The 144,179-nt window shown below is 38.1% G+C and overlaps 6 protein-coding genes across 8 annotated transcripts in view; 4 read left to right on the forward strand and 2 right to left on the reverse strand.

Moving 5' to 3' along the window:
- Positions 1-18,928: 18,928 nt before the first annotated feature.
- Positions 18,929-22,481, forward strand: LOC142164332 (DEK domain-containing chromatin-associated protein 1-like). Its single transcript, XM_075222322.1, has 5 exons — positions 18,929-19,362; positions 20,218-20,337; positions 21,346-21,402; positions 21,614-21,721; positions 21,963-22,481. The coding sequence occupies exons 2-5, from the start codon at positions 20,281-20,283 to the stop codon at positions 21,999-22,001; spliced, it is 261 nt and encodes an 86-aa protein (XP_075078423.1). The 5' UTR covers positions 18,929-19,362; positions 20,218-20,280; the 3' UTR covers positions 22,002-22,481.
- A 17,587-nt stretch (positions 22,482-40,068) lies between these two features.
- Positions 40,069-43,710, forward strand: LOC107814377 (large ribosomal subunit protein uL16-like). The gene is made up of 5 exons (XM_075221344.1): positions 40,069-40,156; positions 41,264-41,538; positions 41,738-41,904; positions 42,479-42,560; positions 42,792-43,710. The coding sequence occupies exons 1-5, from the start codon at positions 40,147-40,149 to the stop codon at positions 42,858-42,860; spliced, it is 603 nt and encodes a 200-aa protein (XP_075077445.1). The 5' UTR covers positions 40,069-40,146; the 3' UTR covers positions 42,861-43,710.
- Positions 43,711-43,888: 178 nt separating this feature from the next.
- Positions 43,889-102,012, reverse strand: LOC107814376 (bifunctional dethiobiotin synthetase/7,8-diamino-pelargonic acid aminotransferase, mitochondrial). Of its 2 annotated transcripts, XR_012694685.1 has the most exons (16): positions 101,176-102,012; positions 99,851-100,021; positions 99,373-99,634; positions 97,871-97,951; positions 89,427-89,547; positions 88,145-88,293; positions 51,327-51,421; positions 49,985-50,100; positions 49,766-49,912; positions 47,635-47,768; positions 47,407-47,538; positions 47,100-47,234; positions 46,263-46,375; positions 45,172-45,365; positions 44,134-44,209; positions 43,889-44,061 (listed from the first exon to the last, which is right to left on the reverse strand). XR_012694685.1 is itself a non-coding variant. In XM_075221343.1 (15 exons), exons 1-14 carry the CDS (start codon positions 102,009-102,011, stop codon positions 45,200-45,202), a joined length of 2,658 nt encoding a protein of 885 aa, XP_075077444.1. In that variant the 3' UTR covers positions 43,889-44,061; positions 45,172-45,199. The 2 variants fall into 2 exon arrangements, 1 of the variants encoding a protein (XP_075077444.1); XM_075221343.1 differs by lacking the exon at positions 44,134-44,209 and having other exon boundaries at positions 101,176-102,011.
- An 8,780-nt stretch (positions 102,013-110,792) lies between these two features.
- Positions 110,793-112,570, forward strand: LOC107768192 (zeatin O-glucosyltransferase-like). Its single transcript, XM_016587299.2, has one exon. The coding sequence runs from the start codon at positions 111,036-111,038 to the stop codon at positions 112,395-112,397; it is 1,362 nt and encodes a 453-aa protein (XP_016442785.2). The 5' UTR covers positions 110,793-111,035; the 3' UTR covers positions 112,398-112,570.
- Positions 112,571-112,722: 152 nt separating this feature from the next.
- Positions 112,723-122,104, reverse strand: LOC107768212 (dihydrolipoyllysine-residue acetyltransferase component 2 of pyruvate dehydrogenase complex, mitochondrial). Of its 2 annotated transcripts, none has more exons than XM_075221345.1 (19): positions 121,884-122,104; positions 117,351-117,435; positions 117,094-117,179; positions 116,900-116,988; positions 116,756-116,796; positions 116,336-116,391; positions 116,164-116,238; positions 115,965-116,057; positions 115,164-115,400; positions 114,994-115,066; positions 114,772-114,860; positions 114,495-114,580; positions 114,341-114,416; positions 113,899-113,966; positions 113,749-113,815; positions 113,555-113,650; positions 113,371-113,473; positions 113,200-113,295; positions 112,723-113,102 (listed from the first exon to the last, which is right to left on the reverse strand). In XM_075221345.1, exons 4-19 carry the CDS (start codon positions 116,986-116,988, stop codon positions 113,032-113,034), a joined length of 1,416 nt encoding a protein of 471 aa, XP_075077446.1. In that variant the 5' UTR covers positions 117,094-117,179; positions 117,351-117,435; positions 121,884-122,104; the 3' UTR covers positions 112,723-113,031. The 2 variants fall into 2 exon arrangements, with proteins under 2 accessions (XP_075077446.1, XP_016442803.2); XM_016587317.2 differs by having other exon boundaries at positions 121,889-122,047.
- A 17,087-nt stretch (positions 122,105-139,191) lies between these two features.
- LOC107809307 (uncharacterized) overlaps positions 139,192-144,179 on the forward strand; it is a 10,886-nt gene continuing 5,898 nt past the window's right edge. Inside the window, exons 1-4 of the mRNA XM_016633912.2 lie at positions 139,192-139,547; positions 142,242-142,321; positions 142,729-142,846; positions 142,964-143,142. Of these exons, the coding sequence (XP_016489398.1) occupies positions 139,313-139,547; positions 142,242-142,321; positions 142,729-142,846; positions 142,964-143,142 (612 nt within the window). The 5' untranslated portion in view covers positions 139,192-139,312. The remainder of the gene's footprint in view (positions 139,548-142,241; positions 142,322-142,728; positions 142,847-142,963; positions 143,143-144,179) is intronic.

Raw genomic sequence — 144,179 nt, forward strand, 5'->3', positions numbered from 1 at the left:
ATATATATATATATATATATATTATTGTTGGTATGTCGGGGTCTATTTGGAAACAGTCTCTTACCCTAGGGTAGGGGTAAGATATACGTACACACTACCCTCCCCAGACCCCACTAAGTGGGATTATACTGGGTTGTTGTTGTTGTTGTTGTATATATATATATAACACATCAGTGTCAACGTCATTATTAATTTTTGACACAGCCGAAACTACAGAAAAATTAACAAGTTCATTAAACCAACATTTAATAAGAGCAAGAGAAATTCCAATGGAGCTTTTAGTATTTTTCGGAATTTCATTACTTGTGGAGCTGTGGAGACCGATGACTCCTCCATAATTACCATGAATCGAACAAATATTCCTTCCTTTAGTTTGTTGATGGAGATTTGTGAAAGTGAGAAGCCAATTAGTTTGTTGATGGAGATTTGTGAAAGTGAGACCAATAACAAAAACACTACTTTCAGAGTTTTATAGCTCGTTTGACCAAGCTGCAAAAATCAGTTTATCTTGACAAGTGTTTTCTTTTTTAAAAGTGCTTTTCTCAAAAGTACTTTTAGTGAGAAGCAGTTTGTGTTTGGCTAATTAGTTTGAAAAGCATTTCTGAGCAGCAATTAGTGTTTGGCCAAGCTTTAAAAAACTGCTTCTAAGTGTATTTTTCTCAAAAGTGCTTCTCAAAAAAATGTTTTCGGAGAGAAGCTATTTTTTTCTGTTTCTCCTCAAAAACACTTTTTTTCCTTCCAAAAGCTTGGTCAAACACCTTAATTTTTGGCCAAAAGTGCTTTTGACCCAAAAAAAAGCACTTTTGGTCAAAAAGAAACTTGCCCAAACAGGAAAAGAAAACCAAATGGGGGTGGGGCCGGCGGGTGAGGGGAAAAACAAAAGGAGATGTCTCTTTTGTTTTTTACTTATTTTATCTTTATCTTTTTTATTTTATATTCTTTCTTATTTTAGTTACTTTTTTTCTTCTTCTTATTTTAATGATTTATTGTTCAAAATATTTATATTTATGCTCGTTGTCCGCGTGAATTATACTTATTCTGTCCAGCTCAACTGTTTTGCTGTTACATGTGTTTGGTCAACGGTCAAAGGCATATAAAATTCACATTCTGATCGAGTTTAAGATAAAAGCTTATATTAGAATGTAGAACTATTACAGGGAGCCATAAAGGGTGTGATAAAATATGAAATTGGGGCAGGTCGGGTCCTTTTAAGAATGGGGAGCATTTTAGATTTTTAAGTCTCTAAATAGGACTCTAAAGTGTCCTTTTCTCCTTAATTAATAATTTAATTAATCCCCTTAATCTATCTATCTATATCTATACTATATTATTAAAAGCACGAAGCGCCTATCAAAATGTTGTTAATCTTTATTACCTTTGTAATTACATTTTAAATTAGATATATGTCACGACCCAAACCGAAGGGCCGCGACGGGCACCCGGTGCCTTACTCAACCGAGTACCAACGTAACATATCTTTCTTATCATGTTATCATGAGTAAATGAGCCAGAAAATCCGTCATGAGATAACAAGAATAAAACATAAGGGAATACTCAACATGTGAAGACCCAACATGATACACAAACTAATATACGGGCCTATAAGGCCGACATGACCATTAGTAAACTCGAAACATAGGCTGGCAAGGCCATACAATTATCCATACACTTGACATATGTCTACAAGCCTCTAAGAGTACATAAAATCATAAAGGCCGGGACAGGGCCCCACCATATCAATCAATACATATCCAAAGCATACTGACCAAATAGGCAACTCCGGAGCAAGTGGAGTGCACCAACACCTTCGCTGAGCTGATAGCCTACTAGGAGGACTGTCAACCTATCAATCGGAACCTGCGGGAATGAAACGCAGCGTCCCCAGGCAAAAGGGACGTCAATACGAATAAAGTACCGAGTATGTTAGGCAGGAAGGCATAAACAAGAATAGTAATGTAAAGAGAGAGATAGAGGAGATACAACCTGTAACATCTGAGTGCCTCTAGGGGTTACTGATATGAAATGCATAATACATATATATACATAAACTTTTTAAAACATTCGCCTCTGTGGGCATCATCATCATCATATCGTACCCAGCCTCAAAGAGGACTCGGTAAAAGCGTACCCGACCATCATAGGTTCGGTAGAATCGTACCCGGCCACATGGAGCTTGGTAAACCCAATTGATCAGTGGTTGCACAATATGTGTCGTACCCGGCCGACTATAGCGCAGCTCGATAGAGTAAAATAGATACATATACATAATGCATGCTCGACTCATGGAATCACATTCTAAACCTTTTGGAGTAACTTAAGAGCACTATGGACATCCATACCCTCAATATGAACCTTAGTAGGATTCAAGGATCATACACACTTGCTTAGAATAATTTTATAAGGAAAGAACAACATGGACAACCTTAGTTGCTAAGAGTAGATCCGTTATGAAGTAGCGTATTCATTTCACTTTAGATCATGCCAAAAGAAAGAAGAAAGTGCCTTAACATACCTTAAACCCATTGAGTCCCTAATCCCTTCCAATCAACTCTTCAAACAAGTCAACTCAATCTATCATAGTATAAGGAGATTCAAAATTAGTGCTGAGCAAAGGCTAAGTCTATAACTTAAGCTAGTAGCTCATTTACGTAAATTTGGGCAGCATCTCCCTTGTAACAAGGGCCTCCTCCAATACCATATACCAACAACAATGACCAGAGCAATCCATCAATACATAATTATCAATATCAAGACACCATATAACAACAACAAGTCACAACTACATTACGACGAGCGGCAAACTCCGATTGGAATCCGTATACCCCTTATCAATCCTTTTAGACTTCTTACTTCAACATAAAAGTATCATTAACATGATAATGAAGTCATTAATCAATGATTCCAGCCTTAAACCATATATTTATAACAATGAAAATAATCCACAACTTCAACTATCCTCAATTAGCAACTTTATTCACTAGTTCATGTCTAGCCCATCCATTTAACTTAATCAACATCAAGATAACCTTAGGAACAAGTAAGAACACAATATAAATACCTCCTACAGTAACTTCAAGTCAAAATCCAAGTTATATTCAGTTTACAACAACCCTCAATAGCAATACAACACCATAGAAGTGACTTAAGCTAACCCAAGTATTATCTTGTAGTTTATCATCCTAACAACTTAACCAACATACAAGCAAGATTAAGCACAATTCGTAGGCTGTTATACTCACCTTAGACAGCAGCAACAACTTGGAATTTCATCCAAATACAGCCCACAACAATCCTCAATGACAACACAACCTCAAAGAGGTTTTGTTTTTCACTAGAACTAAGTTTTGATGTTGAAATATGTAATCACTTTGGAATCACTTCAAACCCTTGTGGTATATGTTTATGAGGGTTAGGAGAAGTTTGGGGACGAATTTTATCTGAAAAATGAGCAAAAATAGGTGTTCAAATCGTTTATAAATTTAAGTAGGTCAACCACCGCCTAAGTGGGTCCCATTGGGAGCTGCTTGCGCGGTCTCGCGAAAACACGAATATCTCTCTACTCTGATGTCGTATTGACGAACGGTTTAATGCGTTAGAAACTAGACTCGTAGATATTCAATTTGGTAGGTAGAACACCCCATGATTCCAAGTATATTTAGAGAAATACTCAGATATATTTGACCTAAATTTCAGCAATTTATGAATGTAACTTATGATGACCTTTGCCAACTCTTGTTCCACAACTTGCTTGCCTTCAAAATGTAGAAAATGATTATCATACGACTAAAATAACTCATAGAATAACCTCCTTATCATGTTAAGAACCCTAGTTTCACCCCAAAGTACATGTTATAACATTCCAAACTTGTCAACTTTTGACGAAACTTATTTTCTTCAATTGGTTTAGCTTCTAAGATTTCCAACCCTATTGATACTCGTTATTCATGATCTTAAATATTTGTAACCTCCAAGGTAACATGATTAACTTACTTTATTTGCTTCCAAATATAATCTCATTTCCGAGCTTACATCAATGACTTACGACGTACTCTCACGTATGAAAACTTGGGGTGTAACATCATTCCCCCCTTTGGAACATTCGTCCTCGAATGTTGACTGATGCGCTTATCAGTTTCATAAACTATGGCTCTTACGAATACTTTAATGCTCATCTTTCCATCTAAGCAACTGTTTTGTGAATAAATCCAAACGCTTGGGCATTCCCCCCTTTTAGGCCTCTTTGTCACACCATGACATGTGGTTGGAATTCTTCCAACATCGTAACATTTGCTACCTTATGTCATGCAGTATGTATGACTGTGTCCTTGTATGGGAGCCTAGAAACTCGTATTCTCTTTTTCCTCCATCTTTTAGCCAATCTCTAAGCCTCACTTTATGAACATATACAGAATTATGACAAACTGTCCCTCTAGGCATCTATAGGTGTACTGATGTCTTTCGCTTGGTACTTTATCGAATTTAAGACTATTTCTATCTCTTGTTTCATAGCCTTGTATATCTATCCTTATGGATTTACTACATCTAGGTAGGTTATACTATACCATAAAACTTACTTCGGTTTATTATTACCGAGGTTTTCTACCCAACTCCAGGTTACTCTCTCGCTGCTTATCCTATATGTATAAATCTAAGTCCTTTAGTGCTTCCTCATTATTATTCATCTAAGAATAACAAACAAATCTCATCTCGAACTTTGGAACTTGTACCCATCTATTGTTTATTCACCTTAATGTTGATCTATAATCTATCACTGATAACTTGCAACCTCTTACGTAATACACTGTCACTAGGGCTCACATCTTATCGGGGAACATATGAAGTGATTTTCCTGATCCACCTAGGGATAATACTATACTTCAATAACCGTATTTCATTGCATCCCAACGCGATTCATCTTATGGGGGTATTCTAATCTCGTGCAATTAATGAAATCCCTTTCTCGTTAAATCATTACTCAATCAAAGGCCTAAGCATCATCCTCTTATCTATCACAATTACACCCTTATTCTACTGCCAGGGCAGCATTCCATCTCTTCTAAATGCACCTAGTCTCAGACTCCTCTGTGTTCATTCAGGCTGTACCGAGCTTTTTATTACATATGGAAATCATCAGCTCCCTTGTTTTGATGGGTTTAATCCCGAGGACATACATATTCTCGTCACCTTCTCACTCACCTTTTCATATCCTTACTCCTATCTACCTAAAACCTTGTTGCTCTACAATACTTTACCTTAGGACCTACACCGATCTATTTATACTACTCGCAACCTTACTTTAACTTGCTAGCACCATAAATTTCCTTTCGTGCCTTCTCAGTTGTCCTTAAATGTAAGCAATTACTTTTGCTGGTCGTTTTATCACTTGTTGCATGAATACTTGGCTTGTCTTTTTGCTCATGAATACTATAATTTCCTGTACCTCATATGATCTCAAACATCACCTTTGATGGCTTTTTTTTTACATTCATTAGCCATGATAGGTTCCACCTTCTTATAGAGTGCATGCAATATTATAGTGAGACTGTTGTTACAAGATCAAAGATCATTTCCTTTTTAGGTCACTATGCTTAGGTGGAAACCTTCTTCCTTATTTCCTCAGCTAGTCTCTCGTGGTAGTACTTAGGAGACCTTTTGGATCTTGTAAAGTTGCGAGCTTGATATATCGTACACCCGAAGGTAATTTTCATTATTCTTACTCGCCTATAATAATCCTTAGTTACATAAATTTATGCCTTTGTGCTCATAGGATTACTTCTAAGCTCAAATATTTATTGTCTCCTTAGCGGCACTCTCTCTTATTTTCATAAACCTTAAAAATGGTACCTTTAACTACCTCAACTCCTATCTGAAATTTTTTTCAAATGATTGTGATCTCGTATCTGCGAGACTGAATTCACCATGTTACGATTCACTACATTTATCTTGCATGATCTATTGATTTATCTGTGAACTCTTGTCTAGCCATAACTGGGCTCTTCCTGAATCAACTACTAATTACTCGTTGGTCCATTCTCATATATATATATATATATATATATATTCTGCATAATCCCTCTTGGGATATATCCTTTGTCTTAACTTATCTCTCTCCACTAGCTCCTGATATCAAGTGTCCATTCACACTTATTTATCAATAACATCATGGCCGGACTTTTACTGCCTCTCTCCGGTGTCGTGCTTGTATAATGTTCTGGAGTCGCAACATATCAGCAGGAACAGAATAAATGCAACATCATCCCTTTCTCCTTTTTACCACATTCTTTCTTTACCATTTCATAGTTAACTGAACCGCTTAACTCCGACTTAATATCATATCACACCATATTCCCCCATTTAGTGGAGTACTAAGATTTAGTACTACGACGATCTACCTATAGTTGTTTTACCTTTTCATATTTGGCGTCTTTTCACATTATCAATGAACCTTAATCACCTTATGGTAAGCTTATGTACCATGGATAACTAAATTTCTTACGCACGAAGGTGACACCTACTGTAATTGGCACACTTAGTCCCTTAAGATTAACTCTGCTCAGAGTGCTTGCTTTAGGTAAGCGACTTCCTAAATGGCCTTTAAAGGTTATTCGTCTGTTGTCTATTCTATTATTGTTGGAGCACGATCTTTGAAATTCTCACGATGTCGACCATTATCAAATCCTCCGGTCCCTAATTCATGTTCGATTTTATCTTGTTCACCAGCCCATACTGATTTTTATTACTCTGGGGTCTAACCTTTCCTCATGGTAATCACGTTGAAGTCACCATCTCATTTCTCGAAATAAGAATATGACTTTATGGCTTATACTCTTTTATTGCCTTAAGGCTTGTCACCTCTTGTATTTTCCTTCACTTGACTATAAACTCTGTCATCGTGTCATATTTTGATTTACTGTTATCACCCATATATCACATCTTACTCATGATGCTTCATTTATTTTCTTCTTATTCTCCGGATAATATTTTTGTGTCTATCACTTTATTCTGAAAACTTCAACAAAAAGTTCATTCCCTATAAGCTCCCCTAGCTTCATCTCACTGGCTCTTGGGAATGCCTAACATCCTTTTTTTTACTCGGGGCTAGAGTCATACTAAGGTAAATATTTGTCCCTTCTAGGATCCCACTGCCTATCTTCTGAAATTTCTGAATATTCCAGTATTCGTATCTGATTGTACTACTCTAGAGTTCACCATCTGGGTGTCTTAGAAGGAGATCTATTACCACATTTGCACCATCTTTCGGAAACGTTAGTTAATGATAGCAACCTATCCACAATTTTTGGGTTACTCTAACTCCAACTTGATCCTGATATCCCATCTTTCTCTTAAATAATATCTGTTAGCTCCCACAGAACATAACTGAGATGGGTGTGGCCAATTGTACTTACCTCTGTCATTGATGAAGGTACCAAAATGCTTATATTTCTCTGCCTGATTTGAAAATATTGATAATCTTCATTATCTGGGTGCCTTGTACCCCTCTTCACCTTTCTTCTTTTACTTGTTAAAACTTGTATCTAGCTTCAGAATTCCTCATAGATTTTCACCATATTCGTAAATAGATATCCGTGCCTTAAGGCTCCTTATTAAGAAGCATACACATCTTAGTACACACATGATCTGTAGACGTCATATTTACTCATCATAAGCATGATGTGAAATCGAGTTCATCTGACTCAACTCTTCCACATCCACATGCAATCTCTTACCAACTGTCTTTGTGGATGTAGGTATCGTTGTATTACAACTAAAGTCGAATTTAGGAGTTTGAATTCTTACAACTGAGCTCTACTACACGATCTAGAGTAAGAAGAAAGAGTGACAAACCTAAATGCACTGTAGCCTCCTGCTTATAAGTGTGGTGCACAACACACCCATAAACAAGACTCTACTAGACACAGCTTGTAGACTCCCTAGGACAGAACTGCTCTGATACCACTTATGTTCACGACCCAAACTGAAGGGCCGCGACGGGCACCCGGTGCCTTACTCAACCGAGTACCAACGTAACATATCTTTCTTATCATGTTATCATGAGTAAATGAGCTAGAAAATCCGTCATGAGATAACAAGAATAAAACATAAGGGAATACTCAACATGTGAAGACCCAACATGATACACAAACTAATATACGGGCCTATAAGGCCGACATGACCATTAGTAAACTCGAAACATAGGCTGGCAAGGCCATACAATTATCCATACACTTGACATATGTCTACAAGCCTCTAAGAGTACATAAAATCATAAAGGCCGGGACAGGGCCCCACCATATCAATCAATACATATCCAAAGCATACTGACCAAATAGGCAACTCCGGAGCAAGTGGAGTGCACCAACACCTTCGCTGAGCTGATAGCCTACTAGGAGGACTGTCAACCTATCAATCGGAACCTGCGGGAATGAAACGCAGCGTCCCCAGGCAAAAGGGACGTCAGTACGAATAAAGTACCGAGTATGTTAGGCAGGAAGGCATAAACAAGAACAGTAATGTAAAGAGAGAGATAGAAGAGATACAACCTGTAACATCTGAGTGCCTCTAGGGGTTACTGATATGAAATGCATAATACATATATATACATAAACTTTTTAAAACATTCACCTCTGTGGGCATCATCATCATCATCATATCGTACCCAGCCTCAAAGAGGACTCGGTAAAAACGTACCCGACCATCATAGGTTCGGTAGAATCGTACCCGGTCACGTGGAGCTCGGTAAACCCAACTGATCAGTGGTTGCACAATATGTGTCGTACCCGACCGACTATATCTACAAGCCTCTAAAAGTACATAAAATCATAAAGGTCAGGACAGGGCTCCGCCATATCAATCAATACATATCCAAAGCATACTGACCAAATAGGCAACTCCGGAGCAAGTGGAGTGCAACAACACCTTCGCTGAGTTGATAGCCTACTAGGAGGACTGTCAACCTATCAATCGGGACCTGCGGGAATGAAACGCAGCATCCCCGGGCAAAAGAGACGTTAGTACGAATAAAGTACAGAGTATGTTAGGCAGGAAGGCATAAACAAGAACAGTAATGTAAAGAAAGAGATAGAGGAGATACAACCTGTAACATCTGAGTACCTCTGGGGGTTACTGATATGAAATGCATAATACATATATATACATAAACTTTTTAAAAGATTCACCTCTGTGGGCATCATCATCATCATATCGTACCCGACCTCAAATAGGACTCGGTAAAAGCGTATCCGACCATCATAAGGTTCGGTAGAATTGTACCCGGCCACGTGGAGCTCGGTAAACCCAACTGATCAGTGGTTGCACAATATGTGTCGTACCCGACCGACTATAGCGCGGCTCGGTAGAGTAAAATAGATACATATACATAATGCATGCTCGACTCATGGAATCACATTCTAAACCTTTTGGAGTGACTTAAGAACATTATGGACATCCCTACCATCAATATGAACCTTAGTAGGATTTAAGGATCATACACATTTGCTTAGAATAATTTTATAAGGAAAGAACAACATGGACAACCTTAGTTGCTAGGAGTAGATCCGTTATGAAGTAGCGTATTTATTTCACTTTAGATCATGCCAAAAGAAAGAAGAAAGTGCCTTAACATACCTTAAACCCGTTGAGTCCTTTCCAATCAACTCTTCAAACAAGTCAACTCAATCTATCATAGTATAAGGAGATTCAAAATCAGTGTTGAGCAAAGGCTAAGTCTATAACTTAGGCTAGTAGCTCAACAACAACAACAACGACCCAGTATAATCCCACAAATGGGGTCTGGGGAGGGTAATATGTACGCAGACCTTACCCCTACCCCGAAGGGTAGAGAGGCTGTTTCCAGGAGACCCTCGGCTCAAAAAGCAACAGGAGCCGATATATTAGTACCATAAAAATGCATAATAAAATAACAGCAATAGCAATACAAGAGATATGAAATACAGAATACGAAATACGAAAAAGATGGCTGGTATAGTAAAACTAGCAGGTAAAGCCCTGCATCAATAGACGACCAATGACATTCTTAGTCTAACTCCTAACTGGCTAGTCTCACTCTATTGTGCTGTAGAAATATTTACAACTCTCCCCTAACCTACAATCTTAATACTCGAACTCCATAATTCCCTATCAAGGGCCATGTCCTCAGTAATCCTAAGTCGCGCCATGTCCTGTCTGATCACCTCTCCCCAATACTTCTTAGGTCGTCCTCTACCTCTCCGCGTGCCCACTATAGCCAGTCGCTCACACCTCCTCACCGGTGCATCAGTGCTCCTCCTCTGAATGTGCCCGAACCATCTGAGTCTTATTTCCCGCATCTTGTCCTCCATGGGGGCCACGCCCACCTTCTCTCGAATATCTTCATTCTTAATCTTATCCATCCTTGTATGCCCGCACATCCACCTTAGGCTAGTAGCTCGTTTATGTAAATTTGGGCAGCATCTCCCTTGTAACATGGGCCTCCTCCAATACCATATACCAACAACAATGACCAGAGCAATCCATCAATACATAATTATCAATATCAAGACACCATATAACAACAACAAGTCACAACTACATTACGACGAGCGGCAAACTCCGATTGGAATCCGTATACCCCTTATCAATCCTTTTAGACTTCTTACTTCAACATAAAAGTATCATTAACATGATAATGAAGTCATTAATCAATGATTCCAGCCTTAAACCATATATTTATAACAATGAAAATAATCCACAACTTCAACTATCCTCAATTAGCAACTTTATTCACTAGTTCATGTCTAGCCCATCCATTTAACTTAATCAACATCAAGATAACCTTAGGAACAAGTAAGAACACAATATAAATACCTCCTACAGTAACTTCAAGTCAAAATCCAAGTTATATTCAGTTTACAACAACCCTCAATAGCAATACAACACCATAGAAGTGACTTAAGCTAACCCAAGTATTATCTTGTAGTTTATCATCCTAACAACTTAACCAACATACAAGCAAGATTAAGCACAATTCGTAGGCTGTTATACTCACCTTAGACAGCAACAACAACTTGGAATTTCATCCAAATACAGCCCACAACAATCCTCAATGACAACACAACCTCAAAGAGGTGTTGTTTTTCACTAGAACTAAGTTTTGATGTTGAAATATGTAATCACTTTGGAATCACTTCAAACCCTTGTGGTATATGTTTATGAGGGTTAGGAGAAGTTTGGGGACGAATTTTATCTGAAAAATGAGCAAAAATAGGTGTTCAAATCGTTTATAAATTTAAGTAGGTCAACCACCGCCTAAGTGGGTCCCATTGGGAGCTGCTTGCGCGGTCTCGCGAAAACACGAATATCTCTCTACTCCGATGTCGTATTGACGAACGGTTTAATGCGTTAGAAACTAGACTCGTAGATATTCAATTTGGTAGGTGGAACACCCCATGATTCCAAGTATATTTAGAGAAATACTCAGATATATTTGACCTAAATTTCAGCAATTTATGAATGTAACTTATGATGACCTTTGCCAACTCTTGTTCCACAACTTGCTTGCCTTCAAAATGTAGAAAATGATTATCATACGACTAAAATAACTCATAGAATAACCTCCTTATCATGTTAAGAACCCTAGTTTCACCCCAAAGTACATGTTATAACATTCCAAACTTGTCAACTTTTGACGAAACTTATTTTCTTCAATTGGTTTAGCTTCTAAGATTTCCAACCCTATTGGTACTCGTTATTCATGATCTTAAATATTTGTAACCTCCAAGGTAACATGATTAACTTACTTTATTTGCTTCCAAATATAATCTCATTTCCGAGCTTACATCAATGACTTATGACGTACTCTCACGTATGAAAACCTGGGGTGTAACAATATAATTGTAATTGTAATCACTAATAAATTTTTATTTTTTGGAAAAAGCCAAAAACTGCTCAGTATTTAGGTACGTGTATTTATTAGATTTTTCTTTTGCTTAGGGTTAGGATTCTTCATTGTCGTATGGCTTTTCCTTAGGTTTAATTCTTTAGGTTTTTCTTTCTTTAGGATTGTGCCTTTTCTTTGTTTAGGTATGCATAAGTTCAGAGTTTATTATGCAAATCACAGAAGTTGCGGATTGATGCAAACATGTTAGCGATATCAAAGAATAATGATCGCTAAAGATTTTTTCTTTTGGAAGCTTGATTAATTTTTATAGGTAGTTCTTCTTTAACTATATATAATAATTTTTAATATTTTATTATTTTACGTTGGTGTTTAATCATCTTAATTAATCAACAGGGTTTTGTAAACTTTGTTGCATTGGCTGGAATTGCAACAGTAACTCGCCAACAAATCTAATAATCTTCTGGGAGAAGCGAAAAGTTATTATCGTTCTTACTTTTATTATTCAATTTAATTTTATGAGATAGACCTTATAATGTTTTGTGTTGTGCAAGAGTTGCTGGTAATTAAATTATTTAATCATCAATTACACGATAATTCTAACTCATGTTTAGAAGTTAAAATTTTCATATTTAGAATAAGTATGAGCTGAATTCATATTGAGAACCTAAATTTTTTATATTTTTTTTCTTATTTGTAAATTTGATGCTAGCAAAACTTTAAGTAAATTTCTAAGACTCTAGATATTGCTTGACGTAAAAGTTACAAGTAATGACAGCTTGTAGGTGGCTACAAACTCTTGTTTGAATTTGAATAATAATAAAACTATACATTACATTGCTAGTCTTATGCTTCTCAAACAACCTTTAGATGATTCATGGATAACTTTATTTGCACGCTATTAGTTTTGTTGCCTTTAAATTTATCCTGTATATATTAGGTCTGGTATCACAATATAACATATTATTATTCATATAATAAAAAAATTATAATTACAAAGACTATATAATGAACTTACCTAATTTCTTCATCTTTGCAAGTTCGGAAGATACTCAATTACGAATTCAAGTATCACGTAACGTAATACGAGCATTTGTTTTTCTATTTAAAGTAATGTTGCATTTACCTCGATGTTGATTGTACTATTATACAATTTATTCATATGCTATACATTTTATTTATTGATAGCAATGTTTTAAAAGGCGGGCGTGAGGCGAGGCGAGGCATTTTACCTCTGACGAGGCTAGGCATAAGCCCTGAGACATGGGGCATAAGTCCCACAGATCTTTAAATTTTTTTAATTTCAAGAATTTTAAGATAATATAAAATAAAAATAATTATAAAAATTACATTAAAATCACAAAATTATAACAAATAATCTATTTAAAATATTCATAAGTTATAATTCCACTATGAATAATACAAAAGTATGACATATATCATAATATGCAAATTAGCTACAATATCGTTACAACTCAAAAATCTAAAGTATGTATTCGATGCGAAATCTTATATGTATCTCTTAAGGAGTAATGAATCTTGAAAGAATTTCAATATTGTAATTTGATATATTTTTTCTAAAATACTCCTTTTATTTAATATGCTTTCTATTTGAAAGAGAATTTATATAAAAATATTATTCAAAATTTAAATATGATTCTCTAGCATCATTTATTTTTAAGTTTCAATAAATTAATAAAATGACACATAATTCACCATACTATATCATGATAACTAATTATTTGTAAATAGTTACTAGCTAATACTGAGCTATTAAATTAATAAGTATTTTATTTCGTAAACATGAAAAATTATTATAAAAAAATTTGGACTAATATAATAACGACATAACAAAAGTTAATAAATAAATACTTTTAAATTAAAGCTTTATTTAAAATTTATTATCATAGCAATCTTAGCGGATAACGTGCAGTAAATTTTATATTAATTATGACATAAAATACTTTCAAATTAATGATTTATGATTAAGAAAAAAGTAATTTTGAATAGTTAACGATTTATTAAGAAAATTTGAGGATTTACAAGGTTAGTTACGTACAATTACATAAAGTTCTATTAGGCGAGCCCCGTACGTAAGGCGTTGGGCGTGTCCAGAGAGTAAGCCCGACGGCCGAGACGTAAGTGTCACTAAACAAAGCTCCACACATAAGCCCATGGAAGTTTTACGAATGCTCTATCCCAGGGCTAGTCCCGCGACGTCCGAGATCCCGAACGAGGGTGGGTTATCTTTTTCTCTTTTTCATATCAGAAATCAATCAGTTGTCTCATAGTAGGGACTTGATTAGTTGTTTGGTTGTATAGTTAAGCTTTCCACATTTGCTTGCTGGTCTTTTCTCAAAGAGTAGCAGCGCCACCAGACAATTCCAAGAATTGCTCCTTATTGGTACGTATATCTATGACTAATAACTCTCAGCTCCAGTTTCCATGGTATAATCATCACTTTTTTGTATTCACAGAATGGGTCCTGCTGAAATATTTTCTCATCGTCCTAATTTTTCTGCCTTTCTAAAGAAGGCGCGACTCCAGAACCAGGTAGAGTGTTGTTATGTGTGATTACTTTTGTCTGCCTTTTCTCCCTCCTTATTATGGTTTGCGTTCATAGTCTGAAGCTGCTCGTCTTCTCAACCAAATTGTTCCTTATTCGCTTTCGCTCACCCGGAGGAGGGATACTACTGATTTGGTGGTGATTGACCATGAGCTCCGCCAACAATTTAAAGACCTATGTTATCCTAACGACGAGGTGTGTGTTTTTAAATTGCTAGACTGATGATTCTACTTCCTTTCCAAACTATATATTGTCTGGATGTGGTTTTGAGTTGACTGTTGGTTTACAGTTTAGTAGTCTCGGATTAGTGCTCGCTGGTATTTGGTCAGATCAAACAGACTTGCAGGTGTTAGCTACCCAGAAATTTCAGAAAATGCTCTTTGACTGTATGACAAAAGCCTGTTCCAGCTTCTTCGCTGTTGATTTTATTCACTCTGCTTATTACTTACCTGCAAATTTCTATTCATAGTTGACTCTCCTCTTCATACACCATTTATTTTAGAATATGGTGTTATTCCTCGATTTGATGAGTTTCTAGAGCGGAAAGATTCTCCCAATCTCCAGGTAGGCATTGATGTGTTGATTACTTTTTTAAGCGTGTCTCATGGTTGTAGATTCACTCTTTGTGGTTTCTGTTCACAGACTGAAGCTGCTTTGGCTCTCTTAGGCATTACTTCTATTGCCTTGTTGTTTATCGATTTATTGATTGAACATGGGCTGCTGGAAATTCTTTTAAAGCTTCTGGATTCTCCAAGTTGTGATGTTCGTGAGGAGGTGTGTTTTATGATTGGGAGACCCCTATGCTGTATATCTATGTTAATTAGCAGGCTGATTGTATTTCGTTCCAACTATAGGCTGTGAAACAACTAGGACACGTTGCTGAGAGCACTAAAGGTCGTGATCTTGTTCATCGGCATGAGGCAGTGCGTCCTTTACTGGATAAGGTGTTGCGTCCTTTGCTGGAGGAGTTGGACGAGAATGCCAAGCTGGATAAGTTGAACGAGAATGACAAGCTTCTTTCAATTCTGAGGAATGGCACATATGCTTTATTAAGGTTTTGTAAAGCTGAAGAAAGACCTAATCGGTTTGAGCGGGAGGTTGGTTAATGAGTGTTGAAATGGTTACGCCGGCATATAGTACACAACATTGCTTTCTTATGCATTCAAAATTTGTCACTGTGGGGGCCATTTAATCTATCTTCTATCCGCTACCTTCTATTACTAGAAAAGTGGGAAAATCTAAAGTGAAAATTTGAAAGACCAAAATACCCATATTTGGTAGACTGATGTCTTTTCCCTTAGTCAAAGACTAATCCAATAACAATTTTATACAAAGATGTAAAGTGTACACTCTAATGATAACAAGTTGAATTCATTTCGATATAAATATGCATCTAATGTAAATATACGTTTTGAAGAGAGAAGTAAGCGAGAACTCGAAATTCCTCACTAAGTAGAGATGAAGACGTGGATGTGTTATTACATTTCAAGACATGTCTTTTGTGTAATACTAGATTGCATTGTTCTTTTTATTTTTTTACTAAATTTTCTGTATTTCATTCATATTTTTGTCGGTATTTCTTATGGACTGTTTTGTTTGAGTCTAAACTTTTTGCAACTATGTGCTTTTAACTTCAAGGTAACAGAGAATAAATATGGCACACATATTGTAAATACACCAGTTGGGTGGTGGAGGATCAAAGGCCCTCACCTCGATAAGGTAAGAACATATTAAGCTTTTGTTTTATGTTTTTTTTCTCATTCGGTCCAGAGAGTGGTTTTGGCCTTGGTTTAGTTATCATTTTTTATTTTTCGTTTTTGTCCTTTTTTTTCAGTTTCCTTCTAGAGAATGCGCGTCCTTTGATTAGGAAAATAGGAAATTATTGATTCATTTCTCTCTTGTTTGGAGTTTATAAATTAACGGGATAATTATATGAAATAGTTAGGTAAATTTTAAAAAGGAACGTGTTGCTGTAAAAAAAATGACATATTTTGTCTCCCCTCCCCGCAGGAACCCCTCCGCTGGTCTTCTTCCTCAGACCACCCTCCTCCTCATCTTCTTTCCCATGTAGATTTTTTGAAAGAATACAAAATTTTCAGATCAAAAAATTGAGTGTTTTTTGTTAGTTTATTATTCAAATATTGTGAAAATTATTTATTTGTGATAGATTTAAAAGCTTTAACAGTAGTTCAAGATTTGGTGAAAAAATATAGAATTCAGCATTGTTGGGGTATCGAAAAAGCTCGAAAAGTTAATTAAGTCTTGTTGATTATTTGGGGGTTGAACTTAATTTGTTGCTAGAATTTTTTTCGACTAGTTGTTTAGATAGTGTGGTTGAATTTTGGTGTTGTTGGAAAATTTACCATGGTGGCGGCAACAATGGTGCTTAAGATAGATAATGGGAAGATGAAGATGGGGTTTAATTGTAATTTCTAATGTTTCTTTTTCCTTTTAAAAGTCAATGATACGTGTCACGATCCTATTAGGGCGTGACTTTCACGTTATCTGAAAAATTGGTCTAACACAAAAGTGGTATGTCTTAGACACACTTTTAAAAGGTTGAGTGTGTAAAAAGTTTTCCGTGAACGAGAAATGAGTAATAGAGATTTCATTGCAAGATTGATGGGTAAACTATATATTTTGCCATTAATTTAGTCAAAATATTATTTGTTTGAGTGAACATCATTTACGATATTAACTTTCATCTTATACATATTTAATACTCCCTTTGTCCCAACTTATGCGACACTTCTAGCTTATCGTGATTCAAATTTTTCAATTTTGACCATGAATTTGAATATATAATCTTTAGTTTTTTGAAATAAAATTTACATTTTTGGAAACTACGTAAAAAGTACTATAAGTTGCAATAATTAATACAAACATACACAAGTGGAGTTTGGGGAGGGTAGTGTCCCCGCAACCTTACCCCTAACCCGGAGCAGGTAGAGAGACTGTTTTGGGTCAACCCTACACTCAAGGCACGCATAATCACAACAGTCAGTTAAAGAAATATAGTAGTAAAAGCGTCATGAAAAGAAGCACTAACACCTCTAAGATAGCAACAAAACCAATGCAGAAGCAACATCAGGTAGTAATCGAAATCTAAGAATAAGTCACAATAATTAATAGTCTAAATTATTTAAAAGGCATATGAAAAAATCACAGTCAAAAAAGGATTCATTTGACTCTCAAAATCTGAATACCTTCATATAAATTGGGACTGAGGGAGTATATTTTTAAACAAGAATCTGTATTTTAAATACTTAATAATAAATATTATTTAATACTTCTTATGTACACATATAATTGGCACACATTAGAACTTTTACATGTTCTTTTGAAAGTAGTTTATTTAAAAATTAACTGTAAACAATATCTAGCTATGTAACTACACTTGTGCAACCATCCATTACACTAGATATTATAGTTTAATTGCATTGTGGGAAACAAACAACTCTTCGTAATTACTATACTATGTAATTAACACTGGTTTTTAAACAGGCCCTAATTTTATTTTTATAACTTGCATTTATTGAATAGTATTTATTTAGTTTTCTTAAAGTTATCATTGATACGCATCCACGTGCAACACGTGTGCCAAGATACTAGTTTGGTAAAATGAAAAGTAAAACTTATTGGATGCTTCAAATTACTAATTACACTTCATTTGTCAGGTGAGAGCAGCACTCCCAGAACTTTTTCGCTTTGTTAGTTTAACCGATGAAGAGGTACTATCAAATGCATGCTGGGTACTTGCTTGTCTTACTCATAGCACATACTGCAAAACTCAAGTCATCATTAGCGATGGTGTTTGTCAACGGCTAGTTGGACTCTTCGAGTGAGTGGAATGTTACTGTTTCCTCATTTAAGGAACTTTTCCATATCTAACTTATGATTTTTCCTGATATATATGTCAATTGATGTTTCAGGCATCAGTCCCCTTCAGTAGACATCCCTGCCCTCCGTATCAGGTATTTGGGTCTCAAGTAGCTTTTAGAAGCTTTCATGGTTCGATCCAAACTGTTCGATGGATGGACCAATGAAGAAAGGAATGAGATGAGATAAAATAAAATGATTGAAAGGTGGAAACATCTTAAACAATATGTATTGAGAAGATAATTCGGCATGTTCATGAATCAACTTCAAACTATAATCTTCTTATCCGTTCATTTTTTTGACTCTACAACATTGTGCCAGAAGTGTAGGTAGCTTATAGAAGGGGGTTTCAATTGAGTGATCTTCACTGAAAAATTACATGGTAATAGGGTAAAAACTAGTATTTTTGGTTTTATAAGCTGGTGAATCCCCTTAAAATGAGTAATATTCTGGAAAAGTGGCAAAGGGGTTACTTACCTTAAGTCACAGGTTTAAATCCCATAATATGTGTGCTTCATTCACTACTGGATTTGGTCGGTTCCTCTGTACAGCTGCGCCACCTTAGCATGTTACATTTGGTATGTAGTTTTTGTTATTTCCTACGGAGCTACTCTTAGTTTAGAGATTTGTGGATAAGATTAATTTACTTTTATTTAGTATTGTAATAGTAGTCAATAGCATAATTAAATGTACATCTATTTAAAGCGGTTGTCTTAATGCTGTGCTTTTTTATGCAGTAAACATATGGACCAATATTATTTTATTTTTGCATCTTAAATCAAAATGGTTATTCAATCCTGTGCATAGAATCGACACACCCCGACTGCTCCTCCCACATTTCCAGCTTCATGGAACTTCTCCCATCCACTTGTGCCTTTCATATGAAACTTTGGTTGCTTGGTCTTTAACTCTTTATCGGAAAATCAGAGAAGAAATCTTGTATCGCTTCAATTGCATCTACCACCGTAGCTTCCGCCGCCTTTCTAATGGCCACCCTAGCTTCCACTGCGTTTTCTAATGGCCTGCGAAGAACCAACCCATTTTGGTAAAGCTTCCCAAACAAGTTTTTAAAGGTTCTTCCTTCTGTAAGTGTGTTGTGTGAAAGCAGGTTCTTTGCCATCTGGACCGCGAGTTTTTGGGTCATTAATTCTTAGTGTCTCTAACTTAGCCTATTTAGATATTGATACGACCACGGGACAAAATATCTATGTAAGCAAGTTGGTAATGAGAAACTTGGAGTTGTCCTTGAGTTTTAAAAAATAGAATAAGAAAAGAAGTACTTGGAGTTGTCTAGATTTAGTCAAGAAAACATCTTCACATGCTTAAAGATTGTGCTTTTACACTCCCAATTGGGGCCTTTACTTTCACAATTCTCTTAAGATGCTATGGAGAGGTCTGTATCACAAGCTATTTTCTTTTCTATAGGTGCTTTTTGCTGAGTTTATTTTGCAAAATATGAGCTTGAAGTTATGTGATATTGATTGAAATGAGAATACAGTTGGTACTTGCCTTTTCTTGGAAAAATAAAAAGAGAATTCAGTTGGTACTTGAAGAGTTTTCTTTCAAGCAGCTTTCTTTTTGCTGCAACTTTCTTGTTGATGGATTGTGCCCCTTGTACACATCTTGCATATCTCAACTGTGAAAAGGGAAAGAAAGTTTGACTCACCCTTGCAAATTTACCAGTGTCTTAGGACTAATTGTTTCCTATGCTGTCCTGTTAAGCTACTATAACATCATCCTTCCTTCAATGTGCTAAATTGTTGAGAATGAGCACACTGTGCAAAGGCTACACCAGATTTTTTATTTTTGTGTTTTCTTTCGATCTTCTTCTAAAACGTAACTGCGTCAGACATGGATATTGCCTTATTTTTTACTAATGTCAACCATCTTCATAACTCAGCGCATTGCTGATTTTGGCGCCCTTCCTTGCCTGTGGAAGTTGCTAAGCAAGAAGGTCGAGGAAATGGAGGTCTGGAGGACTATAGCAAGTATTACTAAGTGGAACAATAGGCGGATAAAGGTATCTCTTCAAGATTTAAAAGGACAGCTTAATATAATACGCTCTTGCATCCATTGTTTGCATGTCTTAACAGATTTTGCAAATGTTGAGGTGGTTAAATCGATAAATATGAGAGTGAAATAGATGGGGTAGTAGTTGAAAGTAGGAAAGGAAATTTTGAGTTGGGGAGATCTTTTGAAAATAGTTGGTGACCACCCAACTTTGATCAGTTGGCATGAGTTATAGGGATCTTTTGAAAATAGTTGGTGACAACACAACATTTATCAGTTGGGATGAGTTGGCTGTTGGTTCTCTACTATTTTCTATCAGCAATCCATTTATCTAGGTAAAATTGTAGTGAAGTGTGGAGAAATTGCAATTATTTCTTTTATCTTGAAGAAATTGCTTATGTCATTTTACTCGAGAACAAATATTGTGGGTTTTAAAGCCATTTATTTTGGCCATCTTGTTAGTCTACCTTTCTTCATTCGCTAGTCAAAACAATGTGGAGAATTAAAATGATGTAAAGAAAAATATGAAATCATTTGCAGCGTCACTCCATGAAAAGTTTGTATTTCTTTATGAAAAGAAATGGTTTATTCCTTTTTTTTTGGGTCACAAGTTTCTAAAGAGGCATATTTTCCACACGAGTGCCATATCATTCTTCCTTTGAGATGGCAATATATGGTACTTTTCTTCTTTGCCAGCAAGCAGTTAAAGTTTTATTATCTATGAGAAATATTTACCAGATAGTATGCATTGGATTCAAAGCTTTCGTGATTTCTCTACCATTTTGTTATACTCGGGATTTCTCAGGATTTTCCTTCTTTCTTCTGGCAATGATGATGATTCAAAGCATTTCGCACGATCCTTCTACCGACAATTGATTAGGACTATTCCTTATGATACTTGATCTCCACTTATGGAACTAGTCAGCGGCTTATACCCGATAGAATGATATTCACTTCTCATCTCGTCTTGCTTGTTCAACATTTTATTCTTTTCGCTTATAGTTCTTGTCCTTTGCAGGCTCAGATCGAGAACACCAATTCACAGTTTCCTTACTCTGTGTTCCGCGAAATGGAGGTAATGGACATCTCATGTTGCGAAAGGATGCATAGATGAGTAAATGACTATCCAATATCTTGCTTTTTCATACCTGCGATGGTGGTTTGGGAAACTTTGAACATTAACCTTCTCTTTGCTTGCTTGGTCGTACTGGTTGTAAATGTATCTCATTGATTATCTTATGATTGAGCTTTTAGAATGCTTGATGTTATATCATCGTAAGTTGCAGGAAAAAAAGATGGAAGTAAAAGAAAAGCTTGACAAGTATTCCGAACAGAAGCTGTTGACATTCTGCATTGAACTAAATATACCTGTTCACCACTATACAGCAAGGAAGGCGAGTTCATATCTTTTGCTTCATGTTAGGCCTTTTTTATTTGACTCAAGTAGTTCTTTCTTAAATCAATCAGCTGTAATTTATCTTATGAGTGAATTACATATCAAAAAGAGAAATGGTCTTAAGAGTGTAGGCATTGTTTTAATCCTAAACTTGGCACTTCATACTACGTGCAGATTTGGCATTTGTATATAATCTTCCTTCCAAGTATCTTAACTAATTAAGAGTTCATATGCATCAGGAGGACATAGTCCCAAAGCGGACATACAAGGATGGATAAGATTAGGAATGAAGATATTCGAGAGAAGGTGGGCGTGGCCCCCATGGAGGACAAGATGCGGGAAGTAAGACTCAGATGGTTCGGGCACATTCAGAGGAGGAGCACTGATGCACCGGTGAGGAGGTGTGAGCGACTGGCTGTAGTGGGCACGCAGAGAGGTAGAGGGCGACCTAAGAAGTATTGGGGAGAGGTGATCAGACAGGACATGGCGCGACTTAGGATTACTGAGGACATGACCCTTGACAGGGAATTATGGAGGTCGAGCATTAAGGTTGTAGGTTAGGGGAAACTTGTGAATATTTCTACAGCACAATAGAGTGAGACTAGCCAGTTAGGAGTTAGACTAAGAATGTCATTGGTCGTCTATTGATGCAGGGCTTTACCTGCTAGTTGTACTATACCAACCATCTATTTCGTATTTCGTATTCTGTATTTCATATCTCTTATATTGCTGGTATTTTATTATGCATTTTTATGGTACTAATATATCGACTCCTGTTGCTTTTTTGAGCTGAGGGTCTCCTGGAAACACTCTACCCTTCGGGGTAGGGGTAAGGTGTGCGTACATATTACCCTCCCCAAACCCCAGTTGTGGGATTATACTGGATCGTTGTTGTTGTTGTTGTTGTTGTTGATGTGTCTCTTCTTCATTTAGATTTAGTTTTTTTTCTATGTTTAAATATAGGTTCACTAATTTTTTTACGGGAAAACCATGAAACTGTCTTTTTTAGGGTCTATCAACGTTGTGTTTTTCATTGCTTAGGTTTAGGATTCTTTAGCTTTACCAAAATTGTCGTAGCCTATAGAGGAAAATTAGGTCTAAGATTTAACAGTTAAAATTACTTTAGGTTCAGGATTCTTTTATTTGTCAATTTTCAAACCAAAGCCATTTAGATTAATGAGGAGCTCAACAGTTCTATAAAAGATTTTTTTATAGTGTCACGTTTGTGAAGATAGAATTACTTGTGATTAGAGGTAAATTTTCTAGCCTTACTGTGTTTTTTGAAGTTATGTAATAATAGATATTCCTGTATTTTTGAACTGTAATGTCTCGTAATTATCATTACAAAATTGACTTATTTACAAACTTTGGAAGCTAGGACCCAGTAGATTGGGTGTTTGTTGCAAGAAAAGGGCATCATAAGAGAAAGGGTCAGAAGGATCGCCGACTACATCACAATGAAGTGCAGTAAGTGTGAAGACATGACAAGATCCAAGTTTCTTGCCATTGTAATGACCTTTGTCCGACAGGTAATGGGGGATCTCTATCATCTCCAAGGAGATTTGGTGCGTAGGCTCGTGGCAAGACCGACTGATGTCCCGCGGGCTCCGGGAGCAGTTGAGGCATTGATGTATTCATGATTTTTACTTAAGTCTGTATTTTCGTCTGTTAGTTTGTTTTCGAGTCTATGTTTTCATCTTTCTGTTGGAGTTTGTTAGTTTCTCTTTTCGAGTCTGTTAGTTTTATGATGAGTCGATATAATCAAAACGTTTTTATTTTATGAAAATTTGAAAATCCCAAAATATTTTTTATTTATTTTTACGCTTATCCCCCAGAACTACGCTTGGTCTGATTCATGCGGGGTCATGATACGTAGGCAATCTCCATAGGATTCGATTATAACCAAAACGAAAAGAAAGAAAAAAAAGAAAAACAAAAAGAGAAAAAGAAAAAGAGAGAGAAAACAAGAAGTCGTGGGAAGGAAATAGTAGCAAAACAAGAAAGAGAAACGAGGGATAACAAACAACGAGAAATCAAGCAAAGGCAAGAGTGGAAAAAGAAAAGTTGCCAAATGGAAATTAAGGAAAGCCGGGATGACGCAAGCAGCCGATCAAATGCATAATAGAAAGGGTTAACTGTTTAGGTGCATTGCATCCCCAATGTGCGGTTGCCTATCTGTTAAGCTCTGATCGCTAACAAGTTTGTTGTTTAAAATCAGTGCAGGCAGGTGGTTAGTTTGTTTGGCATTCTGACAACTCACCCATACAACACCCGGTCCAAAAACAAGTCGATAATGGCTAACCAGGAACTTGATGCGAGTGTTATCGATCCTTCGAGAAAGGGGGAAGAGTCGGATGTTAATTTGAAAGAAGAGATGTATAAGCTGAAAGAACAGATGGCCGAGATGTACCAAGCATGGGTAAAAGGACACCCGCCACCACTTTACCCCGCCAACCTTGCCTTTGTCCCGCCATCGGCTCAGTCTCAGGAACCTCCCGCGGCCGATTCATCCCCGAGCTTTCCCATTTACCACCACTATCAGGGCACCACTTCCCAAATACCACAAGCTCCACCACCCAAACCAATTCCATACCCTCTTCCACAAGCCACTCCTGTTTTTGTGGCACCCCCACCCGCTACACTCCACTGATCCTCTAGCGAACCCTTATTCTAAGCCCATGATAACCAATATTACCCCCGGAGCCCACTTTCAAAGCTCCAGAACCCTATTCCTACACTCCTCGTTTTGATCTCCCTGTGGAAACTAAGAAACCATCTAAAAATCCTGAACAAGAGGAGATGTTTAGGTAGCCTAGAGCAGTCCTTTAGGAATATGCAGGGGTTGGGAGGTCAGGTAAGCGTTACAGAGATCTATGTTTATTTCCAGATGTTCATCTACCGGTGGGGTTTAAGATTCCCAAGTTTGATTTGTTTGATGGGCACGGAGACCCGGTGGCGCACTTGAGAGGTTTCTGTAGCAAAATGAGAGGAGCCGGCGGGAAGGAAGAGCTGTTGATGACATACTTTAGTCTGAGTCTGAGTGGTTTGGCGTTGGAGTGGTACACTCGTCAGGATCACAGCAGATGGTACACGTGGGATGATTTGGCCTAGCCATTCGCTTGTCATTTCCAATACAACCTCGAGATCATTCTAGATCATATATCTCTGACGAAGATTGAGAAAAAGCCTAGTGAAAGTTTCAGGGAGTACGATTTTCGTTGGAGAGAACAAACGGCAAGGGTTAACCCTCCGATGAAAGAGAGCGAAATGGTGGATTACTTTCTGCAGGCCCTAGAGCCCACTTACTATGGCCATCTGGTATCGGCCATAGGCAAGTCCTTCAACGAGGTAGTGAAGATGGGTGGCATGGTAGAAGAAGGGCTTAAATCAAATAAAATCCTGAGTTACTCGGCTATTAAGGCAACTACCCAGGCCATTCAGAATGGAACTAGGGGAGTAATCGGAAAGAAGAAGAAAGAGGATGTGACAACGATTGATTCAGGAGCTTGGTTCGGACCCAAGGGCTCATCTCACCACTATAATCAGCCTCGACCCCACCACCAAACCTACCTCTATGCCCCGTATAATCCACCCCAACATTACTATCTATCACAGATCCCTATTTTTCTGTCCACCACGCCCAAACATACAACCAAAACCTCGCACACGCACAATGGCGTGCGCCAGCCCCACAAAACACCTACCTGCCCCCCACGATCCTACCGAAACCCTCCTAGACCAGATTTCCGGCCCAATTAAGCATTTAAGAACGAGAGGTTGCAGAGGAAGAAAACCTTCACTCCATTGGGAGAGTCCTATACTAGTTTGTTCCACAGGCTAAGACAATTGGATATGCTGAGGCAGATCGAGTCAAAATTGCCAAATCCTCCCCCGAGAAATCTTGATTATTCTGTAAGCTGTGAATATTGTTCTGGTGCTCCAGGCATGATACGGAGAAATGCTGGCATTTGAAAAATGCTATCCAGGAGCTCATTAATACAAGTCGGATTGAAGTCCAAGCTCTGGAGGCGCCCAATATCAACCAGAACTCGTTGTCAACCCATCAAGAGACAAATATGATCGAGATAATGCATAAGAGAGGGGAGCCTTCATGATGATTCGGTCCAGCGAAGTCAAGCTGGTTGAAATCAACAAGCGAGATATCAGTGATCAAGTTGAGCGGTACAAACAGTGAACCATCTACGGTAGTCAAGAAGGGGTCCTCAAGTAATGTTGCAGCGAAACAAGAAAGGGCAAAAGTGGTTGTGCCAGGAGTGGCGAACAAGCCTGTCGTGATTATGGAGGGTGCCCACACAGATCCTGTCATTATCAAGCCTGTAACCCAGTTACCGATAGTCAACAGCAAGGCTATCCCGTGGAATTATGAACGGGTGACAGTGACTTACAAAGGAAAAAAAGTTAAAGAAGAAGTCTATGAGACCCATGGATTGACTCGTTTGGGGAGATGCTTTGTCCCCGAGGAGTTAAGATAAGCTAAGACCTCCAAAGATAACCCAGTGCTAGTAAAGAAAGCGGTAACTGAAGAAGAGGCAGAAGAGTTTTTGAGAAAGATGAAGGTGCAAGACTATTCCATTATGGAGCAGTTGAGAAATATGCCTGCTCAGATTTCACTGTTGTCATTGTTAATCCACTCAGACGAGCATCGTCGGGCCTTGATGAAAATCCTGAACGAGGCTCACGTTCCCGACAAAATCTTAGTGAACCATTTGGAAAAGATAGCCAATAAGATATTTAAGGTAAACAGAGTCAGTTTTTCTGATAATGAGTTGTCTGTAAAGGGTACTGAGCACAATAGAGCCCTCTATCTTATGGTGAAATGCGAAGATTCTCTGGTTACCCAGGTATTGTTCGACAATGGTTCCAGCGCAAACATTTGCCCTTTCTCTACTCTGAACAAGTTGAAAGTGGATGATGAAAGGATTCACAAGAACAATATCTGCGTTCGGGGATTTGACGGTGAAGGGAAAGATTCAGTTGGTGATATAGTGCTCGAGCTGACAATAGAACCAGTTGAGTTCACCATGGAGTTCCAGGTGCTAGATGTAGCTGTTTCCTACAATCTGCTGTTAGGTCGACCTTGGATTCATGCCACCAAAGTAGTCCCGTCTACTCTGCACCAGATGGTCAAGTTTGAATGAGATAAACATGAAATCGTTGTGCACGGCGAGGATAATTTGTGTGCTCCCAATGATGCCATTATTCCGTTCATTGAGGTTGAAGACGACAAGGGGCCTTGGGTCTACCAGGTTTTTGACATAGTGTCGGTCGAGAAAATTCCAGAAGGGAAATGCGTTTCAATTCCGAAGGTAACCGCATCAGTCATGGTGACCTTTGAAATGTTGAAAAATGTTTTGTACCTGGTAAGGGTTTGGGTGCATCTCTGCAAGGCATCATACAGTCGGTGTCTCTCCCTAAAAACTTGGGTACATTTGGTTTGGGATTCAAGCCCACATCCGCAGACGTGAAAAGAGCTAGAAAGTTAAACAGAGGGCATGGGTCCTTCCAAAGCCTATCCCACGTCTCTCCAGGTCGTTTGTCAAGCCTGGTGCTGGGAGATGCCCAGTGACAACAGTTCCCGGTTCTGTGGTTGACCTTGATAAAGAGTTAATTGAAAGGTTCAAGAGGTTGTTCGACGAGGTAAACATGGTGAAAGTTGGAGAAGGATCTAGCAAAGCAGATATGCAATTTGTCAGGCCAAGTGCAAAGCTTAACAATTGGGAAGCTACTCCTCTCTATACCCGGAAGGAGTTTTGGTAGTTTGCTTTGATTTTCTTTCAGTTTATCTGGATTATTCCAGGGTTGTAATTCAGATTCTATGTTTCGTTCGTTTGGATGTATAAACCTTGTTATCCTTTAAATTTAATGAAATGCAATTTCCCTTTTTCATCATTCCTGATAGTTTTATTTTTATTTTTCTTTTCTTCCTTGTACATTTCTTTTTATGCTGGTTTCAATGACATGACATGCATGAGGAATCTTCGGCCTAGTCTTAAAAGCCAATCTAATTCTGAAATAATAATTCAAGAAATAGAGTGTGATGATGAATCAGAATATGATGAGGATGCGGCCTTTGAAGAGATTAGTAAAGAGCTAAGCCATTTTGAAGAAAAACCCAAGCCTAACCTGAGTGATACAGAAGCAATCAATTTAGGGGACCCAGATAATATCAGAGAAACTATGATAAGTGTCCATCTTGAACCGCAAATTAAGGAAGAGATAGTTAAAGCATTATTTGAACACAAAGATATTTTTGCATGGTTATATGACGACATGCCGGGTCTAAGCACTGACTTGGTGGTTCACAAATTGCCCACTGACCCGATATTCCCTCCCGTCAAGCAGAAGTTGAGGAAGTTTAAAACTGACATGAGTGTGAAGATTAAAGAAGAGGTCACAAAGCAGTTTGATGCAAAGGTCATTCGAGTCATGCGATACCCCACTTGGTTAGCCAATGTTGTGCATGTGCCAAAGAAGGACGGTAAGACCAGGGTGTGTGTTAATTACCGTAATCTCAACAAGGCAAGTCCAAAGGACAACTTCCCACTGCCCAATATCCACATTTGATTGATAATTGTGCCAAGTATGAGATTGAGTCTTTTGTGGATTGCTATGCGGGCTATCATCAGATCTTAATGGATGAGGAAGATGGGAAAAAGACATCATTCATCACACCATGGGGAACATACTGCTACCGGGTCATGCCTTTTGGTTTGAAAAATGCTAGGGAAACTTACATGATGGCAATGACGACCATATTCCACGACATGATACACAAGAAGATCGAGGTTTATGTGGATGATATGATCATAAAATTCAGAAAGCAGTCCGACCAAGTCAGAGATTTGAGAAAGTTCTTCTAGAGGCTTCGCAAGTACAATCTTAAGCTTAACCCCGCCAAGTGCGCATTTGGTGTTCCATCTAGAAAACTGCTGGGATTCATAGTCATCCATCGAGGTATTGAATTGGACCCATCAAAGATCAAAGCTATCCAAGAATTTCCACATCCAAGGAACAAGACTAAGGTGATGAGTCTGTTACGGAGGATGAACTACATTAGTAGGTTTATTGCTCAACTCACGACAACTTGTGAGCCTATTTTCAAGTTGCTGAAGAAGGATGTTGTGGTCAGGTGGACTGATGAGTGTCAAGAAGCATTTGATAAGATAAAGGGGTACTTGTCAAACCCACCTGTATTGGTCCCACCAGAACCGGGAAGACCTTTGGTTCTGTATTTGACGGTCTTGGATAATTCATTTGGTTGTGTGTTGGGTCAGCATGACATCACTGGCAGGAAGGAGCAAGCCATTTACTATCTCAGCAAGAATTTCACATCTTATGAGGTTAAGTACACTCACCTGGAAAGGAGATGTTGCGCCCTAACTTGGGTGGCGCAGAAGTTGAAGCATTATTTGTCATCTTACATTACTTACCTCATTTCTTGCTTGGATCCGTTAAAGTATATCTTTCAGAAGCCCATGCCCACAGGGAGACTTGCGAAGTGGCAGATTTTTCTCACGGAGTGTGACATTATCTATGTGACTCGTACTGCGATGAAAACCCAGGCATTGGCCGACCATTTGGCTGAGAACCCGGTGGATGAAGAATATAAACCTTTGAAGACTTACTTCCCTGACGAAGAAGTGATGCACATCGATGAGTTGGAACAGGTTGAAAAGCCTGGTTGGAAACTTTTCTTTGATGGGGCTGCTAACATGAAAGGCATTGGGATAGGAGCTCTACTCATTTCTAAAACAGGTCATCACTACCCTGTTGCGGCTCAGCTTCGTTTCTATTGTACCAACAACATGGTTGAGTACGAGGCATGCATTTTGGGTTTGAGGTTAGCTGTAGACATGGGTGTCCAGGAAGTCTTGGTCTTGGGAGACTCGGACCTTCTAGTGCACCAGATTCAAGAAGAATGGGAAACACAGGATTTAAAACTCATACCGTACCGACAATGTTTGCATGATCTGTGTCAACGGTTTCAATCAGTAGAGTTTAGGCATATTCCAAGGATCCATAATGAGGTTGTCGATACTTTAGCTACTTTGGCGTCAATGTTGCACCATCCGGACAAAGCTTATATATGTTGATCCTCTGCATATTCAGGTCTGGGATCAGCATGCTTACTGTAACATGGTGGAAGAATAACTTGATGGTGAGTCGTGGTTCCACGATATCAGGGAGTATATCAGTATGGGGGTGTATCCAGTACAAGCCACAGGTGATAAAAAAAGAATATTCGTCGTTTGGCAAGTGGATTTTTCTTCAGTGGAGGAGTCTTGTACAAAAGAACTCCAGATCTTGGGTTGTTAAGATACATAGATGCTAGACAGGCCACGACTATCATGACTGAAGTACATTCCGGAGTCTGTGGACCGCACATGAGTGGCTACATTCTGGCAAAGAAGATTCTCCGAGCATGTTATTATTGGCTCATCATGGAGCGAGATTGTTTCAGTTTTGTGCACAAATGTCATCAATGCCAAGTACACAGAGATTTGATTCATTCTCCGCCATCTGAATTGCACACAATGTCTGCACCATGGCCTTTTGTTGCTTGGGGCATGGATGTTATTGGACCGATTGAGCCAGCAACATATAATGGGCACAGGTTCATTCTGGTGGCCATTGATTATTTCACCAAGTGGGTTGAAGCTAAAACTTTCAAGTCTGTGACCAAGAAAGCATTGGTCGATTTTGTGCATTCAAATATCATTTGTCGGTTCGGGATCCCAAAGGTGATCATCACAGATAATGGTGCCAATCTTAAAAGTCATTTGATGAAAGAGGTATGTCAATAGTTTAAGATTACGCATCGCAATTCCACCCCATACCGCCCCAAGGCGAATAGAGCAGTCGAGGAAGCCAACAAGAACATAAAGAAGATACTTCGAAAAATGGTGGAAGGGTCCAGGCAATGGCATAAAAAGCTGCCCTTCGTTGTTGGGTTATCGCACTACTGTTCGCACTTCAGTAGGGGCAACTCCTTATTTGTTGGTATATGGCACTGAAGCAGTGATACCCGTGGAATTTGAGATCCCGACCCTTCGGATTGTCGCTGAAGCTGAAATCGATGATGATGAGTGGGTCAAAACCCGTCTAGAGCAATTGAATTTGATCGACGAGAAAAGATTGGCAGCAGTGTGTCATGGCCAGTTGTATCAAAAGAGAATGGCGGGAGCATACAACAAGAAGGTGCGTCCCCGAAAATTTGAAGTGGTCCAACAAGTATTGAAACACATCCATCCACATCAGGCTGAAGCAAAAGGCAAGTTCGCCCCAAATTGGCAGGGGTCATTCATCGTAACGAGAGCGTTGTCCAATGGTGCTTTGTATTTAACAGATATAGAAGGCAAATGTATAGATATGACTATCAATTCTGATGCAGTCAAAAGATATGTTTTATGATTTCTTTGGTTTGAATTGTGTTTGTTTGTACTTGGCATGTTTTGAAGATTGGGATGACGAAGACATTTTGTTCTGCTATCTAAACACTTTATTCTTTGTTACCCCTTTGGGCCCTATTAATTTCCTTTCATACCCCTCTTTTGGAATTAGTAGCAAAGTTCAGAAATGTGAGAACAAAAGATAATTAACGGAAAAGAGAAAAAAAAGAAAAGAAGAAGAAGAAGAAGAAGAAGAAGAAGAAGAAGAAGAAGAAGAAGAAAAGAGAATGAAAAAGAAAAGAAAAGAGAAAATCACAACAAAATAAAGCAATTCTTATGTCATGAACTACGTTTGACCTGATTCCTTTTAAGGATACGTAGGCAGCCTCACGGTTCGGTCCCATCAAAATAAAAATCCAATAGTCCCAAGGCAAAGAAACCGGGGCAGAAAGTTGTGATTGTTGTATGAAATCTGATTCCGAAAGTTGTAATTTTGAACTCATTTGAGTTGTTTTGAGCCTTTTGATACCTTTTCTTTCTAACCCTATCCAAAAGCCCACATTACGGTCCAAAGAAAGACCTTCCGATCAGTCTTTGAGAGATGCCAAATCAAGAAAATAGAGGTGATTCATATTAGGGGAAACACTCTGGTCTAAGCAGGAAAAATGAAAAATGAGAGAGTCTTATTGGTGAAAACTCTCGTGGGCACCGTAAGGCGACAAAAGATGAGAAAAATTAAAATGATAGAGGCTTGTTGGTGAAAACCCTTCAGGGCACCACAGGCCAAACAGGGTAAATGATTTGTTGAAGAAACTAGGTTTTGAAGATCTCGGGGCATAAAGTATGACAATTGAAAGTTTATTGGTTGGACAGGCTGGGCTAATTAATCCGAAATGCATGTCATGATCATTGGTACCAGCTGCTCCACTCAGATAAGTTTTTTTTTCCTTTTCCCCTTCAAACAACCATACAGTTTTGGATTTTTCTTCCTTATTCCTAACTCTCAAAGTTATTGCATTTCATTTCTTTTGGGTTTACTTCTATAAAATATTTTCAATGTGAGTTGTGTTTAAGCAAATAATAAAGGATTTCAAAGCTCACTACCAACTTCCAAAATTTCATGAAGCGCAATGTGGCCAAAGCACGCCAGATATACGGTCAGAGAATCCACAAAGGGTCAGCGAAAGTTCCATGTGTGGAATGGTTTAGTAATTTCATGGGAGATACGGAGGTTCAGATAGATGGGTCAGAGATGTAACACAACGGTTTGGGTATAGAACACTCGGGTCATCCAAGGTCATGTGGGTGAAAGTCAAGCGGTTCTTGGCCAATTCGGGGAAGCCAATCAAAGCAAAGCAAGGCAGCGGAGAGGCCACCTTCAGCAAGAATGCCATAAACTAACCACCACATTTTAAACTGACAAGATTTTTCTTTGATTGAAACAGGGGCAGGAAATTTCGTTTGATTCAGAGAAACCCTCCGTAAGGAAAAACAAGTACCAAACAGGTTTGACCGTAAATTCTCAGGACCCTCCTGGAAAATGGGACCTAGTTTAAAATTCAAAACAATCATGAGTAGCAAAATCTAGCATAAATGTATCCCAAAGGAATATAAGTTGGCTTCAAAGTTTGCATGCTTGAGATAGGATTCAATTAGGAGTTTTCAAGACCCTCCTGAATAATGAGACCTAGCTTTAAGATTGCATTAGATAACAAGATTTAGCGGAAGTCATACCTTTAGAAGATATAATTTAGACTTAAAACTGTCGTTTAACTAGGAGTTATCAGGACCCTCCTGGATAATGGGATCTAGCTTTCAAATTCTTAGTGATATTTGGTAACATGATTCAGTTAACACTCACAGATGTGCCCAACCACCAAACTGGGGGCAGAAAATTTTCTTTGTTTTGTCTATTTTGCTGAAATCAGGAGCCCACCTGGAGAGCAAGAGAGAACAACACCAGTTTTAAGGATAAGCAGCAATTCAAGTGTCGGTAATCAGGAGCCCACATGGAGAACAAAGCAATTTAAGTGATTGGTAATCAGGAGCCCACCTGGAGAACAAAGCAATTCAAGTGATTGGTAATCAGGAGCCCACCTGGAGAACAAATCAATTCAAGTGTCGGTAATCAGGAGCCCACCTGGAGAACAAAGCAATTCAAGTGATTGGTAATCAGGAGCCCACCTGGAGAACAAAGCAATTCAAGTGATTGGTAATCAGGAGCCCACCTGGAGAACAAAGCAATTCAAGCATCGGTAATCAGGAGCCCACCTAGAGAACAAAGCAAATCAAGCATCGGTAATCAGGAGCCCACCTGGAGAACAAAGCAATTCAAGCGTCGGTAATCAGGAGCCCACCTGGAGAACAAAGCAATTCAAGCGTCGGTAATCAGGAGCCCACCTGAAGAACAAAGCAATTCAAGCGTCAGTAATCAGGAGCCCACCTGGAGAACAAAGCAATTCAAGAGTTGGTAATCAGGAGCCCACCTGGAGAACAAAACAATTCAAGCGTCGGCAATCAGGAGCCCACCTGGAGAACAAAGCAATCCAAGCGTCGGTAATCAAGAGCCCACCTAGAGAACAAAGTAACTCAAGTGCCGGTAATCAGGAGCCCACCTGGAGAACAAAGCAATTCAAGCGTCGGTAATCAGGAGCCACCTGGAGAATAAAGCAATTCAAATGTTGGTAATCCGAAGCCCACCTGAAGAACGAAGGGAAATCAGCAATGTTCGAAGGAAGATGGTTCAAGTTCAGTAATCAGGCGCCCACCTGAAGAAAAGGGAAATCATCTCAGATTACAATTCAAGTCAGCAACAAAGGAACTTCACATGGAGAATACAAGTCAACAAGGCAACAAGAACCACAAGATTAAGTTTGAGGATATATATAGGATTTTTGTAATGTTTAGATCATAGTTTAGTCTAGCTTCTTTTATTTTATCATGGTGTAATAAGGAGTTCAGTAAGCAGCAGCAGCAACAACAACAGTGAAATCACAACTTCATGGTAGTTCCAGCTATCGAAACTTCCCGAACTACACTGACCTGATTCCTTTATAGCCAAGGATATGTAGGAAACCTCGGAAGTAGGGTGCGGTCAAATTTTTCAAAATGTTTCTCACGGAGAATTCAAACGGGCAAAAATCGCTCGTATCCGCTCACTTTATCTTTGCACGAAAACTCTCTATGTTTCCGAGCAAAGAGGGGAAGCTGTGAGCACGTGATTTTTGCCCTATATTAATTACTCCTACAGAATCAGGAGGAAATAGATTTTTCTTTTAATTATTTGCCATTTTTGGGAATTTTTGTGGAATTTTCTCAATTGTTTGCATTCGTCTATGCACGTTTATTTTATTTAATTTATGAAAAAATACAAAAATACATTGCATTTGCATTTAGGATCTAATTTTGCATTTTTGAATTAATTAGTAATTTAGTTGCTTACAAAAATAGAAAAATCACAAAAAATAACTCACTTTGCATTTTTTACTTTTTAATCTTAAACTTTGTAGTTTCTTTTAATTTGGGAATTAATCTATTTGTGGTGAATATTATGTTGGGTAATTAATATAATTTTGTAGGTTAATTTAGTTTTAAGAATTAATTTAGAATTTTATTTTAATTTGAAAAAGGAGATTTGAAATTGAAAAAGAAAAGGAAAAAAGGGATTAGAGAGGATCTGATTTTTGGGCCTCTTTAATCTCAAATCCCACAAGCCCAAACCAGAATTCCCGAATTAACCCGTTTAAGTCCAGCCCAGATCCGCCCCAATCGGTTCCCCTACCAACAAGCCAAACGACCCCGTTTCGGTTACTTCTAATTTGGACCGTTGATCTTAGTTGATCAAACGGTCCGAAACTGATTTGATCTTAGTATATAAATGTCCGAAACAGACCCCCTCTCTCATCGTCTCTCTCAACTCACTCTCCTTTAGAGACCAAAACAAACCCTAGATCACCGCCTCCATTTCCCCACCTCGAGCCTGGCGGCACCACCTCCAGTCACCCCCAAATTAACACCCTACACCCCCATGATCCCCTCATACCAAATCCACAACTAATTTCCTTTGAATCTGCCCGGAGCTCCGCGAATCTTGAATCCGAGGTCGAGCCCTAAAAGTCCAAAAGTCATTTTCCATTGAACCTGGGAGCATGCATGGTCATAGGGCATTGTTCCTTCAAAATTTAAAGTTTGGGTTCAACAAGACTGATGTCGTTTAGTTTGTTCTTGACAAAGAACAATTGATCGACATTAGTTCTGTTAGGTCCTTTGTCTCCATCTGATTTCGAGTTTTGATTTGGTAAGTTATTTCCCCCCTCTTGTATTTTTCTTTCTTTCACTGTCTTATTATCCTCCTCCTTCCCTTGTCTTTAGCCTAGTTTTCTTATAATAATCTGGCTGAAATTCGATTAACCTTCTGAGTTCAAATTTGTTTTCCGTTCATTATTTTGTCCCTTTTCTTCTTTCTTTTTCTCTTCTTTGTGAAAGCATATTCTCGGACTTCTTTAGTCCGTTAAATTTGGTTAATAGTATGGCTAATTTTTTGGTTTTGTCTTTCTGTTTAATCACCTAATTAATTTAATTAGGCCTATAACTTAGTTAATTTCCTGCTATGTGTTTAGGTTAATTAGTTTATTCACCCTTTTCTTTGTTTTGATTGCATTTTAAAAGGTTTTTCGGGTTTTATTTTGGGAAATTTTGATCAGTTTTTAAAATTGTGAATCTCTGATTGAATTTAATTGGGCCTAAAAATCAGAAGTCCAAGAGGGGAGGATTAAGCCGGGTTGACAGGCCCAGTTTTAGAACTTGGACACTGGGTCAGCATTGACCCATTTGGTTTCCTGCTGTAAAAAACAGGGGTATTGAGGGTTAATTTGGGGATTTAGGCTAGGGAATATATTTGTTAACTGAATAGGAAGCTCCCTAGAAGCTGGGGAGGGGTCTTCTCTGAAAATCTGATTCTAAATTAAGGATACTTGAGCAAAAACCAGAATTGGAAAAGGTTTTAAATGCAAAAATTGATCCCTTTAGGCTACCCTAGAACCTTGCCTATAAAGGCATCCTTACTTGAGGTTCAAGGAAGAGAAAAAAATAAGAGATAAAAAATCCTGAAAACAAAGATGGCCAGCTAAAACAAGAACACTGAATTCTTTGCTTTCTTTAGTCGAAAACTGCTCAAAAGTTGAGTTTTTATTCTGGTCTCCTAGCCTTCTTGCTTAGCTTTAACTTCTGAAAATCACAAATTCTTATCTGGGAAGGAATGGCTTAAGTTTTTGGGGTTGGAAAATCTGGTTGGAAGCTGTTTGGTTTCTGGGGTTACTGTTCCATTGCTGAGGATCAAAATTGGATTTTGTTGCTGTTGATTACTGCTTCCTCATTTCTTTTTGTTTCTGCTTATTTCCAGGTACATGTTTCTGAATTCACCTCATATGATGTTTGACTTGAAGTGTTAAATGAAATCTTGAGTTTAAAACATGGCCTCAACATGCTCGGATTCATTAGTTTAGTTTCAGTCTTTATAAGCTATATGGTTTTGAACTTAATTGATGCGTTGTATGTTCATTACAAGAGCTTTAGCTAGTTTGCATCTGGTATGAAGTTAGTTTCTAGCAAAGTACTCATAGCTAGATGTTGTTTTTGAGTCCTTGTTATTGTAGCTAATTTTGAACTGTTAAGAAAGGAAACTTGATGGAAATTTGATCATTAGCTAGATTTTATGTTAAGCATATTAGCTAGAGTATGTTGTATTAGATCTCTTACTTCTTTGCAACTCACTTAAATGTTGTAACATAGTGCTTTGTCCATGATTTCATGTTACTATATGAATATTGTCTATAGATTGAGCTATATTAGAGGCAAGATGTTATGAGAAGTAGCTGAATGTTTTATTTTAAAAGATAACTGTTGATTTAAAGTCATTTGGAATGAGGATTTAAGGTGGGGGAAATGGAATAGAGAGGAGCATATGCTGATACACGTATACTGAATTGGGAATCATGCTAATGTGTAGGTTATTGAATAATTTGCTCGTGTATGAAATTATAACAGCAGCTCTCAAAATGTTCAATTGAATGGTATTTAAATTTTATGTACTTGGATATTCTCAATAATTGATGGCTTGCTTGTTCACTACTGAAACTAAGTAAAGTACTGAGAGCTTATACGTTAGAATGGCCATTTGGAGCCCAGGGCCTCTTGATGCCCAAATTGATTTGGCACCATCCAGACTCGAACTCGAGTCCATTCCTGCCCAAATTCGGGCTCGTTTCAGGCCCAAGTCAGAGGACCATTGCTAATAGGACTTGGTTTATGTTTGTCGTGCGTAAGCCCGTTGTCCTTTCCGAATCAGTTACTTCAATTGGAGACTGTTGTTGTCCTAAATCGTCCTCGGAATAATTGGATCCTTTTTAAGCGCAAATCCTTCGATCATTATTTGAGCTTGAGCATCTCTCTTTAGAATAAAGTAGAAGTTTCCTTTAGTCTTTAATAAATTAATTAGGCCCATTAGTTAGTGGAGATGAGCCATATTAGATAATACAAATAGCTTATTGCCCTCCAAAACTAATTTTAGCAATCTTTTAATAGATTAGTCGAGGTGAGCCGTGCCAAATAAAATCTCAAATGCATGGCCCTCACTTAATTAATTTGAATCCTTAGAAATTGAGGCGCACCATTTAGTTGAATTTTCCATGGCCCTCGCAAAGTTGAAAGTGCGTAGTTGCTTTAGGCGCGTTATTTTAATAATTAATCTTCTTAAACTCGGGTGTGCATTTATGTGACCCAAATATAAATCTCAACAACGTTAGATAAATGTGTCGTGGACCGCGGGTGCATTTATGTGACGTGGTTCAAGACGTGTTTTAAATGACGTTACAATCTTCCTTAAAAATAATTAAAAGCGGCTAATAAGTTAAAATTGAACCATAGGCTAAAATATGTTCTAGAAACAGACAATAGGCCAATTATAACAGTTGAGCGACCGTGCTAGAACCACGGAATCCGGGAATGCCTAACACCTTCTCCCGGGTAAACGGAATTCCTTACCTGGATTTCTGTGTTCGTGGACTGTAAAACAGAGTCAATCTTTCCTCGATTCGGGATTTGAAACCGGTGACTTGGGACACCCTAAATTATCCCAAGTGGCAACTCTGAATCTTTAAATAAATCCCATGTCCATTGTCACTTTAAGTTGGAAAAAACTTCCTTATACCCTTCTGGGTGTGTAAAAAGGAGGTGTGACAATTACAGTGGAACACCTTTCAACAGAAGGTTCATATTTTAGGAGGTTGACAAATTAGTACTATTAGAAATATGACACTAAGTTTTAAACATGTTATCAAACATGAAAGAAGAAGCAGTGGAGAAACACACCAGTAAATAACTCCTTAAAGCTGAAAATCCAGTAAAATGAGAGAAAACAGAGATGGTCGAAGAAGTCGCCAGAGAGATTCGGGAACTTTCATATAGTGTTCTACAGATAACACACAGTTAAGTTAGACAGATATCAAAAATGGGTATCCACATGTTGGCCAGCAGCAGCAAGAGTCAGCGATTAAGGTTCAACGCAATAGACAATTTAAGCATAATAACGCATGAAATGACCAATTTACCCTCGTGAGGAAGCAAGCATGTTGACGGAGAGAGCACTAAGTTTTAAACATGTTATCAAACATGAAAGAAGCAGCAGTGGAGAAACACACCAGTAAATAACTCCTTGAAGCTGAAAACCCAGTAAAATAAGAGAAAGCAGAAATGGTCGAAGAAGTCGCCAGAGAGATTCAGGAACTTTCATATAGTGTTCTACAGATAACACTCAGTTAAGTTAGACAGATATCAAAAATGGGTATCCACATGTTGGCCAGCAGCAGCAAGAGTCAGCGATTAAGGTTCAACGCAATAGACAATTTAAGCATAATAACGCATGAAATGACCAATTTACCCTCGTGAGGAAGCAAGCATGTTGACGGAGAGAGCACTAAGTTTTAAACATGTTATCAAACATGAAAGAAGCAGCAGTGGAGAAACACACCAGTAAATAACTCCTTGAAGCTGAAAACCCAGTAAAATAAGAGAAAGCAGAAATGGTCGAAGAAGTCGCCAGAGAGATTCAGGAACTTTCATATAGTGTTCTACAGATAACACTCAGTTAAGTTAGACATATATCAAAAATGGATGTCCACGCGTTGGCCAGCAGCAGTAAGAGTCAGCGATTAAGGTTAAGCACAATAGACAATTTAAGCATAATAACGCATTAAATGACCAATTTACCCTCGTGAGGAAGCAAGCATGTTGACGGAGAGCTCTCTGCTATTCCCTCTTCCAATAAGTAGAATATTATTACTATTTGTTATAAATATATTATATTATAGATGTTCATTTAGTACTCTGTTATAAATAAACTTCCTGAAGAAGCTTATCCATATGAGATTCCGCGGTAAATATGTTTATCTATTTAGTACTCTATTGGAAATAAGCTTCCTGAAAAAGCTTATCACTTCGGTACCCGATTATGGATAAATATTACCCCCGGTAGAAGATTATCCATATCGGGTATAATAAGCTTATTCATTCAGTACTCCGTTATGGATAAACATTCCTTTTAGTAGAAGATTATCCATATCTGATATAATAGCAGCTTACACAGCAGCTTGCAGTAGCAGCTTACACAGCAGCTCCCTTTTTTCTATAAATAGAAGAGATTTCAGTTCATTATGTACATCACTTTGAATTCGAATAATATATCAGTTTCTCTCTATACTAGTGTTTACTCTACGATCTTTATTTTATAACACTATTTATCTTCTTCTTTTTTTTTGCTAAAAATACTATTTATCTTTTACCTTGTAAGGTTCTAAACAAAAACTGATAAATACAACAGAATGTTAAAAAAGGCGGTGGAAGAAATAATAATAAATATGGGATATATTCAACAATTTCATTTTGTTTTCTTGTTTATATATGAGCTTTAGCTTATTGCTGGAAGTTGAAGAAACAACAAACGTAACAATACTCTGCCATGGGAAGAAGTAAAGTTTTCTAAACCTCTTTTCTGTTCAGTAATGCCTATATTATGTATGTCTGAAATATTTTATTTTCTTCTATTAAAACTGGGATTAGGAACTTTTGTAGTGTCTTTTTTTCTTTTTCTTTTTATGCTAGTAATATCTAGTTGTCAAGTTTGGATTTTTGAAGATGGAGAAGGAGCTTTGGTTTTATTTTTTATTTTTTAATTCTTTTTGTCTCATTGATTCTGAATAACTGTATTCAAGAATGTTTATCTATTGAGTAGTGCATCACTTCCTATTTATTAGGTATCTCGTCACTTATAAATCCATAGATGTATAATCGAAATCATCATATGCGACTTATAAATTGGAATTTTTACATGCCTCTTATAATCCCAATCAGTAAATCATTAAATACTACTTACAAAACGCAATGCTCAAATACGACTTACTATATGTTTTTCTTTTCTTTTATGCTGTTATCTACTAGTCAAGTTTCGATTTGAAAAGTTGGAAAAGAATACATGGATGAACTTTTTTAAAAAAAAAATTCTTTTGGTTTTTTCTGTGCTCTTACTTTATCTTTGCTATCAAGTTTTGCTTTTCTTCTTGGTTTTATCTCTGGGATTCTGCATAACTCTAATCAAGAATGTTTCTACTGAAAATCTATTGTCTAGTGCATCACATGCCTATTTTTATTACGTAAGTATTTACTTTTTGTGGATTAGACTCCGGAGATATTGATAAGGGAATAAATGTTAGCAATATACTTTTTGCTATAAACTTGCACTTTTGACCTTTAACATAATGAAAATGGGAATAGTTCACTTCAAAATTTAAGTTGAAGCAAACAATTTGCCTGTGGCAAGGTGAAATTTAAAATTTTTGATATGTTGTATCAGTGGCGATGCCAGAATTTTTTTCAAGGGTGTTCAAATGAAAAAAAAATCCGACAAAGAGTATTCAATATATGTTATATACCTATAAAAACTAATATTTTACCTATATACTCAGTATAATTTTCCGACGAAGGGTGGTCAGTTGACCACCCTTTCAAGCATGTGGCTTCGCCCCTGTGTTGTATAATGGTTCCTTGCACGGTCACTGGATTTGTTTTTTTGGTTGTAGGACCTGCTAGGTGTTATCGTCAAATAAAGGGAAAGCCCTATCCAAAATCGCGGTATTGTCGTGGTGTGCCTGATCCTAAGATCAGGATTTACGACGTTGGTATGAAGAAAAAGGGGGTCGATGAGTTTCCTTGTTGTGTTCATTTGGTCAGTTGGAAGAAAGAAAATGTGTCTAGTGAGGCATTGGAAGCTGCACGTATCGCGTGCAATAAGTACATGTCAAAGAATGCAGGAAAGGATGCTTTTCACCTTAGGGTCAGAGCTCATCCTTACCATGTTCTGCAACAACAACAACAACAACCCAGTATAATCCCACTTACTGGGGTCTGGGGAGGGTAGTGTGTACGCAGACCTTACCCCTACCCTGGGGTAGAGAGGTTGTTTCCAAATAGACCCCCGACATTCTTCCCTCCAAGAACTTCCCACCTTGCTCTTGGGGAGACTCGAACTCACAACCTCTTGGTTGGAAGCGGAGGTTGTTTACCATGTTCTGCGCATAAACAAAATGTTGTCCTGTGCTGGAGGCCAGGTTCTGCTTTCTGTTAGGTGCAGGGATTCAAACAGTCATCACGCTCAAGAAGCTTTACGTCGTGCAAAGTTCAAGTTTCCTGGTCGGCAGAAAATTATTGTTAGCAGTAAATGGTATTGCTTTATATGTTTCTGATCTTTCTTATATTGTTGCATATGGTTGTCTAATTTAGCAGGCTCTCACTTATATGTTTCATAAAGAAATTAGCTTTTTTGTAGTTTTGCTTATTCGATTGGCTGCGTTAGTATCGACTTCATACTATCTATATATAGCATTTCAACTTCGTTTAAGCTGTGTTCCTCGTGATGTACTCGTGGAACGACTATAGTTAGTCGTAGAACAACTATTGGCATTCAATATCTAATCATGTCTTTTACAGAAATGTAGGGTAAGACTGCATATAATAGACCCTTTGGTCCAGCCCTTCCCTGGACCCCGCGCATAGCGGGAGCTTAGTGCACTGAGCTGCCTTTATCTCGGTAGCTGTATTTCATGTTTTTCTTAGTCTTCTACCGCAATTGCAACAGCATAGTCTGTGTAAAGTATCAAAATTTTCCAATTTGAAGCTTTGTATTAAGGACTCCGAGAAGAGACATAATTATGAAAAATCTAGGCACTCTTCTCCTTTTTAGTATGTATTCTTATTGATATGGTGCTTATATTAATACACATTCTCTTGGATTTCAGGGGGTTCACATCTTTCAAACGTACCGATTACCTGAAATGGAAAGCCGAGAAAAGGATCGTGCCGGACGGCGTCAACGCTAAGGTTCGACGTTCAGTTCTGTTATTGGTATACAGAATTTTAAACCAACATCTCAAGTTAGCTACATAATTTTGTGTTTGTACCTTGTCTGGGATCATATTTGTGTCTCACCGATGGTTACTATATATGTCCTTGGCTTTTTTAGCTTTAGGCATGTCTGATTTCCTAAAGACTTAAATAACATGAAATAATTCTTGGGTAGATATAGCTGATTCCGTACTTGTTGTCTTGCAGCTTCTTGGGTGCCATGGACCTTTAGCTGCCAGAGAACCAGGACGAGCATTTTTACCTGGGACTGTTTGAAACTTATCATGATTCATGTGATACGTCGAGACGAAGGGTACTGAGTATATCATGTGTTATTTAGTAGATAGTGTAGTTTAGCTCTGTAGAAAATATACAACAACAACAACAATGACGACCCAGTATAATCCCACAAGTGAGGTCTGGGGAGGGTAATATGTACGCAAACCTTACCCCTACCCCTAAGGGTAGAGAGGCTGTTTCCAGGAGACCCTCGGCTAAAAAAAAACAATAGGAGATGATATATTAGTACCATAAAAATGCATAATAAAAATAACAACAATATATAAGAGATATGAAATACAGAATACGAAATACGAAATACGAAATACGAAATAGATGGTTGGTATAGTACAACTAGAAGGTAAAGCCCTGCATCAATAGACGACCAATGACATTCCTAGTCTAACTCCTAACTGGATAGTCTCACTCTATTGTGCTGTAGAAATATTCACACTCTCCCCTAACCTACAACCTTAATGCTCGACCTCCATAATTCCCTATCAAGGGCCATGTCCTCAGCAGAAAATATAATATACTGAAATTGGTGAATATCTTCCCATCAAACAGATCTTCAGCAGATCAGTTAGAGTAGTTTAGGATGGTTTCTTCAGCTATGTATTTCTTGGCCTTTGGTGCATGTTTAGGGGTGTTTCTTAGTCTGTTTCTTTGAGGGATATTGTTGGTGGTTTCTGTATATTCGTGTTAATTATACAGCTATTAGTAGTGTAATATCTCTTGAGTTATAATATAGGAGCATTATCACATTTAGCCCCCAGAAACTATTTACATTCAGTATCCGAAAAAGTGTATAAAATTTGTATATGACATACACACATTTTTTCGGTTATTATATAATATATGGAAGCATGAGTTATGGCGATATTATTTTTTCCTAGTCGTAAATTTATTATATATTTGAGCCTGGTGTCCCTTGACAGAAATCTGTAGATGATTGTTTTTTCCTTTACATATGGCACAAGTTATTAGTTTTGTTGCATAATTGAAGTTAATTTAATATGCGATGCTGGAAATAAAGAAATCCTTAAAATTCAGAGTTGGTTGGTGTCAAGTATAGTTCTCATCATAATTCTAATCTCTGAATGTAACTACAAAATTACAGACACTAAGCTCTAGTCCTGTAAAATGCTTTCTTTTCCCCACCTTCAACACATTGAACTTCACAGTTTTTGCCACAAGCCTGCGACAAAGCCAAAATATGTTTTTAAAGTTAAAAAAGAAAGAAAATAATAACACAAGTTTTGATTTTAACCTGCAGTGTCTAATCTCCTTCCGCACAGAAGTAGGGTGATATGTGAACTAGTACATTTGAATGCCTCTTCTCTAATCTACAATATTTCAGGTCAAAAAATTTCTACTGAAGCAGCTAACAAGATGTCATGATTCAGAAACAATATGGTTTTGTGTGTTTTGTTGTATCAGGAGACAATATAGATGGAACAGTAAGGAAGAGGAGAAACGGCAGATAGACCTTGAATGCAAAGGCCACAAATGGCAGATAAGTGATAACTAAATACTGAAAAGTCTGAATCAAATCCTTACACCAATGCGGTTCATTTGAACGAAAAATGATACGACAAAAAACAAGTTTCCTTCGAGGCGTTGAAAATTCGTGAAATGGGTTTTTGAGTGGTTTCGGAATGAGCGAATTTATTCAAAGACTTGGTGAATTTCCTCCATTTCCTATCAATCCTACGCAGATTAATATGTTTGGTGAGATGCCCTTTTGGTAGAAGAAAAATTTTCTTAGATTGGCTTCTCTGTAAAGTTCACTTTATGTTTAAAAATGTAGAGCTGTAATAGGTTATTATAAAAGGAGGATGTCCAATCAAATTCTCAGATTTCTAGATTTCTACTGACAATAAGAAGTCAAAACTCTAGGTCTAGGTGAAACAAAACAATCAACAAGTGGTAGTTATGCCGGGTATGGCTAAGTTAGTCTTCCCCCTGGTCGGAGAGGCAAAGAATGCTAAATCCGAAAGAAGACTTTTTTCAGTCAACATTCTCTATTTGTTTCGGTAATAATTAGGGCTTTCGGGCCTTTTTAGTTCTTTGCTGCATACGTTTTCTATTTTTAGGAGTTGATTGAAAGATCGCGCCAGAATGGATCCTGCTTTTATTTTTTTATTGATATGTTTCACTCTAGCTTATGAAAAAAGACTAAGAACAAGAAGAAAAGGAGTGACAATTTGTAATCCTGAGCTCCAAGTTACAGGGTCTAGAAGGCAAGAAGCAGGCTGAATAGATTTCAAGATGGCTAGTAAACCATTAAAGACAGCAGAAGGATTACCATCTAGTCTTGACGTAGATTCACTGGTTTAGAGCTCTTCAAGTCTTCTATACACCTTGTTTAGTAAGTTGCTGCAACTCTCAGGAGATGTACAAGGCCCACACATGAGATAAATGACATTGCCAAGAGGCCTCATATAGATGCCATCTTCACGGAGCTTCTGAATGAGAGATCTGGCATACAGTGAAGCATACCTGCATGTTTTGAGAAAAAATGAGCTTCAGAAGTATCAAAATTGGAAACACGGAATGAAGACTTGGAGATAAGAACAAGCCAAAATATTATCTGCAAAGATGTTTGAACAGAAATAAAATTTGCAAATCAGTGTTAACTTTGTTCAACTTGAAATAGAGAATTTGAAGTTGAAAAACTAGTTTGAGGAGAATTTTAAGTGATGTTTTCACTCCCAGAACTTCAATTTATATTTTTTTAAATGAATTCAAGTCCAAAGACAAACTCTCCAAATACTCTTTTGCAACTTCAAATACTCGTTTTTTCCTTCAACCAAATGTTGTCCAAATGGGGCCTTAATCCTTTGGGTACTTCAGGGTTAAAAGGAAAAGAAGTCCCACATGTAAGTTTTGCCGGCTATTGTCCAATGAATTACACGTCAAAAAGCACTCTTATACCTGGTTGAATTCATGAAATAAGCTTATATATGATTCTTAGGAGGAGCTCTTTATTTTATGTTTTTTAATGAAGCAAAAGTTTCATTGCCTAGCATCAAGTCAATGCAAAAATACAGTACAAGGATATTATAATTGAGCTCACAAAAAAGGAAAATTAGCTCCTTAATTAAGTGGAGCTCTTTATTACAGCTTTCATATGTGTTTTTTTTTTGAGAATGGTAACATTTGTATTACTAAAAATGCACTGAGGCAGTGCATAACCACATGTACAGGGAATATAGTAGACCAATCTTGATCTACCTAATTACAAAAAGCCTAACATGTCTACCAGAGATTCTGCACTTTAATATGGTATTTAAGGTAAGCATTAAGATTTTACATGTAAATAATTGGTGCATTGTCAATGAGAACTAATACAGAAGTCAGAACTATTAATTTACGAGAAAACAACAGACCGCATACCCCGCGTTAGAGCCTTCTGCTCGAAGTTCCAATGCACATAGAGTCCCCAACACAACCACTCTATGCACTGCTGGAAGTAAGGAAATCTGTCTCACCAAGTCTGAATCCCACAGCTGCAAACACCGAAGAAATGATGGAAAGGAGAGTGGGAGAACAAGCAACATGATCAAAAGCAAGATGTTGGGAATTCATCCTTTATAACAGGTCCCTTACAAATTATTTACAAGGTCACCTAGTGCAACTGTACTATCTTTCCTCATTTTTTGTTCAAATTTAATCGGTGGATAATAGTAGAAATTGGATGAATGTGATGACTGGATACTTTCTAGTACAGTTGTATGGAAGTATCCAGTATGGGTACATCAGGTTTCTTGCTAAATATTTGTGTGTTTTTATGAAGAATCTGCATGGAGTACCCACACCTTATCAAACCCAGATGATACAGGTACGTCAAGGTATAGGAAGGATCCGTGTAACATGGCGAAACCTATATGATGATTTTTAAAGTCAATCAAAGTCACACTTGGTGCTATAATGTATGCTACTAATATTCTGGACTAGTATGCTTTCTCAGCTTTGATGGCTCCAATTATTTGTGCAAAGAGGTTTTTATTCATCTAAGGACATTGTGCTGAATAGACAGAAACAAGGATATTTACATGTTTCCCTCAAAACAGCCTAGGAGAGAAGAAAACTGTTATTAGGAAATTTTCACAAGTGAAACTGTTTTAGGGAACAGCAAGTGAATGAATACTTAATTATCGTTCTATCAACAATGTGCATAATCCCAGTGACTAAAGTACAAAAATATTTATCACTCACTGAATTTTCACATACCTCCCTGAGCATCACGGCTTCAGATGTCAAATTAGGATTTGTTTTGGAGTCCTTAAACCATTTGATTGACTTTACAGCTGCGGTACAACCAATTGCATGTGCAGTGTAAGAGTGACCATGCAAGAGAGCCTGGAGCTGAAGCAAAGGAATGAGGTTACACCACCAATCATATGATCTTAGTTTTGTTTGAGAGCTTGAATTGGGCTTAACCACTGATGGTTTTTGCTCATGAAAAGCAAATACTTGACAAGCCTATTAGAACAAAAGGAATACGTGACATATAGACAGTAAACACTGATGGATATACCTTTGAATCTCCAACAAATGCTTCAAATACAGCTTCTGATGCTAAAGTGACAGCCAAGGGCACAATGCCACCAGTCATCAACTTGGCATAGCAGGCTATATCTGGCTTACAGAAGATAAACTCCGTGGCAGACTGAAAAAGCAAAAGATACAAAATGAAATTCCTCAACCAGAGAAATGATACATCAAGTAATCTGGCAAGAACCGCAAAGTGATTTAGCAAACAAACCTCTGCTCCCAGACGCCAGAATCCCGTAAAAACCTCATCGAAAATAACAGGAATCTTTTGACTTCTGCATTCTTTAACAAGTACTCTCTGAAATAGTGGATCGACCATTTCCATTCCTCCAGCACCTTGTATCACTGTAAATAATTGCAAGTAAAAGGAATCGTCATAGAAAGTAAAAGAATCATTACGAATAGTGTGGAATAAACTCAATAATTATGTCATTAATTGACATTCAAGAAAGTCACTAAGAATATCATACACCTATGTTGCTCGAACTCGGGTCCGGGTGCAGATCTAGAGGTCGGATACTTTTTTTTTGAGATGGTAACAATTTTTATATTCAGAAGCACAAAGGCTGTGTTGGCCATAATTACAGAGAAATGGACCAAAATATACAACAAAAATTCCTATCTTCTTACAGAGTCCCTAGAACATCTATTAAAGCTACTGTGTCCACTGTGTATTCTTGTTTAAACCAAAAATGAAATAATGGTAGGCAGTTCATTTTTATCTTCTGAATTGAGCTGGCATTGTCTTCAAAACATCTTGAAATTCTCTCTTTCCAGATAGTCCACCATATGAAGGCAGGAATCAGATCCCAACTATTCTTCTCACTTGCACTTCTTCTCACCTTATTCCAGCATGACAGCAGGTCCTTGGTGCTATTTGGCATGACCCAGTGTATCCCTGTTAGAGCTAGGAATATGTTCCAAATTTGAGACCAATCATATTCCTGTTAGAGTATCCGACCACTTCTTTAGTATTTTTGTCACCCTCTTTCAACCACAAGGCTCTGGACCTTTGTCTCCAAGCTATCTCCTCATTTTTGCAACCTCTTCAAATGCCATGAATAGATTTGCTTTCAGTAAAACTTTCCTCGTCATTCAAATTTCTCTGCTCCTGAATTATGTCCAACTCTGAGATCTGGTTAAGGATATTGTACTTGGTGGCCTCCAGATTCCCATGCTTAGTTAGATTCCATTCCTTTAATTTTCCTTTCAGAGCTTTCAATTTGCTTGCCAAGTTGTAATCTTGTCTACCTACAATTACAAAAGAATCCCACCATGTCTTCACTTGATCATTAAAACCCTCTACACCTAGCCACCAGTTTTCAAACTTGAAATACGATTTGTTGTATTCCCAGTCACCACATTGCAAGGAGAGAGGAAAATGATCTGAATCTACCCTCTGTTGGATAGACTGCTTAATACTCCTGAATTCATCATTCCAACTTGTGGAGATGAGGAATCTATCAATCCTGGAAGAAAAATCTTGCCCCCCCCCCCCCCCCCAAGTTCCTTCTGTACATGCCTCCAATTAAAGAAAGGTCTACCAATTCCATGTCATCAATGAAATTTGAGAAATCAATCATATCTCTAGAGGTCGGATACTTCATCACATAAATTTAGGATTGGAGGGTATGGATCTGACTGAGGATAGGGGGCTGGGATACAACCAATAAATGTATATTACAACATATAAAGTATATATCTCTATTAGTTAAAGTGATTAAACTACAACTAATACAACTTTATTCTTTATAAACACCAATATTTTATTCATAAGATATCTCGCATAATAGAAAATCATTCTCATTCTTTATATAACTATATTATTTTTTTTATATATATATATATATAATGACACAACCCAAAAAATCAAACCAAATACCCAATCAATCTATATTCTCTATCACAGAATGTTGTCAAAGTACCCAAGGTAAGTTGACCAAATCCGATACGGATCCTACACCCACACCTATGCCATGTCGACACGGGTGCGGCAACGATTTTGAAGAGTCCGTGTAATATATTATTTAAGATATATCTCATAATAACACAAAATTCCATGAATTAGAAAATTTTGTTGTCTCATAATAATTCCCTCACTTCCAGGGGGGTTATAACATTCCTCATTCTGTTTGGCCTCCAACTGGCTCATCAACTAATAGGTGAGGCGGGAAGGGCAAATCATATATATACAATAAAGAGTATGGAAGAGAAAGAATCGAAAAAAGTAAATGCCTCTAGAATTACGTATGCATGAACCATGAGCATACGTAATTAGGAAAGAAAAATGGTGGGGAAAAAGAGGACCAAAAATAAACTTGTGCTTATGGATAAAGTCGTGCCTGGTTCTATAATCAATGCCCCAGTCTGAGTAGATCCGCTTGAGTCCATAAGTAGCTGTAATGCTTGCCGTATATACGAATGATATATCTCAGAAAGATTTGAATTGTCACGACTTTCCTTGAATATGTTCTCACGCAAACTGAAAGCTGAAGAAGAAACCAATTGTTGTAGTATTGAAATTGGAATAAGAATAACATCACAAGTTATGCTTCACTTACTCAAATCTTCAATATTGGGTTTTTGAGTTTCAATCTCCTGAGGAAGGCTAAGTTTCCAGACACCATCACACATGGCAACTGTTGGCGGATCTAAAAAATGACCTCTTCCCTTATACCTGCAAATTCACAATATGCTCAATACTTACCTATGGAGGAAAAAATGGTAAAGAAATGGTGTTCACCCTAACTGGCAAGACATACACAATCTTGACATCGAGTGTTTGAGTTCGAAAAAGAATAAATCACTGAAGTTTCCTTGTGCAGAATAGAACTCAAGAAGATTCACAGTTCGACAACATTAGGCATAAAGTGTTTCTTTCACAACTATAAACACTGGGAGAGAGTACAACGTACAAGTTCTCTTTTTAATTTCATATACTAATCTCACAGAAGTATCCAAATACTCACAAAAAATCAGGATGATAATTATGAACTTCACATCGCTCTTGGTTTTGGCACTTTATCATGAGCAACAAATGACTTCAAGGGGATCATGTCAGACATGTAGACAGTACTATGAACATCTTTCAAGGTCAAGAAATAATGAAATATCAAATCAATATTCAGTAGATTTGTGATGATTAGAATTAGAGAGCTGCATGTAACAAGAGCTATTCAGAATTAAGTGGATCTTTTGACTCCATATCTACAATTTATACCATATAACATTTGGCTTATCAAAGAAAACTATAAGTGGGTGAAAAAACATTGACGTGAACCATATCTTCCTTCACGGGCAGGAATTGTATCACCCCTGGTGCATAGTACGAAATCCTTTTAGAGTCAACTGGGTGATACCGGCCAGTCAAAAGTATGTTTCCTATTTGGGCATTTTATAGGAAATGAGGCGAGGCAAGACAGGGCATGGAAGTGGCTCTCTTGAGCTCATCTGGGCTATACGAAAAGAAAAACTGAAGAGCTTTGTAGGGGTGGAAAACACTTGTGTACAGATGATCAATTTCTCTTCATAGAGAATCATACTTGTGTGTGAGACACACACTTAAAAACAAGATTATAGCAAGATCATCTATTACTTCATAAAAAAAAACTGATATAAAGACAATTAAAGACAAAATATAAGTACCATCAATAAATGCATGATTTATATAAATGAAAAAGAAGCCCAAAAGAAAAGAGCTCCATTTTTCTAGAGCCTCGATTATCATGCAGAAAGATTGTCACCCACAAAAATTATTAACTTATCCTCTTTAGTTATGGACCAATGATATCTAATGGCAATGAAAATTTGACCTCCCAAAAGAATAAAAAAAATGCTTTTACATCGATGAGAATTCACCCCCAAAAGAAATAATTAAATGCTTTCACAAAGATAAGGCCATACCATGGTTGCTGGTAAAATCCAGTATAAGGTGATGGTGCCTGTGCTTCCATAGCACCCAAAGTGTCGCCATGGTAAGATCCTCTGAGGGCTAAAACCTGGTTGATGACAGAAAGCTCCATACATAAAGTAGCATTTTCCAGTGCATATGGTTGCTATTACTTATTGTTGCAGTCAAATTTGTGAAAATGAGGATACTTTCATTTATTGACAACTTTGGGTGCGTTTGGTATGAAGGAAAATGTTTTCTTTCCGGAACTCGCCAAAAAACTATAATAGAAAAAATTGTTCTTGCCGGAAGAGTAGCATCGTAATTTAAAATATTTCTATATGGTCTTTTCCTAATCCTTAGCTTCTAGCTGTTAAAAAGTGAAAATTGTTGTTTCAGTATGGAATGAATGAGAACCCTTCATCTTAATTAGATGTCTCGAACTTGTAACCTAGGATTGGACGTGATTGGAAGTGCTTCCTCTTTAGTAGGCCATAATTGACGCGAATTCAGACTAATCGAACTAATGTTTTTGAATATCGATGAATGCATAAAGCAAAAAAAAGTGTTGACTCAAAAGTCAAAACTCATGTTATCTTGTATTAAAAAAATTTATTGATACATCTTGTTCCCTTGAAATAATTTAGGATGGTAAATAGAACACTAAAACTTTTGCATGTAATATATTAGGGTGGTGGGAGAGGAGTGATCCTATCTTAGAATAATGCTTTTTTGTTGAGGGTGGAAATTTGAAACTTTAGAATATTGATTTGAATATAACAAGGTGACGAAAACTAAATGGACAAGTATATATCTAAGGAAACCAATCAAAATCCAAAAATTCGAGCATGATAAAAGTCACAAAGTTTGTAAAGTGGTGGCTCAAAGGTATGTTCTGTCACCATTTTTCATTTTAGTACATAAAGATAGTATCAATATTCCTTAATTCTTCAACTAGAACAATTCCTATCTTTTAATCTTTCTTTCCCTAGTCAAGCGAGCAAGAAATCGGATATCAAAAGGAAGAGTCTCAATGTCTTCAGCAAGCAGTCTCCTCATTATCGATCCTGAGGATAATGGTACACTCGTTGTGTCACAACCTAAATCGGGCACTGTTGAAGAAAACAAAAGGATGCGTCTCCGCATATTGAAAATGTGGGATGCCTGGTCCAATGGTAGAGAACTACCAAGTACGATCCTGATTTTTCCGAGCTGATCCCCAGGACGGGTGGAATCACCAACATCCCCATGACCAACCCATTTGTCCCGTTTGAGTACCCTACTATGTCATCCGACTTTACCGGTATGTCTTCTGAGGTCGGCCCCTAGGCACCATTTTCAGGGGTACCTTCAACGTTGTTCACCGCACCACTATGGCACAACCAACCGTGCCCAGGCCATGCTTTGAGCCTTCAACATTCACCTTCCAGGGCCCGCAATTTCAGCCAGACATAACTCGTGTTACTCGAGACTCATACGCTCAACAGATCCCTACGATGGGGATTGCCTACATATCATGATACCGCATGCAAAATGATGGGGATTGCCTACGTATCATGACACAACATGAATCGGACCATTACGTAGTTTAGGGGAATAAATGCAAAATGAAAGTAAAGAAATTTTTTTGGGGGTTTTCAATATTTCATTAATAAAAATCTTTTTGGTTTTTCTGTTACAAGGACTCGATGATATTGATGACGAAGAAAAGGGAAACATACAGACTCAAAACAAAACAACAAACAGACTCGACATGGATGAAAGGACAAACAGACTCGAGAAAAAGTAAAATACATACTCAAAAGCTGAAAAATCATGAATACAGAAGGGCCTCAAATGTTATTCCTGAGGCACGCGGGACATCAGCCGGTCTCGGCGCGCGCCTGCGTGCAATCTCTTCCTGAAGGAGCTCTAGATCGGCCATCACCTGGCGAGTGAAGGACAACACTGAAGCAAAAAACATAGAACTGGTCATACCCCCACATTCATTGCATTTCATTGCAGCGTAATCGGCTATTTCTTTGATTCTCATTTTAATGGCACCCTTTTCTTGTAGCAAGCGTCCAATTTGCTGTGCACAGGCTTCCAGCACCTGCATGGTTGTGTTGTTTTAGTCTTGCAACTTCTGCATGCTCTCTTCCAATTGGTAAATCAGTGCATAACAATGTTTTCTTTCTGTTTTGAAGTCCTTTGTCTACTGAACCATTTCATTTTTGAGGGCGGCCAGCTTTTTCCTTAATATCGTGACTTCTCTATCATATCTTTGCTTTAATTGGTGGGCTGACCTTGCCTTTTCTTCTGCACGTATCACCAACTTTGCTCGAGCTTTTGCCAAGTCTTCCTCGGCCTTTGCCAGATCGGCCGCATAATCATGCACTTTTCGCCTTAGGTTGCTTATGATCCTTTCATCCCTCTCACTTCTTGTTAGCATTTCGGCGGCTATTTTCATTTTCCAGGTCTGAGCTCGGAGGGCTTCGTTTTCCCTACTCTTTAGCCCGGTATGATGGCCCGGTATTCGTACTCTTTAGCTAACAAGACCTACTGTTCTTGTGCTCCGTCAGTGAATTGTTGGACATGGGGCCTTTTGACGGGCTGCTCTGGCTCTTGATCGACCCAGGCTCTCTTGCCATACGATGTCGTGTTTTTTAGACTCTACCTCACCAAAAGATAAATCCTGCAGCTGAGTCTGCGGCTCCAGAAACCTACATTGGTGCCAAACCCGGCGAACCTTTTCTTCCGGGAATACAGCCCCTGAGCTTACCTCAATAACCTGTGCGCTCAGATCTTCGCCATGAAGGACTGTTTGATACCTTCCTAATTGGCGTAAATACTCCGAAGACCCATTAATAAGAGAAAGCACACTTCGGCAGACTTGTAGATAACCTCGTTAACCGGGAGCCAACTGAAAGTCCATTTAATTTGCTTTGCGGTTAAAGAACCCAGATATGTGAACCATGCTTCAGTACCCTCCGGCAACTCATAGTTGTTTATCCTGTTTTCGTACTCTTCAATGCAACTGAGTTCGGTTAATCCGTAGTTCATGTACCTCTGGCGAAATAGAGATGTTCCACCAGCCACATTTGCAAAAGCAGATTACAACCTTCAAAGAATTTTTGCACCAGCTCGACAGGCAGTTAAAGCTTGATAGACTTCCACGAGAATCATCGGTATAAGAGTACCGTTGACCTTCTTGACCATAAAGTCAGCCATTCCTGCACGTCCCAATTCTATGTGTCTGTCACTCCTCGGGCATATCAGTGTGCCTAGGGATGCGACTACGAAGGCTAAACCTCTGAGTGCTTCCCACTTGTTTTTCTTTCCCTGGTGACTCAAGCCAGTGTCTGGAGCCTCAAATCCGTGTGGGTCCCCATATCAGCTATACAAGAAGTGGAATGTACAGAAACCTTCGACCAAATTGTCATTTTTAACTTGCCGATTGATGCTTAGAAGGTCCAAAAATTTATGAGGGGTCACAGTTCTGGGTGCTACTGGATATTGGTGCCTAAGACTCCCGTCAAAACCAGTGTAACCTGCTATCTCCTCCAGTGTAGGGGTCAATTCAAAGTCGGGGAAGTGGAAAGCATTGTGTGTCGGGTCCCAAAATGGTATCAGGGCCTCAATTAGATCAACCCTGGGCTTAATCTTCAGAAGACCGGTGAGCCCATCTAAAGCTGAAAATGTTGGTTTATGTTTAGTCAACAATGGCATACTGAAAATGTTGGTTTATGTTTAGTCAACAATGGCATGCCAATTGGAAGAGTTGGTGGAAAGAGTTGGTGTGGATGCTAGGAGGAAGCTTCCTCCTTTCATGTCACTCATGACATCAAGAGGAGGTAGTTTGATGTCACCAATGACATCAAGAGGAGGTCTTTACCTCTATAAATAGATGCACTCCTTCACTTGTAGAAATCATCCCAAAATAATACAATACATTGTAGTGAGTAGAGAGTTAAGAGAGAAATTCTCTTAAGTGTAATTGGGAAATCTCCCCTTCCTTTGTTAATATTAAAAGGGCAATTGTTCTCTGGTGGACGTAGGATTATTTTGATCCGAACCACGTTAAATCTTGTGTTCTTTCTTTTACGTTTCCGCTAACAATTGGTATCAGAGCGACAGGATTCTTTAACGATCCAAGGAGGAAGAACAAGCAAATATGAGTTCCATGAAGTTTGAAATTGATAGATTCAGTGGACGCAACAACTTCAATATCTGGAAGATCCAGATGATGGCGTTACTGCGGAGGGAAGGTTCAATCCATGCTATTGACGGAAAGTATCCTACGGATATATCAGCTCCCGACAAGGAGAAGATTGAAGGGGATGCATTGAGTGCAATCCAACTATCCCTTGCACCTAACGTGCTTTGTGAAGTGAGTACGGGTACCGAAGAGACGGCCAAACAGTTATGGGAAAAGCTAGAAGGGTTATACCAAGACCGATCAGTGACAACAAGGATGTTGTTACAACGGCGTCTTCACACATTTAAGATGGGGTCAGGTACTTCGTTACAAGATCCTTTAGATGCGTTCAATAAACTTGTCATGGACTTACAGATTGCAGGAATTAAAAGGAGGAGGAGACGCTTGCATGTGCTTTGCTATTTTCATTGACTTCAGGATATCGTGATATTGAGAATTCAATGATGTATAGCAAGGAGCCTATCAAGCTTGAGCAAGTGCGGCAGGCACTTAACTCTAGTGATGTGCGGAGGCACATTGAAGGAGATAGAGATGACCAGGCAAGTGAGCTCTTTGTGAAAGGCCGGACTAGCCAACAGGGAAAGAGCAAATCAAAGCACAGATCAAAGTCTCGTGTGAACAAGAAGAATACAGAGTGTTGGGGTTGTGGCAAGAAGGGGCACTTTGAACGAGACTGCCCAATGTCAAAGTCCAAGGAAAAGGTGAGTGCATCCACAGTTGAACAGGTACATGATTTTGATAATGATTATGTACTAACAACATCGTGTAATAATAATAGTAGTTATGGAAACAAATGGGTGTTAGACTCTGCTTGCACTCTGCATATGACGTTCCGAAAAGACTGGTTTAGCAGCTACGAGAAAAGTGGAGGAACCGTAGTAATGGGCAATAATGCAACTTGTGCAATAGTTGGCATTGGCTCAGTTCGGGTTCGCTGCCATGATGGAATCGTGAGGACTATTACACAAGTTCGTCATGTTCCTGATCTGAAGAAGAATTTGATCTCCTTGGGTACTCCAGGAACTATGAAGGTGACTAAAGGTTCTTTAGTCATGCTGAAAGGCAAGCTGGAGAACGGCCTTTACACATTGGCCGGAAGCACCATTGTTGGCTCTGCAAATGCATCTACAGTGCAATTATCTAATGATGACAAGACAAGACTATGGCACATGAGACTGGGTCATATGAGCGCACGTGGACTGGAGATGTTGAGCAATCGTAACCTTTTGGAAGGTGAGAAGATCATCACACTTGACTTCTGTGAGCACTGTGTTCTAGGGAAGCAGAAGAAGGTCAGCTTCAGCACTGGCAAACACAAGACAAGAGGAGTGCTAGACTACATCCATTCAGATTTATGGGGTCCTTCTAAACTTCCATCGAAGGGCGGAAAAAGGTATCTTCTCATTTTTATTGATGATTTCTCACGAAAGGTTTGGGTGTATTTTTTGAAGGCAAAAAGTGATGCTTTTGAAGTATTTAAAGAGTGGAAGATTTTGGTTGAAAATCAAATGGAGCGAAAAATTAAGTATCTTCGCACAGACAATGGCTTGGAGTTTTGCAATGAAGAGTTTAATGAATTCTGCAAAGTTTATGGGATCTCAAGACATAGGACTGTCAGGCATACCCCACAGCAGAATGGAGTTGCCGAGAGAATGAACAGAACTCTTCTTGAAAAGGCTCGTTGTATGCTCCTACAAGCCAAAATGTCCAAAGTATTTTAGGCTGAAGCAGTTCACACTGCTGCTCATATTGTCAATCGATCTCCAGCATCGGCAATTGACTTTAAGACTCCGAATGAGGTATGGTCAGGTGAACCCTCTAACTATTCATACTTACGAGTATTTGGGTGTCCAGCTTATTATCACGTTAATGAAGGAAAGCTTGAACCAAGGGCTAAGAAGGCCATATTCGTAGGGTATGTGGATGGAGTAAAAGGGTACAAACTTTAGTGTTTGTCTTTACTCAAATTTATAGTTAGTAGAGATGTCACCTTCGATGAATCCTCTATACTTGATCCCCGTAAAGTTTCCGTGGAGTTTTCAGGAAACAAGAACAACGAGCAGGTGGAGCTTCCGGTGGAGCTTGCCAAGGAAAAGGATCAAGAGACTCAGGTTAAAGATGAGTCAGAAGATGTAGGCCTTGAAGAACTTGTTGTCAATGAACCATACACAATTGCGAAGGGGAGGGAGAAGAGGCAGACACGAGAACCGGAATGCCTTATAAATCAAGCAAACTTGATTGCATATGCGTTCGTAGCTGCACAAGAAGAGATTAAAGATCTGGAGCCCTCCTCGTATATTGAAGCAACTTCTTGCAAGGATGCTGCACAATGGCGGTTAGCCATGACTGAAGAGATGGAGTCTCTTCACAAGAATCAGACATGGGCCTTAGTGAAAAGACAAAAGGGGAAGAGGACAGTTGGATGCAAGTGGGTCTACCGAAAGAAAGAGGGAATTCCTGAAGTGGAAGATGCTAGGTTCAAGGCGAGATTGGTTGCAAAAGGTTTCAGCCAAAAGGAGGGAATTGACTACAATGAGATTTTCTCTCCGGTCGTGAAGCATAGCTCAATTCGCGTGCTACTAGCATTGGTTGCACAATTTGACTTGGAGCTTCAACAGCTTGATGTCAAAACTGCTTTCTTACACGGTGATCTAGAAGAGACAATCTATATGGATCAACCTGAAGGTTTCCTAGCTGAGGGAAAAGAAGATCACGTATGCCAACTAAAGAAGTCTTTGTATGGTTTGAAGCAATCCCCTAGACAGTGGTACAAGAGGTTTGATGCATTCATGACTACACATGAATTCTCAAGGAGTGCATTTGATAGCTGTGTGTATCACAAGAAGATGTCTGGTAACTCAATGATTTATTTACTGTTGTATGTTGATGATATGCTTATTGCTGCTAACAACATTACAGAGATAAATGCTTTGAAGAAACTGTTGAGTAAGGAATTTGACATGAAGGATTTAGGAGCTGCAAAGAAAATCCTTGGTATGGAGATTTCAAGAGAAGACGATGTTGTACATCTTTCTCAGAAGAGGTATATTGAAAGGGTTCTCGAGAGATTCAATATGCAAACGTGCAAGCCTGTAAGTACACCATTAGCTCCTCATTTTAAACTTTCAGAGTCACAAATGCCTCAGTCCGAGGATGAGGTGGAGCATATGTCAAAGATTCCTTATGCCAGTGCAGTTGGTAGTATTATGTATGCTATGGTATGCACACGTCCAGATATTGCTCAATCTGTAAGTGTGGTAAGTAGATACATGTCCAACCCAGGAAAGAGGCATTGGGAAGCTGTCAAGTGGATATTGAGATATCTCAAAGGAGCTTCTGGTGTTGGTCTTACTTTTCGAAAAAGTGGTACAGGTATTTCAATTCTCGGTTATGTGGATTCTGACTATGCAGGAGATCTTGACAGAAGGTCCACAACTGGATACATCTTTACCCTCGTTGGCAGTACCGTCAGTTGGAAGTCGACTCTGCAGTCGATTATCGCTTTGTCTACGACAGAAGCAGAATACATGGCAACAGCGGAGGCGGTAAAGGAAGCTATCTGGTTGAAAAGTTTAGTAGCGGAATTGAGTTTGGTTCAGTTGGAATCAACTCTTAGATGTGATAGTCAGAGTGCTATTCATCTAATGAAAAACCAGAGATTTCATGAGCGCACTAAACACATTGATGTCAGATTTCATTTTATTCGAGATGTTATTGATGAGGGAATTATCAAGGTCGTGAAGGTTATCACAGACGATAATGCTGCAGACACGTTGACCAAGATAGTCCCGCTCGCTAAGTTTGCACACTGCAAGGACTTGGCGGGGGTGTGCATCAACTGATGCAACTCCGAAGAGAACAGTTGCTAGGTGGAGGTGGTATGTTCAACAATGGTTTGATTCTTCTTGTTTCTTACAACGGGGTTGCCCAGTAAGCTTAGAAGTTTTGGCCAGAGTTGTTCACACGCTCGAAACGCAAACCAAGGTGGAGATTGAAAATGTTGGTTTATGTTTAGTCAACAATGGCATGCTGAAAATGTTGGTTTATGTTTAGTCAACAATGGCATGCCAATTGGAAGAGTTGGTGGAAAGAGTTGGTGTGGATGCTAGGAGGAAGTTTCCTCCTTTGATGTCACCCATGACTTCAAGAGGAGGTAGTTTGATGTCACCAATGACATCAAGAGGAGGTCTTTACCTCTATAAATAGATGCACTCCTTCACTTGTAGAAATCATCCCAAAATAATACAATACATTGTAGTGAGTAGAGAGTTAAGAGAGAAATTCTCTTAAGTGTAATTGGGAAATCTCCCCTTCCTTTGTTAATATTAAAAGGGCAATTGTTCTCTGGTGGACGTAGGATTATTTTGATCCGAACCACGTTAAATCTTGTGTTCTTTCTTTTACGTTTCCGCTAACAAAAGCTTTAGTCACGGAATGCTTGCTGACCTCCCCTAGGTCATTCCACCACATGTGGAGTCTTAACAGAATCTCATCTACGACCCGAAAAGGTACATTCTCAACGGTGCTCATTCTGCACGCAAATTGAGGACAAATAGTCAAAAATCGACACATTTTCCAAAAACACAAAGTGGTTAATTTTGAAAATTCAAATTCGTAAAATCCGTAACAAAACAGGGGTTGTTTTTGCAAATACAGCCCTGTGAGCACGTGATTTTTGCCCTACGAGAATTACTCCCAGAAATTCAAAATAAAACAATTTTCCTTTGTGTGTAATTTTGAGAATTTTTCGTGGCATTTTTAGTTAATTGTTTGTATTTGGCTGGGCATGTTTATTTTATTTTAATTAAGGAAAAATACAAAAAAAATATACAAAAAAAATATATATGTTGTCTGTGCATTTAGGATTTAATTTTACAATTTAGGAATTAATAAAACAATCAAGTTTGTTTTACAAAATGGAAAAATCACAAAAAATATGTACTTTGCATTTTTAGCATTTAATGTCCAAATTGTGTGATTTTATCTTTATTGGTTTTTAATTTCGTGTGATAATTATTATTAAGAGTTAATATTTTAAGTTAATTGTCGATTTTATGATTTAATTTAGGATTTTGGTTGTAATTTAGGAATTAAAAAGGAAATAAGTAGAAAAGAACAAAAAATAGAAAAGAAATCAGAATTGGGCCCAAATTAATTTAAATCCCCAAGGCCCAAATCCTCACAGCCCAATTCAAACACCTCAATACCCGTCCTAACCCAGTCTGCCATCAGCTCAATCGAAACGACAACATTTCAGGATCAACAAATCCCAACCGTTGAATCGTTTTGATCCAACGCCTCAGCACAATCCCCACAACCCGACCCATTTGTCCCCGGATCGACCCAGTCCCCCAACGAAACCAAACGACATCGTTTACTATAAGGGAATTGATCCAAGCCATTGATCTCACTTGATCGAACGGCTTGGATCCAACCCCCACGTACGTATATAAGGGATCCAAACGAACCCCACCCCCTTAGAGCCCCCACCCCTCTCTCGTCTCTTCAGAGACCAAAACACACACCACCGCCTTCCGCCCGCCGGAAATCGCCCACGGCGGCGGACAGTGGCCATACAACCCCAGAATTACACCCCTGAACCACCCTGCTCCCCTCCTCCGATTCCACACTCCATTAGCCTCGAATCATACTGTAGCTCCTCGAATCTTCGATTGAAGATTCGAGCAAAACCCTAGCTTACCCAATAGCCCCCAAACTCACACCCTGTGATCTCCTGGACCCCCTCACCATGAATCCTTGATCAATTATTTTCAAATCATCGTGGGGCAGCTCGGATTCCAGATCAAAGTTAGGCAGGCTAGGTTCCATGAATTTTGAGTCAGAGACTGACTTTAGCCATGCTGTTTTCCTTCGAAAACACATGGTTAAAGTCCGTCTCGGCTTGAAAGTGGGAAGATCCTCGAGGTTTTTAATCGAGTTGTGATTCGGGTAAGTCTTTTACGTCCAGTTTTGATTGTTCACTCTTGCAGTTCCGTTTGTTTACTCAGTCCCTTCCTCTTCTATAAATTTGCATGAATTTCCCGTTTGAATTATGGTCAGTAGTTTAAAGTTCCAATTTGGGCCAGTTTGCGAGTTGAACTTGTCAAGAACTGATCTAATTTGTGTCCAGTTAGTTTGGTTTAAGGTCAGGCTACCAATTACTTTGTCATTGTGATTCCTTAATCAGTGATGTTGGCCTGTACAATAGACCTAATGCTTAGGAAATGGTTCATGATTGTTTGAATCTAGACTTGTGCTATTAATCAGGTTTCTTTTCATGACACTTGCTTTGCCTCATCTCTAATTGCAGGCTCATGTTGAGAGTAGTTGGGTTTAGTCAAAACTGTTGTGAATTAAAACTTGTTCTATAGTGTGTGATTCCCTTTGTTTGCAATTCATATTGTCGATTACCTGCCTAGTTGGTCATCAGGAGGTCTGCTGGTCTTTCAAAACTGAAGTTTTGTAATCTGTCCAGTTAAGTTACGAGTCCGTTGTTAGGAATTTGATAGTGTGAATTGGTTATAGCTGAAGGGTTTGGTACAGATTGAAAGGGGTTCATGTAGGATAATAGTTTAGGGCATCAGGGGGTAATTTGGACTTTAAATTTGAAATTCTGCCAGTAGGTACTAATGTGCCATTAAAATAAGGCATTTGTTTAATAATAGTGGGATGGGAAACATAACAGTATGGGGTTTAAAAGAAATGGGTAAGTTGAAGGTTCTGTCCACTAAATACTAAAGTACCATTAAACTAATGAATTGTTTAAGTGTTAATGGTGAACAAAACATAATGGTAGGGGAAGGCTTAAAAGGGATTGATTAAAATATGTTGATCATGCCTGTTGAGCATTAAATAAGGAAAAGACAAGGGGTAATGGGGAAAACATACTCTAGTGGGGTACTAAAGAAAATCATGGGCAGAATTAGTTGAAATATTCTGCCTAAGTGCTTTTGAGAGCTGGCAAGGTCAGTTTTTTGGGGTATAAGTGGAGGGACTGAGGACAGAACTAGAGTCAGACCTTAAGGAAGAAAAGGAGAACAATCTGAAGAGAGGCTTTTCGAAATTAGACTAAAAGGTGATACAAAAAGAATATCAGAAAATATAGAAAAAAAAAAGAAGAACTAGTCCTCTTAGGTTCTGCATTTGATCCTTCTTTAACCAGTAAAAATAGCATTGCAAGCTTGAAGTAAAGTGCCTGATTTTCAATTGTTGGGGTGTAGTTTCCAGTTTCAAGTCTGTTTACTGGAGTGTTTGAGATCCAATTAGTTGCCCGGAGTTATTTGTTATTGCTGTTTGGTTTCACAACTGGTTATGAGTTGTGGTCAAGTGTTTTTCTGATTTGAAACTAGGTTTGGAGCTGTTTCTGAATTCCAATTTGCTGTCTGCTGGTATTATTTGTTGTTGTTGCTGTTTGACTGACCCCCTCATTTTTCTCGGTTTATACTTCAACTTCCAGGTACACGGCTGTAACCTTGCCAATTTGTAGGCTGTAAACATGAAGCGTGAATATACATGAAGATTTGAAGCTTAAGTTTGATTTAGCTTTTCTACTGATTTGTACATTAAAATACTTCACTCACTAATATCATATAAAGATCTGCTGAATGTGTAACTGGACTGATGCGAATTATTGGACTATTTTTTTAGCCGAAAACTGTTAAACGAATTAGATGCATGCTTGAAGTTTTGCTGAAAACTTGATTTAGTTTTCTGGTTTATGTATCGGAATGTTTGACTCCTTAACGTTATTAAGACCTTTGCTTGAAGTTGTACTAGTTGGATCAAAATTGTTCATGTCGTAATAAACTAAAAACTGTTTGTATTAGCATGGAATGTTAGTCGTTTTGTCGCAAACGCATACTAGTTTTCTTCTGCAGTTTAGTGTTAGTTGTAATTAGGTTCATTTAAATTGGTAGAATAAGTTGGGTTAGCTTCAATTAGTTGTCTATTATCTTGTGTTGTAAATATGTTTGAAAAAGTAAGCCAACAACATTATAAACCTTTAATAGTTACCTTTCATTTCAATTAGCCCCACAAAGGGATTTTGAGTACCACATTTCATATCTGCTCTAATAACCGGAAGCGGAAGGAAGAAAGTATAAATTACAAAGCAAAACGAATCCACTGTTTGAATATGTCTGATTAAATGATGAGCACATTTGTGAGTCGTTTCATGGAATTTAGAAACTACACCCCACGATGATTTGAAAAGAATTGATTAAGGATTCATGGTGAGGGGTCCAGGAGATCACAGGGTGTGAGTTTGGGGGCTATTGGGTAAGCTAGGGTTTTGCTCGAATCCAAGATTCGAGGAGTTATAGTATGATTCGAGGAGTTATAGTATGATTCGAGGCTAATGGAGTGTGGAATCGGAGAGGGAGGAGCAGGGTGGTTCAGGGGTGTAATTCTGGGGTTGTTTGGCCACCGTAGGTCTCCCTGGTTCTGGTGGTACCAGCACAGGCGGGTTAGACAAGTATCCCTTTATCTCGTCGAATGCTTCCTAACACTCATCAGTCCACTTGACCGCAGCGTCCTTCTTCAACAACTTGAAAATAGGCTCGCAAGTCGTGGTGAGCTGAGCGATAAACCTGCTGATATAGTTCAACCTTCCTAACAGACTCATCACTTCAGTCTTGTTCCTCGGAGGTGGCAATTCTTGTATGGCTTTGATCTTTGATGGGTCCAACTCGATGCCTCGTCGGCTGACTATGAATCCCAACAGTTTTTCGGATGGAACACCAAATACACACTAGGCGGGGTTAAGCTTGAGGTTGTACCTGCGAAGCCTCTGGAAGAATTTCCTCAAATCCCTGACGTGGTCGGCCTGACGCTTTGATTTTATGATCACATCATCTACATATACCTCAATCTCCTTGTGTATCATATCATGAAACACAGTAGTCATTGCCTTCATATAAGTTGCCCCAGCATTCTTCCAACCAAATGGCATTACCCGGTAGCAATAAGTTCTCCAGGGTGTGATGAATGCCGTCTTTTCTGCATCTTCTTCATCCATTAGAATCTGATGATACCCGGTATAGCAATCCACAAAAGATCCGATCTCACGCTTGGCACAATTATCGATCAAAATGTGGATATTGGGTAGTGGGAAGTTATCCTTCGGACTTGCTTTGTTAAGATTGCGGTAATCGACGCATACTCTGATCTTGCCGTCCTTCTTCGGTACAGGCACGACATTAGCCAACCAGACAGGATATCGAGTGACCCGAATAACCTTTGCATCCAACTGCTTGGTAACTTCTTCTTTAATCTTCACACTCATATCAGTTTTGAATTTCCTCAACTTTTGCTTGACCGGTGGGAACGCTGGATCAGTGGGCAATTTGTGGACCACTAAATCAGTGCTTAAACCTGGCATGTCGTCATATGACCACGCAAAAACATCTTTGTACTCAATGAGTGCTTTGATTAATTCCTCTCGGATTTTTGGCTCGAGGTGGACACTTATTTTAGTCTCTCGGACGTTGTCTGTGTCCCCTAAATTGACGGCTTCTGTGTCATTCAAATTGGGTTTGGGTTTTTCTTCGAAGTGAACTAACTCCTTACTAATTTCTTCGAAGGCTTCATCCTCATCATCATATTCTGATTCGTAATCATAATCTACTTCTTGGGCTGAGGATTCCTTATGCACGCCATGTCATTAAGACCAGTATAAAGAGAACTGTACAAAAAAAGAAAAGAAGAAAACAAAATTAAAATAAAATAAGGAATGAAGAAGAAACTTTTTAATTTTGTTAAATTACGGGATAACAAGGTTTCACACTTTGATGAACACAACAAAAATAAAAGAAATCTGGACTACAACCCTGGAATAATCCAGAAAACAGAAAGGAAAATCAGAGCCAACTACCAAGACTCCCTCCGAATGGGAAAAGGAGTAGTCATCCAATTGTTGATTTTTGCCTTTGGCCCCACAAACTGCACATCCGCCTTGCTGGACTTCTCCCCAACTTCTACCATGTTGATTTCGGTGAATAATCTCTCAAAGCCTTCATTTAAGTCTCCATCTGCACCAATCAATGGCCCTGTAACCTTGGACAGCCATTGCTTTTTGATGCTCGGCCTGACGAAAGATCTGGACAGGCGCGGGATTGGCTTGGGAAGGACCCAGCCTCTTTTCTTCAACTTGTGGGCCCGTTTCACATCCGCCACTGTAGGCTTGAACCCCAGCCCAAAGGTATCCAGATTTTTGGGCAAAGAAACTGGTTGAACAATACCCTGAAGATCAGCCCCTAAACCTTTGCCTGGCACAAACCCGTTTTTCAACATCTCCGAGGCTACCATGATAGTTGCAGCTGCTATTTTGGGAAGTGGGATGCTTTCACCCCCGGGAACTTTGTCCACTGAAACCGTATCGAAGACCTGGTAAACCCAGGGCCCCTTGTCATCGTCAGCCTCTATGAAGGGTACGATGGCATCACTTACGGCGCTTGCATTGTCTTTCCCATATACTACGATCTCTTGTCTATCCCACTCGAATTTGACCATCTAATGTAATGTAGAAGGCACTGCTTTGGCGGCGTAGATCCAGGGTCGCCCCAACAGAAGATTATATGACACTGCCACGTCCAACACTTGAAACTCCATGGTGAACCCGACCGGACCAATTGTTAATTCAAGTACGATGCCACCCACTGTGTCTGTACCACCTCCATCAAACCCTCGAACATAGATGTTGTTCTTGTGAATTCTGTCACCATCGACCTTCAGTTTGTTCAACGTGGTCAAGGACAGATATTGGCACTGGACCCATTATCAATCAGTAATAGAGTGACTACCGAATCTTCACACTTCACGGTCAAATAGAGGGCTCTATTATGTTCTGTACCCTCCACGGGCAACTCATCGTCTGAAAAAGTGACCCTGTTGACCTCGAAAATCTTGTTTGCTATTTTCTCCAGATGGTTCACAGAGATCTTATCCGGAACATGGGCTTCGTTCAGAATTTTCATCAATACCCGGCGGTGCTCATCTGAATGGATCAACAAGGATAACAATGAGATCTGTGCCGGGGTCTTCCTCAACTGCTCCATAATGGAGTAATCTTGCGCCTTCATTTTCTTTAAAAATTCTTCCGCATCTTCCTCGGTAACTGGATTCTTTGTCGCTACTGGATTGGCCCTTCTTAACTCTGCGAAGCAAAACACCTTCCCGAACGAGTTAGGCCTTGGGCTTTACACACTTCTCCTTTTACTTCTTTCCCTTTATAAATCACCGTCACCCGTTCATAATTCCAAGGAACAGCCTTGTTGTTGATCACTGGAGGCTGAGTTACCGCTTTTATAATAACAGGCTCTGTGCGAGCACCCTTGACCATAACAGGTTTACTTGCAACCCCTGGCACTACCACTTTAGCTTTCTCGGGTATCACTGCAACAAGGCTCGACGACCCTCTCTCGGCTAACTGGACCACTGATTTTCCACTGGTTACTTTTTCCTTTGAGCTGGTTTCGCTGGAACGGATCATCATTACCGTCTGTGAGGGCTTCCTGGGTCCCCCACTTTGTGTATCAACTCAGTCATGTGTGTCTCATGGTGAGCTGGCAGTGGATTCTGGTTAATATTTGGTGCTTCTAGGGCTTGAACCTCGATCCGATGAGTATCGATAAGCTCTTGCACAGCTGTTTTTAGTTTCCAACATTTCTCTATATCATGCCCTGGGGCCCCTGAACAGTACTCACAACTCACCGAGTGGTCAAGATTTTTAGGAGGAGGATTCGGCATTTTAGGCTCAATTGGAGTCAGCATGCCCAACTGCCCCAACCTGTGAAAAAGACTGGTATATGATTCCCCCAGTGGAGTGAAAGTCTTTTGCTTTTGTGACCTCTCATTCTTGAGGGCTGGGTTTGGTCGGAAACTTGTCCCGGGGGGATTTCTGTAGGCCCTTGGGGGTGGATATGTGTTTTGTGGAGCTGGGTATGGATTTTGTGGAGTCGGCGCACGCCATGGCGCGTGTGCCGGAGTTTGGGTATAGGTTTGTGCATGATGGACGGAAAAATGGGGATCTGGCGGTGGATAGTAATGTTGTGGAGGGCTATATGGAGTATGGGGGTAATTTTGGTGGTAGGGTCGTGGTTGGCTATAGTAGGTGATGGGCCTCTAGATCCGAACCAGGTTCCGAACTCAACAGTCGTGACATCTTCTTTCTTCTTCCCAAGTACACCCCAGTGCCGCTTTGGATGGTCTGAGTGGTTGCCTTGATCGCTGAATAGCTCATGATTTTGTTGGACTTAAGCCCCTCCTCGACCATGTCTCCCATTCTTACGACCTCATTAAAAGACTTGCCAATTGCGGACACCAAATGACCAAAGTAAGTTGGCTCCAGAGCCTGCAAAAAGTAATCGACCATCTCGCTTTCTTTCATTGGGGGATAAACCCTTGCTGCTTGCTCCCTCCACCGAAAAACATATTCTCTAAAGCTTTCACTGTGCTTCTTTTCCAGTTTGGTCAGGGACAGTCGGTCCGGAATGATCTCAAGATTATATTGAAAGTGACAAGCGAATGATTGGGCCAAATCGTCCCATGTGTACCACCTGCTATGATCTTGTCTGGTGTACCATTCTAACGCCGATCCACGCCATGAGTAATTCATCTCTTCCGCCCGCTCCCCTCATCTTGCTACAAAAACCTCTCAGATGAGCCACCGGATCACCGTGTCCGTTATACAAGTCGAACTTGGGCATTTTGAACCCTGCCGGTAGTTGTACATTCGGGAATAAACACAGATCTTTGTAAGTCACGCTTACCTGACCTCCTAGCCCTCTCATATCCCTGAAGGTCAGAATGTGGATCATGATCTCTTCCTGGTCAGGATTTCTGGCCGGTTTTTCTGCTTTCCCCGGTAGGTCAGAATGTGGATCATGTGGATAGGCTTCAGGCGCTTTGAAAGTAAGCTCCGGGGGATAATGATGGTTGTCCTGCGCTTGGATCACAGGTTCACTCGGGGATTTATGGAGTGCAGTTGGTGGAGATGCCACAAAGACAGGGGTGGTGGAGGAGGGTATGGAATTGATTTTGGTGGTGGAGCTTGTGGCGTATGAGAAGTAGTGCCATGGTAGTGTTGATAAATGGGAAAACCTGGATCGGTGGCGGGATGATCCTGAGACTGAGCTAAATGGTGGGGTAAAAGCAAGGTTAGCAGGGTAAGCTGGCGGTGATTGCCCTTTGGACCAGGCTTGGTACATTTCGGCCATCTGTTGCTTAAGCTTGAGCATCTCCTCTTTCATTTTATAGACGTCCAACTCATCTACCTCAACACTAGTGTCGACATCTGGAATAGACATGATTTCTGGTATTGGTCCCTTTGATCTGGTTTGGTAATGATAATGTCTCAGTATCCTCTAAATAAACTAACTGCTTGAATTCTCTAGAAATCAACAAACTTGTTAGTTTTCAGAGTTTTAACACATGCAATTACACGTTGGGATGCAATGCATCTAGGCAATTAACCGCCTTCTATCATGCATTTGCTTCGGTTGCGTGCGTCATTCCGGCCTCTCATAATTGTGCCCCTTCTTTTAAGCTTCCTTCTTTATTTATTTTTTCATTTTCCCCTTTTTCTTTTTTAGTGGTGGTCGAATCTTATAGAGATTGCCTACGTATCATGTCCCCGCATGAATCAGACCGTGCGTAGTTCTGTCACGAGTGCGGAAAATAAAGAAACCATTTTTGGATTTTTCAATCTTCATTAGCAAAACGTTTTATTACAAGGCAAAACACTTTTGAAAGGAAACTGACAGGCTTGATACAGACTACAGACTTTATGCAAAAAGGGAAATACAAACTCCAACGGACAATAGACTCTGAAGATAAGGAAAATACAGACTCAAACTATGAATGTCTCAAAGTTTTGAATTTTGGCGCCCGCGGGCTTTGGTGCAAGGCCCCTTTGCAGATCTTTCAAATCTTCCATGATCTGGTGGACATAAATCATTATTGAAGCCAAGAAGGTGGTACGGGACATATCCTCACAAGCTAGGCACTTTATGGTGATGTAGTGCCCGATATCGTCGATTCTTCCCTTGATTTTGTCCCTTTCCATAAGCAATCGCTCTATTTGTTGATTCCGCGCCCCCAGCACTTGAGCGTTGTAAAAGAGTTGATCCTGAAACTCATTCATCTGTTTCTTCATTCGGGTCATCAGATCATAGTAGCGCTTCATATCTGTTCTGTCATCTCGGGCTTGTCTGAAGATCCGCTCTTCGTAGTCCCTCTTCATTTGTTGCATGAGCCGTACTTGCTCTTCTGTCTTCTTTATCCATTTCACCTGGATTCTCGCTAGACCAGCTTTAGATTTTTCCAGGTCTTCTTGATACTCGAGGACTTTCTTCTTTAAACCGTTTATGAGCCTTTTCTCAGCCCGGCTTCTCTCCTGGCTTCTGGCAGCTATTTTCATTTCCCGGATTTGAGTTTTGAGGACCTCGTTTTCCTGAGCTAGTTTTCTCCTTTCTCCCTCATCTGCAGCGATATGCAAATCTTTCTTAAATTTCAAATCCATAACTTGCTTCTCCAACTTGCCTATTGTCACCCTGTACTCGTGTTCTTTAGCCAACCAATCCCACTGTTCTTGCGACACCTTGACGAACTCCCGGAGATGGGGTCTTTTAGCCGGCCTTTCGTGCTCAAGTTCTCTCTTGTACCAAGCAAGGTATCCTGGCGCCACTTCGCCTTTGGCCCGATCCTGCACGCAAGTATCTGCTTTTAAATATTGGCATTCACTCCAGATCTGACGGACTCTTGCTTCAGGAAACTGTCCGTCAGGGCTAATCTCAATTACTTGAGCACTAAGATCTTCCTCCTGTGGCACTGTTTGGCATCTCCCGAGTTGTCTCAAAACCCGATATGGCGCGTAGGGCTGAAATGCTCTTGAGCCCCATCAATAGAAAGTGGGTCCTAGCGTCCACTGTATTTGGCTGGCGGTGAGGGTCCGAAAGAATGATGTCCACGCCGTAACTCCCTCGGGTAGACTGACCCCCTTGATTCTTGTGTGGAATTCTTCTATGCAAGTTTTCTTCGAGGCACCATAACTCAAGAGCTGGGAACGGTGGCAGAGATGCTCAGTCATCCATATTTGTAGTAACAAGTTACACCCCTCGAAAAAGTTCCCTCTGGCTTTGCAGGCTGTGAGAGCTCGGAAGATATCAGATACTATCATAGGTGCAAAAGTGCTTTCATCTTGAGTGAGCAAGGTACTGACAACCCCGACTATTTTCAAATCAATGTTTCCGTCTTTCCTTGGAAACACCAAAAGGCCCAAAAAGGTTATCATAAAAGCCACTCGTCTATGCTCATCCCATTTCTGACGGTTACTTTTGCTGCATAACTTGTTACCTGGATTGTTGAATCCTCCGACATGACCGTATCTGTCGTATATGAAGCGCGGATTACAAAAACCCGCGGCCAAATCTGGGTTATGGACCGTCCTGGGTATCTTTAATGAATCTAAAAACCGATGCGCGGTGACAGCTCTTGGAGCAACCAAGTATTTTTGCCTTATCGGCCACTTTTAGTCTTTTTTGGATTTTTGACCGGTTGACTCACCCAACTTTAAAATCTTCGTTCCCGAAGTGCTGAAAAGCCGTGTGCGGAACCGGATCTTCCTTTTAATCTGTGAAAAATTAAAAATAGTCAATTTGTTGAGTCACATAAATTTTATTTCTTAATCACCTTAATAAATGTGCAGGATGAGCACGATGCAAAATGAACCTTTTTCAATAATGACTAAAATCCCTTTCGAGTTGCGGCTATGGTGGGATGATTTAGGTGGTAAGGGGCAAGATGAGGTCAAGAAATATCTAAAAGGTCTTACGAGTTTATTGGAAATCCAGCCTCGGGGGATATCATAAGAGCTTTGGTCACCTGCTGGGACCCGGCACACAATGTCTTCCACTTCCCCGATTTTGAACTCACCCCGACTTTGGAGGAAATAGCCGGGTACATCGGAAATGCTGAAGTTCCGATAAGGCAAAAATACTTGGTTGCTCCAAAAGCTGTCACCGCGCATCGGTTTTTAGATTCATTAAAGATACCCAGGACGGTCCATAACCCAGATTTGGCCGCGGGTTTTTGTAATCCGCGCTTCATATACGACAGATACGGTCATGTCGGAGGATTCAACAATCCAGGTAACAAGTTATGCAGCAAAAGTAACCGTCAGAAATGGGATGAGCATAGACGAGTGGCCTTTATGATAACCTTTTTGGGCCTTTTGGTGTTTCCAAGGAAAGACGGAAACATTGATTTGAAAATAGTCGGGGTCGTCAGTACCTTGCTCACTCAAGATGAAAGCACTTTTGCACCTATGATAGTATCTGATATCTTCCGAGCTCTCACAGCCTGCAAAGCCAGAGGGAACTTTTTCGAGGGGTGTAACTTGTTACTACAAATATGGATGACTGAGCATCTCTGCCACCGTTCCCAGCTCTTGAGTTATGGTGCCTCGAAGAAAACTTGCATAGAAGAATTCCACACAAGAATCAAGGGGGTCAGTCTACCCGAGGGAGTTACGGCGTGGACATCATTCTTTCGGACCCTCACCGCCAGCCAAATACAGTGGACGCTAGGACCCACTTTCTATTGATGGGGCTCAAGAGCATTCAGCCCTACGCGCCATATCGGGTTTTGAGACAACTCGGGAGATGCCAAACAGTGCCACAGGAGGAAGATCTTAGTGCTCAAGTAATTGAGATTAGCCCTGACGGACAGTTTCCTGAAGCAAGAGTCCGTTAGATCTGGAGTGAATGCCAATATTTAAAAGCAGATACTTGCGTGCAGGATCGGGCCAAAGGCGAAGTGGCGCCAGGATACCTTGCTTGATACAAGAGAGAACTTGAGCACGAAAGGCCGGCTAAAAGACCCCATCTCCGGGAGTTCGTCAAGGTGTCGCAAGAACAGTGGGATTGGTTGGCTAAAGAACACGAGTACAGGGTGACAATAGGCAAGTTGGAGAAGCAAGTTATGGATTTGAAATTTGAGAAAGATTTGCATATCGCTGCAGATGAGGGAGAAAGGAGAAAACTAGCTCAGGAAAACGAGGTCCTCAAAACTCAAATCCGGGAAATGAAAATAGCTGCCAGAAGCCAGGAGAGAAGCCGGGCTGAGAAAAGGCTCATAAACGGTTTAAAGAAGAAAGTCCTCGAGTATCAAGAAGACCTGGAAAAATCTAAAGCTGGTCTAGCGAGAATCCAGGTGAAATGTATAAAGAAGACAGAAGAGCAAGTACGGCTCATGCAACAAATGAAGAGGGACTACGAAGAGCGGATCTTCAGACAAGCCCGAGATGACAGAACAGATAGGAAGCGCTACTATGATCTGATGACCCGAATGAAGAAACAGATGAATGAGTTTCAGGATCAACTCTTTTACAACGCTCAAGTGCTGGGGACGCGGAATCAACAAATAGAGCGATTGCTTATGGAAAGGGACAAAATCAAGGGAAGAATCGACGATATCGGGCACTACATCACCATAAAGTGCCTAGCTTGTGAGGATATGTCCCGTACCACCTTCTTGGCTTCAATAATGATTTATGTCCACCAGATCATGGAAGATTTGAAAGATCTGCAAAGGGGCCTTGCACCAAAGCCCGCGGGCGCCAAAATTCAAAACTTTGAGACATTCATAGTTTGAGTCTGTATTTTCCTTGTCTTCAGAGTCTATTGTCCGTTGGAGTTTGTATTTCCCTTTTTGCATAAAGTCTGTAGTCTGTATCAAGCCTGTCAGTTTCCTTTCAAAAGTGTTTTGCCTTGTAATAAAACGTTTTGCTAATGAAGATTGAAAAATCCAAAAATGGTTTCTTGATTTTCCGCACTCGTGACAGAACTACGCACGGTCTGATTCATGCGGGGACATGATACGTAGGCAATCTCTATAGGATTCGACCACCACTAAAAAAGAAAAAGGGAAAATGAAAAAATAAATAAAGAAGGAAGCTTAAAAGAAGGGGCACAATTATGAGAGACCGGAATGACGCACGCAACCGAAGCAAATGCATGATAGAAGACGGTTAATTGCCTAGATGCATTGCATCCCAACGTGTAATTGCATGTGTTAAAACTCTGAAAACTAACAAGTTTGTTGATTTCTAGAGAATTCAAGCAGTTAGTTTATTTAGAGGATACTGAGACATTATCATTACCAAACCAGATCAAAGGGACCAATACCAGAAATCATGTCTATTCCAGATGTCGACACTAGTGTTGAGGTAGATGAGTTGGACGTCTATAAAATGAAAGAGGAGATGCTCAAGCTTAAGCAACAGATGGCCGAAATGTACCAAGCCTGGTCCAAAGGGCAATCACCGCCAGCTTACCCTGCTAACCTTGCTTTTACCCCACCATTTAGCTCAGTCTCAGGATCATCCCGCCACCGATTCCCATTTATCAACACTACCATGGCACTACTTCTCATACGCCACAAGCTCCACCACCAAAATCAATTCCATACCCTCCTCCACCACCCCTGTCTTTGTGGCATCTCCACCAATTGCACTCCATAAATCCCCGAGTGAACATGTGATCCAAGCGCAGGACAACCATCATTATCCCCCGGAGCTTACCTTCAAAGCGCCTGAAGCCTATCCACATGATCCACATTCTGACCTACCGGTGAAAGCAGAAAAACCGGCCAGAAATCCTGACCAGGAAGAGACCATGATCCACATTCTGACCTTCAGGGATATGAGAGGGCTAGGAGGTCAGGTAAGCGTGACTTACAAAGATCTGTGTCTATTCCCGAATGTACAACTACCGGCAGGGTTCAAAATGCCCAAGTTCGACTTGTATAACGGACACGGTGATCCGGTAGCTCATCTGAGAGGTTTTTGTAGCAAGATGAGGGGAGCGGGCGAAAGAGATGAATTACTCATGGCGTATTTCAGCCAAAGCTTAAGTGGATCGGCGTTAGAATGGTACACCAGACAAGATCATAGCAGGTGGTACACATGGGACGATTTGGCCCAAGCATTCGCTTGTCACTTTCAATATAATCTTGAGATCATTCCGGACCGATTGTCCCTGACCAAACTGGAAAAGAAGCACAGTGAAAGCTTTAGAGAATATGGTTTTCGGTGGAGGGAGCAAGCAGCAAGGGTAGATCCCCAATGAAAGAAAGCGAGATGGTCGATTACTTTTTGCAAGCTCTGGAGCCAACTTACTTTGGTCATTTGGTGTCCGCAATTGGCAAGTCTTTTAATGAGGTCGTAAGAATGGGAGGCATGGTCGAGGAGGGGCTTAAATCCAACAAAATCATGAGCTATTCAGCGATCAAGGCAACCACTCAGGCCATCCAAAGCGGCACTGGGGTGTACTTGGGAAGAAGAAAGAAGATGTCACGACTGTTGAGTCCGGAGCCTGGTTCGGATCTAGAGGCCCGTCACCCTACTATAGCCAACCACGACCCTACCACCAAAATTACCCCCATACTCCATATAGCCCTCCACAACATTACTATCCACCGCCAGATCCCATTTTTCCGTCCATCATGCACAAACCTATACCCAAACTCCGGCACACGTGTCATGGCGTGCGCCGGCTCCACAAAATCCATACCCAGCTCCACAAAACACATATCCACCCCCAAGGGCCTACAGAAATCCCCCCCGGACAAGTTTCCGACCAAACCCAGCCCTCAAGAATGAGAGGTCACAAAAGCAAAAGACTTTCACTCCACTGGGGGAATCATATACCAGTCTTTTTCACAGGTTGAGGCAGTTGGGCATGCTGAATCCAATTGAGCCTAAAATGTCAAATCCTCCTCCTAGAAATCTTGACCACTCGGTGAGTTGTGAGTACTGTTCAGGGGCCCCAGGGCATGATACAGAGAAATGTTGGAAACTAAAAACAGTTGTGCAAGAGCTTATCGATACTCATCGGATCGAGGTTCAAGCCCTAGAAGCACCAAATATTAACCAGAATCCACTGCCAGCTCACCATGAGACACACATGATTGAGTTGATACACAAAGAGGGGGAGCCCAGGAAGCCCTCACAGACGGTAATGATGATCCGTTCCAGCGAAACCAGCTCAAAGGAAAAAGTAACCAGTGGGAAATCAGTGGTCCAGTTGAGAGGGGGAGCCCAGGATAAGCCAGCTGTGGTAGCCGAGAGAGGGTCGTCGAGCCTTGTTGCAGTGAAACCCGAGAAAGCTAAAGTGGTAGTGCCAGGGGTTGCAAGTAAACCTGTTGTGGTCAAGGGTGCTCGCACAGAGCCTGTTATTATAAAAGTGGTAACTCAGCCTCCAGTGATCAACAACAAGGCTGTTCCTTGGAATTATGAACGGGTGACGGTGATTTACAAAGGGAAAGAAGTCAAAGGAGAAGTGTGTGAAGCCCAAGGTCTAACTCGTTCGGGAAGGTGTTTTGCTCCCGCAGAGTTAAGAAGGGCCAATCCAGTAGCGACAAAGAATCCAGTTACCGAGGAAGAGGCGGAAGAATTTTTAAAGAAAATGAAGGCGCAAGATTACTCCATTATGGAGCAGTTGAGGAAGACCCCGGCACAGATCTCATTGTTATCTCTGTTGATCCATTCAGATGAGCACCGCCGGGTATTGATGAAAATTCTGAACGAAGCCCATGTTCCGGATAAGATCTCTGTGAACCATCTGGAGAAAATAGCAAACAAGATTTTCGAGGTCAACAGGGTCACTTTTTCAGACGATGAGTTGCCCGTGGAGGGTACAGAACATAATAAAGCCCTTTATTTGACCGTGAAGTGTGAAGATTCGGTAGTCACTCTATTACTGATTGATAATGGATCCAGTGCCAATATCTGTCCTTTGACCACGTTGAACAAACTGAAGGTCGATGGTGACAGAATTCACAAAAACAACATCTATGTTCGAGGGTTTGATGGAGGTGGTACAGACACAGTGGGTAGCATCGTACTTGAATTAACAATTGGTCTGGTCGGGTTCACCATGGAGTTTCAAGTGTTGGACGTGGCAGTGTCATATAATCTTCTGTTGAGGCGATCCTGGATCCACGCCGCCAAAGCAGTGCCTTCTACATTACATCAGATGGTCAAATTCGAGTGGGATAGGCAAGAGATCGTAGTACATGGGAAGACAATGCAAGCGCCGTAAGTGATGCCATCGTACCCTTCATAGAGGCTGACGATGACAAGGGGCCCTGGGTTTACCAGGTCTTCGATACGGTTTCAGTGGACAAAGTTACCGAGGGTGAAAGCATCCCACTTCCCAAAATAGCAGCTGCAACTATCATGGTAGCCTCGGAGATGTTGAAAAACGGGTTTGTGCCAGGCAAAGGTTTAGGGGTTGATCTTCAGGGTATTGTTCAACCGGTTTCTTTGCCCAAAAATCTGGATACCTTTGGGCTGGGGTTCAAGCCTACAGTGGCGGATGTGAAACGGGCCCACAAGTTGAAGAAAAGAGGCTGGGTCCTTCCCAAGCCAATCCGCACATGTCCAGATCTTTCGTCAGGCCGAGCATCAAAAAGCAATGGCTGTCCAAGGTTACAGGGCCATTGATTTGTGCAGATGGAGACTTAAATGAAGGCTTTGAGAGATTATTCACCGAAATCAACATGGTAGAAGTTGGGGAGGGGTCCAGCAAGGCGGATGTGCAGTTTGTGGGGTCAAAGGCAAAAATCAACAATTGGATGGCTACTCCTTTTCCCATTCGGAGGGAGTCTTGGTAGTTGGCTCTGATTTTCCTTCCTGTTTTCTGGATTATTCCAGGGTTGTAGTCCAGATTTCTTTTATTTTTGTTGTGCTCATCAAAGTGTGAAACCTTGTTATCCCGTAATTCAACAAAATAAAAACGTTTCTTCTTCATTCCTTATTTTATTTTAATTTTGTTTTCTTCTTTTCTTTTTTTGTACAGTTCTCTTTATACTGGTCTTAATGACATGGCGTGCATAAGGAATCCTCAGCCCAGTCTTAAAAATCAATCTGATTCCGAAATGATGGTTCAAGAAGTAGATTATGATTACGAATCAGAATATGATGATGAGGATGAAGCCTTCGAAGAAATTAGTAAGGAGTTAGTTCACTTCGAAGAAAAACCCAAACCCAATTTGAATGACACAGAAGCCGTCAATTTAGGGGACACAGACAACGTCCGAGAGACTAAAATAAGTGTCCACCTCGAGCCAAAAATCTGAGAGGAATTAATCAAAGCACTCATTGAGTACAAAGATGTTTTTGCGTGGTCATATGACGACATGCCAGGTTTAAGCACTGATTTAGTGGTCCACAAATTGCCCACTGATCCAGCGTTCCCACCCGTCAAGCAAAAGTTGAGGAAATCAAAACTGATATGAGTGTGAAGATTAAAGAAGAAGTTACCAAGCAGTTGGATGCAAAGGTTATTCGGGTCACTCGATATCCTGTCTGGTTGGCTAATGTCGTGCCTGTATCGAAGAAGGACGGCAAGATCAGAGTATGCGTCGATTACCGCAATCTTAACAAAGCAAGTCCGAAGGATAACTTCCCACTACCCAATATCCACATTTTGATCGATAATTGTGCCAAGCGTGAGATCGGATCTTTTTTGGGAAACTTATTGCTACCGGGTAATGCCATTTGGTTTGAAGAATGCTGGGGCAACTTATACGAGGGCAATGACTACTGTGTTTCATGATATGATACACAAGGAGATTGAGGTATATGTAGATGATGTGATCATAAAATCAAAGCATCAGGCCGACCACGTCAGGGATTTGAGGAAATTCTTCCAGAGGCTTCGCAGGTACAACCTCAAGCTTAACCCCGCCAAGTGTGCATTTGGTATTCCATCCGGAAAACTGTTGGGATTCATAGTCAGCCGACGAGGCATCGAGTTGGACCCATCAAAGATCAAAGCCATACAAGAATTGCCACCTCCGAGGAACAAGACTGAAGTGATGAGTCTGTTAGGAAGGTTGAACTATATCAGCAGGTTTATCGTTCAGCTCACGACGACTTGCGAGCCTATTTTCAAGTTGTTGAAGAAGGACGTTGCGGTCAAGGGGACTGATGAGTGTCAGGAAGCATTCGACGAGATAAAGGGATACTTGTCTAACCCGCCTGTGCTGGTACCGCCAGAACCAGGGAAACCTTTGATTCTTTACTTGACTGTCCTGGAAAATTCATTTGGCTGTGTACTGGGGCAGCATGACGCCATCGGCATAAAAGAACAGGCCATCTACTATCTTAGCAAGAAGTTCACAGCTTAGGTTAAGTACACTCACTTGGAAAAGACATATTGCGCCCTAACTTGGGTGGCATAGAAGTTGAAACATTATTTGTCATCCTACACTACTTACCTCATTTCACGCTTGGATCCATTGAAGTATATCTTTCAAAAGCCTATGCCGACAGGAAGACTTGCAAAATGGCAGATTTTGCTCATAGAGTTTGACATAATCTATGTGACTCGGACTGCAATGAAAGCCCAAGCATTGGCCGATCATTTGGCCGAGAACCCGGTCGATGAGAGTATGAGCCACTGAGGACTTATTTTCCTGATGAAGAGGTGATGCATATTGATGAACTAGAACAGGCCGAAAAACCAAGATGGAAACTTTTCTTTGATGGGACTGCTAACATGAAAGGAGTTGGAATAGGAGCTGTGCTTATTTCTGAAACAGGGCATCACTATCCTGTTACGGCTCAACTTCGTTTTTATTGTACCAACAATATGGCTGAGTACGAAGCATGCATTTTGGGTTTAAGGTTAGCTGCGGACATGGATGTCCAGGAAGTCTTGGTCTTGGGAGACTCGGACCTTCTGGTACATCAAATTCAAGGAGAATGGGAAACGCGAGATCTGAAGCTCATACCATACCGACAATGCTTACATGATCTTTGCCAACGGTTTAGATCAGTGGAGTTCAGGCATATTCCAAGGGTCCATAATGAGGTCATCGATGCTTTGGCTACCCTAGCATCAATGCTGCACCATCCGGACAAAGCTTATGTCGATCCTTTGTATATTCAAGTCCGAGATCAACATGCTTATTGTAACATGATTGAAGAAAAACTGGATGGCGAACCATGGTTCCACGATATCAAGGAATACATCAGAATGGGGATATACCCAGTGCAAGCCACGGGGGATCAAAAGAGAATAATTCGACGGTTGGCAAGTGGATTTTTCTTGAGTGGAGGAGTTCTGTATAAAAGAACACCAGACCTGGGATTGTTAAGATGCGTAGATGCTAGACAAGCTATGGCTGTCATGTCCGAAGTACATTCAGGAGTCTGCAGACCACATATGAGCGGATATGTGCTGGCAAAGAAAATTCTCCGAGCAGGTTATTATTGGCTCACCATGGAGCGAGATTGTATTAGTTTTGTGCGCAAATGTCATCAGTGCCAGATACACGGAGATTTGATTCATTCTCCACCATCGGAATTGCACACAATGTCAGCGCCATAGCCCTTCGTCGCTTGGGGCATGGATATCATTGGACCAATTGAGCCAGCAGCATCCAACGGGCATAGGTTCATTCTAGTAGCCATTGATTATTTCACCAAATGGGTTGAGGCCAAAACTTTCAAGTCTGTGACCAAGAAAGCGGTGGTCGATTTTGTTCACCCAAATATCATCTGTCGATTTGGAATCCCAAAGGTGATCCTCACGGATAATGGTGCTAATCTTAACAGCAATTTGATGAAAGAGGTATGTCAACAGTTTAAGATTACACACCGCAATTCCACCCCATATCGTCCCAAGGCGAATGGAGCAGTTGAGGCAGCCAACAAAAACATAAAGAAGATACTTCGGAAAATGGTAGAAGGTTCGAGGCAATGGCATGAAAAATTATCATTCGCATTGTTGGGTTATCGCACTACTGTCTGTACTTCAGTAGGGGCAACTCCTTATTTGTTGGTATATGGAACTGAAGCAGTAATACCGGCGGAAGTTGAAATCTCGTCCCTTCGGATTGTCGCTAAGGCTGAGACTGATGATGATGAGTGGGTCAAAACTCGTCTGGAGCAGTTGAACTTGATTGATGAAAAAAGATTGGCAGTTGTGTGTCATGGCCAATTATATCAAAAGAGAATGGCAAGAGCATACAACAAAAAGGTGCGTCCCCGAAAGTTTGAAGTGGGCCAGCAAGTGCTGAAACGCATCCTTCCACATCAGGCTGAGGCAAAAGGCAAGTTCGCCCCGAATTGGCAAGGGCCATTCATTGTAACCAGAGTGCTGTCCAATGGTGCTTTATGTTTAACAGATATCGAAGGAAAACGCATCGACATGGCTATCAATTCTGACGCAGTTAAGAGATATTATGTATGATTTCTTTTAATTGTAATTGTTATTTGTTTGCATTTGGCATGATATCGGAGAATGAAATGACGGAGGCAGTTTGTTCTTCCATCCAAACACTTCAACCTTTGCTTCCCCTTTTGAGCCTTATTTATTCTTTCATATCCCTCTTTTGGAATCAGTAATGAAAATGAAAAAGGGAGAAAAGAAAAATAATGATAATAAAGACAAAAGAAAAGTCGCAAGAAAAACAAAGGAACCGGGAACTACGTTTGACCTGATTCCTCATAAAGGATACGTAGGCGCCTCACGGCTCGGTCATGGTGTAATAAGAATCAAAAATTCCCAAGCAAGAAAAACTGGGGCAGAAGTTGTGTTTATAATTTTGGGAAAGAAAGTTGATTCCAAGAGTTGTAATGTTTTACCCATCAAAATTATTTTAAATTTTTCTTTAGCCATACACCAGAAACCCATATTGATGTCCAAAAGACCTCCCGATCAGTATCCGAGAAGTGCCAAGTCGGGCAAATGGAAGTCTGGAGTAACACTCTGGTCCCCAGCAGAAAGGAAATGAGAGAATCTTATCAGTAACACCCCAATCCCCAGCTGAAAAGAAATAAAATGAGAGTCTTATTGGTGAAAACCTTCACGGGCACCATAAGGCGACGGAAGTTGAGAGAAATAAAATGAGAGAGACTTATCGGTGAAAACCTTCACCTGCACCATAAGGCGACGGAAGTTGAGAGAAATAAAATGAGAGAGTCTTATCGGTGAAAACCTTCACATGCACCATAAGGCGACGGAAGTTGAGAGAAATAAAATGAGAGTCTTATCGGTGAAAACCTTCACAGGCACCGTAAGGCGACGAGAGTTGAGAGAAACGAGAGAGTCATATTAGTGAAAACCCCTCGAAGGGCACTATAAGGCGACAAGGAATTGAAAGTGGGCAAACGAGGTAAGGTTGATAGAAATGATCCGTCGAGGCATCAAGCAGAACAAAGATGTTGATTCGGCAAAAGAGTTGGGTGGCGGGACCTTTTGAAATGCAAAGTAAGGTCATCAGAAAGATTGAGTGATATAATAGACTGGGTTGATTAAGCCGAAATGCACGACATGATCATTGAGATCGGTTATACCATTCAGATAAGTCTTTTTCCTTTTTCTCTTCAAACAATTGCTTAGGAAGATTTTTCTTTTTATCTTTTGAAGTCATCATCTTTCATTTCTTTTGGTTAAAGATTTTTATAGTAGTTTGTTTTTTAAGAAGGATTTTCAAAGCCAACTACCAGTCGCCAACATGGGGCAAGGTAAATGGGGATAAGACAGGCCGAAGATAATGTGACGGGACAAGAAAGACGTCATTATAAGACCAAATGACGGATTGCTCTAAGATGTCGTGGAAAGTACGGAGTAAAAGTGGAAAACAACAATCGAGAAGTGGGTGAATACAGAAGCATCAAGAAAGTCGAAAGTTATCAGTCAGGTTTCAAGATGATCAAACAACGCAGAGCATGGGAAAAAGAAAAGGGAAAACCATCCTCAGCAGGAACGTCCCCCACGTTTTAAACTAACAAATTTTCTTTGATTTGAAGCAGGGACAGGAAATGTTATTAATAACAGAAAGATGTGCCACAAGAAAGATTGTCAAACTGGGGCAGAAAATTTTCTTTCATTTCGAAAATTTTCTGGAAGTCTAACACAAGTTTGGTGAAAAGCGGTATCCCCAGCAGTTTTCGGGAGAAGGCAAAACAAGTTTTAAAGAGAGCAATTTCAGGAGGAAGATAACACAAGTCTTAAGGGAAGTAGTTTCAGAGGAAGGAAAACACCAGCTTTAAGGGAAGTAGTCTTTGAAGGAGGAGAATAACATATTTTTGAATGAAACATCGGAGTTATCCCCAGCAGTTTTCAGAGGAATGAAACACCAGTTTTGAGGGAAGCAGTTCTGAAAGAAGATTATTCAAGTTAGAAGGAAAATGGTTCAGGAGGCAGGAAGGAACAACGGCAATAGAACGCATTTTAAGAAGTAGTTGAAGTCAGGAGCCCGCCTGGAGAATAGAGGTGTTATATTTTAAAAAGTAGTTGAAGTCAGGAGCCCGCCTGGAGAATGGAGGTGTTATATTTTTAAGTCGTGTTGGAAGTCAGGAGCCCGCCTGGAGAATGGAGGTATTTTATTTTTAAGTTGTGTTGGAAGTCAGGAGCCCGCCCGGAGAATGGGGGTGTTATAATTTTAAGTTGTGTTGGAAATCAAGAGCCCGCCTGGAGAATGGAGGTGTTATATTTTCAAGTTGTAGTCGAAGTCAGGAGCCCGCCTGGAGAATGGAGGTGTTATATTTTTAAGTAGTTATTGAAGTCAGGAGCCCGCCTGGAGAATAGAGGTGTTATATTTTGAAGAAGTTGTTGAAGTCAGGAGCCCGCCTGGAGAATGGAGGTATTATCTTTGAGTTGTTTATTGAAGTCAGGAGCCCGCCTGGAGAATGGAGGTGTTATATTTTTTTTAAAAAAAAAGGGTAGTTGAAATCAGGAGCCCGCCTTGAGAATGGAATTGTTATATTTTTAAGAAGTTATTGAAGTCAGGAGCCCGCCTGGAGAACGGAATGGCGTTATCTTTTTAAGTAGTTGTTGAAGTCAGTAAAGCAGAGGGATACAACAAAAATCCCCAGCATAAATTCAAGTTCAGAAATCAGAAGGAGGGCAACAGTGTTCAGAATAAGGCAGTTCAAGCTTCGAAGGAAAAAATAATGCGAAGCTCACAAGAAAGAAGTAAGTAGTTCGAGTTCAGCAATCAAGAGAGAGTACAAGTCAAGTCGGAAGTAAAGAAACATCAGAGGAAACACAAGGCAACAAGAGCAAGTTTGAAGATCTAGATAAGATTTTGTAATTTCTAGTTTAGTCTAGCTTCTTGTTTTCTTTTACCGTGGTGTCATAAGGAGGTCAGTAAGCGGTAGCAGCAACAGCGATAGTAGTAACAGCAAAACAACAGCCCCATGGTAGTCCCAGCTACCAAAACTTCCCGAACTACATTGACCTGATTCCCTTTTAGCCAGGGATATGTAGGAAACCTTTGAAGCAGAGGTTCGGTTAAATCTTTCAAAATGCTTCACACGGAGTAGACGAGCGGGCAAAAATCGCTCGTATCCGCTCACTTTATCTTTGCACGAAAACTCTTCGTGTTTCCGGACAAAGAGGGGCAGTTGTGAGCACGTGATTTTTGCCTCATACGAATTTACTCCCAGAAACTCAAAATAAAACAATTTTCCTTTGTGTGTAATTTTGAGAATTTTTCGTGGTGTTTTTGGTTAATTGTTTGTATTTGGCTGGGCATGTTTATTTTGTTTTAATTAAGGAAAAATACAAAAAAAAAAATATACAAAAAAATATATATGTTGTCTGTGCATTTAGGATTTAATTTTACAATTTATGAATTAATTAAACAATCAAGTTTGTTTTACAAAATGAAAAAATCACAAAAAATATGTACTTTGCATTTTTAGCATTTAATGTCCAAATTGTGTGATTTTATCTTTATTGGTGTTTAATTTCGTGTGATAATTATTATTAAGAGTTAATATTTTAAGTTAATTGTCGATTTTATGATTTAATTTAGGATTTTGGTTGTAATTTAGGAATTAAAAAGGAAATAAGTAGAAAAGAACAAAAAATAGAAAAGAAATCGGAATTGGGCCCAAATTAATTTAAATCCCCAAGGCCCAAATCCTCACAGCCCAATTCAAACACCCCAATACCCGTCCTAACCCAGTCTGCCATCAGCTCAATCGAAACGACAGCATTTCAGGATCAACAAATCCCAACCGTTGAATCCTTTTGATCCAACGCCTCAGCACAATCCCCACAACCCGACCCATTTGTCCTTGGATCGACCCAGTCCCCCAACGAAACCAAACGACATCATTTCCTATAAGGGAATTGATCCAAGCCATTGATCTCACTTGATCGAACGGCTTGGATCCAACCCTCACGTACGTATATAAGGGATCCAAACGAACCCCACCCCCCTTAGAGCCCCCACCCCTCTCTCGTCTCTTCAGAGACCAAAACACACACCACCGCCTTCCGCTCGCCGGAAATCGCCCACGGCGGCGAACGGTGGCCAAACAACCCCAGAATTACACCCCAGAACCACCCTGCTCCCCCCTCTCCGATTCCATACTCTATTAGCCTCGAATCATACTATAACTCCTCGAATCTTCAATCGAAGATTCGAGCAAAACCCTAGCTTACCCAATAGCCCCCAAACTCACACCCTGTGATCTCCTGGACCCCCTCACCATGAATCCTTGATCAATTCTTTTCAAATCATCGTGGGGCAGCTCGGATTCCAGATCAAAGTTAGGCAGGCCAGGTTCCATGAATTTTGAGTCAGAGACTGACTTTAGCCATGTTGTTTTCCTTCGAAAACACATGGTTAAAGTCCGTCTCGGCTTGGAAGTGGGAAGATCCTCGAGGATTTTAATCGAGTTGTGATTCGGGTAAGTCTTTTACGTCCAGTTTTGATTGTTCACTCTTGCAGTTCCGTTTGTTTACTTTGTCCCTTCCTCTTCTATAAATTTGCATGAATTTCCCGTTTGAATTATGGTCACTGGTCTAAAGTTCCAATTTGGGCCAGTTTGCGAGTTGAATTTGTCAAGAACTGGTCTAATTTGTGTCCAGTTAGTTTGGTTTAAGGTCAGGCTACCAATTACTTTGTCATTGTGATTCCTTAATCAGTGATGTTGGCCTGTACAATAGACCTAATGCTTAGGAAATGGTTCATGATTGTTTGAATCTAGACTTGTGCTATTAATCAGATTTCTTTTCATGACACTTGCTTTGCCTCATCTCTAATTGCAGGCTCATGTTGAGAGTAGTTGGGTTTAGTCAAAACTGTTGTGAATTAAAACTTGTTCTATAGTGTGTGATTCCCTTTGTTTGCAATTCATATTGTCGATTACCTGCCTAGTTGGTCATCAAGAGGTCTGCTGGTCTTTCAAAACTGAAGTTTTGTAATCTGTCCAGTTGAGTTAGGAGTCAGTTGTTAGGAATTTGATAGTGTGAATTGGTTATAGCTGAAGGGTTTGGTACAGATTGAAAGGGGTTCATGTAGGATAATAGTTTAGGGCATCAGGGGGTAATTTGGACTTTAAATTTGAAATTCTGCCAGTAGGTACTAATGTGCCATTAAAATAAGGCATTTGTTTAATAATAGTGGGATGGGAAACATAACAGTATGGGGTTTAAAAGAAATGGGCAAGTTGAAGGTTCTGTCCACTAAGTACTAAAGTACCATTAAACTAATGAATTGTTTAAGTGCTAATGGGGAACAAAACATAATGGTAGGGGAAGGCTTAAAAGGGATTGATTAAAATATGTTGCCCATGCCTGTTGAGCATTAAATAAGGAAAAGACAAGGGGTAATGGGGAAAACATACTCTAGTGGGGTACTAAAGAAAATCATGGGCAGAATTAGTTGAAATATTCTGCCTAAGTGCTTTTGAGAACTGGCAAGGTCAGTTTTTTGGGGTATAAGTGGAGGGACTGAGGACAGAACTAGAGTCAGACCTTAAGGAAGAAAAGGAGAACAATCTGAAGAGAGGCTTTTCGAAATTAGACTAAAAGGTGATACAAAAAGAATATCAGAAAATATAGAAAAAAAGAGAAGAATTAGTCCTCTTAGGTTCTGCATTTGATCCTTCTTTAACCAGTAAAAATAGCATTGCAAGCTTGAAGTAAAGTGCCTGATTTTCAATTGTTGGGGTGTAGTTTCCAGTTTCAAGTCTGTTTACTGGAGTGTTTGAGGTCCAATTAGTTGCCCGGAGTTATTTGTTGTTGTTGTTTGGTTTCACAACTGGTTATGAGCTGTGGTCAAGTGTTTTTCTAATTTGAAACTAGGTTTGGAGATGTGACGTGGTTCGAGATGTGTTTTCACGACGTTGCAATTCTCATTAAAAATAATAATACTAAAAGCGGTAAAAAGTTAAAATTTGCGCATAGGTTCAACATGTATTAAAATCAGATGAATAAGCCGAATATGACATTTGAGCGACCGTGCTAGAACCACGGAACTCGGGAATGCCTAACACCTTCTCCCGAGTTAACAGAATTCCTTATCCGGATTTCTGGTTCGCGGACCGTAATACAGAGTCATTTCTTTTCCTCGATTCGGGATTCAACCGGTGACTTGGGACACCATAGATCTCTCAAGTGGCGACTCTGAATCTTTAAATAAAATCCTGTTTCGATTGTCCTTTAATTGGAAAAACTCTCCCTACGCCCCTGCGGGCGCAGTGTAAAAAGGAGGTGTGACAAGCCCTTCGGCATTTGAGGATAGTTTTTAGGGCTGTTTCTGCCAGCTGATGTTGATTATAGGAGAAAAGACTGACTTGGGTTTACATTGTGGCTATTCTTGTGAAAATAGCCTTTCGGCGTCCCAAGAGAACGTTTTAAGGCTATTTCGACAAGAACGGCCCCGGGTGATGATCATGTTTCAAAAGATTCTTATTTTGGCCAGTTTTGCAAAAATGAGGTCGGACCTGATAGGGGTTGCCTACGTATCTCACATCCGGTAAGAATCAGACCCGCATAGTTCGGTAAGCGTTGACATAACAGAAAACCTGACTTTTTGAAACTACTTGGCTTATTTATGAAATGACTTTCTTTTTCATTTTTTTTTCAAAATTTCGGCAAAGTTTCGGGTTTTTTCAAATACTTGGAATCGGGTAAGTTTCTCTCTCCTCCCTCTTGGTTTTTCTTGATTTTCTTTCCCTATTCTAGAAGTCGGTCAACATGCAAGCCGAAACAAATAAATGCACAAGTAGCACATAAAAATGCATCAGGATGGTCTTTTAATTTGGGTACAACTGTCCTAGATGGAGTCAACCCCTGTGTTGAGTCCCCAAAGCCAAATGCACGTGATGCAAACAAACGTACCTACTACGAATCTGGCATGAGGCTATGTCATTCTAAGTTTAGATCTTGGGTGTATTGTTCTAGACCTGGCTTACCCGAACGGACAACTCGAGCCGAGGGGGGCACCGGCTTTGCAATTTGTTCGATCCTCGTTCTAAAATTAGGGTATGACTCTAACAGAAAAGAAGTCACGCGAAGTGCACGCTTCCCAGAAGATTTAGAAGACTCAAAGAGAAGAAGGGTGTCGTAACAGTTTTATATATAGTTCAAATAATATCAAAGCGACATTTAACACATTAAGCTCAAACACGTAAAAAATCAGATAATAAACAAAAGCCAAGTATCACAGTTATTCTAAGCTCGAATTCTGAACCCTGAACCAGAGATTCTAAGTTCGCTCCCCAGCAGAATCGCCAGAGCTGTCACACCCTTAGTAATCAATATCATCATGTCAACAGGTAAAACAAAGCACTACTACTTGGAGGACATTAAGTAGACCAACCTTTAGATCCACACGACTCTCAGCACTCTCAGCCACCAAATCATCAGAGATAATTCTGTGATCAAACAAGAACTTCCGTAGTGCCATTTTAAGAGCAATTTCAATTGCAGTAGAGCCATTATCCGAAAAGTACACTCTTGAAGCCCACCCTATCAAAACAATGTTGTTCAAAAACTAATCTTAGTGCAGTCTGGAAGTATTTTAACATAATTAAGGCATACTACATTACCACCAAACATGAAACACAGTCAAATGGCACACAACACTTGCTGCAATTTGGACACAGTCTAACTAAAACTTTGGACCGCAAAAAATCTAAGAAATACCCATCTGGACAATTGGAAAGAAAAAAAAAAAAGGAATTCAGTATCCTTCTTGCATGGACATCATGTAGATTTAGTTTTTCAAGGTTAATGAACAAGCATACAGGAATTGTTGACAAAAATCCATCAAAGACCATTTGCTCTATGTTTAGGCTGCATTAAGATGTGTTGCATTGGTGTCAACTGTAAACTTAAGCATCTGAACCACAAAGCAGGAACATAGATAAAAATTGACAGGCAAAGCTAGGCAGGGAACAAATGTAAACGTCAGCAAAAAATTTAAAAGACAGACAGAAAAAGCACTACTCTTTTGCCAGAAAGTGTTGATTATAATTATGCAGATAACACAAGCGAAGAACAACTAGTTTTATTCTTGAGCTTCAACTTTCTCTTTGAGTTTGAGGAGGAGATCCTGATTTTCTGTTCTGCTAGTGTTTGGTACAAAAGTCACGTGCAGAAATTAACCTTCATATAAAGAAGAGAGCTGTCAACTGTCCTAATTAGTAGGTTTATCTGGTCCAGCGATCAAGTGAACTAACAGAATGTTTGAGCCTATAACAGCTCAAACACTCTGAGTTCTTAGTAAGAAAAAAATGATATAAGCAGAAAAATTAGATCAATGCATTCCTTAAACCTGACAAGTGGTGTTTAGCAGCTTATGTTTTGATAGTTAGAATTCTTGCCAAACATGGAGGCTAAAGCAAATTACACATTGATAAAGATGTGAATAAATTACCACATGACAAAATTGCTGCATAAATTTGCAACATGGTCCCTCAAAGAACTGTAATCAATGGAAACTACAAAAACTTAAATGAATTATAAGAGAGAATTCCTCTCCTATATGATATCTCATGGAGAATACATAGTTTCAAAGATAAGAACATTGATTAAGCCCCAGTTCGCAGATGTCCCTAAGAAATGAAAATGCATGCATGGACAGGGTTTGAAAGAAAAACCTTTTCCCACGCCTTCAAGCAAAAGTTCAGCACATTCCAGAGCCGGTTCATAGACATTTTCAGGAAACATTACATGCCCATATCTAGCAGTAGCGTAACCCACATCTCTGGCAAGCTCAATCTGAAACCATCTAAAGACAAACAGTGCAAAATGGAGTTACAGCATGCCCCATCTGACATTCCTAATTAGCCACATATGACCCAAAATCATCCAAAAGGACTCCTTTGTAGAAGGAATTGCTGCTATAATTAAAATGTGAACTAAAAAATGTCAGATCAATCCGAAACACCATGATGGAAGTTTGATCTACCTAATTGTCGAATTTGTCGCATTCTCTTATTGTTAAGATAAAAATGTTGACAATCCCACATATACCTTCCTCACAAGTAAGATAAGTAATATTAATACTATTCCTGAGTGGATCTTATAAGGGACAAGATCAGAAAGGCCTAAGATCTTCAAGCTAGCTGGTTACTGTCTTCTTCATTGCCTTAGCTGATAAAGCTTGGCTTAGACCCAGTCAGTTCCTATAACAGGAAACCCCTCTTACTTGGAAAGAGTCCTTACTCCACATAGATAAGAAGTGTTGTATAAATGTACTATGAACTAATATTTTCCAAACAAGGTGATAACATAATGGATTTTCTAATTAAAAAGAAAAGGTAAAAGAAAAATCAGACATTGCAGCTATATTCGTACATTTGAAAAAAAAAAACTCGCATAAACTGAATTGGACTAAATGAGTGCACCTAATTGTCGAATTTGTCGCATTCTCTTATTGTTAAGATAAAAATGTTGACAATCCCACATATACCTTCCTCACAAGTAAGATAAGTAATATTAATACTATTCCTGAGTGGATCTTATAAGGGACAAGATCAGAAAGGCCTAAGATCTTCAAGCTAGCTGGTTACTGTCTTCTTCATTGCCTTAGCTGATAAAGCTTGGCTTAGACCCAGTCAGTTCCTATAACAGGAAACCCCTCTTACTTGGAAAGAGTCCTTACTCCACATAGATAAGAAGTGTTGTATAAATGTACTATGAACTAATATTTTCCAAACAAGGTGATAACATAATGGATTTTCTAATTAAAAAGAAAAGGTAAAAGAAAAATCAGACATTGCAGCTATATTCGTACATTTGAAAGAAAAAAAACTCGCATAAACTGAATTGGACTAAATGAGTGCACCTAATTGTCGAATTTGTCGCATTCTCTTATTGTTAAGATAAAAATGTTGACAATCCCACATATACCTTCCTCACAAGTAAGATAAGTAATATTAATACTATTCCTGAGTGGATCTTATAAGGGACAAGATCAGAAAGGCCTAAGATCTTCAAGCTAGCTGGTTACTGTCTTCTTCATTGCCTTAGCTGATAAAGCTTGGCTTAGACCCAGTCAGTTCCTATAACAGGAAACCCCTCTTACTTGGAAAGAGTCCTTACTCCACATAGATAAGAAGTGTTGTATAAATGTACTATGAACTAATATTTTCCAAACAAGGTGATAACATATGGATTTTCTAATTAAAAAGAAAAGGTAAAAGAAAAATCAGACATTGCAGCTATATTCGTACATTTGAAAGAAAAAAAACTCGCATAAACTGAATTGGACTAAATGAGTGCACCTAATTGTCGAATTTGTCGCATTCTCTTATTGTTAAGATAAAAATGTTGACAATCCCACATATACCTTCCTCACAAGTAAGATAAGTAATATTAATACTATTCCTGAGTGGATCTTATAAGGGACAAGATCAGAAAGGCCTAAGATCTTCAAGCTAGCTGGTTACTGTCTTCTTCATTGCCTTAGCTGATAAAGCTTGGCTTAGACCCAGTCAGTTCCTATAACAGGAAACCCCTCTTACTTGGAAAGAGTCCTTACTCCACATAGATAAGAAGTGTTGTATAAATGTACTATGAACTAATATTTTCCAAACAAGGTGATAACATAATGGATTTTCTAATTAAAAAGAAAAGGTAAAAGAAAAATCAGACATTGCAGCTATATTCGTACATTTGAAAGAAAAAAAACTAGCATAAACTGAATTGGACTAAATGAGTGCACCTAATTGTCGAATTTGTCGCATTCTCTTATTGTTAAGATAAAAATGTTGACAATCCCACATATACCTTCCTCACAAGTAAGATAAGTAATATTAATACTATTCCTGAGTGGATCTTATAAGGGACAAGATCAGAAAGGCCTAAGATCTTCAAGCTAGCTGGTTACTGTCTTCTTCATTGCCTTAGCTGATAAAGCTTGGCTTAGACCCAGTCAGTTCCTATAACAGGAAACCCCTCTTACTTGGAAAGAGTCCTTACTCCACATAGATAAGAAGTGTTGTATAAATGTACTATGAACTAATATTTTCCAAACAAGGTGATAACATATGGATTTTCTAATTAAAAAGAAAAGGTAAAAGAAAAATCAGACATTGCAGCTATATTCGTACATTTGAAAGAAAAAAAACTCGCATAAACTGAATTGGACTAAATGAGTGCACCTAATTGTCGAATTTGTCGCATTCTCTTATTGTTAAGATAAAAATGTTGACAATCCCACATATACCTTCCTCACAAGTAAGATAAGTAATATTAATACTATTCCTGAGTGGATCTTATAAGGGACAAGATCAGAAAGGCCTAAGATCTTCAAGCTAGCTGGTTACTGTCTTCTTCATTGCCTTAGCTGATAAAGCTTGGCTTAGACCCAGTCAGTTCCTATAACAGGAAACCCCTCTTACTTGGAAAGAGTCCTTACTCCACATAGATAAGAAGTGTTGTATAAATGTACTATGAACTAATATTTTCCAAACAAGGTGATAACATAATGGATTTTCTAATTAAAAAGAAAAGGTAAAAGAAAAATCAGACATTGCAGCTATATTCGTACATTTGAAAGAAAAAAAACTCGCATAAACTGAATTGGACTAAATGAGTGCACCTAATTGTCGAATTTGTCGCATTCTCTTATTGTTAAGATAAAAATGTTGACAATCCCACATATACCTTCCTCACAAGTAAGATAAGTAATATTAATACTATTCCTGAGTGGATCTTATAAGGGACAAGATCAGAAAGGCCTAAGATCTTCAAGCTAGCTGGTTACTGTCTTCTTCATTGCCTTAGCTGATAAAGCTTGGCTTAGACCCAGTCAGTTCCTATAACAGGAAACCCCTCTTACTTGGAAAGAGTCCTTACTCCACATAGATAAGAAGTGTTGTATAAATGTACTATGAACTAATATTTTCCAAACAAGGTGATAACATATGGATTTTCTAATTAAAAAGAAAAGGTAAAAGAAAAATCAGACATTGCAGCTATATTCGTACATTTGAAAGAAAAAAAACTCGCATAAACTGAATTGGACTAAATGAGTGCACCTAATTGTCGAATTTGTCGCATTCTCTTATTGTTAAGATAAAAATGTTGACAATCCCACATATACCTTCCTCACAAGTAAGATAAGTAATATTAATACTATTCCTGAGTGGATCTTATAAGGGACAAGATCAGAAAGGCCTAAGATCTTCAAGCTAGCTGGTTACTGTCTTCTTCATTGCCTTAGCTGATAAAGCTTGGCTTAGACCCAGTCAGTTCCTATAACAGGAAACCCCTCTTACTTGGAAAGAGTCCTTACTCCACATAGATAAGAAGTGTTGTATAAATGTACTATGAACTAATATTTTCCAAACAAGGTGATAAAATAATGGATTTTCTAATTAAAAAGAAAAGGTAAAAGAAAAATCAGACATTGCAGCTATATTCGTACATTTGAAAGAAAAAAAACTCGCATAAACTGAATTGGACTAAATGAGTGCACCTAATTGTCGAATTTGTCGCATTCTCTTATTGTTAAGATAAAAATGTTGACAATCCCACATATATCTTCCTCACAAGTAAGATAAGTAATATTAATACTATTCCTGAGTGGATCTTATAAGGGACAAGATCAGAAAGGCCTAAGATCTTCAAGCTAGCTGGTTACTGTCTTCTTCATTGCCTTAGCTGATAAAGCTTGGCTTAGACCCAGTCAGTTCCTATAACAGGAAACCCCTCTTACTTGGAAAGAGTCCTTACTCCACATAGATAAGAAGTGTTGTATAAATGTACTATGAACTAATATTTTCCAAACAAGGTGATAACATAATGGATTTTCTAATTAAAAAGAAAAGGTAAAAGAAAAATCAGACATTGCAGCTATATTCGTACATTTGAAAGAAAAAAAACTCGCATAAACTGAATTGGACTAAATGAGTGCACCTAATTGTCGAATTTGTCGCATTCTCTTATTGTTAAGATAAAAATGTTGACAATCCCACATATACCTTCCTCACAAGTAAGATAAGTAATATTAATACTATTCCTGAGTGGATCTTATAAGGGACAAGATCAGAAAGGCCTAAGATCTTCAAGCTAGCTGGTTACTGTCTTCTTCATTGCCTTAGCTGATAAAGCTTGGCTTAGACCCAGTCAGTTCCTATAACAGGAAACCCCTCTTACTTGGAAAGAGTCCTTACTCCACATAGATAAGAAGTGTTGTATAAATGTACTATGAACTAATATTTTCCAAACAAGGTGATAACATATGGATTTTCTAATTAAAAAGAAAAGGTAAAAGAAAAATCAGACATTGCAGCTATATTCGTACATTTGAAAGAAAAAAAACTCGCATAAACTGAATTGGACTAAATGAGTGCACCTAATTGTCGAATTTGTCGCATTCTCTTATTGTTAAGATAAAAATGTTGACAATCCCACATATACCTTCCTCACAAGTAAGATAAGTAATATTAATACTATTCCTGAGTGGATCTTATAAGGGACAAGATCAGAAAGGCCTAAGATCTTCAAGCTAGCTGGTTACTGTCTTCTTCATTGCCTTAGCTGATAAAGCTTGGCTTAGACCCAGTCAGTTCCTATAACAGGAAACCCCTCTTACTTGGAAAGAGTCCTTACTCCACATAGATAAGAAGTGTTGTATAAATGTACTATGAACTAATATTTTCCAAACAAGGTGATAACATAATGGATTTTCTAATTAAAAAGAAAAGGTAAAAGAAAAATCAGACATTGCAGCTATATTCGTACATTTGAAAGAAAAAAAACTCGCATAAACTGAATTGGACTAAATGAGTGCACCTAATTGTCGAATTTGTCGCATTCTCTTATTGTTAAGATAAAAATGTTGACAATCCCACATATACCTTCCTCACAAGTAAGATAAGTAATATTAATACTATTCCTGAGTGGATCTTATAAGGGACAAGATCAGAAAGGCCTAAGATCTTCAAGCTAGCTGGTTACTGTCTTCTTCATTGCCTTAGCTGATAAAGCTTGGCTTAGACCCAGTCAGGAAACCCCTCTTACTTGGAAAGAGTCCTTACTCCACATAGATAAGAAGTGTTGTATAAATGTACTATGAACTAATATTTTCCAAACAAGGTGATAACATAATGGATTTTCTAATTAAAAAGAAAAGGTAAAAGAAAAATCAGACATTGCAGCTATATTCGTACATTTGAAAGAAAAAAAACTAGCATAAACTGAATTGGACTAAATGAGTGCACCTAATTGTCGAATTTGTCGCATTCTCTTATTGTTAAGATAAAAATGTTGACAATCCCACATATACCTTCCTCACAAGTAAGATAAGTAATATTAATACTATTCCTGAGTGGATCTTATAAGGGACAAGATCAGAAAGGCCTAAGATCTTCAAGCTAGCTGGTTACTGTCTTCTTCATTGCCTTAGCTGATAAAGCTTGGCTTAGACCCAGTCAGTTCCTATAACAGGAAACCCCTCTTACTTGGAAAGAGTCCTTACTCCACATAGATAAGAAGTGTTGTATAAATGTACTATGAACTAATATTTTCCAAACAAGGTGATAACATATGGATTTTCTAATTAAAAAGAAAAGGTAAAAGAAAAATCAGACATTGCAGCTATATTCGTACATTTGAAAGAAAAAAAACTCGCATAAACTGAATTGGACTAAATGAGTGCACCTAATTGTCGAATTTGTCGCATTCTCTTATTGTTAAGATAAAAATGTTGACAATCCCACATATACCTTCCTCACAAGTAAGATAAGTAATATTAATACTATTCCTGAGTGGATCTTATAAGGGACAAGATCAGAAAGGCCTAAGATCTTCAAGCTAGCTGGTTACTGTCTTCTTCATTGCCTTAGCTGATAAAGCTTGGCTTAGACCCAGTCAGTTCCTATAACAGGAAACCCCTCTTACTTGGAAAGAGTCCTTACTCCACATAGATAAGAAGTGTTGTATAAATGTACTATGAACTAATATTTTCCAAACAAGGTGATAACATAATGGATTTTCTAATTAAAAAGAAAAGGTAAAAGAAAAATCAGACATTGCAGCTATATTCGTACATTTGAAAGAAAAAAAACTCGCATAAACTGAATTGGACTAAATGAGTGCACCTAATTGTCGAATTTGTCGCATTCTCTTATTGTTAAGATAAAAATGTTGACAATCCCACATATACCTTCCTCACAAGTAAGATAAGTAATATTAATACTATTCCTGAGTGGATCTTATAAGGGACAAGATCAGAAAGGCCTAAGATCTTCAAGCTAGCTGGTTACTGTCTTCTTCATTGCCTTAGCTGATAAAGCTTGGCTTAGACCCAGTCAGTTCCTATAACAGGAAACCCCTCTTACTTGGAAAGAGTCCTTACTCCACATAGATAAGAAGTGTTGTATAAATGTACTATGAACTAATATTTTCCAAACAAGGTGATAACATAATGGATTTTCTAATTAAAAAGAAAAGGTAAAAGAAAAATCAGACATTGCAGCTATATTCGTACATTTGAAAGAAAAAAAACTCGCATAAACTGAATTGGACTAAATGAGTGCACCTAATTGTCGAATTTGTCGCATTCTCTTATTGTTAAGATAAAAATGTTGACAATCCCACATATACCTTCCTCACAAGTAAGATAAGTAATATTAATACTATTCCTGAGTGGATCTTATAAGGGACAAGATCAGAAAGGCCTAAGATCTTCAAGCTAGCTGGTTACTGTCTTCTTCATTGCCTTAGCTGATAAAGCTTGGCTTAGACCCAGTCAGTTCCTATAACAGGAAACCCCTCTTACTTGGAAAGAGTCCTTACTCCACATAGATAAGAAGTGTTGTATAAATGTACTATGAACTAATATTTTCCAAACAAGGTGATAACATATGGATTTTCTAATTAAAAAGAAAAGGTAAAAGAAAAATCAGACATTGCAGCTATATTCGTACATTTGAAAGAAAAAAAACTCGCATAAACTGAATTGGACTAAATGAGTGCACCTAATTGTCGAATTTGTCGCATTCTCTTATTGTTAAGATAAAAATGTTGACAATCCCACATATACCTTCCTCACAAGTAAGATAAGTAATATTAATACTATTCCTGAGTGGATCTTATAAGGGACAAGATCAGAAAGGCCTAAGATCTTCAAGCTAGCTGGTTACTGTCTTCTTCATTGCCTTAGCTGATAAAGCTTGGCTTAGACCCAGTCAGTTCCTATAACAGGAAACCCCTCTTACTTGGAAAGAGTCCTTACTCCACATAGATAAGAAGTGTTGTATAAATGTACTATGCACTAATATTTTCCAAACAAGGTGATAACATAATGGATTTTCTAATTAAAAATAAAAGGTAAAAGAAAAATCAGACATTGCAGCTATATTCGTACATTTGAAAAAAAAAACTCGCATAAACTGAATTGGACTAAATGAGTGCACCTAATTGTCGAATTTGTCGCATTCTCTTATTGTTAAGATAAAAATGTTGACAATCCCACATATACCTTCCTCACAAGTAAGATAAGTAATATTAATACTATTCCTGAGTGGATCTTATAAGGGACAAGATCAGAAAGGCCTAAGATCTTCAAGCTAGCTGGTTACTGTCTTCTTCATTGCCTTAGCTGATAAAGCTTGGCTTAGACCCAGTCAGTTCCTATAACAGGAAACCCCTCTTACTTGGAAAGAGTCCTTACTCCACATAGATAAGAAGTGTTGTATAAATGTACTATGAACTAATATTTTCCAAACAAGGTGATAACATAATGGATTTTCTAATTAAAAAGAAAAGGTAAAAGAAAAATCAGACATTGCAGCTATATTCGTACATTTGAAAGAAAAAAAACTCGCATAAACTGAATTGGACTAAATGAGTGCACCAAGGTTTAAGGCATTCAAATTACAATTGCGTTAAATCACAAGGTGTTACATCCTACTCTCCTAGAAAATTGTTCCCATAAATCGTAGTGTCCCATCATAGACGTCTTCATTCTCCTTATTCACTATTCGAACACAAACATGCACATGCCACAGAATCGTAACAGAGATTTGCTATAAAACAATCATAAAGGTAGGCTAAATTGCAACTAATAAGGACGAATCTACAGACTGACCTGTAAAGTAGCATCAGGTCCCTGCGTCCACCAACTTGCACAAGCATCAAATTGTTGGGTGATTAAATCAACTTTATTAACCTACAGTAAAAGCATTAATTTAACCAATGTGTAAGTGGAAGGGTAACACGCAGCATAGGAAAGGAATAGTAAATATTCTTTCCTCTCCCGGTAGATATAGCCTAAGTTGCTCGGACTCGGGTGCGGGCATCCGATACGGGGACAGCTCCGAGTATTGGATTCGGCAAAATCTAAATTTTAAGATTCGGGGTGCGAATCCGTATATGGATACTTGTGCGGGGATACGGCTAAGAAAATTCAAAATAATAAAAAATAGAGCTATAAATTTGTACAACTAGTAAATAATTTCGTATAAATTAATTTTGCGCGATTAAAATATATAAATTATTTAGCAAAAAATCAACATGCTAATAATTAATTTAGAAATTATTCCTATATATTGTATGAGAAGAAATATTTGCAAATAACAACCAAAAACCTGTCAATAACGTGTCACAACTCACAAGTGTGGAGAATAAAGGGGACAAGTGGCATATAACGGAGAATAAAGGGGTTACTTATTATTATATTATTACAATTAAGAGTCTTTAGGAAGGATCTACCGATCTTCTAGGTCATCTTCCTCAAAACTCCCCAACTTCTCATCTTCCTCAAAATTCCCCTACTTCTCATCTTCCTCAAAATTCCCCAACTTCTCATCTTCCTCAAAATTCCCCAACTTCTTTCAAGCTCGTACAGATCGCCATTCACGCTTCGTTCACGTCCCTTTTGTTCTTCCCTCATAAGAGAAAAAGAAAGCAATTCAAGGCAAAATTCCAGCTACATCTGCTAGGTCTACATGAAGTCCAAAATCAGAACATGACACTTTGAATTTTTGGTTTCTTCGACACACAAAGCAGCAAATATGAGACAAAAATACTACAACATTAAAGGTATGCCATTTTCCATAACTTAAATCTTTTTAATTTTTGATTTTGAGAAATCAAAATCTCAATTTTTTCTCCCAAATTTGTCGATGGACTCCGGTCAAAGTGTCCGAAGTCGGTTGACCGTATCCGAGACGTTTCCTGCTTCAGCACCCGTCCAAGTCTCGTATCGGGATGGGGACGGCACCAAAATTGAAGAGTCCGTGCAACTTAGGATATAGCATGTAGATGGACACAGTTATGACATCATAAAGAAGATCGAAGAGGAAAACTAGAACAATATCAGCAAGATTGAAGAGTCCGTGCAACTTGGGATATAGCAGATAGATGGACACAGTTATGACATCATAAAGAAGATCGAAGAGGAAAACTAGAACAATATCAGCAAGAACACTATCACTAATATGTAGATATGCATCAGTCAAAGAGCTTTAGCGCACACTTTTCTTACCATTGACTGCTGAGCATGAGCTTTTAAAAGTACTATAGAAATGAACAAAATGCTAGATGACAAGAAACAAAACCATTTTCATAACTTTAAGTAACATTCACAACCTTGTGCACGGCAAAGTTTTCTCCACATCGTGAATCTATAACCGTAACATTTTCTTCTGGTACAAGTTTGTGTTGAGTAAAGGGCCACCAGAAAATATCATGTGCCTTCCTTGGCATGTTGCGTAATCTAGATGCTCTCTCCAGAAAAGCTGACTGCATTATTTCTTGAAGAGAATGAAAAGTAGGCAGTGCTTCTTGAAACCACTCCATTAGGTTATTTGACATCTCCTTCGGTATAGGTGGAAGCACAAGCACGGGGACCCTGTCAGCCAAGGAAATAAGCTTTCTGCTCCTTTTATTTCACAGTGAAAATACACGGAACAAAATTGGATGATATACCCATCTATACATTAGTCTCTAAACTGAAGCATTAGAATGTAAAAGTGACAGTGCCTATTTTATGGTGTTAAACCACCTATATCTTCTACTAAAATACAAAAGACACATTTAAGCCAATAGAAAACAACTTTAGATTCACCTTCTCCGCAGGTAAGATGATAAAGGACCCTCATTAACTAGGCCATGGTCTTCAATTACTACAGCAACAACATCATAACCTCGAAGTTTCAAACTTTCATAGCCTGAAATAGTTCCTGAAATACCCCCTAGCTTTCCATCGCCGACAAGAATAGCTGGGAAGCGGAAAGGTCTGCAAAAGCAGAAATTAATATAGAAATAAAGGAAATTGGCTGCTGAGTCATAACAAGTAAAGTGAGAATCTGCCAACAAAAAAAAAAAAAAAAAAGCAGTTACATTTGAAACTTAAATGTTGTAGTCTCTAAAGTATTTGCTTACAAGAGTAAAAGATACTAATATTGTTTTATTTGAAACACATCTAATTCTCTACGACTTTCCCAAGCAAGTATTCAATTATAGATGATTCGATAACCAATAAACGAAGATCTTCCTTGCACCATTATAAGGTTGAGAATCCACCTCTGCAATTCTTATTCATCTTAGTTTTGAATAATGAACAGTGTGAGTAGCATGTATCCTACAGCCAAGCACATTTCTATTGTTTGTCTTCAGTTTCCCAATGATCCCTTCTTAAAAGGTGAAGTAGCTTAGCGAACTTTGACTCTTTGCATCTCTAGTGGGGTCTGTAACCATGGATTGCTACTTTAGGGGTTCAAAGCAAGAGAAGATAGCTAGATTATGCTAGAAGTCTTGACAGTCACATTGCCTCCTCTGTAATTTTTCTTGTCAAGTAATCCCCTTTGCCAACTCAATTCAACAAAAAGTAGTCAGATGGGTCAATACTGACATAGTGCCTTGTTGCAGAGGTTGCCTATTTTCAAAAGGCATCTCTCTAACTTGGTCACCAAGAACATTACTTTAAGGAATAGTGCTAATCACTGTTAGGAATGTAAGCTGGGTTTTTAGCCTAGGTAACTGACTAGATTCTACATTTGTGCTTTTGCTTACATATGTACAAAGCTATAACACTATCAAGGAGGCTTGATATTTCTGTTTTTTCTTACATATGCACAAGCAACTATAACATGTCAAGTAGGCTTGATATTACAGCACTCTTAGCATCAAGCTCATAACACTTCCACCAAGTGAATCACTCTATCATTAAGTTCATTATACTTCCACCAAGTCAAAGCTTCACATAATGTATGTTTTTATTTTTCAAGATGAGGACTAACATGTGTACGCTTCCTATTGGATATATCCTTCCAAATATATTCTCAATTACAGAATCAAATTTTTACATAAATACTTCATTTTTCAGCAGTTAATCCTCTTGGCATATAGAAAGTTAATATTTTTTGAAGGAACACTCAAAGAACCACGCACCGATACAAGTCACATTGAAGCGAACCAGATGGTCCAGGACTAGCAACGCCACCAGCAGTCTCGATCACACAAAAAACCTCATCCTTTTCACCACTTTCCATTTCATCAATTTCTAAGCAACCCTTCAACATCTCCAACAACTCAGCATCTTCTACTCTAGCATTTTCTCTCTCCGCCACCAAATGTGGCGATAATGCCTCTTTCCACCCGTACATTGTCTTACAAACTAGCATCGAAAACCCCTTCATCATTTCCCCATTCTCACTCGTCCCTCGCAACCTACTCTCCTCGTAAAACCCCAAATTCACAACCCCATTCCCACAACTTCTCCCCATTTCATCCTTAACAACGGCATTCGAAGCCGGAACGGATGCTCTGAGCACGTGATTCGATGCGAAGACGGAGAATTCAGGTTTATTTAAGGAGAAAAATTGGGAGTATTTGTTGTACACGAAGCGTGAATCGGAGTCGTAAGGGAAACCGGTTTGAAGAGGCTTCAAGTAGAGAAATTTGCGGTTTGAGGAAGAAAGGAAGGAAGTGGAAAGCCCGGCGGAGACCAGGGTTTTGCCAAGGGAAGTGTTCGCAGCCCATATGGTGTAGATTGGGTGGGTGAGTGAGTATTCGATGGAAGGTGGTTGTGAATGTGTTGAGAGACCGCGGCGGAGGTGGAGGTGGAGGTGGTGGTAGGGCCGGCGGAGGAGGGCGGCGAAGAGAGTGGTAGCTGGTGACATAGTGGATGGAGAGATAGACCTAGAGAGAGAATGACAGTGAGAAAGCAAGTGAAAGCTAACGGCTATAATTAAGAGAAGGATTAGGAAATGGGGACATGGGCTCATAAGTCGCTGTCGTAAAATACAATTTATAAGTCGGATTGTTATTAAGTCCCATAGCCATTGCGATTTATAAATCGTATTTTAATCACTACGATTTATTGCCTTATATGTCCTATCTTCTCGTTGATCCTTTCTCTCACTCACAAGACAGATATTTTCTTCCCTTTGGAGGTGTTATTTCAGTGAACGTGGTATTTTTTTATATTTATATTCCAATTGAAAATAAAAGTTTTTTTCGATATTGAAATAACCAAGGAAGCAAGTTTAGTTCTCTCTATGTTCTTTCATACATATATGCCTCTATTTGCAGAATCCAATCAAAAAATTACAACTTTGCCTTCTTTCTTGATTGGAAATGACCCAAAAAAGCAAATTTGCAGACTGAGAATTTGTAGATATTATAAGACCATCTCCAAATTTCACGCCAAAATAGTGTAACATCAAATTTACTCCAACCATTACATCATTTTTTACACCAAAAAAGAATATTTTTTCTTTCTTCTATATTATATTATTATCTTCTATTTAAATTTTATTTTTTATATCCTTCAAACAAATTCTATCTTTTTTCTTTTTTTCATATTCATCATATATAATTCACATTCACCATTTATATAATCATTTATTACAACATTAGATATCTTACATTTGTATTTTTCATTTTTAAATAATGATTGCATTTCTTTTTATACAATTATAATAATAATAAAATTAACTTATAAGTTTATATAAATATAATATATACAAAAATTAATATATCAAAAAATAGGATATAAAATTAAAATTATAAAGATCTTACTATAAAAATTAATTATATACACAATATATGATAAATTAAAAGTTCAAAAAAAATAAAAAGATGAATAAAATAATAATAAATCAAATTTGATGTTGATGATTCATGCACTATAATGGTGCAAGATTTGGTGTTCCATTGGAGCAAAAAAATACCAAATTTAGATTTGGTGCAAAAAATAGTGCACCTTTGAAGATGCCCTAACAAGAAAATCCAATGGCATTCTCTTCTGTTTATGAATATGGCTCAAAATGTCAAAGGCTGGGCATTTCTTGCATTTGGTTCAATTTCCTTTGTGATGTTCATTTATGATGCCATTGTTTCAAAGTTTCTTCCACCATATGATAACTCAATTCTTGCAGCCATACAAAATGACAGGTCAGCACTTTTCACTTTTCAATCCTTGTTGCCTTTACTTGATAGCTAAGATCTTAATTGGTTGATTAGGTAAACATGTTCTGTTTGCTTCAATGATAGAAATCTGTTCATCATGCTCTTTTGCTCCAAGTCAATACCTTAAAACATGTCTTTTTTAATAATGATGGTGTCCGGTTACGCACTCCTCCACTATTCCACCTTATACCTGCTACTACCTCGTACAGGAGAATTTTGTCCATAAGGCTTAGTCAGATGTGATCAAATTATCTAGCCTTCTTTTGCGTCCCACTTCACTTTTTAGCATTCAAGTATTATTTGTGTGGATGAAGTTTATATTTTTTGCCTTTCATCGCTAAAGTGTGTGCTTTGAATTGGTACGTTGAGTTTTAAGTCCTTGCAATATTTAGCGCGTTTCAGTGCTTTTCGCCTTTGCCAATACTAATTTGAAAAGGTATTGCATGGATTACTTGATTCGGATTCTAAGAATTGGCACTTTCTGTGAAAAGCTTGTGTTATGACAGTGTATAAAATTGCATAGGTTGCCTAAAGTTTCAGTTTATATATCGATTTTTATGTGGTTTCTTTACAAATAGATATTTACACCAATTGGAAAAAAATGCTTCAGTTTCTTTCTGTTGATTAGTGTTATTACTTAATACCAATTGGAAAAGATTTTAACTTAGAAAGACCAAAAATGACAATTCTCAATATCAGAGGTTTTTTTGCTTTTAAGGTGCCAACCTACTTGCACTAAACTATCAGTTTAAGCATGACAATTTGGTACTAAGTTAAGATAAATTTCCTAATTTTCTTTATTTGAATATTTAATTATAAAAGAAACTTCAGCAACTGAATTGACTTACATAATAATACTGGTTCAGCTATTAAGAGTATGAAAACTAGTTTGTGACTGGATCTATTATAGGCTGTGATTCAATCATATTAAACATCTAGAAAGGTTCTTATATCAGGCACATTTTGCATGTAAGTTGTTTATCCAATAGACTTTCCTGAGCGGAGGGTCTATTGGAAACAACCTCTCTACCTGTTAGATAGGGGTAAGGTCTACGTACAGACTACCCTTCTCAGACCCTGTTGGGAATAAACTCCATAAAAATAATATTTACGGTATTAGTGATAAACGCGAACAACTAAGTTATGGTTAAATTAGCAAGAATAAAAATGCAGCAAAAATGACACCAAGATTTTACGTGAAAACCCTTCTGAATAAGGGAAAACCCACGGCCAAGAAGAGCAACTAATATCACTATAGCGAGGATTTTACACTGTGTAGTAACGAGTACAAATACTTCTAAGACCACTACACCCTCAAAAAAACATACTCTTTTGCTTTTTCCAACTCACTACAATATCTCTCACACTCTATTTTTCTTCACAGACTATTTTCTTATAGTCTATGGAATACCTTGCTCTCTCTTTTTTCTTTCTTTGTTGGTGTGTAGAAATGAGAGTTAAAGCTCTCCATTTATAGCCAAAACCTCACTCTCTAAATCCTACAATATTTGACAATTTGCACACCCTTTTCACAATCTCAACAAGGTCGGCTACCAAACCAAACCAAATCAATAAAATTGGCTACCAAATTATACCAATTCAACAAGGTTGGCTACCAAACCAAACCAAGTCAATAAAATTGGCTACCAAATCATTTGAATGAGATGGACTCCATATCAATCTCCCCCTCCAGTCTCATTCATCTAGAGGAGGTAGCATTGTCTTCTAGTCTGAGTGTATGCCGACAAGTTCTTTGCATAGCTCAAACTTGTCTCTTTGTACCACCTTGGTCAACATATCAGCAGGATTTTCACTTGTGTGAATCTTTTTGACCTGAAATGATTCGTTCTCCACTTGCTCACGAATCCAATGATATCTGACGTCGATGTGTTTTGTTCTCACATGGTACATGGAGTTTTTGCTTAGGTCTATTGCACTCTGACTGTCGCAATAGACAACATACTCCATCTGTCGCAATCCAAGTTCTTGAAGAAATCTCTTGAGCCATATCAACTCTTTGCCTGCTTCAGTAGCCGCAATATACTCCGCTTCAGTTGTAGACAGTGCGACACACTTCTGCAACTTCGACTGCCATGATGTAGCTCCCCCTGAAAAAGTAAACAAATATCCTGTAGTGGATTTTCTGTTATCAAGGTCACCTGCCATATCAGAATTTGTATAGCCCTTCAAAATTGGATTTGATCCTCCAAAACATAAGCATTCATGTGAGCTTCCTCTTAGATACTTGAGTATCCACTTTACAGCTTCTCAATGCTCTTTTCCTGGATTTTCGAGAAATCTGCTAACAACACCGACTGCATGAGCAATATCTGGTCGAGTGCATGCCATTGCATACATCAAACTTGTGATGGTAGAGGAATAAGGAATCTTGTCCATTCTCTCTTTTTCCTCCATTGTTGTAGGACACAGCTTCTTACTTAACTTCAGATGACCAGGAAGGGGTGTGTGAACCAACTTAGCACTTTTCATATTGAAGTGCTCCAGTACACATTCTATGTATTTCTCCTGTGACAAGTAAAGCTTCCTTTCGTTTCTCGAATGAGTAATTCTCATGCCCAAAATCTGCTTAGCATGACCCAAGTCTTTCATTGCAAAAGACTTATTCAACGGTTTCTTCAACTCATCAATCTTGGAAGCATTTCTGCCCACAATCAACATATCATCCACATATAGCAAGAGGATGATAAAGTAATCATTAGAAAATCTTTGTACAAACACACAGTGATCTGAAGAAGTCTTCTTGTAGCCTTGCTCCCCCACAACAAACTCAAACTTCGTATACCATTGTCTGGGAGCTTGCTTCAATCCGTATAGACTCTTCTTAAGTTTGCATAAAAGATTTTCTTTACCTTTTCCCTTGAAGCCCTCAGGTTGTTCCATATAGATCTCCTCTTCTAAGTCACCGTGAAGAAAAGCAGTCTTTATATCCATCTGCTCAATCTCCAAATCAAGACTAGCAGTCAAACCAAGAATTGTCCGAATATAGGACATTTTCACGACAGGAGAAAATATTTCGTCAAATTCAATACCTTTCCTTTGACCAAATCCTTTGACAACCAATCTAGCTTTGTATCCGGGCTTCAAACTATGTTCTTCAGCTTTAACTTTGAACACCCACTTGTTCTTCAAAGCTCTCATGCCCTTAGGCAATTTCACCAACTCATAAGTATGGTTCTCATGCATAGATTTCATCTCATCTTGTACGGCTTCAATCCATTGATCCTTGTGCTCATCTTCTATGGCCTATGCATAACATTCAGGTTCTCCCCCATTAGTGAGTAATACATACTCATTGGGTAATAACGGGAGGAAGGAGTACGAGGTCTAGAAGACCTCCTGAGTGGAATATCTAACTCGTCCACAGCTTCGTGAGTATGCGCATCTACCTCATCAACATTAGCATTGTTATCACCATCACCATCAATATGTTGATCTGGAATATGGTTCTGAGCATCACCATTATCATTGAGCCGACCAACGTCATCCGCATTTGTATGAGGAACTTGATCAAGATTAACTAAACCTTCAGAACTTGGAGATTTTAGCTTCTCCGCTTTGTTAATATCTTTAATGGTTTGATCCTTCACGAAGATAACATCACGTCTTCTCATGACCTTCTTCTCAATTGGATCATATAGCATGTAACCAAACTCATCAAGGCCATAACCAATGAAGATGCACTTCCTTGTCTTGGCAGTTAATTTTTACCTCTCATTTTTAGGCACATGTACAAAAGCTTTGCAAACAAACACTTTCAAGTGGTCATAGGAAACATCCTTGCCATATCAAACTTTGTTTGGAACATCACTTTGCAAAGCAACCGCAGGGGATAGATTAATAACATGTGCGGTGGTCAACAAAGCCTCACCCCAAAAGGAATTCGGTAATTTTGCTTCAGAAAGCAAACATCTGACTCATTCCATCAAGGTCCTATTCATCCTTTCTGCTAAACCATTAAGCTGAGGAGTCTTAAGAGGAGTCTTCTGGTGTCTGATACCCTCTTGTTTGCAGTATTCGTCAAACGATCCATAATATTCACCACCATTATCAGTACGAATACACTTCAGCTTCTTTCCAGTTTCTCTTTCAACTGAAGCCTGAAACTGCTTAAAGACACTCAACACTTGGTCTTTAGTCTTCAAGATGTAGACCCAAAGTTTCCTTGAACAATCATCAATAAAGGTAGAAAAATAAAGTGCACCACCCAAAGTCCTTGTCTTCATTGGACCACATAAATTTGAATGCACTAACTCAAGCAACTCTATCTTTCTTGAAGGAGGATGAGACTGGAAAGAAACTCTTTTTTGTTTTCCGGCCAGAACATTTAATTCTTTCTCGCTAATATGGCTAAGCCTCTTATACCATAACGTTGAAGAGTTATTGCTCTCAACGACATTCACCATATCAACACAGGTAGAGGTCGTAGTCGAGTATAGACCACGACATTTTTTCCCACGAGCCACAATCATAGAACCCTTAGTGAGCTTCCATTTTCCAGCACCATTGGTACTGACATATCCCTCATCATCCAAAACACCAACAGAGATTAAGTGCAAATGACCATCAGGTGCAAGTTTTACATTGTTTAAAACTAGTTTAGTTCCAATACTAGTTTCCAAACAAATCGTTCCAATACCAGCCACCCTAGATACAATCTCATTACCCATACTCAAAGTTCCAAAGTCACCCTGAGTATAGGATGAGAAAAATTCCTTCCTTGATGTCACATGAGATGCGGCACCACTGTCCACAACCCAGCTTGACTCATCACAAGCAATATTTATCAGATATGCATCAAGGACGGTAACAAGATCTTCTGTAGTGACAGTGGCCACACGATTGCCATCTTCTTTCTATTCTTCCTTGTCTCTATTCTCCTTTTTTAAAATCCGGCAGAACTTCTTTGTGTGCCATTTCTTCCCGCAATGATAGCACTCAATATCTTTAAGTCCGCTTCTGGATTTGCTTCTATTATATTCTCTATTTTGAGAACCACAATTCTTGTTTCTCCCCCTAGAGTCAGTCACCAAGACATCTGATGAGGAGGAACCTTGAGATTTTCTTCTCATCTCTTCATTTAAAAGGCTTCTCTTGGCAAGATCCATAGGATCACACCATCTGGAGCATAATTTGATAATGAAATTCTAAGAATTTCCCAATAATCTGGTAGGGAACCAAGTAGAAACAAGCTTTGAATTTCTTCATCAAATTTAATGCCCATAGCAAATAACTAGTTCATGATCCCCTGAAAATTATTCAGATGATCTGTCATCACGGAACCATCATGGTATTTTAAACCCAACATCTGCTTTATCAGAAACATCTTGTTGTTTCCAGTTTTCCGAGCATACAAACTTTCAAGGTGCTCCCATAGTGTCCGAACATGTGTTTCTCCAAAAATATGGTTCAAAACATTATCGTCAACCTACTGTCTAATAAAGCCGCAAACCTGCCTGTGTAACAAATTCCACTCTTCATCTGATTTATTATCAGGCTTTATAGTGGTGAAGGCAGGTTGATGAAAATTCTTGACATAGAGCAAATCTTCCATTTTGCCCTTCCAAATGACATAATTTGTGTCATTCAAAATAACCATTCTACTAGTGTTGGCTTCCATCGTTTATCACAAATACAAATACTATTTATTAGGAGACCAAAGTAATTCTTTTCTGATGTGGACGTTCAGACTGTGTTGCAACCACATAGCATACTCAGACAGAACTTTGGCTCTGATATCACTTGTTGGGAATAAACCCCGTAAAAATAATATTTACGGTATTAGTGATAAACGCGGACCACTAAGTTATGGTTAAATCAGCAAGAATAAAAATACAGCAAAAATGACACCAAAATTTTACGTGGAAACCCTTCTGAATAAGGGAAAACCACGGCCAAGAAGAGCAACTGATATCACTATAGCGAGGATTTTACACTGTGTAGTAACGAGTACAAATACTCCTAAGACCACTACACCCTCAAAAGAAAAAATATTCTTTTGCTTTTTCCACCTCAATACAATATCCCGCACACTCTATTTTTCTTCACAGACTATTTTCTTATAGTCGAATACCTTGCTCTCTCTCTTTTCTCTCTTTGTTGGTGTGTAGAAATGAGAGTTAAAGCTCTCTATTTATAGCCAAAACCTCTCAGTCTAAAGCCTACAATACTTTAAAAATTTGCACACCCTTTTCACAATTTCAACAAGGTTGGCTACTAAACCAAACCAAATCAATAAAAATATTTGACAATTTGCACACCTTTTTCATAATTTCAACAATGTTGGCTACCAAATCATGTCAATTCAACAAGGTTGGCTATCAAACCAAACCAAGTCAATAAAATTGGCTACCAAATCATTTGAATGAGATGGACACCATATCAGACCCCTCCTGGTGGGAACATATTGGGTTTGTTGTTGTTATTGTTGTTGTTTGTTTATCCATTCATTTTCCTTGGACAAATGGAGTTGATTTGTTTGTCAAATATCGATTATATTGAAGCGCACATGAACTTAGGATATTATGGAGTCATTTTTGTATTGATGGTAATGGAAAGTAGTTTTGACTTTGTGATTCTTTCGCGTTACAGATATTACTGCTTTCTGGTTCCATTATCACTTCCTATCCTAGTTGTCGCAATATATTTTCACTGGCTCAGCATGAAGATCTTCAAGCATGCATAGCTCAGTCGAGGTATAACAAATCATTTAGTAGTAATCTCATGAATAGGATACTACAAAGCAGATATTATGTGTTGCTATGGTTGTCAGATTGACTAAGTTGCTTACTTGAAAACATCAGATTAGAATAATAATTCACTAAATTAACCACAAGAGGAATTTTTAATATTGCAACAGTTCAGTATATCAACTGAAGCAACCGAAAAGACTGAAGAGCTCCGCCTCTGTGCATCCTATGGACAATCTGGTTAGAGAGGAGTAGCAAGTATATCGGAAAAACAAAGCAGCAGCAACCCTTGATCAAGATTTAGATATTTCCTGTCTTTTTTTTTTTTGGTTTAATCTGAACATTGTACATTACTTTGATACTAGACTTCTAGATTTCCTATATGATGAAAAGGTCTATGTCCATTGTCCTTGTACACAATTTTGAGCAACCACTTGGTGCTATGATTAATGGAATTTACCTCTTCATCTTGCAATGCAGTCGCCAACTACTCCTGCTCAAGTTGTATATTTGAAGAAAAAAGACAGTCTGGTGCACTAAGCTCCCGCTATGCGCAGGGTCGTAAGAAAGGCCGAACCACAAGGGTCTATTGCAAGCAGTCTTACCCTGCATTTCTACAAGAGGCTATTTCCACGATTCGAATCCGTGACCTCCTGATCACAGGGCAGCAACCTTACCAGTTATGCCAAGACTCCCCTCCAAGTTGTATATTTGAAGCAACCTCTTAAAAAAATGGAAGATGTATGAGTCTAATAAAGTTGATTTTCTATTCAATTGTATAAAAGTGCTGGCATCAATTTGGCTTAAAATATTACTATACCATCAATGACTTTGTTTTATTCAAGTAAAAATAGCAAGAAGACTAATTCTTGAGAAGCAAATAAAATATAGAAAGCAACAGCTGCTAGATATGATGTAGATGATGAGTTAAAGTTACAGGTTTTTTAAATCATATCTTAGTCTGACAAAATTCAGTTTTCTTATCCTATTCTTTAGACTACCTTAAAATATGTACTTTTGTTGACTTCATTTTCCTTGGAAACCAAGAAATATTATCTAAAGATAAACAAATTCAATATAACATGGTCCAGTGAACTTGCCCAAAAATAAATCTGAGTAAAGAAGAGAAGTATGGAATCTGTTGTTGTATTTGTAGTGCCATTTCCAGCACAAGGCCATCTTAACCAGCTGCTACAATTTTCATGTCTGATCTCTTCATATGGGATTCCAACTCATTTTGTTGGCTTCAAAACTCACATTCAGCAGGCTAAATCAAGAAACCTTCAAGATATGCAGAAAATTCAGTTTCATGAATTCCCAACTCCAGATTTTGAGTCTCCTCCTCCAGTTCAAAATTCCATCTCAAAATTTCCAACACATCTTCAACCATCTTTTGAAGCCTCTAAACAGCTACGCGAACCGTTTTCGAATCTCCTACATGAATTCTCCAACAAAGTGAAAAGAATTATTGTTATACATGACCCTCTTATGTCTTCTGTGGTGCAGGATGTTTCTTCCATTTCAAATGCAGAGTCCTATGCCTTCAATTGCATCTCTGCTTTCACTCAATTGTTTAGCTTTTGGGAAGCTATTGGAAGACCTTTTCCAGTTGAGGGAATGCCAAAAAATCTACCATCAATGGAAGGCTGTTTTTCCTTTGAAATCATGAATTTTATGGCTTATCAGTATGAGTTTATGCACTATAGATCAGGAGATATATTCAATTCATGCAGATTGATTGAAGGAACTTATGTTGATATGTTAAACAAGTTGGAAATGAATGCAAACAAGAAGCAATGGGTTGTTGGACCTATACTACCAGATTTAACAATGGTTGCAGGCAAAGATTCAAGAAACAGGCACAAAAGCTTGGAATGGCTAGATAAACAAGCTCCAAAATCTGTTCTTTACATCTCTTTTGGATCGGCAACTACAATGACCAATGAACAAATTCAAGAATTGGCTATGGGGTTAGAAAAGAGCAAGCAAAAGTTTTTGTGGGTGTTGAGAGATGCAGATAAAGGAAATGTTTTTGATGGAGAAACAAGAAAAGCAAGAATACCAAAAGGGTATGAAGAAAGAATGGAAGGAATAGGTATGGTTGTAACAGATTGGGCACCACAGTTAGAAATCTTGGGACACATTTCTATTGGCGGATTTATGAGTCACTGTGGTTGGAATTCATGCATGGAAAGTATTACAATGGGAGTTCCAATATTAGCTTGGCCAATGCACTCTGAACAACCATGGAATGCTTCACTAATAATTGATATTTTAGAAGTTGGTATTCCAGCGACAGAAGAAGCACACCAAATGGAATTGGTTAACTCATTAACAATTGAGAAAGTTGTAAATAGATTGATGGTGTCTAAAAAAGGGAAGGAGATGAGAAGTAGGGCTGAGAATTTGGGTAGAGAAGTTTGGCAATCAAGAAATGAAGGAGGTGTTTCTCAACTAGAGCTCAACTCCTTCATTGCTCATATTAGCAGATAGATTGATTTTGATTCACCAAATTTGTCTAGTTTTGGTTGTGTATTACACCAGTGAGGCAAAGATTGAGTGAGACACTAGTGAGGTGTCTTTTTATTCAAGTTGCTATCAACTTTTCTATATGATTATGAGGGTTGGAATTTTGTTAAAAAAATCAATCCGATCTTGTTTCACGACTTCTTATCCGGCTGATTTAAAGCATTTGCCGCACTAATTTTAATTGCTAATACGTTTTTATCTTAGCTCTAAGAAACGATATTGAAACAGACAGAACTGTACCCATATGTTAATCAAGAAGATAATCATGGATTCAAGCAACAGCCTCATATTGAACAGATTAGTGAATCTTATTAAAATAATGAATTTCAGTAAGTATTCTATCAACTCAATGACCTCGAGCAAAAACTGGAATTTACACTCTGCGCCACGAAAAACCTAAATCAATGGTACACAGCTTTGCAGCCTCATTTATTCCCAAGTTGTTCAGCCACTTTCCCCTAATAATAATGCTTATATCAAGCAATAAGATCAGGCTGGCACATCAAATCCCACTAATCATACATCAAAATTCATCCCATTTGTTGAGGAAAACGTGAAGAATTCAAAGGATCAACAACAACAAAAAAGAAGTATCAATCTACAGTAACATAGACTCTGGAGTCTCTATGTAGCCTTTGAATGCTTTGAGCCATTGTGCACCAATTGCGCCTAGACAAAAGGAAATAATTAAAGGTTAATCATGAATTGCTTTTTAAAGAAGTGGATATGAAGAACCAACTATCTAATAGTCAGTAAAGTCACTCACCATCAATCACCCGGTGATCACAGCTCAATGTTACAGACATCATACTGGCAAGCGTATACTGGTCTTGGCCCGAACCAGGTATCACCCTTCTCTCAGCTATTTAAGAGCAAGTGGTGATGAGCACAAGATATCACAGCTGAAATTAATCAGTTCAATGAGATGCAAGCTTACCAGAACCAACAGCTAGGATGGCTGATTGTGGAGGGTTAATGATGGCACAAAACTGTTTAATACCAAAAGGCCCTCCCAAATTGCTAACAGTGAATGTCCCTCCCTGTGAAAAAAGAAACAAGAGTTGAATAAAATATACTTTTGTCCAACTATGCAAAAGAAGATATTTAACTGCAATGCACACCTCATAATCCTGTGGTTTTAAGCTGTTCTCTTTTGCTTTCTGGGCTAAGTTCTTCACTTCCTCGGCAATAGTGGATAAACCTTTCTTATCAGCATCCTGCCAACAACGCAGATTTTCCAAGATGAAATATAACCGGTAGTAAGAATCAAGATATATCCAATTATTATAAGCAGTAGACTGGGATGAGAACGAACCCTGACAACAGGAACGTAAAGCCCATTGTCAGTCTGCACTGCTACATTGATATTTATGTTGTGATACCTGTTTGCAAGAAAGAATGCACTATTAATATACACAGCAAATTTCAACTACAGAAGACTTCTTGCTTCATATCTTCCACTTACTGGCGAATGTAATCATTGGTCCATGAACTGTTGCATTGAGGAACTTTTCGAAGAGCTAAAGCAGCAGCCTGCAATGAAGTTACCCAGATCATCTACCTCTGAGACAGGTCACCACAAATAACTGATGACAAAATCTCTCTTATATACCCCGTATTATGTACTTCTCCATTCCAAAAAAACGTTGAAACAGTGGTCAAAAGACCTTTAAGAGTAAAATTTACATATTTACACCGATTACTTCAATATAAGTGTAAAATTTATATATTTAGAAACTATATTAAAAGTCTTGGTTTTTGACAAGACTTTTTCTCTCTTTTCTGGACTCTTCACGAAATACAGAAATGCTAGAATCGACTCCTTGAAACGAGATAACAGGACCATTGCTCTCTTTTCCTTTTTCCTTGTCAGGTGGCACAGTGGATCTAAATGGAGTATTTCATACCTTTATTACAAGATCATTAACAGATAACTTCTTTCCTCCCGAAGCCTCTTGCAATGAATTGAGCTGGCTCCTCAATCTGCAGACCAAGCAACAGGCAAGATGAATAACAGAAAAATAATCAATTCGGCTGTTGAACAATGAAAGTAATACTCACTCCATAAGTTTGTCGACGCATGCATCAACAGTCAAATAGTAATGGGGAATGGTTTGCTTTGACAGCAGCAACCTAGAAGCTGTCACCTGCACAGATTACACCAAAACTGGTATAACTAGGACAAAACCTTGTGCTTGTAAAAGAAGTGGGTAACAAAAGTATAACTAACAGGCTAACACTTAATACAAGGGATTAATTGGAGATAACACGGACAAGCATCTAAAATTGGCTTATTCTGGGAACATGAGGATGCATACCCTAGAGGTGTAAATAGTACCTTTCTTATCTGTGAAACAGGAATATCTGTGTAATCAAGAGATTCCTCAGCCTTAGGAGCTGCTGCAGGGGCTTCCTTTCCGCGAGAAGCTACATTATCGAGAGAAAAATAAAGATTATTGATTCTTCTTTGACAAATCTTTCCTTTCATAAGAAAAAAAAAGGAGACTAGGAACATCAACTAGCATATAAGTAAATATATGCAGACTAGGAAGAATGTTACCAAGATAATCTTCAATATCAGCTTTCACAATACGTCCCTCAGGACCTGTTCCTTTGATGTTTGAGAGAGGTATCTGTTCATGTTCATACAAATGCAGAATTAACCTCAAGGCTAAAACATATCAACCTGAATCATATTTCCGAAACAAATTTAATTGAACAAGATAGTACATTGTGATCTTCCGCTATTTTTCTAGCCAGAGGACTAGCAAAAATGCGATCTGCCGGAGGCGCACTAGGTTTAGAAACTTTTGGCTCTGATGGGGTGACAGGTTTCTCGGCAACCTCTTCTTTGGAAGGAGTTGGAGGAGGAGGCGCTTTTGGTGAAGGTGTAGCATCCGATGTTGAAGGTTGGTAATCTTTAAATTTTGCAATGTCATCTTCCTCTTCAACGGTAATAGCAATCACCTACAGAATTTCCAACATTCATCAAACAAACAAAATTATGATTAATTCTCACAATGATGTAGCTTTTTTGGCATGTAGCTCAAGGCACAATAAGATTCACAGAGGAAGAACTTCTGCTGGGTCACCTATATGAGATTAGGAGCCTATTGTAACTGGCATGATGGATTACATCATAAAATAGGGGAATTGTCAGGTTCATTATTCAGCTATTAGCTAAAATATCAAAGGTTCAGCAAAGCGCCAGCCTAGAAACAAACGACCAACTAGAATATAAGTCAAATGAAGGGACTAGAATAACCACATTAGCCTTTGTGGTGGAATGTGCTGTGTGATGCATCAACTATATCAATGCAGATCTATACAATTATGTAGAGATTTTACATCCACACAGTGCAAATCCTGAACTAACAAGTGAAAAATTCAACAATACAGATAACGGTGAGCCCCTCAACAATACAGATGACAGTGAGTCCCTTTATCACATGGCTTAAGGTCTAAATTATCTAACACCAAGATAAACAGACCAAACTGGTACTCCCAATCAGTTGGATTAAGCATCAATACCTCTCCAACTTTGATACTACTTGCTCCGTCACCGCGAAGAATCTTAGCTAGATATCCCTCTTCCATGCACTCCATCTCCACTGTTGCTTTATCCTATAGGGAAGGAGTAGCATAAATACCAGAATCCAGAAGTTAAGACACATAAGGGAGAACACTCCCTCAATAACATCATGATAAAAGAAGCTAAAAATGATCATACTGTTTCCACTTCACATAGCACTTCACCAGGAGAAACTTTATCACCCTCTTTCTTTAACCATCTGGCAATATTTCCCTGTATTATAAGTATGGAACCACTGAGACACTAAGACAAACATAAGTGGAAAATAATAATGATGCTCAAAGGAGCTTTAGTGAGAGAAGCTACATACCTCTGTCATTGTAGGTGAAAGAGAGGGCATACCAATCTCTTGGTGTGGAGGAAAATCTGAAATAGAAAAGACACAAGATTAATTTGACTCCAAATTTGAGGGTTCTCCCTCTTTGGTTCCATGTTTCCAAATTAAAGCAACTAAGGATAAGAAGGATGCCTCAGGCAAAAAGTTCGAAAAACAGACACAAATACAACTAAAGCAGATAGGGTTAATGTCAATGCAAATGACTCTATTAGTGTGCATTGACATGAAGTTGCCCTCCCATGAACCTTAACTGATAAAAATAGGACTAAAGTTGCAGCGAGTAGATAAATGCTCATTGAAATAGAGCATGGTTTATAAGCATTTTGGAGGATGCCCTGAGAACTGATTTCTAGTTAAATAGCCAAAAGCCAAAGTGACACTAAAAACAAGAACCTGAAGCAGTGGAGAAACACCTCCTTGAAGGCACTTGTGATCTGACACAAAGAAGACAAATCAGAATCTGCTTCAAGAGTCTGATCAAAAAATTATTTTCTAAAAATATATATAAGGGAAGAAGAAGTAAGCCAAAGAACAAACCCTCTCATGAAAGCCATGCTAGCAGTGGAGGCAGATGGAGCAATTGCAGCTCTCAGAGCATTTCCATTATATGTTGCCACACATGACATCTACAGTTAGAAGCACGTTAAGATAATCTGATTGCTGCTAAAAAATCAACAGGAAAAGCAAGCTATAAAAGGAGGGTAACAAAGGAAAAGAGGTTTAGTCACAACCGTGGGAGATACTGCTCTACAGCTGTTGTTGGAGACTGCTGAATCTGAGTTGCATCTATTGAAACCAGACTGGCACCTTAAAATATCTGTAAAAGCCACACATATTTGAGTCATTCATTACAAGGAAAAAAATGAAAACATCGCCACCGTGAGAGAGCCAATAACAAGAAAATAACTGACCATTAGATGTTCAGAATGACAAACATATGATAACGTGCATAATTCATCAACAAGAATAATTAAATCTACTAATATACCATCTCCCTTCTCCACAGAAGGCCTCGTGCCATTACTGAACCAGCGGAGAGAGTCATGCCGTAATAAATTTGAAGAACTTCTGATCTGCAAAGCAACGGAAACAGAAACAAATGAGATGAACAGGTTCTGGAATAACAGAACACACATTTGAATGTTCCAAAGGGCATAAATTACTTATATTAGGTGATGGCATTTGAAAGAAAAAAAAAATCTGAGAAAGGTAAGTGTATTATTTTATTTTTTTTAAAAAAGGGCACTGAAAAGGCGTTGTTCAAAAGTATTTACAGAGAGTCCTATGGAGTGTCCCTTCCTAATCTTCTATCATTGCTTCAGCTTCATTTACATAATTCTGTATACACCAAAAGTAAGCAATTCATCTTTATCTTCAGAATGGAGTTTCCTTTGTGTTCGAAGTTCGAAGCATTTGTCATTTATTTCTCTCCATATAGTCCAACTCCACTATATGCATGCAGAGATGGTATACCACCACTTATTCTGATTTGTACTTCTTACTTCAATGCTTCAGCACTTTAACAGGTCACAAGTATCATTAGGCATAGTCCATTTAAGTCCCACCAGGTTAGGAAGCAGCTGCCACAGTTGGTCAGTAATATGACAATGCAAAAATAAGAGACTGGCATTCTGAGACTTGACTCCACAAAGGTAACACTTTGAGCACAAATTAAATCCTCTTTTCTGTACATTTTCATGTGTCAGGCAAGCCTTTATAGCCACCAACCAAGTGAAGCATGCCACTTTTATACTTTCGGCATTTGTCTTCCAAATTTCAACAGAATTAGCCTATAACAAGATTTCACTGTGAAAATACCCTTGCTATGAGCTTTCCAGAGTAGTTTGTCTTGTCCTTGGGTCAAACCTCTAAAAGGTTCAAGTACTTCCACAAATTCAGCCATTCTTCCCAATCCCCATGTCTCCTAAAATTGAAATTCCATCCTTTTGCCCTCTAGTAATAGCCAAAGTAGCATTCAGTAAAACAGTGAGTCTGAAAAGATCTGGGAATAACTCTTTTAAGGGAGCATGCCTAATTATCCAAATATCATCCTGGAAAGCAATCCTTCTTCCATCACCCACCACAAAACCAATATTGCCAACAACATTTTTCCACAGAGCTCTAGTACTCCTCCATAACCAGTAGTCCAAAAACCTTGAGACTCATATTTTACACAGTATATAATTTAAAGTATATCCCTTTCTTTTCTTTTCTTCTTTCACACTGCGAGGGAAGAAGATGAATGTATGTTGCTTGGACGTAAGGTTGTCCAACGGGAAGGGACCAAATTAACGGGACGGGACGGGACGACATTTAAGCGGGATGGTGGCGGGACGGGACAAACGGGACGAAACGTTCGTCCCATCCCGTCCCGCTAACAAACGGGATGGGACGGAACGGGACGGGACGGGTTCGTGGGCCTTAAGTGTATTTTTTTTTTAAAAAACGTCTAGTTTTTTGAAAATTACTATGTTTTTAAAGTTTGCAACGGCTAGATTTTTGACTTATTTAATAAACTTAAATGTTACTATGTTAAAATGAAAATTAGAAAACTAAGTAAAGAATTATAAAATATTAAAACAAAAGACTTGTAATGAAATATTCTAGTAATTATAAATTTATAATAGAGTTATAATTTATTTAATATAATTTCAAAGTATTAACTATTAAGTAACTAAGACAATTCATAAATAAATTCAACGCTTAGAGCCTTTTATTTTTTTAATAGAACTTTCAAATCTCAAATACAAATATAATTCTTTTGAAGAGCACCTAATTGACGCAGCCACCTTATAGGAAGGGTTCTGTTTGAACTAGGCCTCTTAGTAGCTAATTACAAATTATCATACTAATATTTGTAAGCTCCTATATAGCTTCTTTGTAACTTATCAATAATATCTGTCGGACGGTACGGGACGGAACGGGACGGGACGAAACGGGACAAACGGGACGAAATGGTCGTCCCGTCCCATCCCGTGTCCCGTTTAACATTGGCTCATCCCATTTAACTTGAAGCGGGACGGGACGGGACGGCCCGTCCCGTTGGACAACCATACTTGGACGGGTGCAGCTATCCTATACAGGTGTAGATATAGAGGTCCCGTCCCGTCCGGACAGCCATACTTGGACGGGTGCGGCTATCCTATACAGGTGTAGATATAGAGGTCGGATTCTTCATCACATGAGTTTTAAGATTCATGATATGGTTTCGAGTGCGGATAGGGGTGCTGGGATACAACTGATAAATGTATATTATGGAGTATATATTTCGATTAATCGAATCTATTAAACTAAAACTTATCTACTCCCTCCGTTTCAAATTAGATGAGGTACTTTCTTGATTGATTGAGACAAAACGATTCCCTCAATACAGCTTAACTCCGTCAAGCCTGTACGAGTAGTGAAGAAGTATAGAGCACTTTGGTTGGTTGTTGACCAACGGAAAGCATGGGAGAAAAAAAGATGGACAAACGAAAAAGGGCTAAAAAAAAGGACGAAGTAATTTCATATATAAAAAGAGCGGTACACTGAACACGAACCCAATATCAAAGAACTAAAGAGGAAGCTAGTCGATCATTCAACAGCAGGAATCTACCCTAGGATCCAACCTGCCAGCTTTCTTCTCTTATGATATTTCGAATAGCGAGGAAATAACAGATCTGCGATAGAAGTCGAATACAATTAAGTAACTAGGGGCAAGATACAGACTTTAGAGCGTCAAGTCATACACAAATCGGAGTGACTTCACTACCTGAAGAAAGAAAGCTGCTTCGGCAGGGTCGAAGAAGACGTGTAAGACACCGAGGGGCCGGGGCTTCTTTATTGTAAGGCGTCTAGAAGCCCAATTTTTGTCATGTCTTATGGGCACACAAATGTTCACAAAGGAAAAGGCTCAGGGGGCGGAGCTTGAAGAGCGAAGCGAGCCGCGCTAGCCTAGCAACGTTTTTCAGCAGCAAGCTACGGTCTAACGACCCCCTAACCTAGGTTGGGGTACTGCTATAAAGGAATAAGGAGAGAGACAATGCAGAGAAGCACTTTTCGAAGAGAGAGAAAGAAACCTCCCTAACTCAGAAAGGCCCAGACTGCGCTGAGGAAAGAATGGCACTTTACAAATCCCCTATGTTCCAAGTGACTAGCTTGGCTGGTGATGCGTTCACCCACTTGCACGCTTCCTTGCAAGCACGAAATCCTTAGTTCGCCCGCTACCACACGCCAGGTCCGTACTAGAAAAGACTCGGTCAAGGTCAAAAGCACCTGCGGGTGACTTTTTGTCTTACGACACGGCATGGTAATTGATCGAGTGCGCTTTCCTTTCTCCTACTCCCACTTCGGGAAGGGAAGTGCTAAAGGGCGGGCATGCTCGACTGAAAGGAGAGGAAAGCTTCTTCACTTTCGGCACGGGCGCGGACTCCGCGATCTCTGGGTCGCCGAGGTTCCTTTTCTTCCGCCTCTTAAGATCCGCTATCTCTATGATTTGATCCTTCGAAATAAATGACATATTTCTAAATTTGGAAATAATTCAACTTTAAACTCTTCATTTTACCCCTAATGAGAATCGTTTATAACCGCACAAATGTCATGGCCCACAAAGCTTTTACCCCTTAAGCTTTTAAGACCACAAGTTTCAAAAATCTTCTTTTTTCGTAAACTCCGTGCCGAATCAAACTACCTTATCTAAATTGAAATGGAGGGAGTAATTCTTTATTTTAAAAATAAATAAATATTATATTCATAAGATGTCTCGTGTAATAGCAAAGCATCCTCATACTTTATACAACTATAACCATATGTATACATGGCATAAACTCAAAAATCAAACCAAATGCCCAATCAATCTATTCTTCTTGGTCATCAATTTAGTCAAAGCACCCTAGGTAAGTTGACCAAATCCGATATGGATCGCCACGGCCACACCCTTGTTGTGTCAACACGGGTGTGCCAAGGATTTTGAAGAGTTCGAGCAATATAGAATAATAGAACACTTATAACCTAGAAAGGGAAAGCGAGAGACTGGAAAAAATAACTAAATACAGATAGCAAGTATATGTGATATGACATTCTGAAATGATTTGGCCAATTGCTTGAGGTTTCACTATATGACTAACATCAAGCAGCAAACCATATGCCAAAAGTCTACAAGACAAAAACAAAATAAAAAGATCTTTTTTCGCACCCAAGGGTGTGGCAAATGAAGTGTGACGAGAACCATGAGATCTCAAATTCAAATCTCCAATGTGCCTCTAAGTCTTGATGGGTAGAGTTGCTGGTGGGAGGTAACATGTAATAATCGAGGTGTGAAAAAGGTAGCTTGTGATTATCAAATGAAAATGCGCCTCGTTCAACCTAACATCAATATAAATGAATCGCACGGATTCCAAACTCGATTGACTTAAAATGCGGCAGAACCATTCACGGACTAACATGGATCATACTACAATTGTAAATCAGATTCAAAATTAAGCAGATTTTAGGGATTCAAATTGAAATAAACAAAAAGAAAAAGGAATCTGAAGAATCACACCTTACCTTTTTGGAGTGACGAAGAACGTGAGTAGCGTACGTCATGATTGGAATGGTTCCACAAACCAGAACACCTTTAATTCGGTGGTGGTGGCTTTTGGAGTGTGGAATTTGGGCGCAACAAACAAAAATGGAGGAGCCTGCCTCTTAATACTCAGCTTAGCAGCCGTATGTATATTATGACTTTCTTTTATTGAAAAGGGGCAAAAGTGAATCTTTTGTCAAATTGTTGGGGCAAATATATGCCAGTTTTATAAATGACAGGGGCAAAAAATAACTAACTATTAATGGACAGACAAAAATATCCTAGGCAGATGTACAGGGTCAATTTTGGCCCTTTTTCGTTTATTATTAGGAATATCCGATCAAAATCAATGTTTATTTTTTCTACTCGGTATATATATACGGTTATATAAATATTATACATAAATTATTAATATAATATATTACATATTTGCCGATCATTTTAAATTTCAGTGATTGGGCGATCGGCTATTTCAGTTAATTTTGCTAAAGTTTAAGGATAAATTCCTCCTAACCAGAGACCTTTGTATGTATATTATGGCTAAGGACACGTTTGTCCATAATTTTTTCTTTTTTTAAAAAAAGTGTTTGTTCATAAAATTTTGTAAGTTTATGGAGATTTTTTGAAAACAAGTTTTTCAATAATCAAAAAGTAGTTTTGACCACTTTTTTTATTTTTATTTTTATTTTTATTTTTGCACACACAAAATTGCAATATTTTTAAAAGTGAAATATCTGTTCAAACATAATTTTAAATTTCAAGTATTATTTTTCAACTTAATTCCAAATACTACTTTTTTCAAAAATCACATTTTTATGTCCAAAAGCCCACTAATATTCTTCCCCCACTCGCCTCACTTTTTATATGTTTTCTTTTTCTCTTTTATATTTAAAATTCAATGTTTAAAATAAATGGGTATAGCCATATTAGGTAGGCTAAGGTCGGTAATATAGCGCCTCTCAAATTCTGAAAATGCACTTATCTTTCCATTTACTGTCGTTTTTGTCACGGCCCATTTTTTGAACAAGTTGTAACGGATCCGATCGCTAAGTTTGACCAAGGAAATTATTTGTGCTTATCAAAACTATTATAACTTCAAACTTTATAGGTAATAAGACAATAATTTAATCAGATACTTTTAATTAATTTGAATATCTAAAATAAACTCACTTCAAAACTTTATTCGGAGTAACTACTGAAATACTGCAAAGTTATTATCAAAAACACATGAATCTTAACCCACCGACTATGTCTATGAAGCCTCTACTGATAAACTGACGCATTGCTCAGGACATGAGATTTCCGGCCAGATCTCCAAGTAAACAAAGAAATAGCAAAACGATGACGACTCAAAGGAATACTCCACGGATAAAAGCGGAGCTCACTAATTGCACTGGAAGTGAAGGAAGTTCTAACGTGTAGTTTGTTCACCTGCAAAATGGATTCTTACATTATACCGCAGATCAATACAGGTTCCAAAAAAAGAACGTCATTACCATCCATTTTACTCAGTGAGTCTTAACGACAGGAAAATAACTTTGATAAAATATACGTTACAAACAAAGATTCTAAATGCATGGAAAACATAAAGCTTCTAAGAACAATTCTAAAATAATTGAATAACAGCTTTATGAATATTCTAAAAGAAATTCTTTTTTTCTTTTTCTTTCTTATCTAAAAAAATACTTCATTTTATGCTTTGGGAGTTCCAATTATCCTAACTTTATGCTTCGGAAGTTCCAATTAATTAATTTTAAAGTTGCACACCTAAACATAGAACTTACTGTTGATACAAAGAAAAAGGGGAATTAACTATTCAATTCTTACCTACTACTATTGTAGGATAATTGGCAATAAAAAAATTTATATACCTAAATTCAAGAATTAGTGATCTATAAAGAAACCTAGAACTTTATGTTTGCCTGTGAGAGTAAGCAGCAAGGCTGTTTTGTGGGTGCCTCTATTCAGTGACGGATGCAGCATACAACTACCGGGTTCAATTGAACCCACTACTTTCAATGCGGAACATAAATTTACGTGTAAAAAATCATTAAAATTGCAATAAATAGTAGATATAAACCCATAATTTTAAATGCTGAACCCATAGAACTAAAATACTAGATCCGCTTCTGCCTCTATTTCGTATAAGGCTTTAAGTTTTTGCTCAAACAGAACGAGCGTTTTGTTTTGTTTAAGGCTTTAAGCTTTTTGCCTTGCAACATCGAGAGAATTACACATAAGTACAATTCATATACATATATTGCAATTAGTTAGCCCAATTACAATTTTACAAATTTATAGCCCAAAAATAAAGGGCTAAGGTCCAAAAAACGCTTTTTACATCACCAACTATTGCTATTATTCCTTCTTCATAAATTCCTACGCTTCGCATAGATTCCAATTGAAACAAACATCTTCAATGATGGCATTTATTTTCTGAAAACACGTAAGGCTTTTATATTTGAATTTGCTTTCTTAATATAAAATTGTATAGAAGTGAAAGCACTAGAAACATCTATAATTCTAGAGGAAACTTAAATTGTTTAGATGATAAAATGAGAATAGTGATATATTTTAGAACCATTAATATTATTGAAGAATCTTTGTCAAATCTTATATTTGTTTCTTCCCCAAGTTTCAAATGGTAGAAATAAAAAAAAAATATTGCTGCAAATTTGTAATTTGTCAAAAAAACAAATAAATTGATTTTATACATAGATTTTCCGAGAAAAAGTAAGAAAAAATACAAACATTTCAATTTTAGTTTTAATTGTACATGTACATTATATGTATAATAATGTATAAATTTGTACATAAAATATATAATAATGTATATCAAAAAAAAATAAGAAAAACAAGAAGAAGAAGAGAAGAAAGTATCAAACTTTCGTGGAGGCCAATTATACACTATATATATATATACAAAAAAAATATTGTACAATGAAAAAAATTATATTTATATAACATTATACACAAATATACATACTTATACATATTTACACACAATTATACATAATTATACAATATTGTATAAGTGTGTATAAATACCAATTATACAAAATTTAAACTAGAAAACACCTTATGTACATCCCCACACCTCTATTTTAACACTAAAAATTTACCTCACCAATTAATAATACCATTATTAATCAACACCCATCCAAATTGAAGCACGAAGTTACAATGTTAATCGAATTAAAAAAATTCAAAACATTCGAGTCGAGTTTTTATAGAGCCCAGCAGTAGAATCAAAAAATTTCCGTCTAAAATTCTTCACCCAATTGAGTTTAATGCGCAGGGACATCCATGGCCCATATCATGGAGCTTTGAAATTCAACGAAGATGGCTTTTTCAGATCTAAAACTATAATTCAAATTCAAAGGATACAATTTGTATGGTGTGACAAAGAAAAAAATGAAATAAGTAAGAAAATATTTCTGTGAAAAGATAGGAACAGAGAGTAATGGAAGACGACGAAAAGGAAAGAAGTTCTGGCAGAGAAGATGATGGAAAGAGTGAGGAGGCAACGAAGAAGACGAGGGAAAAGAAGGAAAGTCTTTTTATCAATTATAAGGGTTTAAATCTATAATAGAAGTATAATTTTTTTTGCACTCAGGCAAGATTGAAAAAATTACCTTGAGCGTTTCTTGAAATTTTTATAGATTTGAGGAATGTTACATTTTTCTCCTCTCTTTTTTTTTGCTTTCTATATTCCGAAAATGAATTAGCTTTTGCTTTAGATACTGTTGGTACTGCTACGTAATATTTTTTTTATTGCTTTGTTTTAGTGCTGAGGTGTAAATAATATTTTCACGTGTTCTTCATCAATAATGGTTTTCATTTTTAACTCAATTTTTAATTTCCATTTAAGTCAATTCGAAATATTATTTAATTTTTAAAAACTCCAGGATCGAGTTTTGGAAAAAATGTATGCCAAAATAAAAAATGTATTATTGATATAATCTAAAGAAAACAATTAACGCAAGAAAAGATAATAGTGTATCTCTCATTCGTCACTAATAAGTTGTAGAATAAGAGTGAAGATGCTCATTAATAGTTTATCTCCATTTGTGTATAGTTTAACTATTTATCTCTTGAGATCTTATAAGAATATTTAGGAGGAGTCGTACTGCTTAGTCGTAAACTAATAGTTTTACTTAGTCATATATACTTTGTAAAAGGATGAGATGTTCACCGATGGCCAGTCTAAGAGGACCATCCAGACATTAGAGGCTATTCGGAGGAAATCCGTTGATTTTCGAGGTTGTTGGGACAAACATCTACCCTTAGTTACGTTCGCCTATAGCAAGAGTTCTCAGACGAGTATAAGCATGCGAATTTATCCAGTTGAGACATTCTTGATTGATTCACACACATCTAAACATACGCATGAATAATAAAGTAAGTGATGAGCTCACGGTACAAAAACATGCATAAATTTTTTAAAAAGAGTGTCTTCATTTCTTTTAGTCTTCTCATACAATTTTTTTTTTTTTTTTTTGAAGAAACCTAACGAGAATTCTCAAAAGGAAAAGAAAACTTAATAAAGGATAACATATTATTAATGCTAACCTTTTTATTGTTTGAATTTATCTCCATGTAGTCATAATTATTGTAGTATAGATTAACAAGCTAAAGTCAAGTGGTATCGAAATAATCAAAAGTTAACATAATATTATATTGGGAAGGAAACAATAGATATTTTTTGGATTATAATAAACAAAAATATGTCTAGTTATTCTTTTTAAAGCAGGGTATACCTTACTATTTTGTGCTATTTAAACTACTGTAAATAAAATAGATTAAGGGTGTGTTTGGTATAATGGAAAACGTTTTCCGTGAAAAATATTTTTCAAGAAAATATTTTCTTGGAAAATAAGTAGTAATCTTATTCATTTTTCGGTGTTTAGTACGCAAATTAAGGAAAATGACTTCTAAAAAATATTCATAAATAATTTATATACAATAAACATGAAGCCATAAACTTTCAAACCAACAACTTTCCGAACCCACACATTTCATAAATTTCAAAACTGCTAAATTCGAAATCGCGAACTTTCGAACCCGTAAACTTTATAATTTCTAAACCCGTAAACTTCCAAACACATAAACCTCTGAACTCATAACTTTGGAACTTGTAAAATTTGAACCTGTTAACCGAAAGATGAAAAAACTAAAACTGAAAATTTATAAAAAAAATATTTTTTTCCCGGGGGAGGAGGGGTGGGGGTTGGGGGGCTTGATGCACTAAGACGAAAAAAAAAGAAATTTGAAATTAAAAAAAAAAGTAAAAAAAAATTTTTTTTTTGGGGGGGGGGGGGGAGGGGAGGTAGCAGGTTGGGTGGTGACGGAAAAAAATATTAAAATTTGAACAAAAAAAAACTTTTTGGAGAGAGGGGTGGGGTGGGTGGATGTGGGGGTGTGGGGTGGGTTGGTGAGGATGGGGAGTAGGATAGGTAAGATTGAGAAGGAGTTTTGGAAAATGTTTTCCCTTATTTTGATAAGGAAAACATTTTCCTCCAATTGGAGAAAAATAAATTCATAAAGAAAATATTTTCCAAAATATTTAAGCCAACCAAACATGAAAAAATTGGAAAATATTTTCCTTCATACCAAACACACCCTACAAAAGATAATCTTTCACTTAAATTACTGCAGATGAGTTATTCTGTAGAAACAAGGATATTATTAGTGGAAGACGCTCATAAATCGACTACGTTCACCACCTCAAAATTCCAGAAGGCCGGAAAGCTCGTACTAATTCTACATCCTAATGTCACGTATCACGATATTATTTAAAAGAATAAAAATAATAGCGTTAATAAAAAAAGAAAAAGCTCTTCAACCTAACATCGCGGAGCATGATTAAGAAAATAAATGATAATTAATTAATATGAAATAAAAATTCTTGGTAAATAAAAATTAAAGGATACCTTAAAATTCTAAATAAGATATGTGAAGCAGTATATATGTTTAAAAAATGTCAGAACGGGCCTTCAATTACTCTTGCATACATTTCATTACACACTAAATGCATGTCACCAAGTAGGTATACCTCAATTCATTAATAAAAAATTTAAGATATACTTTGGCACGATCTCGAGCTAGATTGCAAGACCTTTAGGCTGATGATAATTTTGCACGTGAGTATAGACAATTTTAAAGATGCTTATAAAACCATCAAAATTTTTGAGAAAATTGTCGTGATGCCTACCACATGCATTTACAATGTCATATTTTCAGAATAAAAATCATGTTAAAAAGGTGTTAAAAGAAATGGAAGATGCTAATTTGAAGCCAAATTCTTGCAATCTCTGTTTGCTGACACACTATTGCACGAGTGGAGATCATTTATATGAGATTTATCAAAAAATAATTATGGGAAGATACGGAAATGGTTGATGCAGAGTTTGTGTATTTGAAGCTTTGAATAAATACGTATTCTTGGAACAATCTAAAAGACTAAAAAGAAGCATCGTCTCTGCAGGTAGTCGGCTTATGCGTTATTTGAGAAAATTAACAAGGGCTAATCAATCAAGTTGGTATCCTAAAAGTTAAATTTTAATAAGAGGCCTTAAACTCTTAATACTGTAAAATTTTCTTGTTGTTTAAGGTACAATGTGTTGAGTTTTTGTTTAAGATGAAATAATCTTAAAATTAGAGTGAATGGGAAATGGGATTTGGATTCGGATTTGGTCAAATGATCGATCGATTGATTAATTTTTTGGACCAAATTTATTTGTTAATAGTGAATATTAACGTGATATAATCCGTGTTTGTAACGGATGTTTTCCAATCCGTGTATTGTGTTGCAACACTAAGCAACAATGCAGCCTAGTGCACCTCCCACAATGGTGCAAGTGTTCCTCCCACCAAGCAAGTGTATATACCACCATGTAAGTGCTTTCTCCATGATCTAGTGCTTGTTGCACCATGGAAGGGGCGGATTTCTCTCAAATAACTGCTATAAATAGAGCATAAGTTGGAGAGAAAGTAGAACACATCGAAAAAAACACTTGAAACACTCTGTATACACTTAATATACACTCTGTATACACTGGATATACACTCTGCATATACTGGATATACGCTCTGTATACACTGCGTATACACTGGAAAAACGAATTGCAATTTGATATTCTCTTCAGTAAGAATTCAACATTGGCTATACTTTGCATTCCTTCCTCTCAGAATTTCCATTCGACTTCTGAGTTGTCCTCCTTATTCTGCATTGTTTTTAACTACAAACAAAGCATCCATAAGTGTGATTTGTTGCCGAACTTTGTGTTCGTTGAAACACTGGGGTTTGAAGTACCGCTACACCAGTGTGTAATTCGTTCTATCCTGGGAGGAAATAATCTATAACCTTGGGTACTAGGAGGGGATTAAATTCCTTAAGGAAACACTGTGGATTCAGTGGGCTCGAATTAATTTCTGTTTTTTTATTTATATTTACGTTTATAAGCTAACGTTCTAATTTCCAGAATCATTATTTACAAGTACAGAGGAACAACAATCTTAAGGGATTTAATAATTTAATAATTTAATTTCTGTATTTGTGTTACTTTTATTATTCTGGAAACTATAACCTTGTTTCCAACCTTTGTGGTTTTTTGTGTACTCCCGTTTGGAGAGTTAAGCCTTCGTTGCGGTTTGTTGGAGATTAAAATCTACGTGATTTTTACTCCAGTTTTAAAACCTTCGTGGCATTTTGTTGGAGATTAAAATCTACGTGATTTTTCACTCCAGTTTTAAACGTTTATTAAACGTTTGATTGTGTCATTTTTACAGTAAAAATGGCGAATGACGGAAATCAAGCTGTTCCGATGATGACTGCCAACGCATCGACAAGTCGAACTCCGGCGTTGGCACCGGTAGAGAAACCCGGAAAATTTTCCGGGATGGATTTCAAGCGCTGGCAGCAAAAGATGTTCTTCTACTTGACTACGTTATCTCTACAGAAGTTCATCAAGGAAGATGTTCCTGATCTTCCAGATGAAACTCCAGAGAATGATAGCTTTCTCGTGATTGAGGCATGGAAGCATTCTGACTTCTTGTGCAGGAATTATATTCTTAGCGGGCTGGAGGATAATCTGTATAATGTATACAGTGGCGTGGAGACGTCAAAAGAATTGTGGAATGCACTTGAAAAGAAGTACAAAACTGAAGATGCCGGGATGAAGAAATTCGTCGCCGCAAAATTTTTGGACTACAAAATGGTAGATAGCAAGTCTGTTATTACCCAAGTCCAGAAATTGCAAGTGATTATTCATTATCTACTTGCTGAAGGTATGTTTCAAATAAATACTGATATTGAAAGTAAATTTTTTAGTAATTTTACTAACGGAATTTTCATTGAAGGTCTTGTCATCAATGAAGCATTCCAAGTAGCAGCAATAATTGAGAAGTTGCCTCCATTGTGGAAGGACTTCAAAAATTATTTGAAACACAAACGAAAGGAGATGTCCCTTGAAGATCTCATTGTTCGATTGAGAATCGAAGAGGACAACAAAGCTGCTGAGAGAAGAGGCCATGGAAATTCAACAATAATGGGAGCAAATATTGTTGAAGATAACAAAAAGAGAAAGAAGGCTTCTGGTCCGAAATACAACCCAAGCAAGAAGCGGTTCAGTGGAAACTGCTACAACTGTGGGAAAACCGGACACAAATCTACGGAGTGTCGTGCTCGGAAGAAAGACAAGCAAAGGGGTCAAGCAAACATGGTAGAAAAGCATGATGATGTTGATGACTTGTGCGCCATGCTTTCTGAATGCAACCTGGTAGGAAACCCAAAGGAGTGGTGAATTGATTCTGGAGCCACTCGCCATGTGTGTGCTGTGAGGGAAGCATTTTCTACATATGCTTCTGCTGGACCCGAAGAGACGCTCTCTATGGGAAATGCTGCTACAGCAAAAATTGAAGGATACGGTAAGATATTTCTCAAGATGACTTCTGGCAAGGTCATGACTTTGAACAACGTCCTTCATGTTCCCGAGATTAGGAAGAACTTAGTCTCTACTGGACTTCTTGTAAAGCACGGTTTCAAGTGCGTTTTTGTATCTGACAAGGTAGTGATTAGTAAGAATGAAATGTTTGTAGGAAAAGGTTACCTTACTGAGGGCCTTTTCAAGCTGAATGTAATAGTTGTTGAAACTAATAATAAAACTTCAGCTTCTTCTTACTTACTTGAGTCAAATGATTTATGGCATGTACGTTTAGGTCATGTCAATTATAAAACCTTGCGAAAAATGATAAACTTGGAAGTATTGCCTAAGTTTGAATGCGAAAAATCAAAATGTCAAATATGTGTGGAATCTAAGTATGTTAAACATCCTTATAAGTCGGTTGAAAGGAATTCAAATCCTTTAGACTTAATTCACACAGATATTTGTGACATGAAGTCAATACCATCTCGCGGTGGAAAGAAGTATTTCATAACTTTTATTGACGATAGTACTCGATATTGCTATGTTTACTTACTTAATAGTAAAGATGAAGCAATAGACGCATTCAAGCAATACAAAAATGAAGTTGAAACGCAACTTAACAAGAAAATCAAAATGATAAGAAGTGATAGGGGTGGTGAATATGAATCTCCTTTTGAACAAATATGTTTAGAATACGGAATTATTCATCAAACAACAGCCTCTTACACTCCTCAATCCAATGGGATTGCGGAAAGAAAGAATCGTTCATTAAAGGAGATGATGAACGCATTGTTGATAAGTTCTGGTTTGCCACAGAACTTGTGGGGGGAAGCCATTCTTACGACCAGCCGAATACTAAATCGAGTACCCCATAGTAAAACACAATCCATTCCATATGAAAAATGGAAAAGAAGGAAGCCCAACTTGAATTATTTTAAAGTGTGGGGGTGTTTGGCAAAGGTGCAAGTTCCTAAACCCAAAAGGGTAAAAATAGGACCGAAAACAGTTGATTGTGTTTTCATAGGATATGCAACTAATAGTAAAGCATATCGATTTCTGGTTCATAAATCAGAAAATCCTGACATTCCTAATAATACGGTTATAGAATCAGATAATGCTGAGTTCTTTGAAAATATATATCCGTATAAAAAGGAATGCGAGTCGATTGGTGAAGTATCTAAACGACCTCGGGAAGAAACAAAAGAAAGTACATTTAATCAGGGGGATCCAAGACGTAGTAAACGTCAAAGAACGTCTACTTCGTTTGGACCAAATTTTGTGACTTTCTTATTGGAAAATGAGCCTCGAACATTTAAAGAAGCTATGTCTTCTTCGGAATCATTGTTCTGGAAAGAGGTAGTCAATAGTGAAATAGAATCCATATTGAACAACCATACATGGGAATTGGTTGATCTTCCTCCTGGAAATAAACCTTTGGGTTCTAAATGGATTTTTAAGAGAAAAATGAAAGATGATGGCACTATTGATAAATTCAAGGCAAGACTTGTTGTCAAAGGGTATAGACAACGAGAAGGTCTTGACTACTTTGATACATACTCCCCAGTTACAAGGATTACGTCCATACGGATGTTAGTAGCATTAGCTGCAGTGTATGGTCTTGAAATTCATCAAATGGATGTTAAAACGGCCTTCTTAAATGGAGAGTTGGAGGAAGAAATTTACATGGAACAACCTGAAGGGTTTGTGGTTCCAGGTAAAGAAAATAAGGTATGTAGACTTGTTAAGTCCCTTTACGGACTAAAACAAGCACCCAAACAATGGCATGCGAAATTTGACCAAACAATGTTGTCAAATGGTTTTAAGATAAATGAATGTGATAAATGTGTGTACATTAAAAATGTTCCAAATCACATAGTCATTGTTTGCCTATATGTGGATGATATGCTGATAATGAGTAATAACATTGCCAACATAAATGCTACTAAGCGTATGCTAACTAGCAAGTTTGATATGAAGGACTTGGGAATTGCAGATTTAATTCTGGGGATTAAGATCCAAAAGACTCCTCAAGGCCTGGCATTGTCACAATCTCATTATATTAAGACAGTACTTGAAAAATTCAAGCACTTGGGCTTTAAAGTTGCAAAGACTCCAATTGACGTGAATCTTGCACTAGCAAAGAACAAAGGCCAAAGCATATCACAATTGGATTATGCTCGTGTGTTGGGATGCTTAATGTACATCATGAATTGTACACGACCAGATATAGCTTGTGCTATAAGTAAACTAAGTCGATACACGAGCAATCCAGGCCAATCTCACTGGATGGCAATGAAACGAGTTTTGGGATACTTAGAACATACCCAAAACTTTGATTTGCACTACAGTAAATATCCTGCGGTGATTGAAGGATATTGTGATGCAAATTGGATCACCGGTTCAACTGATTCGAAGTCCACAAGTGGATATGTATTCACTATTGGTGGAGGAGCGGTATCTTGGAAGTCGTCCAAACAAACATGTATTGCCCGCTCTACAATGGAGGCTGAGTTCATAGCCTTAGATAAAGTCGGTGAAGAAGCTGAATGGCTCCGGAATTTCTTGGAAGATATTCCATTTTGGCCCAAACCGTTGGCACCAATATGCATACACTGTGATAGCCAAGCGGCAATTGGAAGGGCTGGGAGCGTTATGTATAACGGTAAATCTCGTCATATACGACGAAGACATAAAACCGTTAGGCAACTTCTCTCTAGAGGAATTATCACGATTGACTATGTAAAGTCAAGTGATAATGTGTCAGATCCACTTACAAAAGGCCTAACTAGAGAGGTAGTTGAGAAATCATCGAGGGGAATGGGACTATGGCCAAGAACAAGTCATTGTGGCGGTAACTCTACCTAGAAGACTGGAGATCCCAAGATCTAGGTTCAAGGAGATCAAACAAAGTCATTAATGACGGTTCAACATTGTCAACAAAATTTGTTTTAGTCCATTCTCGTGATGAGACAATGTTCAGTACCAAGGATAAAGCATTAAGGCTTTTTAATGATTTCTAAATTTGATACAGGGTATATCAAATAGTGTATCTATGAGATGACACGTTTAGGAATCACCTATGTATGTGTGAAGTGTTAGCCGCTTCAAGGAGAATTTTGCAAGACCAATTCTCTACGCACTTATGAAACCAGGCAGTGTTCATGGCTGAAACGAACACAACAATGAGAACCAAAGACGGTTAAGGGATTGATTGTGTGACTTATGGTTGTCTAGGTATACACTAAAGTTCGACGGTTCAAAGATATCAAATCTACCGATTGACCGAGTATATCCGACATAAGTTCACTACGGAAAGTTCAAAGGGAAACCTACTTATCCAGATGCAATTAATTCTTGTTTGCAAATCACACAAGTTTTTCATGCATACTTCCATGATATAGCCATTCCCCATTCATGTGGGGGATTGTTGAGTTTTTGTTTAAGATGAAATAGTCTTAAAATTAGAGTGAATGGGAAATGGGATTTGGATTCGGATTTGGTCAAATGATCGATCGATTGATTAATTTTTTGGACCAAATTTATTTGTTAATAGTGAATATTAACGTGATATAATTCGTGTTTGTAACGGATGTTTTCCAATCCGTGTATTGTGTTGCAACACTAAGCAACAATGCAGCCTAGTGCACCTCCCACAATGGTGCAAGTGTTCCTCCCACCAAGCAAGTGTATATACCACCATGTAAGTGCTTTCTCCATGATCTAGTGCTTGTTGCACCATGGAAGGGGCGGATTTCTCTCAAATAACTGCTATAAATAGAGCATAAGTTGGAGAGAAAGTAGAACACATCGAAAAAAACACTTGAAACACTCTGTATACACTTAATATACACTCTGTATACACTGGATATACACTCTGCATATACTGGATATACGCTCTGTATACACTGCGTATACACTGGAAAAACGAATTGCAATTTGATATTCTCTTCAGTAAGAATTCAACATTGGCTATACTTTGCATTCCTTCCTCTCAGAATTTCCATTCGACTTCTGAGTTGTCCTCCTTATTGTGCATTGCTTTAAACTACAAACAAAGCAACCGTAAGTGTGATTTGCTGCCGAACTTTGTGTTCGCTGAAACACTGGGGTTTGAAGTACCGCTACACCAGTGTGTAATTCGTTCTATCCTGGGAGGAAATAATCCATAACCTTGGGTACTAGGAGGGGATTAAATTCTTTAAGGAAACACTGTGAATACAGTGGGCTCGAATTAATTTCTGTTTCATTTATATTTACGCTTATAAGCTAACGTTCTAATTTCCATAATCATTATTTACAAATACAGGTTAACTAACATATTGTACGCAGTCTTACCCTGCATTTCTGCAAGAGGTTGTTTTCCCGGCTTGAACTTGTGACCTTCTAATCACATAACAACAACTTTACCAGTTACATCAACAATAATCGAGAGAGTAGGCTTCCACGCTCCTACCTCTTTTGTAGTGCGTACTTGATGAAGTCTCCATAAAAAACGAGGGGAAATCATATAGCAATATTTGGTTTGAGTGTGAGACGGGTGATTAGTTTTGTTCGTTGCCGGCACTAGAGTTTCATTCGCTGCATTTCTGCTCGCTGTTTTGACTTTTGTCAAGCGAAGAATCAATTACTGGTATCATAGATTAATTTCTTTATTATGATCTGATATCATTTGATACCGCTTGATAAAAAACTAGGCTATGATACCACTTGATAATAATTGTAAACATTTAAATTTTTATTGTACCCGAGTTTTGCACCATTTTAATGTTTAGATATTTATTTTAGTTATATATATTTAATATTGTGAATTTTTCATTTTAAATTATCCTACTTGAGAGGGTTCGTTGTATTTTTGTACCCCTAACTTATGCCCTATTTTGCAAATTAATAAAATCACACTTTTAAAATTTTTCCAAGAGGATGAAATAGGAAATACAAATAAAAAAAGAAATAGCATAAAATTTAAAAAATTTAACAAAATATATTGGTCACTTTTTAACCACATTATACATGCATCAAAGTTCTCCTTCAAATTTCTCATTAATGAAACGAGTTATGTTCTTAGAGTTCGTTTGGCTAAGCTGCCAAAATCTACTTATTTTGAAAAGTATTTTTGTTTAAAAGTGCTTTCCAAAAAAAGTACTTTTAAAGATAAGCAGTTTGTGTTTGGTCAAGCCGTTTGAGAAGTATTTTTTGCGATATTTGATAAGCAAGTTATGTTTGGCCAATCTTTTCAAAAAGCACTTTTGAGTATCAAATTACGATAAAGGAGATTTACTTTACAATTAGCATAATTCTAAAAGAGAAATTTTAAATATTTATCTCATAAGAACTTAATATTTTATTTTTATTTTTATGGAATTAAAGTACAAAACAACTATTAATTTTTGAGAAAACAACAAACTAGGTAGTGTTGCATTATGTCAACTATTTATATGCATGCACACCAAAAAGAAAATATAATAAAACTATAAACTGGAGATCATATAATATTAGTATACTGAAGAAGAAAAAAAAGTAAAGGTGTTAATCCGACTGCGCTGGCCCACTAACAACCCGGTTCGACCCGGTTCAAGCCGTGTCAGCCCGGTCCGGTAAGGGGTGAGACGGATTGGCTAGGGTAGGGGATTGTGGCGGACGGGGATGGGCCTTTTTTGGCTGCCGGCACGCTGAAACCCGGCTAGCCCGGTAACCCGTTCAAGGGTTTTAACCATGTTCCAACCTGGTTTAAGTTGTAAATTTTTATTTTTTAAAAATTATGACCATTGCTAACGGTCAAAATAAAAAATGACTATTGGGCAACGATTATTTTTGCACTTTTAGCCATTTCAGCCTATCCCTTACTAAAATAGCCCATCCATTCCTAATAATTGATAAATTATATTTTTAGCCTTTTAAAAACTATAAATTGTCCCCCATCTTCTTTATTTTTCTCACAACTTGCTCTCTTTTTAAAGTTTAAAATTTTAATTTTATGCCTTAAAATACGTATTTTATTATTTAAAAGTTTGCAAACACTAGAATATCGATTATATTGAATAAGGGAACATAATACACACAAAAAAAAAAACGGTCCAGTTCAGATCAGATAAGCCTGAACCCAGACGAGTCCAATAAAACTCGGAATATCCCAGCCCACTATCAGCCCGGAACCCCAGCCCACTAACTAGCCTGCTCCACTAACCGGACGGCTGTTTCTTCCCATGCCCAGCCCGTCCGGTAAACATCCTTAAAAAAAAAAAGAAATCTTACATAATGAAAAAGTGCTCGAATCTGGTGATTAGTCTTGTTATTTTAAAGAGTAATAGGACACGAAGAAAAGAAGAAACGACAGAAGAGAAAAAGATCTATTTATACTTTTATTTATACTTTTATAGTAGAGATTATTCCAAATAGGAATAAGAGAATAAGAATAAAAAGACAGTAAAAATAAAAATAAAAAGGGTTAAATTAATAAGGAATAATTTCGGAAATATAATTTAATGTTGAGGATATTTTTGTCATGAAAAAATAATTTGCTGCTTCTGCTTCTTAAAAAAGCTAAAATTTGAATTTTTTAAAAAAGCAGAAAAGTCGCTTCTACTATTGCTTAAAAGCAATTTTCTGAAAAAAGTACTTTTGTCCTCCCATAAGTTTGGCCAAACAGGTTCTTAATCACATTTATCTATATTTACTTCTCTTGAGTTTAATAATCACAAAGAGTTGTCTTTAAAAAAGTTTTAATTCAACTTTATTTGCTATATCTTTTGCTAAGAAAATTCATTATGAATTCTTTATTTTTTAAATTCGTAGGCTCGTGATATTTTAAAATTTGTCTCGAATTATAGATTTTTTTCCCTTCACCTGTTATCCGCTAAATATACTAGTGAGAGCGAAGCTTAAAAAAAGGGACAAAGATCAACTTTAGTGCATGCTCGAAACTATTTAAATCTGGTAGCGGTAAAAATGTATAAAATTTATATTTTTTTTAATATATAACATACAAAAATATGTATATACACACAAAAAATATATACTATATGTTTGGCTGTTATTTTCAGAGCACATATACAATGTCATTTTTTCCTATAATACTCTCCTTTTGTCCTTCCCTAAATGCGATTCCATCCATAGATTTCCATTCTACATTTGTTTTTTTTTTCATGATCTTAAATAAATTCAATTTCGGAACCTCAATAACTTCATTCTAATTATGTCGCTTCTAAAACAAGAAAAGATTGAGGCATTTGCATCTATACCCGTTTTTTGTATCACGTTTTAACTTGTGTTCGCTTTGCAAAAAAATTGCAAGTGTACCCGCTTTTTTCGCATAACTTCAGCATACAGGGGTGAAGTAGCAAAGACAATCACACAAAACTTCAGCATTCTAGTAGCTGGGCCTGAAGTTCAGCTCTAGAGCTGAAATTTTTGTTTTTATAACTGGCGAAGTTTTTGTTTTGTAACTGGCGAGCTGAAGTTTTTATTTTGTAACTGACGAACTTCAGCTCTAGAGCTGAAGCACCACAATTAGCAGTGATTTTTTAAGAAAAATAGTGTACATCTTCTCAGCTCAAACACGAAAACTCCAAAATTTTATAGCTCATCCTATTGATAACTTAAACTTTTTTCTAAGACTAATTTGCTGTAAATTTGGAGCAGAAGTACAACTGCCGAATTGTTCAATTAAAAAAAATTGACCTTATAACTAAAGCAGCGTCGCTTCTGGAGATAAATACCAGTTTATTTTGTAACTTGAAGAAGAAAACGAAAAAGGAGAAAGGGGGCTGAAATTATTTAATAAGTGAGTACAAATTAAAAATTTAAAAATAAATAGGTATAAGTTAAATGAGGGCGATCAAATAGGGCGTCCCGTGCAATTTTTACGAAAAAATTAGAAAAAATATGTCACTATGAACTATATCAAGACAACCACATAAACACAATACAAAACGATTAACAAAAAAGGGACATAACTAAATTGTGGCAAAAGGATTGGGATTAATCAAATTTAGCTTCATTTGTTTTTTAAAGATTAAAACGTCCTGGATGTACCTCTAAATATTAAGATTAGAACATCTAAATATTAAAATATGTATTAATATCCGAATGCCAGATAATTAAGACTGTGTTTATCTTTATTTAAACATTAATAAATAAATAATTCAAATAAAATACTAATTTCAGGATATTTTTTTAAAAATACTTTATTAATAGAATATTTAATTAATTAGTATTTTATTAATAGAATACAATTTTGTATTCTCAAACTAGAATACATAAAATACAAAATGATTAACCAAAAAAGGACACAACTAAATTATAGAAAAAAGATTGAGATTAATCAGATTTAGATACACTCATCATCATCATCATCTTCTTCTTCCTGTCATCATCCTTTAAAAAAAAAACCCAGTAATTTTTCCAGATCTTGACACTCTGGCAGTATTATCTTGAGTACAACAAAATTAACAAAAAAAAAAGGAAAAAAAGGGGACAAAAATGGATTATTACAAAGAAAATAGGGAGAAAAAGTTAGAATCAAGAAAATCCATGACCGATACCCCAACAACACCACTACTTGACAACTCTTATCAAAACCACAACCGCCACTTCTATTTTAACCGCTTTAATTCATTTCCCAATTCCGCCGTTGAAATGACCACAACTATTCCTCCTAAGCATCTTCGTTCAGTGTTCCTTGGTGTTGATGTTGGTACTGGTAGTGCTCGTGCAGGTTAGGTTCTGTTTTTTTTTTAAAAATAATTGGTGAAGTATTTAATTGTTTTTTGTTTTTTTGGGTTTTTTGAGATTGGCTATGGTGATAAAATAATGGGGTTTTTGTGTAGACCTTGACTAGTTGGCTTATTGCCTTGAACTCATAGCTTATCTTATTTACTGGGTTTGCAATATATGGTCTAAGCAAAAGTTACTGGGCCCGTGACTAATGATCTAGCTCGCCTCTTGAAGCATGCAAGTTTAGTGCTTGTTGATATGAGTGAATTGTGATTGGTTATTTTGGGTTTTGAGGTTGGTTATGGTGAAAAAATCATGGCTTTTTTGTGTTGACAGTAAGTTTTGCTTATATTCATCAATTTGTGTGCATTTCGTAATGGAAAACAACAACAATGGCTTAGTCGTAACCAAGTTGTGTCAGGTACATGAATCCTCATTGGCTATGAGGATTCATTTTATGAATTGGTTACTGGCCTACTGCAATCCTCCTCCTTTATATTGGCTTGGGACCGGCAATGTGAGCAAGTTCATACAGGAGGAGGCATTTGTTAATGAAAAAAAAGCACCCAAATTTGGTAATGCACTTGTTGGTGTCACTTAATTTTGTTTTTTGGGGTTTCGAGAATGATTATGGTGAAAAAAATCATATTTTTTTTTGTTGACCTCGGGTTAATGGCTAATTTTTGGTTTTATTTTTCATTATTGTGGGATGAAGTTGTTTATGATTGGTTGTGGTGAAATATTCATTGAGTTTGTGAACAAGTGCTTAATATTTATTCATTTGTAATTTTGTATGCAAGTTGATGTTTTGATGTTAGTGATGGCAATGGCGGAGCCAGGAATTCTAGCAAGGGGATTAAAAAAAAATACAATAATGTCATACATGTTATTTGAACCTATAACCTAAAGTAATCTTGAATCCCCTTTACCTTTAACACTACACTAGAAGTTTCTCTTACATTAAGGAGTTTCAAAAGCTTAGAAATAAATAAAAGAAATTGTTTATATTCTATTTGCATAGTATAACTATTCAGTGAAAGGGATTCAATTGAACCTCCTTCCCAATAGGTAATTCCGCCCCTGGGTGATGAGTATGCGGCTGGATGGTATAAGCAATTCTGATTGGTATTATAGGTTTTAGGATGGGTTATGAATCTTTTTTGTGTTCATCGTAACTTAGCTTTGAGTTCAGCAGTTTGTGTTGCAGCTACTGGAATCTGGAATGATATGCGAGGCAAGTGGATTATGTTTCTGTACGTTGGATGAGAACAGTGATTCTATTTCCAGTCTTATCTGGGTCTCACACTTGTTTAATGGAAAGATGATTGGTTTGGGCATTTGTACTGTTCTTGTAGGATTGTTTCATCCAAAATATACCGGGACTTGAATTCTAGTCTTTCGCACTGTGTCGTTAGTGCATATAGAGTTGGTGTCGATTTGGCGGGGATCATGCAATCTGTATGCATGAGCTAGCGTTTTGGGGGGAGAGAAATAGGAGAGCTTTTGAGGGGATTGAGTCTCCTTTTTCACATTCTAAGAATAGTCTTTTATCTTTGATCGCTTTTTGGTGCACTCATATAGCCCCTACTTGTATATAAGATTGGGCGTCATTTGTAGAGAATCATGTTCCGATGTAAATTCTTTACTTTTTGGTATATTCTTGTATACGGGAGTTTTCTCCCTTTTGATTAATACAATTTACCTTACCAAAAAAAAGTTGGAGAGAATTTGCAGAAAAAAAATTCTTTGCTAGGAAAAGTTCTACGGCCTACTTTATCGAATTGGTCATTCATGACTAGTTGACATTGCATTGACCAGACACTTTATTTGGTGATAGGGTACTAGTGAATAATGATTGATGAAGAAGTTGGCAGACGTGTCACAGGTCATGCCACGCTGAAAAACTTTAATAAAGTGTATGCATATCTAGAACTTCAGTTAGCGAATTTAGTATTTCAGGAGTTTGAGCTTCAATCTTGCAGTAACCTGATGCTGCTTGATATTATTATCTCTATATACAAATGTATTTCTTAATCTACAATAATTATAAAAAAAATAATCTTAAGCTTTGATCTTGTTCATGAGCTATTCCAGTTCTTTTCTTCAACAAAGAGTGGGAGGTGGTGTCATCCTTACAAGTACAATCTACTTGTAGACCTTTAGTTGCAGTCAGCCTAAATCTTGAATGGAAAATAAATGTTCATCAGAAGCAAAAAGTGCAGAAACCCTTTGAAAAATGTTAACCAATGAAGAAAAATATGAAGAGAAAGCTCTTCTTATGAAAGAGACCCTGTGTTGTTAAGTTATATTCTTCTAATCCATATTCTTTTATGCTTTTTGTCAACTCTTCTTTGTCACTTCCAGTAAATTAAAGATGCAAGCATTTGTAACTTATTAGAGGCTTTATTTGCCAAAACACGACTGGTCCTATGTGCATGAATGTTGAATTGCTATGTTACATATTTTCTCCCGAACATTCTCTTCATAGTTGCCTCTCTAGTAAGGACCTTAATTTATTTCCTACTCAGGACACAGTTAACAAGTTGAGGGCAGCCTGCTAAAGTACAAGCCTTTTCATATTTGGGCAACAAAATTGTGTTGGCTTTTAGGTCTATGTATAATGTCAAGCTTGTGTTGCTATAGTCAATACTGATTGGTTATATGTAACTAATGTTAAGATTACAATTTAATGCAGGTCTCTTTAATGAGGAGGGGAAGCTTCTAGGTTCTGCCAGTAGCCCAATACAGATATGGAAAGACGGTGACTGTGTTGAGGTCTGTCAAGTAAAGATAACTATCTTAAGAATAGACATTCCTTGTTCTTGCTTTTCTTCTTTGTCTATACGGTTGATTTCCCTCATTCTTTTTGGTCAATCTTTGGTGGTTGTGTCCTATGTTGCGCGGACTCTCCAAAATGTAGCCGCACCCGTGTCGGATCCTTCAAAAATGCACTACTTTTGGAGGATCCGACACGTATCCGGCCACATTTTTAGAGAGTCCGAGCAACATAGGTTGTGTCACATTACAATATATTACTTGATACTTGATTGTAATATGTTTTTAGAAGATATAAATGAGAAAACTGTTCTATGTTTTGCTTTTGCAATTAAAGAATTAGTGCTTGTTCTTCCTTTTCAGTTTTTTCTGTTTCTGATTTCATTTATGTGGTTCTTCAAATCCAGCAATCCTCGACTGATATTTGGCTAGCAATCTGCACTGCGGTAAAAACAGCATGTTCCCTCGGAAATGTTTCCAAGGAAGAAGTTAAGGGACTGGGGTTTGCTGCTACTTGTTCTCTTGGTATGCAGTCACTAACTGCTGATTTTCATCTTAGTGAATCTGTCTAGTGTGTTGATTGAGGTATATGAGCAGAATTATGGTAGTAAGTAACATGGATGGATTGGTTCCTCTGTGCAGTTGCTGTTGATTCTGAGGGTGAACCTGTCACGGTTTCCTGGAGTGGTGATACTAGAAGGAACATCATAGTGTGGATGGACCATAGGGCTGTAAAACAAGCTGAGAGGATCAATGCCTCTAACTCACCTGTATTGCAGTACTGTGGTGGAGGCGTTTCCCCCGAGATGGAGCCACCAAAGGTACATATACTTGTAGGAGGCCTGCTGTTTTATGTCTAGCATATTTTTCATGAATGAAATTCTTGACTCTGTAAAGTAACATGTATGGATATAGCTCCAATCAAAAGGAGTATAGTGAGTAATTCTCGTCCTCTAAGAGTTGTCAGAAAATGAAAAACTTAACGTCAAACTAAGAGATGCAACACGGATGATAAGTGAAACAAAAGGGCACCATGGTTCCATAGATATTTGGCTTTATAAACTTAAATAAATAGCTCCACTAGTTGTGCTATAAGAGTTACATATGCAGATTGATGTGATCTCACCATACTAGATCCATTTTGGAACTCATCCTATTTGACTGTTCATTATGCACTGAATTTCTTCAAATTAACAGATGTGGACACTACTAATTAGAGAAGTCTTATTTTTCCATACTTCTAAGTTTTCTCTTGACACATTCTATGAAATGTTGCCAGATCCCACTTGTAGGATTATACTGGGCCGTTGTTGTTGTACATTCTATGAAATGTTCCATGCTCCTTGTATGGTTAGGAAATTTATGCTTTTTTGAGGCCAACACTTTATCAAACAACAATGTATCCAGATTCATATAAAATCCAAGAGACTGGTCAGCATTCCCTGATTGAACTTGGGCAGGAAAAAACTAGTCTATGTTATGCTGCACCTAACTGTCTGATAATTAATAATCTGTTTTCCATATGGTCTGGAGCAAAAGCCATCGTAGCATTTTGCTTTTCATTTTTTTGCTCTTCTCCTGGGAGCACCAAGGAGAAGAAATGGTTGGAGGAACTTAACAGATACTGAATTAGAACTTTTTGCTGATAATTTAATGCCAGAAAATACCAATATCAGCTGAAGCCTATGAAACATGTCCAAATAGAGTACAGTACATCGAAAGAGTAGTTAAATGCTTACATTATTGATGATCAGGTGAGTTGTAGACGTTTTCACTTCGGATGACCCCTCTTATCTTGGTAATTGTGTAGCATTAGGAGACTAAGGTAGTGCTAGTTCAGTATGAAGCTCTTAAGCCC

This window comes from Nicotiana tabacum, chromosome 9, assembly GCF_000715075.1.
Source record: "Nicotiana tabacum cultivar K326 chromosome 9, ASM71507v2, whole genome shotgun sequence".
Lineage (NCBI taxonomy): Eukaryota > Viridiplantae > Streptophyta > Magnoliopsida > Solanales > Solanaceae > Nicotiana > Nicotiana tabacum.

What these genes read in the sequence shown, in the direction of transcription:
- LOC107768192 (XM_016587299.2), top strand. Translation starts at nt 111,036, where the DNA reads ATGGAATCTGTTGTTGTATTTGTAGTGCCATTTCCAGCACAAGGCCAT.
- LOC142164332 (XM_075222322.1), top strand. Translation starts at nt 20,281, where the DNA reads ATGGAGGTCTGGAGGACTATAGCAAGTATTACTAAGTGGAACAATAGG. An exon ending in GGAACAATAGGCGGATAAAG is followed by an intron (nt 20,338 to 21,345) that starts GTATCTCTTCAA and finishes TGTCCTTTGCAG; the next exon opens with GCTCAGATCGAGAACACCAA. An exon ending in ACCACTATACAGCAAGGAAG is followed by an intron (nt 21,722 to 21,962) that starts GCGAGTTCATAT and finishes CATATGCATCAG; the next exon opens with GAGGACATAGTCCCAAAGCG.
- LOC107768212 (XM_016587317.2), bottom strand. Translation starts at nt 121,927, where the DNA reads ATGACGTACGCTACTCACGTTCTTCGTCACTCCAAAAAG. An exon ending in AGCATGGCTTTCATGAGAGG is followed by an intron (nt 116,797 to 116,899) that starts GTTTGTTCTTTG and finishes TCTTTGTGTCAG; the next exon opens with ATCACAAGTGCCTTCAAGGA. An exon ending in TAAAACCACAGGATTATGAG is followed by an intron (nt 113,474 to 113,554) that starts GTGTGCATTGCA and finishes CTTTTTTCACAG; the next exon opens with GGAGGGACATTCACTGTTAG.
- LOC107814376 (XM_075221343.1), bottom strand. Translation starts at nt 102,011, where the DNA reads ATGAGCCCATGTCCCCATTTCCTAATCCTTCTCTTAATTATAGCCGTT. An exon ending in AAAACTTTGCCGTGCACAAG is followed by an intron (nt 97,952 to 99,372) that starts GTTGTGAATGTT and finishes CTTTTACTGTAG; the next exon opens with GTTAATAAAGTTGATTTAAT. An exon ending in GCAGAAGGCTCTAACGCGGG is followed by an intron (nt 45,366 to 46,262) that starts GTATGCGGTCTG and finishes CAAAACATGCAG; the next exon opens with GTATGCTTCACTGTATGCCA.
- LOC107814377 (XM_075221344.1), top strand. An exon ending in ATTATTGTTAGCAGTAAATG is followed by an intron (nt 41,905 to 42,478) that starts GTATTGCTTTAT and finishes CTTGGATTTCAG; the next exon opens with GGGGTTCACATCTTTCAAAC. An exon ending in CGGACGGCGTCAACGCTAAG is followed by an intron (nt 42,561 to 42,791) that starts GTTCGACGTTCA and finishes GTTGTCTTGCAG; the next exon opens with CTTCTTGGGTGCCATGGACC.